Source organism: Talpa occidentalis, unplaced genomic scaffold (genome assembly GCF_014898055.3).
Source record: "Talpa occidentalis isolate TD23 unplaced genomic scaffold, MPIMG_talOcc4v2.1 talOcc4.3, whole genome shotgun sequence".
Taxonomy (NCBI): domain Eukaryota; kingdom Metazoa; phylum Chordata; class Mammalia; order Eulipotyphla; family Talpidae; genus Talpa; species Talpa occidentalis.
The window spans coordinates 128,479,875-128,624,053 of record NW_023603184.1 but is presented as its reverse complement, the minus strand read 5'-3'; the positions used below and the strand labels follow the sequence as shown (position 1 = coordinate 128,624,053).

Sequence of the window (144,179 nt, the reverse complement as noted above, 5' to 3'; positions counted from 1 at the left end):
GTTTCAAGACACAGTTGAAGTTCCAGCTCTTCCAGGAAACTTACTCTGATTGTTCCATGCTTCATTGAGGTACTATTCTAAGTCCTGACCTTCTCTGCAATGGGTCCCCATCAATTGTGAGTCAAAGGAAATTGTTATAAAACTATAAATACAAGGTTGTGGTGGTTTTGCCTGATCAAAAGCTGCACTAAACATATTATCCTAATACTAATTTATCATACTGATGTAATAATGCCAATTATGTAAATTAATGTAAATTATGCAGACTAATAGTAAATACATACATGAATTTCTATAAAATAGGCACAGATGAATGAATACCTGACTTTAATTTGCTAAAAGGAGACAAAGGTATTTAAAAGAATACATTTTCTTATCAAAATATTAATATAATTATGCTATAGTGCACAAGGATATTTTAGTAACATTGTTTAATCAAAATACTAAAAACGTACTAAGTATGTATCACTAAGGCTTGAAGTCATGACACATTCCATGCAGAGTATATCACACACTTATTGAAAAGAGCAGAATGGACCTCTATGTATTGACCAGGAGAGATATCTTTGGCACACGTGATATACAAAAAGCAGCTACAGAGTAGTTAACTCTGACTAAATTTGTGTAAAACCAACACACATATCAAAAGTAACTTAAATTTCTCTATGGATAAAAAAAATCTAAATGTATTCTTAAACTGTTAGGGGTGCTTATCTCTGAGGAGTTAAATATTGGAGGTGGCTATAAATAACTAGACAAATAATTAAAATGTTTGTTAAGTATCTACACAACAAATAAAAATTTAAATCTACTATGTCATAAATTCAGACCAAAGCACTAGTCAATGATAATATTGAAAATGTATAAAACCTGTGCTTGTTTTCTAATAATCTTAAGGATCTATCTATCTATCTATCTATCTATCTATCTATCTATCTATCTATCTATCTAGATGGATAGTGTTTGACTGAAAGAATTTCTTTCCTCAGTATAAATTTTCTCCCAGCAATGAACGTCATTCATCCCTTTGTGCTCCTTTAACCTTAGAGCTCTACTCACATCTGACATTCTTCTCAAAAATCAACAATGTTCTCAAATTTTAGGCACCCATTAAAGGCATTATGGGGACTGATATTTTTTAAAACAGGTCATGTCCTGAATTACTGCTCAGTGCCAGGTCATATGCCTATTATGTCACTGGATTTAAGTTTCTGCGCTGACCAGTTAGGATGGAAGATGATGGTAGTATTTCAGACTGGGGCATCCTGGCAGAATGCCGCCCTGGGCTTAGCTTTATGCATTGGCAAAAGGTGGTTTCCTGAATCTGTTCTTCACTTTTGTCTTTTTGTGTTTCCTTTCTCTCTTTTCTTCCCCAACTCAGAATCAGGGAACATTTTTTTTTGGGGGGGGGAGCCTATTAACATGGCAGGGTGGCAGAGACAGTGGTTCTACATGTGATTTGTTTAAGATCATAGGAAGTATGATTTGGGAGAGGGGGGTAGGAAGAGTGTGGGCTTTAGTGCAGACAAATCCTAATTGAGTCAGGCTCACACAGTCTGCACCTGGTTGTATGATTTGGAGCAAGACAGGTAATCTCTGTGCTGCTATTTTTTCATGTATAAGAGATGATGCTAATCTCTATTTTATAGGGCCCTTGTTAGGCAACTTGTGAATGTGTCTGGGGCATAATCAATATTTCTAAGTATTAGTAATTCCCTATCATTTTCCTTCTCCCCAATCCTCCTTCCCACAACATCTTGATTTGCTGTAGGAATATAAGGTTGGGTCTTCTTTGCCTCCGCTGGTGAATCCACTATCACCTACCATGTACTCCTTATCTGTGTTATTGCTCAGTGCCAGGTCATATACCTATTATGTCACTGAATTAAAGCAATGTTGTTTGAAGTAGACATGTTTATTAGGCAGTTTCAAATGAATAATGATCAAACATCCCAGAGTGTTGAACACATCAACCTATCAATGTAGCCATGATTACATGTGAGTTTATATGGGTCCGTTTCACCTTTTTGAACTCAATAAGAAAGTCCTTGTGGGCAGAAGCTAACTGTTCTCCAAATCTACACTAGCATCTTGCATAATGACATGCCTATTTGCCAAACACTTGTTGACTGATTGACTGGCCCAAGGATAGTAGGGCCTTTGAAGGTATGGACAGAACAGTTTTCAAACTGGGTAACAGGGCTTGACAAGAAATAAAGCCCCAATCTGACTGGAAGCTTAATTACACTTTATAAGCAAACACATCTACACCTACATCATCACAAATTGGAGAAAATTTCCCATCTGCAGCTATTCTTCATTTTCTCATTGGCTTTGCAGCAAGGCTCATTAGTGTAATGGAGATGCCTTCAGGCAAGCTTCTATAGCTTTGGAGCACAGGCAGACATCCCGAGCTCTGGAAAGTACCTGGACAGGCCCTAAAAGCATGAAGGAAAGCTTTGGAGAAGGCAATTGAGAAACCTCCCGGCGAGACATTGTCTGCGGATCACTGGCCTGATATCACATAAAGGCCCCATCTGAGCCATTACAGCCTATTGTGTCAATGTGTTTTCTGGGAGGCTGTCATCCATAGATCACAGTCGGCAGCGGAGGTAATGCCTCCACGGGAACTGTTACTATTTCCCATCGGTGAATTCTATTAAAGGTCCATGGGTTACTGCCACTGGAGTTCATATTAACTTGGTCAAAGGGATGGTGATTGATTCTGTGGAATTTTGTGAATACACACAAAATACATTTCATACTGTCATCTGGGTTTTGTATTGCACTTCCGTGATCCCTGCTACATGGTAAATCCAATATCATCTACTTGAATTGCTACAGAGAAAAAAACAAATTTCCCATGCCATTTTAAAGCTGAAATACCTGCCTATTTCCTTTTTTCTTCAGACAAAAGATTTAGACTTAACGATAAACCATTGACTTCTCTTCTGACTTAACAACTTGATCTGATGGGAAGGGCATTTATTGAATGTCCACTGTGTACCAGGAAATAGCAGTGGGAACTATAGGATGATACCAAAGAATTAATCCAGTTGGTTTCTTCCCCCAGGGAATTTGCACTATAGATAGATGTACTCATAAAATGATTAAAGAACATAATTAAAAAACAAGTAACAGGAAGTGCCAAATTAATGCACACTATGTCACTCAGCTATATTAGCTACATTCAATAGCTGCAATAGCTACATTCTAGAATAGATAAATGGGTACTCAATCTTGTAAAGCACTGAAAAAGAATGGCTATTTATAGGGATCCTTTATAATAAATAGTAATTTCTTCTATAGTATAATTTATTGATATTTAATTTTTAAAGCTTGCGAAATTTTCTGTTCCTTGAAGTAGGTTATATACTCTGAGCTCCTGGATAGGAAAAACACCAAGTTTAGGAGTAAACTTAAAATGTATTCTAGATGAATTCAAAGAGATTGATGCACCCCCATGTTTATTGCAGCACTATTTAACAATAGCCAAGAACTGCAAACCACCTAACTGCTCATCAAATGATGACTGTATAAAGGAAATGTGGTGTATATATATGCAATAGATTAATACTTGGCTATAAAAAAGATGAAATTCTGGAAAACATGGATGGACCTGGGGAAATCATAATCAGATAAATCAGACAGAGACATACCACTCATGTGATATGTAGAGAAAACAAATAACTAAATAAAGCAAACTTTTGAACTGTAGGACTAATTAGGGTTACTGGAAGGGAGGTATATGTGTACCATAATGTATGTGTTCTTTAAAGGTCCACATCAAAAGTAGACATTCTTTGGGAAAAATAGATTGAGACAGATCAATTAATACTGAGGCAACATTGTATAAACAGAGTACTAATAAACTAATAATTTCCATTGAACTCTACTTTTTATAAATCAGTCATTTTAATATCTTAATAAATATATACGATACTGTGGTATATATATAAGACATTAAAAATGAAGGTAGTTTGACAAAAGGGATGTTAGAAAGTATTGACTACAAATAATGAACTAGACCAAAAAATAAAAAAAGATTGGTGGATACTATATCATGATCACTTCTAGAGCAGAACGGGTCAATGGGTATCTCTCTGTAGTTTGTGCAAGAGCTAGGGTCAGGGACTTTGAATCCAGCTACCATCACCAGATGACACAAAACATTAACATGCTGGCAGAAAGCTCTGTTCAAACCAGGGTGTCATTTATGTTCTATTAACATGGTTCCCTTATTACCAATCATAGGTTTGCTATTATCTATTCTACACGTAGGAGCAGAATTGATGGGATTTACATTTTTTTTTTAGGTAACATTGGTTTACAATACTATGTATGATTTAAGAGAATGTATTCATACCTCCTCAGGTGTATGTCACCACACCTCACCCACCACCAAAACACTCTTAACCTTTAACCCACCCCACCCCCACCTTTTGTTCCTGGTGAATTTTCCTCTTGCTATCATGAACCTTACAATGAAGAAGTTCATGGGCATTAGAGAACTCATTTGGTGGACTTTGCGTATTTTAAAATGTTTCTAATTGGTGTACCCAACATTTAAACATTCAAAACTTTTATATGTGGACTTTTCTATCTTTTATATGTGGATTTGCTGTTTCTTCTTTTAATGAGGCAATGATTTGGTGGCTTGGATAATGGCTGTCTCTATTTAGAGAGTGGCTCTATTCATTAATGTTGCCTGTAGGCACTGTGTTGGCAAGACTGGTTGTAGTTTTCATTCTCCAGGGCTTTGCTCCTATGTATGTATGTTCATAATTTGGATATTTGCAACTTAGTGAATGCCTGCATTTTATTTATAGCCAGTCTTTTTGTGGGCTTCTCATTACCCCAAAATGCATACTCTTTAATTTAAAGGTGACCCAGATCCATACTAAACAGGTCACAGGTAAGTGAGATAAATGAATCCCAGAAATAGAAAAAGAAATAATGAGTTTTATGGGAGAATCAAACATTACTCTCCTAATTATCACAGTTAGATGCTTTTGGAAGATCTGTTGATCACCTTTGAGTAGTGAGTATTTCAGTACATTCTTTTAAAGTCTGTTTGATTTTGTGGTTCTTGTGGAAAGATAAGTATATATAATGTCAATGTAATTTCATTAGCTGCCTCCCACATAATTGCTTTAAAATAAGCTAATTCTTTATTGCTACACCTTGAGGTTCTATTATTACTACTATTGTAAACATAAACAGAATATACAACCTTCAATTTTTTGCAACAACTGTCTTAGTTATTTTTACTATTGATCTTGTTATTGAGATGAAATCAATACACATTTACATATTAGGTTTTTATTTTTCAAACCAGATTATGAAAACTTCTGTATGTTAATTAATCTAGAAAATAAAGTGAGCACTAGGCTATTCTTCAATATATAATTCTTATGTCTGAAGTTTGGCTTTGATTAGGGACCTTTACCAAAAATCCTGTGCCATAATGTTTTGTGAATAATGTTTGAGGAATTTAATAAATTTTATATTTGAAATGAAAAAAAATTTTTGCATTGGAATTCAGCATTTCCTTAAATCTGATTCCCAGGGTAAATAACATCTAGTTAACAACCATAAATAGAATGAATAATTATTTGTTCTTTCTATTTTGACCATGGAAGGGTTCATATTGTTTAAGCTTTACCTAAAACAGAGTTCCCATTCCTTGACTTGCATTTGATAGATTTGTGTTTACTGCCTCAAACTCACCCTGTCCTGTTCTTTCAACTATGAATGACAACTTTGATTTAAGATCATTAAGTTCTAAGAATGGCCTCTATTTTCTATTAGGAGGTGAATAATCTATAGAAAACAGACAATCCACTAGCCTCCCTGGAGGCACAAGGGGTTGAGCGCAGCACTATGAAGCTGTCTGCAACCTCTGCAGTGTAAGTTCAATTCCTGGCCGGGCAGGGAGCTACCCACATGGCCTAGCAGACCTCTCCTGACTCTCCCGCTGATCCCCTCAGCAGTGTACTTCAGTCAATCTGCCTGTTCTGTTCCCCACTCTGTCTCTGGTGCATCCTCTCACCGCGCCCCCACACCTCTGGCCTATACTCTGGTTCTTGTATGCATAAATAAATAAATCTTTAAAAAAAAAGAAAAGAAAAAGAAAATAGACAATCCACAACCTTAGTTATGACTTTTCAAACAATGAGTGGAAATACAGAGGTCATAATGCAACAGGGTGGTCCCCAGGGAAAGAGGAGGTTCCAGGTTCCCTGCCCCACCCAAGGAAGTGTGAAGTTGAGCAGGGAGAAGGAGAAGCTGGAGAGGTGACTGGGGAAGGAAGGAAGAGGATGGAGAGCAAGGTGTCCTGCAAGAGGCAGGTCCCCACCAGGAGGTGCCTTAGACCTGTGGCAGACTTTCAAGCCTCAGTGGCCCTGCTTTGGGCCAAACCTGTTTGGCTGGGCTTTTACCACAAGGGGATGAGTAAGTTTGGATTCTTGATTTGGAAAATAACTTCTTTCCTTCTCTTTATTATACACGAATTGTGTTAAAGTTCCTTTCCATTAAAGGTCTTAAGCACTAGAATATGTTTTATCTTGATGTGGTAGATGGCAAAACCTATTTAAAGCAGGCAGGTTTGGGGGCCTTGGGGTGCCCCTGACCCCAATAACAATACAAATATATCAGCTATTCTTATTCTTTTACTTGGTTAAAGGAGTGTCAGCAATGATCATGAGCAGTCATCTAACCTAAGGTAATGAATGAATGATAACTGAAATTTTACAAGTCATTGATAATTTAATATCTCACTAGACCTGGAAGCTCAACTTATTGCTCCTTTTGTTGTTATTCTAATTAGTTGTGTTTTCAGAGTCAGAAATATTCATTTTTTTCCTGTCCTTCTGCCACTTGATTGTTGTATAGAAAATATTTTTATAATCAGTTTTTGACTCTCCACTCAAAGAACTTGTGATTTACCACCTCCCTGTCTATCACAGAGTATTTCCATGGAAATTAAGTGTGTTTCCCAGGAAAACATCTCTCCTACCTCCTAAGCATCATCTACAATTACTATTATCTCAGACCATCCTTACAAATGTGTCTTTTCTCAATTTTACTTCTGAATTCTAAAGTCAATATAAAGACTACTCCTCTCCCCCAAATAGATGCTTGCTTCACCTTTTTCAAAGTTCCAAATTGTCATGGCTTCTAACAAGGATTTCTATTCACATCTTCAGTAATTTTATTCATGATTATCAAAAAAGTTTGTGATGAGATATATGTACTGCCTCTATTTTTACCTGCAAATCATTTTAAAAAAATCAACTTCAAAGAATTTCCCGTTAGAAGGGAAGACTGTAATTGCTGGATCATATGGAAGCTCTATGTTTAGTAAGTCCAGAAATCTCCACACAGCTCTCCATAGTGGTTGGACCAGTTTGCACTCCCACCAACAGTGCAGAAGAGTTCCTTTTTCTCCACATCCTCGCCAACATTTGTTGTTGCTAGTTTTTTTAATATGTGCCATTCTCACTGGTGTGAGATGGTATCTCATGGTAGTTTTGATTTGCATTTCCCTGATGACAAGTGATGTTGAACATTTTTTCATACGTCTGTTGGCCATTTGCATTTCCTCTTCAGAGAAGTTTCTTTTTAGCTCTTCTGCCCATTTTTGGACTGGATTATTTTCTTTGTTGTTGCTGAGTCTCATCAGCTCTTTGCAGATTTTTGTGATCAGTCCTTTATCATTAGTGTTGGGTGCAAAAATGTTCTCCCAGTTGGTGGGGTTTCTCTTTGTTTTTGTTATTGTCTCTTTTGCTGTGCAGAAGCTCTTTAATTTGATGTAGTCCCAGCTGTTTATCTTTGTCTTCACTATCACTGCTTTGGGTGATGTGTCTGTAAAGATGTCTTTGATGTGCAAATCCCGTAGTGTTTTGCCTATATTTCCTTCTATGTATTTTATGATTTCAGGTCTTATGTCTAGTTCTTTAATCCATTTTGAGTTGATTTTTGTGTATGGTGTGAGGTAGTGGTCAAGCTTCATTCTTTTGCATGTAGTGACCCAGTTTTCCCAGCGCACCCCTATGGTTATAGCAGCACTGTTTACAATAGCTAAGCTTTGGAAACAACCCAAATGCCCAAAAATAGATGACTGGATCAAGAAGATGTGGTACATATATACCATGGAATATTACTCAGCATTCAAAAAAGATAAACACATGCAATTTGCAGCAACATGGATGGCGCTGAAAGGGATCATGCTCAGCGAAATAAGCCAAAAAGAAAAAGAAAAATACCGGATGGTCTCACTCATAGCAGGAATCTAGAAAACTTAAATAAGGGACCAGGAAAATGAATATAAGAAAGTGAAAATCAAAATCAACAAAAAACTATGAACCAGAGACACTTTTTGGGGGGTGGGGGGCGGGAGGGGAAGGATTGGGGTCAGAATGGGGCGTTTGCAATTGTATGGGGGAATATAAAAATAAAATTTAATATTAAAAAAAAAAAAAAAAAAAAAAAAAAAAAGAAGGGAAGACTGTAAGCATGTGCAGCATCTTCCCACCACAGCGAGTCTTCAGGCCCTGGGAACACAGCAGATATTGTCAGCGACCTTGAAATACTGAGCATTCAGCCCCAGGCTTCTGCTACACTACTCTCTTTGGAAAGTGCACAGGATTGGGGATTACAAGTGTCCTGACCTTTGCATATATAAATATTTAGTACCCTACCTCTTACCACAAATGGTTTGAGACTACTTATAACAATATTGCAACAATAATAAAGCCATAAATGGAAGTAATAAACCAGGCAAAGGAAATGAGAACCAGAAATGTGTCAAGTCAAGAGTCTGCAGAGTTGCTGTTGAACTTGAAGTCAGAAGGACAGGGTCCCAGGCAGTCTGGGTTCAGTCCCTGACACCCCCTGATCTTGAGCAAGATGTTGCTTCTCTCTGGACTGTGATATGCCCAGCTGCAAAGTGCAAGGATTACATTATTAGGTGATTCCTGAAATATCATCTAACTTTAAAATTCCAAGTTTCTTTGCTTTGGGGCTTTTCTATATCATTCAGTTGAATATAAAGGAAATATGGTTTAAGGCTGAGGTAACATCTTGCAAGTCCGGTCAGTTATTTTGCAGATGGGGATACTGGTGGTCATGATGGTGATAGTGCAAGAGAAGGCAGAGATGTGCAACTGGTTGGCTTGGACCTATCATGCTTTCATTTCCATAGTGAAGTGACAGAGCCCATAGTTAACCTCCAAAGAACATTATATTCTATTCTGCTCTGATCTACAAAGTTACCTTTCAACTTTGGATGCAATAACCAGTTTTTCAGATGTCTTTATTCATTTAGAACAGTGAATGTCTGATGTTTCTTTTAAAGGAAAAGTTACATTTTGTATACAATATATCTTTTTATATTGCAAAGATATTTTAAGCAATACAGAGGAGTAAAGGCAGAAAGTAAACAAAACAAAAATAAAACAAGAAAAAAAGCACACTAAATCCCAGCATCCAGAAATTATAATCATATTGCTAAGGTAAAGCTCTATGAAGAGAATGGAATATAGAATTTTTTGTAATACTGAGTCATGTTATATTCACTATTTAAACAGCAAGGTTTGATTTTAATTGAACTTGAGTTCAATATGAGTAAAGAAAAAATAAAGTGAAGCAAAAAGAATTACAGAGCTTAAAATAAATGCTTGCTCAAATATACCTGTTGTGGGGAGACCTTTGCCCTAGTTTATCCCGCATATTTATGATCACTGCACTGAGGTAGAGAGACCAACAAATTTAATGCTGAAATGAGTCTCATCACTCTATTATTTTCTTCCACTGTGATGTTTAAATGTAACATATGACCACACTGGAGAGTATGATTCCATTTAGACTTGACTATCTGGACCAATGGTCCATGGCCACAGTTACCATCTAGTAGTCCATAGTCCAAAGAAGTCCATATATTTGTGTTTAATGTGTACTCCTCAAGAAGTTTCCAGAGAAATGATTGTGTGCCCTGCGTTTACACAGTGCATGGCACATGTACAGAACACACTTTATAGTATTACTTACTTTTTTAAAACTGGAGAGAGGCAGGACAATCAAATAATGTTTTGAAAGGAGCCAAGAAACTATACTCCCAACTGCAACATCCTACAAAATAATTCAACAGTTTCCAAAGCAGAAGATGCACGTGGAAGACAAAAAATAATCCATGAGAAGGAAACAAATGTTAAACTCATCCTTACGAAATCTCTATTTTCGGTGTATATGCGATAATGTGCATAATATATGGGTGCAGTAGAAAAAGTATATCATTTACAAAGAAATGAAAAATTTTTAATTCATGCTTTGAGGGCGCAGACTGAAAATTTTCTTAGAGGCAGAAGTGCCCAGTCTCGACTTAAGAGACTCTTGCATTAAATGTAGGTCAGTATTTCTTTGTGCTTGTGTCTTTGTAAACTGAAGCTCTAGCCTCTCTTTTTTACCCCCTCCCTTCCAGAGACATTGGGAGGCCCAAAGAGCTCACAGTTGCCCTAAAGAGCAAAAATTCCATAAACATTATGCATTAACTGGGGTAATTTAATTCAGATTAAAAATTGTTTTATAGCACTTATTTTATTTCATATGTTAATGGTTTCCATTTCCTGTGTTTAATTCATGTTTGTGGGCATCCTCCCAAATACATATTCTGAATTAAATTAAGAAGCAAAAAAAAAAATGTCTAGGAAAGGCTTTTTGCTTTACCTGACAGATGCATATTAAATCCCTGCATCTTAATGTATGACTGAGGGGAATAACATAAATGGACTCTGAAGTTCTCCCATGTAACTCATTTACAAGAGTACCTTGGCTTGCTAAGAATTTGCCTCTTGTTGGCCATTAGAACACTTACTAGAATATTTATTAGTTATTAACACAGAAAGTATGCTTGCATGTGTGTGCACGTGCAGAAAGAAACGTAGCTCTTTAGCTACTTACTGCGGGGCTAGTTTAGCTTGTAATATGTGGATTTAAGAAGTAACTAAATCCAAGAATGAACTGAGGTGAGACCCCGGAGTGGAGGGCTGGTCAGCTCACTGGGGCAAAGGAGAGAGTCATACTGCCTGACACATCCTGAGCTTCTGAATTCAGAGCCTTGATCACCTAAGAAATCAGGGCAGCTGAGCTATTCATGCCTGACACTACGGCTGTGTTAGCTTGTTTGGACTGCATACAGAGTACCACAGCCTGGGTGGCTTAAACAATAGAAGTTAATTTTCTCCGTTCTGGAGGTTTGAGGTCCAAGATCTAGGTGTTGGCAGAGCTGCTTTCTTCAAAACCTTTCATCTGAGCTGGTCGATGGCTGCCTTCTCCCCATGTCTTCACATGATTGTCCCTTTGTGTGTGTGTGTGTGTGTGTGTGTGTGTGTGTGTGTGTCCCAATCTCTCTTCTTATAAGGATATATTATCAGGGCATAGTTAGGACATGACAGTCATATTGGATTAGGCCCACTTTTGTGACTTCATGAACTCTCATTTTACCTTTTCAAAGACTCCAAATATAGTCATGATGACATACTGGGAGTTAGAATTTCAACCTGTGAATTTTGGGGGGCGGGGAGGGCACACAATTCAATCCACAAATAATGGCATTACCCAAGGTGATGGCCACACAGTCATTCTAACACTTTCTAGCTAACCTACAGCTAACTTGACACTGGACTCTAGTTGTCTTTGGCCTGACTCTCTCTATACACTATTGTGAAATACTTTCTTGTGTGGCTGTTAAATAAAGTTTTTTGCTTTCCTTGGCAGAGATGGCTATAGTCCAGAAATGAATGAAATCTTTCCTGTGCTTTTTTTTTAATAATGAGGGAAGGAGAGAAAAGGAAATTGGTACATTAGTATTGTCAATTACTATTATAAATTATTCAGGAGTGAAAGTTTTAATCCTATTTGTAGGTTTCATTTTCATGGAAAGAATTTGATTTATATATTAACATAAATTTGGTTTATTTTCCTCCAGATTCAATTCCACTTAAAGGGACTTGAACGCTTTAGACTATAGAGAAGAGGGTCACAATACATTTGGTTTACTAAGCTGTCATGCGATACTCTTGCTAACATTTGCAGTATTTTCCTTGGCTGATCAAGCACTTTTCTTTCTGGAAAGTAAATAGCCAGTAGCTATCTATGAAATGGGTCAGAGAAAATATATTTGGTCAAGTGCAAGATAAATAGAACATAGATTGACTGAAAGAGCCCTAAACAAAACAAACCTCTGAGCCACACTGATCCAACCAAGAGTCTTTCAGAGATAAAGCAAACTAGACTAAATCACTAATGTATTCATGACTCGTTTATTATGTCTCCTAAAGGTATGTTTTCTAAAGATTTATTCTCGTAAATATAGATGAACAAAGCACCAACCAATGAAAACGCTAAGCCTGACAGAACTTTTACAAACTATCACACACAACTCATAATGCCATAGACCACAGATTCTGGAGCCCTCAAAATTCTAAAGAACATAATGTACTGATTGCTGCCTCAAGAGATAGGAGAACATTGGAGTATTCTTGGACTGATGACCAAATTTGATATGACAGATAACAATGAGTATTATTAATGAGCAAAAGAAAAATATTTGACTTATAAGGCAAAATGAGCAAAATCTATCATGCATTCAGTGTTCATCTTCCGAGATGACACAGCCCCAATCACCTTTGTGACTGCAACCTCTTGAGAGACCCTGAATCAGAACTAGCTAGCTAAGCCATTCTTAACCATGAAACAAAACAATGCTTTTTGTGTCTGCAAAGACAATAAGAAATTCAGCTGATCCATTAAGTTTCAACTTCCAAAGGCCTTTGGATTTTTCCTGTTCTATTTCAATTGTATCAGTCTCTTAGCAAAACCCAACATCATTATAGCTGTCAACTGAGATAAAAGAATTCTAGAATGCAGAGATTCTCCTTTCTGAAAAACCCTTGGTCTCTATCTTGACATTTCTTCTACCTCTCTAGTTAATATTGCTCAATCTCCTCTGCAGTTCCTTTCTTTGTCCATCTTTGGTGGTTCAGTGCTTCATCATGTCTTCCCACTCTTCACGGGTGATATTTACTGCATGCATTCAGTGTCCATCTTCATGCTAATGACCCCCAGTGCACATCTCTCGTCTGAACCAAAAATCATAAATCCAGGAGGTTTCTAGCCTGCATCCCCACTATGCTACTACGTAACTATAAATATACTGTATATATTTAAATATACTGTATATATTTAAAACTAAACATCCCATTCCAAGGTTTTCACTGAGTCTCAACTCCCTAAGTAACCCCCCAGGAGCCCTGCCTCTTGGTTTATTTGCCCATGTATATCTATCCCTTCTCACATTACAGAGGGCTGGTATGTGCAACCAAAACATTGTGGAAATGATGAGGCATGCCTTCTAAGGCTTAGTCATAAGAGCTATTGTGGCTTCTTTCTTACTCTCTCTTGCATCATTTGTTCTAGAGAAAACCTATTGCTAGATGATGAGGGCGCTTAGCAGCTTAATGGAGAGGACTGTGAGGTGTGGAAGACACCTTTTCCTGACAATCAGTACTAACTTGCCAGGCATGTAAGTGAGTTAAACTGGGTGTGATTTCTGAGATGACACAGCCCCAATCACATTGTGACTGCAACCTCTTGAGAGACCCTGAATCAGAACTAGCTAGCTAAGCCATTCTTAAACTTATGTCACAGAAACTATGTGATAAAATAAATGTTTATTGTTTTGGGTCAAGTTTGGTGGTCATGCAGTAGCTATATAGCCTGTATTTCAATAAAACCTAAACTCTTTCTATTTTTTTTCTCAGACATGTATACCAGAATATAATTTTAGCAATTCACACAAGAAATAATGAGGAACACGCTTAAGGTAGTAGCAATAGATGTGGCAAGAAGTGAAGGGACTAAGTAGACAGTCAGACTGGTAGGACTTGATGTTGGGGTGTGAGAGATTGGGGGATGGTAGTTGTTTAGGGTGAGAAACTTGGCACTTACTTTTATGTTTTACTGAGCTTAATTCTAAAAAGGAATGAAAGAAAAAATCCAAGCAAAAAATCTTTAATGTGCTAGGTCTTCTTTCATAAATTAGTTTGCACAATTTTTTCAAAGGCATCAGATTTTAAATATCATGACTGAAGAGAGAAAATAGCAAGGGGAGTTGCCATTATGGTAGAACTACACTAATCTTTCATGCTTTTCAATTTCTGTTTCTGCTCTTGAAATTTCCCTTATATACACTCTCATATTTGCTGTTCATAACAATACTGTGTTGTGTGTTCAGTCTGTGTTTATTTGAATTTAAGCAGGGAGAAAATAAATGAGATAGGGTGACAGTTAGTTGAAATTGTGAGAGAGGACCCAACTCAAACTGGCTTAAGATAAAAAAGGGATTTTATTATTAAAAGTGCAGGAATATAATAAAAAATAAAGTGCAGGAATAGGACCGCCCCAGTGGCGCAGCGGGTTGAGTGCAGTGCTGTACAGCTGTCCGCAGCCTCTGCAGTGTGGGTTCGATTCCCTGCCAGCCAGGGAGATACCCACATAGTGCGGCAGACCTCTCCTGCTGTGCCTGCTGCTCCCCTCATGAGTGTATTTCGGTCATCTGCCTGTTCTGCTCCCAGCTCTCTCTCTGGTGAATCCTTTCACCCTCCCGTGCCTCTGGCCTATACCCCAGCTCTTCTATAAAAATAGATAAATCTTTAAAAACAAACAAACAAAAAGTGCAGGAATAGAGCTCTGTGACTCTGCTTAAGGCTACTGGGATCCATTCCTTGGTTCTGCTGCTTTGCTTCCTCTGGGATGACTCATTCTTAGGCTCCATATGACTACTCTTAGGTTCTAGCTCAGGGGGCTAGGTCCTAACATGACAATACCCAACCCTCAATCATTAGAGGTAGAACAAGTCTCTTCAGGTAGCTTCTAGAAAAGTCCTGAGATTGACTCTAATTGGCTGTCCACCCCAGTGTCATTCACATAATCCAAGGAAATAGGAAATGCTGACCAAACATGAAATGCTTGGTTTGAATGCCTCCCTCCTGGAGCTGAGACAAGATCAACTTCATCCTAAAGCTCCATCCTGAAAATCATGGGCTATGGAGAAGAGGTTGTTTTTAGAGGAAAATCAGATCAGGGTTACCAAAGCTTGCAATGCAGGATGACTACAAATTAATAGCTGTCCAAGGAAATATCATTTATAAAAGCAGGGTACACATGCCCAATGCATAGTCATTACCAAGAAAAAAGTTGTGAGGTCTAAATGTGAAAATTGTGGCAAAGAAAGTGCCTCAGCTAGAATTAGAACCCAGATAACCTGAGTGTAAAATTGATTTGTTCTAGCCCCACCCTGCCAATGTGAAGGTGGCCGATGAACCTTATCACAGGTTGTAGAGACTAGATGGTCCCCCTCCCTTCTCTAGCTTATCCACCGCATTTCATGGCTGGGCTGAATCATCCTGTATTCTAAATGCTGACAGCTGAGGTCATGGCCATGTCCACATATTGTTATCTCTGTGTCTCCTGTGACTGCAAAGGTCCCTGAGACCTGCAGCACAGAAGCAGAGTTGGAAGTGGGGGCGGGGTTGGTGCCTATAAATCAGGAGCAAACTGGAGAGAAGGGACACCTCTGCCCGAGGCAGTGGGTTGGAACAAATGGCTGGGCAGTGGACAGATTGTCTCATTAGCACTGAGACCAACTTCTAGCTTGGAGTCCAGTGGAAGGGAAACTTCCCTCTAGCCCACAGCAGGGAGCACAGTGTCAAGCAGGGACACTGCAGCAGTTGGAGCAAAGACTGAAGTACTGTGGGAAAGTCTGCTTCCCAGGAGGGACTACCATGCTTCTTCATATGCAAAGTGTCCTCAAAGAGTCCTAAAAAGGCTGTCCAGAAAATAACCCGCTCAGGTGGGTTAGCTTTGAAACCATCAAAATATCCAATCTTCTCTACTATGCTTAAGATTCCTAATTTGGAAATGTGTTCTAATGCTGAAGTACTCCTTCAATAGAATTTTTTAAGGTTTTATTAAACTCCATTTTCTACCTTTAAATAGAGCTAAATAACTTGAATATAGGAAGTGAATGGAAGGACCAATTTTTCATGACTGGCCTCATACTTTGTCATCTTACTTTTCAGTGCCGTGATTTTTATATCTATAAATCAGAAATGATAAGTAACCTCTTTTATGGGAACATAATAAAGAGGGTAAGGCATATATAATATTATATAAAAATGTAATATATATTTATATAATATTATATAGTATATAATATATAAAATATATTTTATATAATATATAATTGTATAATATAACAATAATATAATACAACAATAATAATATATAACACTATATAATAAAAATATATACTGAGTCAGAAAGACAAAAAGTATATTTAAACAAGTGTATTATTATAATTCACATTATTACGAATAATGACAGCTGTAGTAATCCACATCCAAAAAATAGAGATTAATTTCTAACTGAGCAAAGGCAAATGAATTAAGAAGAGAGAAATAACATTTACCTATCACTTGATCCTGCATTTATTGTAAAGAAATGATAAAAAATTTATCTTTTAGAGTGTGTATGTGTGTGTCCTACACAAAGAATAAATGATACCTTGCATTTGAGGTCAAACAGGGTGACTTAAAGTTTTGTTCATAAAATTGTATACCTTTCTAACAATAGGCCCTAGATATTTTTTTTAAAGATTTATTTATTTATTTATTTATTTATTTATACAAGAACTGGGGTACAGTCAGAAGTATGGGAGGGTGAGAGGATTCACCAGAGCCAGAGGGGGGAGCAGAACAGGCAGACTGACGAAATATACTGCTAAGGTGAGCAGCGGGCGGCAGGAGAGGTTTGCGCGCCATGTGGGACCCTCCCCAGGCCAGCTGGGATCGAACCAGCGCTGCAGAGGCTGTGGACAGCTTCGCAGCATGGCGCTCAACCGCTGTGCCACCGGGGAGGCCCAGGCCTTAGATAGGTTAACACCAATCTTTAGCTATCTAATTTGAGAGCATTTTCTACTGTGGACAATGAGAAATCTCAAAAGGAATATTGTTCACTTCTTTTAAGAATTAATGGTGATTCCTAGGTGGGAACATATAAGCATGTATCATGCCCACAAGCATTAGGTTTTTCCCAGCAGAGATGCTCAATAGAAGTCTGGCAGCTTTTAAGGTTGCCAGCAATTCCACAGTTACTGTCCGAAGCAGAAAGGGCACATCATCAAATTCTTCCTTCAAATGCAATCTTGTCTTCCTAGAATTTGTCATATTTTTCTAATATGAATAGAGAATTTTTTTTGAGAGTGCACAGTCATGTTAAAGTAAATACCCTGGAGAAATACTTTTCAATTAAAATTTAGAAGGTTTAAAAATCCAGCCTAGAAAGGATTTCCCTGACCTACAAAACCTAATAAGATTTTTCCTTTCCATTTTCTCCTTCCTCATCTCTTCTAAGTGTGTAGAGTCGTCCTGCTTTTTTACCTGGTGGCCCCATTTAGCTCTGCCCTCTAGACATTTAAGTCAGAAAATGGCTTTGCAGGATGTTTTGAGAAAACTTGACACACTGATCTACTCTCAAACTCAGTGAATTTTTTTTAAGCTGGAAGAGAGAAAGAAACCACAAAATCAAAGCATAATAAAATCTCTTAGTCGAGTAAGACAAATCTGACCAGGAGATGAAGAGGTAGAATTTGTGGTGATTGAGGGAATTAAAATAAGTAAAAAACGTAGAGAGCAGGGATTTCGAGGATTTTGAGGGAGGGGAGCGAGGGCAGACCTGAAGGGGGCTGGACTCCTATCTGTGACTCTCTCCTAGGGGCTGGTCCACTCATTTACTCTCCTGTGGACTCGTGCAACATGGACCGCGGGTTTCTACACAGCAGAATTTCTTTGTGAGTGCTACGGGCAGTTAGGTAACATATCTATACACTCTGAGTACATATATACTCATTTCTTTAGCATTATTGCAAAAAATTAAGTGCCTGGGTAGGAGGAAAGAAAATTCTCCTTTTCTGTGAATGTGTTTTTGTTTGCTTTATGGTAAAAGCAGAGCTATTCATCAGAAATTATTAAAACATACAGGTTAGAAGCAAGAAGCAGACACATAGCAAGTAAAATGAATACGAGGGGGAAATAGTGTGCAACAGAGATCGTTCTGTTTGGGAGGCAGGGCTGCGACTGGGACGGGAGTAGAAGGGGAAGCACCCACAATGTGTTAGGCTCTCACCTGTAAAGTCCCACCTGCAGTGACCCTGTGATAAGGCAGGGTGCTGAGAGTGAGGGGGGCACTTCCTTTCATTTCCCTTTGGAGGTGCCTCTCCTGCCTCACTGGCCCCCCTGTTCAGGGGGCACTCTGCCGGCTCTCTGGTAACTGTACTTTGCTCTCCCAGCACCTTCTTTCATACTCAGAGCCTCTGGGGACCCAACAGCCATGGACAGACTTCTTTGATTTCCCAAAGAATTACAGAAAAGATGATTAGGCGACGCTACCCGTGAAAGGGAACAGAGGTACATGGAGGACTATAAATTTTAACTGCTGAGATGATCTCATGTTCCATCGTCAAAGAAGTACACGGAGGGGCTTGCTAAAATTTCCGCTGTTGGGGATAAGAAGTCATGACCTCATACTCTCACACCAGAGCCTTAGTATAAATGCTCAGAATGGCAAGCAGCATCTTTTTTATGGACTTGTTAAGAACAACATTGGGGACTGGAGACTCCAGTCACCTCCAAGAACTAACAAGAAAGGGGAGCTTGATGTCAGTTGATGGACAGCCTCCAACATACACATTTTTCTTAGGTGTTTTCGAAAGGTCTCTAAAGCTGTGGCTCTTTCATTATTTAGTTTCATTCAAATCCATTATCAGTCTAAATCATTTGTAAATAGAGCCTGATGGTAACTACCACCCTGAATCTAGATTAATTGGTATGATTCAATAAAATCCTCTAGTCAGATTTTTGAGAAGGTAATGTGCTAGGAAGGTGTTTGCTTGTAAGTGCCAGAAAACCCAGCTGCAAGGACTTTCAGCAAATGGGTTACTTCTCTCATGTAACAAGACACCCAGAGGCAGGCAGTTCCACTTGGTGGTTCAACGGCTCAGTAAATTCTTTCGGTCTTTCTCTCAGATCCCAGTCACCTCAGGCAACTCCAGCCACGGAGAAGTATGCTGCAGAAAGGAGCAGGGTCAGGGGAAGCATGGCTTACGTGGCCACTCCCTTCCAAGGAGAGAGACACAGGCCACACCTTCCCCTCCCCATATTATGGCTTGGTTGTGTTCCTCCTAAAAGTGATACATTGGAGAACTCAGCCTCAGTACCTCAGAATGTGACCTTTTGGAGAAAGAGAGCCTTTACAGAGGTGATCAAGTATAAATGGGGTCTTTCGGGTGAACTTAACCTGATATGACTGCTGTCTTTCTGACTGGGGGATATTCTGACACAGAGACATGCATACAGGGAGTGTGAACACAAGATTCACCTACATGCCCAGGTGAGCATCCTGGAGAAGATCATTCCATCATGTCCCTCAGAAGGAGCCAACTTTGTCCACATGTTGATTTCAGACTTCTATTCTCCAGAGCTGTGAGATAACATACATCTGTCACTTAACCAAGTCTGTGTTACTTTGTTACTGACATTCCAGCAAATGAATACATTCATAAGATTCCACTTACAACTTATTGGCCAAAACTGTGTGCCCCTAGACATCCCTAGACACCTAACTACAGGGAGGCTGTGCAGGAATGTATGTGGCTAAGCCTATTCCAGCCAGATTACTGGGGTTCTGGTGGCCAATTTATAAAGACGGTTGGACATTGGGTAGATAACCAAGAACATTATCCATGGGAAGAGAGAGATTCATCTGCTAGGATGGGCAGCTCCCCCTCTCATACTGTTCAGAAATTTGAAATAATATTTTAGAGAGAAAGTTGGTTCAGGGAAAGACAAATAGGGGTTGGGATACTAGCACTGATTTTGCCACTTCTTACTATATGGGTTCACACAAGACGCTTTACCCTCTAAGCCTCAGCTTTTTAATCTGAAAAGTGGGAACAGCAATCTATGCTCTGAGCATTTTAACACTAACTGGGAGGATCAAGATATGAAATGTACCTTTGAACATATAATGGTCTATTCAGATGTAACAGGATCATTAAAGAGCTATGTCAGCTTTCATGTTTGGGAAATGAAGGAAAGTTAGAACAAAGTAAGCTTTTCTAGAAGATAGAGGAGTTGAAAGGGGAACAGCAGTTCCTGTAAATCTAATTCTTACCAACAAGAAAGCACCAATTGATGAAGTGGACATGACATCACTGGAAACAGCCCCATTATCTCAGAGTAAGTAGGAGTCAGGTAGGTGGGCGTGGACAGTGGTATTGATTCTAGGCTTCAGGAAGGCATTTGTAATAGTTTCAGAAAAAGGAAGGTGATCAGCCCTTGGCCTATAACAATACACCCAGATCACCTGGGGATCTTGTGAAAATGTATATTGCAATTCTGTTGCTGTGGGTGTGGCTTGCCAGTGTGCAGTTCTAACAAACTCTCAGGTGGTGTCAATATTTCTGGTCCAGAGACCATACTTTGAGTAGCAAGGTCTACATTACTGAAAGGGAAGCTGATCTCAAGAGGGACATATACTCCAGCTCAGTTCCTGAACTGGTTGAACTGCATTTGGAATAACAGTATCCATCCTAGTCATTATTCCTCACAGTGGGTATTGAAAAACTAGCATATCCAGACAAACCAAAATGTTAAATGTCTTAACATTTTTAAAAAAATTAATTGGAAGAACTGAGGATGTTTTGGTTTAAGGTAGAGAAGAATTAGGGAAGATTTGATAATTGCCTTTATATTCCTTAAGGACTGGTATATGGAAGGGGAAAAAAGTCCATTTTGGGGCATTCCAGAACAATCTTGGTTAGTCTTGGCTTCAGGGAAGTTTTACCTATTTATGCTGTTTGATTTTAAGTGAGCAGTAGACATTAAGTATAAAAAATTGCAAAGTTAGTTCAAGGTTTTGTATATTTTTTTTTTTTTTAAGCAAGGAAGATTTACTCTTTTCTTCTGAGAGCAGCTTGACTAGGGACAACTCATCTTATTCCAATCAGCTACTGTGATATCTCAAATTAGTACTTTCATAAGAGAGCTATCTACGTGCTCCACACCTCCCTTCTTTCAACTTTTTCTGACAGACTTTAAGTGCCAGTATTTATACCCTCATTTCTGCATTTTGAATTTATTGAAACCTTTGCTCATCTTTCTTTTCAGCTTCAAGCCTCTCACCATTTTCTTAGGTAATTATTTCAATGGAATAAAAACATGCTGACTTTTGAGCTTATCTCTTTGTGTTTCACTTCTTCCCAGGACCTAGGTTTGATGAGTTCCTGTTGCAATGTTACTTGTCCGATATCCTCATATGAAATTTTTTAAGTTTTGCTTAAATTTTCCAATTGTTCTCATTGTAGAAGTATCACCAAATGGTATTTCTTTTTAAAATATTTATTGATTGATTGATACAAGCACTGGGTACAGTCAGAAGTGTGGGAGGGTGAGAGAATTCACCAGAGCCAGAGCAGGGAGAAGAACAGGCAGAAGGACCAAAGCACACTGCTGAGGGGAGCAGCGGGCGGCAGGAGAGGTCTGTGCACCATGTGAGACCCTTGCCCAGTGGCCGGGGATCGAACCAGCGCTGCAGAGGCTGTGGGCAGCCTCGCAACCCAGTGCTCAACCGCGGCGCCACTGGGGAGGCCCACCAAATGGTATTTTTAAAGCTCTTTCTAATATACAATCAGTGCTGAGAATATTGAGTTTAAGAGCACTGACTGCAAGAAGTGATGTTAAATCTCACTTCATTTTGATTTTAATTCAGTTATTCTTTACCTTGTCAGCTCATCAATGTCAATATCCATATACATATTTTCCTTGCATTTTGCTTGTTTTTACTTAGTCTATCTATCTGCTATGATACTCTCACTAGTTTTTAAGACTCTCTTCAGTTAACAGAAGGGCAAGCGTCACATACTCATTCACTCTTACAGCTCCAGCACTCAATCTAGTGTTTGATGGAACAGATACTAAATAATTGTTGAGTAATGAAATTATATGGTTTATATGTGAACAACTGGGAATATTTTAGTGGTTCCACCAGAACTCAAAGAAATAAGGCCTAGTTTTGTGAGTTTAAAATTCAAATGATTACATTCATAGAGGTAAGATTAGTTCACATTTGTCATAAAGACAAATTTATAAGGAACTAATTAATAAATAACAGCATTTAATGGGAGACACAGCTGGAAGATGATGGATAGCTATTATGTCTCTTCTTCCCTATCCTTTGTTTCTATTATTTCAATGTGCTTTTTTTTTTTTTTTTTTTTTTTGGTCCTTATTCATACATCCTGTCTGGAAGTAGAAAAATAACAAAGACTTATGTAAATAAATAAAAATTGATACTCTCCGTTTATAAGGGCAATCTTATATAAATAAGTCAGAAGATGAAATTATAGATCAGGAGGTTGCTTTGGTAAAGAAAAAGCAAAAAGAGGAAATTCAAGGCTTGCCAGATACTTTCTAGCAAAAAGTAGATAATCTGTCTAAGGAATCTTTTAAAGGTCATTTAGCATCAGGATATCCTTTATCTTAGGACAGTGTGAAATAAACTCAAATTTAACCAATTCTTGTTTTCAGCTTCCCTTTGGTTGATGTTGTTGCCAGTTCTCAGTAAAGTCTGTTATTACCTCACTTGTGAAATGTTACAATATTCAAGATTACAGTTTCTCTTAAAATGTAACCAATGTTAACAGTGGCTATTTCCTGATGAAGTAGGAAGTACCTTAATTAAAAAATTATGTATCTAAATCACTCTGTAAAATGGGCTTTTTGATAATGTGTCTCATACTTTATGTAGATTTGGGACATTTTAGTTACAGAGATTTTTTTGTTGGGACCTTTAGAACTTCTATTTTCTTTTGACCACATTTGACATTATTTGAAATAGTACCATTTCCTTTAGCATAGGCCAGCCTAACCAAAGCCAGCACAAATAATACATTGTCCAAATTATACTAGAAAAAGAGTAATACTATTTTTAAATTTTACTAAAATATTTTGCACATTATTTTTGAGTTTTTAAAAATTGTTTATGTACAATAAGAGATATTAGTTTCTCTGTAGGATGATCACATAAATGTTTCCTAGGAATTTATAATATCAAAAGAGCAAGGATGCACATGGATAGGTAGAAAGGCCGAAACAAGCACAATAGGGTTAACACAGACATCCTTCAAAGATTAAAAACTGATATTGCAAAAGGGATGCAAAGGACAGGTTAATTAGTGGCACAGAAAGGACCGGGTAGACTTTCATAGTTGGACAAATTGGGTTGAGGGGATGAGACTTTCTGAGTTATACTGCCTTTTGACTATCATAAAATAGGATTTCCCTAGCTTCCCAAATAATGACCAACACCAGGAGAAGTAGGAAGCAGAGAATGTCCTACGTGAGACCCAGCTCAAGGGAGACAAAACTGAAATACGCTAATATTTACTCAGAACAATATTTAAGCAATGCAAAGTAGGGAGAGATGAGAACTGGGAGAATTGGAAAACATTCTGAGGTGGAGATGGAAGCATTAATGCCTCCATTTGAACTGCATACATGGAGAGTTTAGGTCATTTGCCTCCCTTTCTACTTAAAAGAGCAGTAACCAGTATTAAAAACCGTGACTCAGCGAACTCTTTTAGCCATTCAAATAAGCATCTCCTGGTAAAGAAAATTCAGTGAAATTCAAATGAGCAACCCGTCAGCAAAACAACTGCTGCTGACACTACTATTAATCTTCCAAACTACCCAGATCTATCATACACATAAAAAGTCATCATTGGGAACTTGTGGAGCAGGTATCCCTCACTTAAAGGAATGGCCACTGTCAGCAAAGCTTGCAGTGCAGAGACATTCTATCAAATCAATCGTATGCTCCCATTGATTTCCATTCCAAAATCTGAGATGCATTCTGCTGTTAAATCCCATTAACTGTATGCCAAACCCTTGGAAATAGCATGTTTAAAAGAAAAATGATAATATTCTGATAAAGCATTGACAGTGATATTTAATATATTGATAGTAATGTTGTGCAGTGTTCAACATGTCACAACAAAAAATGCAATTCTACAAACATAACACAATTCTGCAAACTATCTCATACATTGCAAAGGGTAATAGTCCTGATAACATTAGCAATTTAACTTCTCATTAGTTTTACAACTGTCTTGGCATTTTTATTCAAAGGAATTCTTTTTATTACTTAAAAAACTTTTCCAAGTTCCTTCTGGCTTCTTTCCCCAAATCTTTGTCCAGAACCCCCTGAACTGCTTGTGATGTTATTCTTAGATGGAGAAAATGAACTAACCAGATTCACTTGTAGGGGTTTATGCAGTGGCTGCTGGGATTTCCCGATCATTGCAACAACTGTGCAATGGAATTTTGGAAAGAAGTGGATCTGTGAAGGTTGGAGTAACTTTTCTAATTTCTGAGCTATAGTATTACCATCTGACATTGGTAATGTGTCTGTGTTTACGGTTCCATTTTCAACCTTTGTACTTCGCTTAATATATGTTGCATGCCTGAATGTTTTTGCATTAAAAATGTTGAATGACTGAATTTAGATGATGATTTTGTTCTTCATTAGAGGATATTGACACTCTAAGTGCTAGCAGCTCAAACTGGAAAAGTCTATAGATATTAATCTCCAGAGGAATTAAGTATCACAGGCCATAATGGCATTTCATGTCCAACATTCTATAGTTTGGGCAGGACATTTTGATGGTGAAATTTGCTAAAATCTTGAATTCCTTACTTTATTACTATAATTAGTCTGTTTTTGTTAAGCAGTGGACTATTTGAGTCAGAACAACATGCTCATCACCAATGTCACAACAGATCTGACCTCTATTTTATGATCTGTTACAATGCAAAATTCAATATTCAGGATTAATTTTATTTTTTTAAATAGTGTATTTATTAAACTAAAACACACCCATAAAATCCTCAAAAGCCAATGGAAAGATTAGGATGTTTGACCTCCCTGGTGGCGCAGGGTTAAAATCTCAGCACTATCAAGCTATCACCAGAGTTCTATCCTTGGCCACAGAGTTAACCCACATCGCCCAGCAGATCCCTCCTGTCTCTCCCACTGCTCCCCTCAGCAGGGTATTTCAGTAGATCTGCCTGTTCTGCATCCCACTCTGTCTCTGGTGAATCTTCTTACCTCCCTGCACCTCTGGCCTACACCCCAGTTCTTCTATGCAAAAACAAATAACATAAATCTTAAAAAAAAAAAGATTAGGATGCTTTCTGGAGAGCAGCAGGCTACTCACCAAGAGTTTTTGGATGAATGTTGGCAGCATGTTTTAGCTGTATCAAAGAGAATGTTAGAGAGGTGGAGACTGGTATATAAGACTGCCTTGAGAGACACAGGTTGAATGTGGAAGAACATGTTTGTGGTCACAAGACCAAGGCTTTGTTTTTCTAGCCCATCATGTCCAATAACTCAACATTTAAATCTCAATATTGGATACACTCAGGGAATTACAGGGACATATCCATAACTGAAATGTCTTTGTATTGACAAAAACACTGAGTACTGTCAAGTGACCACCAGACTGATGTGGCTGTAACCAGCACATTCTTTCTCTGCAGGAAGGATAAGCAGGAAGTCAGATTATAAGTGAGCAGTGAATGAAAAGAGAATTGTATTTTTGAAGAATATTTTATTTTGAACACCAGAGCCTGATGAAGCTGGATTTTTTTCTTCAGTCATGAAACAATGCTCTTACTGTGTGTATGTATACATGTATGTCTCTGTACATAGGACCACAAACATGTTCTTCCACGTTCAAGCTATGTCTCTCAGGCAGTCTTACATACCAGTCTCCACCTCTCTAACATTGTCTTTGATACAACCAAAACATGCTCCTGACATTCATCCACCATCATTAAGTTTGCCAGGGAAGCAAAAGTCATTTGTATTAGTGACATGGCTGTTTACAAATTAGTCTACCATTGAAACATCTCTTCTAAACACCAGGCTCCACCCTCTCCCCCAAGTTGGTAAACATTTTCTACACAATGCAAATACATTAAATTCTACTGCAAAGTGAAATTGCAAATCTTGCAAAAGATTTAAGGTTTCCTGATGTCAATAAAAGTGAGGTAGGTAAAGCAACTGGCAAATGAGGATCTGTAGAGGCAAACTAACAAGTGAAGGTAAAATGAAATAATGATACTTATATTGATACTTTAGAAGAGAATACTTTCAATATTAAAGAGCATTGATATTCCTTGTGGAAGTTGCAGAAGCCCTCAAACATTTTTACAGAAATGACCCTCTTTTTGATTATGTATATAACTAAAATATGCAATAAAGTATGTTGTAAGGTGTTTCACATTTTGCAAAAAAGAATAAGCCAATAACCATCTTGATTTGTTTTTTACTTATTCTATAATTAGCACATAGATATACTTAGAACATACATTGTATTTACTAAAGGATTGAATAAATGTATTTCAGTAGTATTTAATTTTCAAATCTTTTCAAACCCCCACCAACTTTTTTCCAATAATGTTTTAAGTAGATTTACATTGAGGCTTTACCAGTGTTAACCACATTGGGATAACAAGGACTTTCTGTACCAATGAAATAGAAAATTTCTAATGGTTAACAGTCTGGTTTTTCATTCTATCTATTTACTTACTAATTTTTTACTATTTGTTTATAAAATATTCTCCTTTAGCAGTTCTCAGCAGAGGGTATTTACTCTTTTTTTTTTTAAAGATTTTATTTTATTTATACAAGAGCTGGGGTAGGCCAGATGCGCGGGAGGGTGAGAGGATTCACCAGAGACAGAGCGGGGAACAGAACAGGCAGACTGATGAAATACACTGCTGAGGGGAGCAGCAGGCGAGACAGGAGAGGTCTGCTCACCATGTGGGTTGCTGAGGCCGGCGGGGATCGAACTGGCACTGCAGAGGCTGTGGACAGCTTCACAGTGTGCGCTCAACCCCTGCGCCACCAGGGAGGCCCGAGGGTATTTACTCTTAACCATTTCCTACAAGATCACTTCCAAAGGGTGAGATTATTATTTTTTATTTATATTTTCTTACATCATTGTTCTCCCTTCAGGTGTAGCCCCATAGTTCTCTCACCACCACCCATGACGCATCACCATCATCCCTTGTGCTCTGCCTTCCCCTCCCTTGCTGTTTGCCTCAAATCTATGGTCAGCTTGCAAGTTTTATCTTCTCCCTGACCCAAAGGGTGATATTATTAAAAGTAACATCTCCAACAGCAATGCATGTAGGAGAGACAGACTTTAGAGTTAAGGTGGAGTCAGATGTATATTTGAATCTGCTTCTGCCACTTAAGAGGTATGGTATTAGGCAAATTATGTGTCCTCTCTGAACCTTAGTCTCTTCACCTGTGAAAATGGAGCAATAATAGCTGCCTCACAAGACTGGGGTGAGGATGTAAAATACTGGGTACAAAAAGGTATTCAGTATGCAGTAGTTATGGCAGTGCTGTTTATTTTTGGTTTGTTTGATGGCCAAAGTTCTCTTGTGACCTTAATTTGTTGATTATTTTGCACATTTGGATTCTTTGCAAGTGTTTTACAATGTGAAACTAGGGTCTCTAGGCTATAAAATGTAGCCAGGTACGACTAATATTGAAAATGTGCCTTTAGGAGTGCATTGTTGCATAAATCTCTTAGAACAAATTCTAATATATTCTATAATGCTATGAAAAAGTCATAATGAGGTTTAACACTGAAATTTTGGTTGAGTTCTCCTGTAAGTTGGAAGGCTGATATTTACATGGGGTAAATCTCAATGGAAGGTTCCCTTCTCCATACCCAATCAATTTTTATAAACATGACTTGACTTAAAACCAAGAAAACCTAGTTTTTCATGGTATAGAGAGTCTACGCAAAGTGATCTTGGAAATCAGATCATCCTGGATTTAAACCCCCGCTCAGGTGCTTTCTGTTGTGTGACCTTGACCAATTTAATATTACTAAACCTGGGGATGGTCATCCACAAATTTAAAGATAATAAAAAAGACCTACCTAGGAACTGTCATGAGGATGAAATATGATATTACATATAAAATGTTTATGTGAGCATATAGCCCAGTACATTTTAAGTATGTAATAAAAAGAAAGCATTATTTGTAAAATCTTCAAATTTACAAATTAACAGGCTGTCCTATTTTATCCAAAAATGGTAATACAATAACACAAGAACAAAAATTAAGTCCATTTGAGTCTGAAACATCATATTATATGCTTCAGTTTCATATATTTAAGTTCCTTGCCTTCTCAAGTTTCATATATTTAAGTTCCTTTCCTTCCTCTATTGCTCATAAAATTGTCTTTTGCCCTCGTCCTTCTCCAAAGCCCCCTTCCAGATTCCCACATGCAATAGAAATAGCCTATCAGGAGGTGGCAGGGAAGACCTTATTATAAAAGGGCAAGGAGTTTCTACCTCTTCTCCAAGACTTCCATATGTCCCCACTGTAGGTCTATAAGTTCAGATCTTATTCAAGTTACTTAGCTCAAGCCAGGACATAATGATCACTGATACTATTCCCCTAGTAGCACTAGACACTATGTTAGGTGAGTTAAAAATGATATTTTGACTCTTCATAACACCCAGGCAAGACAGATACCACCATCCCTATATCTGAGATGAGTTGGCAGGTCTGAACTAGTAATTTGCTCAAAGTCACACAGCTACTAAGTGACAGCACCAATGACCAGAAGGTTCAAGTTAATGCTTTAATTGGGATGTGGTGGCTAAGTGGTTTTCTACTTCTCCAAAGTATCTGACCTTTTCAAGAGAGGCAAAGCTGCCATACTGGCGCTAACACGTATGTGTGCTATCATGATTCATGTGTAAGTTTTAACCTTTTAATACCATTTATTTGGCACCACGAAAGTGTTTATTTAACAAACACACCAAAATTCTTCCACATTCCATGCATACACATTATACTGAGTGTACCGATTCAAATCATGCAATGGATGCTGTAGATTTGACCTATCCAATCCTAGACATCATAAAGTAAATAAGCTAGACTTCCCTGAATCTAACTAATTCCTCTTTATTTTTCCCCGGCAAATACTGCATTTCAAATTGTGCTCCTTCTGTAAAAGCAGAAGCTTTCAAATAGTCCTATGGAGTTCCACATAGTCTGAAGGAAGGAAACCTGAGAAAGGCAATTAAGATGGATGTGTTTCTTCCATTACGGGTAAAATTGTTCCTCATCTCTGAATAAGCACCGATTCTGCAATCATTCCAAAAGTGGAAGTTCAGCCCACAGTGCACTTTGGGGAAGCTTGAACCACACCTACCATTTAAGGCCAAGCAAACAACTGGTCAACCCCAACTAGGTGCGTTGTGCAGGGTTTTCATCTAACAGGATCTTTCTCTGTCTCTCCATGTGAAGTTCCAGAAAACAACCCAGTCCCTCCTGTCCCCACCGCAGCCCCGCGGCCCCCCTCTCCAGAAGCCGCAGGGGAGCCTCACGTTTAAGCCCCTCTAGCAAGCTGCGCCCCCCCTTGGGCTCTACGCCACCCGGACCCCCCAATTCTCTTGAACACACACAAGTGAATCGTCCCCCCTCAGTCAAGTCTAACTGGGAGTCAGACTTCCTGCCCCGTCCCCAACTTGGGGTCAGAGGGAAAGGGGTGTGCGTGGCCGGGGCGCGCCCTGGGGGCGCTTGCGGGGCGGGGGCGGGGACCCTGGGGCAGGGCCCCCCGCGCTTTGTCGAGTTCCATTGTGTGGCACTTCCTCCTCGGGCGCTTCCTCCGGCACCCAGCAGCCTGGGGGGCTCGGGACGGGGCTTTCGGGGCCTTTTACTCTTTTTCCGGTTAATTTTTCAGTAGTGGGGTCCCCCCTGCGGGCCCCCGCTCCCGCGCCGGGGGGGGGCGGAGTGGGCAGCGCCGTCCCTCCCCCCGCGGCGCCCCCCGCGGCTCCCCGCCCGTCCCTCCTCCAGGCGGCGTCCTCGGCGCGCGCGCCGGACTTTCCCCTCCCGCCGGCCGGCCGCGTCCACACCGGAGCGGCGCCGCGCGACTCCCTCCCCTCCCAGAGGCGCAGGGGCTCCGGGCTCCCCTCGGCACCCAAGCGCGGGTCGGAGGCCGGGGTTCGGCCTCAGCCCGGCCGCTCCGGCGTCCGGGGAGCCGCCGCGAGGCCCTCCCCGTCCCTGGCGCTCTCGCGCTCCCCGGCCGCCGCGCGGCCGCCTCAGCCCCCTTATATAGCCCTCTAAAAATAGCTCGCCTCGCGCCGCCTTGTAAGGCAGCAGGGAGATCCGCCGCGCGCCAATCCGCGCTGGCCGCCGGGGCCAAGCCCCGCCCAGGCCCCGCTCCGCGCTCTCCATTGGCCCTCAGTGACTTCATGAGCCCCCTGTTTACCTTACATGGTCACACGCGGCCTGATGGACGCCCTCCTCCGAGGTCCCACGGCTGCGCGGAGGGCCGGGCGGGGGGAGGGCGTTGGGGGAGGAGGAAGAGCAGGAGGAGGGGAAAGGGAGCAGGGAGGGGGGCGGGGGAGAGCTACAAACTAGCAAGGATGGGGTGGGGGGTGGGGAGGGAAGGGAAGGGGTGGGGGGGGGGGGAGAGAGAAGCGATCGCGAGAAAAAAAAAAAATGCAACCTCCCAAAATAAAGAGCAAAGATTGCATTAGGAGAGAACAGCGCTGCAGAAATAGATGGCAGCTTCGTGTCAGTGAGTTTGCGTCCCCTTTCCCGATGCACGAGCTGGAGTAATCAGAGCCCTGGAAGGGAATTGTTGCTCCCGCGGAGAAGTCCCCTCTCCTGGCAGCCGCCTGCACTGTCCACGCCGGATGCCTCTCTCCATCCACCCCACGCACCCGCTCCTCGCTCCTCACCTCCTCTCGCCCTCGCTCCCGCATTGATTTTTTTTTTCCTTTTTAGTTGACTGAAACAAAACAAAACAAAAGGGCCACTGGATGTCTGCCTTCCTGGGGGGTGAGCCAGACAGACTGACAAACAAACAGACCCAACTGTGCTCGGGGGAGGGTTTCTCCTCCCGCTTTGCCCGGCAGCAGCAGCATGGACGTGTTGGCTAGTTATAGTATATTCCAGGAGCTACAACTTGTCCACGACACCGGCTACTTCTCAGCTTTGCCATCCCTGGAGGAGACCTGGCAGCAGGTGAATGATTTAAATTACTTGTGTAAATCGTGTGGTGGCGGCCGAGACGCAGGGGCTGCGTTGGTGTGGGCTTGGGGTTGAATTTTTGGGGGGGGATTTTATTTTTTTCCTCCTCCCTTCTTTGTGTGTTATTTAAAATGTTTTTCGGAAACAGTCATCTGCGCTTACCTCTTCTCCACCCACCCACCCCTGGCCCCGTAGTGTGCTGAGCTGAGCAGCCCCGGTCCGAGCTGCCTGCAATTCAGTCACCAACACACATCCTGGTGCACACGTTGTCCGGGGCTCCCTGTGCCCCAGCAGAGACCTGTCCAACTTCTGGGGTTCGGAGGAGCCGGGTGGGAAGGTAGTGTGGGGGCTTTTCGAGCTATTGCTGACAAGAGGACCGCGTCCCTCCATGCGCGAGCTCCACTTACTTGGTACCTTAAATCAGGTTCATCTCTTTCAACTGGTGCTGACGACCTCAGATGGTGGTTGGTGGTGGTGGGGTGGGGGGAGCAAGAGCAAAGCAGAGTGTTTTCCTAGTAATTAGCGAGTGTCAATAAAGAATAGGAACTTGATTTTGAGATTAGAAGGTGGGTAGAAGGGAGAGGACCCCAGGGGCACTCTGTATCCATGTAACTCTATCGCTGATCCTGCATTGTAGGTTTCCCCAGGGCAGTGTCTCCAGAAAGAAAACACCCTCTACCAGTGCCCTTGTTTCTCTCTCTTTTTTTTTTTTTTGTTTGAGGTCTCTCTCCAGTTAGACTGCACAACCTCTGACAAAGCGTGACAAAGCCTGGCGTGTGCTTCCATGCCTCTGATTTTGTCTTAGAGGACTAGTTAAGAAACTGCTAGGATGCTGAAAGGCGCTGATGCCAAGTTGGCTAAGCGTCCCAGTGAGGGCGAAGTGAGGCTGGTGACAAGTTCACAGGCTTTGTGAAGTGGAATAAAGAAAGTGCTGGTCAGTGGAAAGTGCTGGATCTGCTGTGGAAACTGCATTTGGGTGTTTTTTGGGTTTTTTTTTTTTTTTTTTCCCCTTCCTTAGCAAGGATTGGGAGTTGCTGAGGGGCATTCTGCAGGAAAGATGGTGGGTGGGTGGTGAGAGAGCATGGGTATTCTTTAAAAATTCTACAGTATGCACCATGGAAAGTCCAAGATGACAGTGGGGATTTGCACTTCAGAAGTGTGAACTTACACAGCCCTCTTAGAGAAATCCACTTGCCCTTGGGGAGGGCTTCCAGAGGCTTGGTGTGTGGCTGCCCATGTAACTTCTCCGCACTGTGACAGCAGCTTGTTAAGGCTAATGAAGGGCTGAATTTCCTCTGCCAGGATCCAAAACAGAATTTGCCAGCTTGAAGCTGGGATGTAACAGTTGCTGCTTTAGACAGTGGAGGTTTGGCTTTTGGTATAAAGAGCCCAGTGGCAAAGCCCATCTCCTGTGCCATTGTTGTTAATAGTTGCTCTTCTCTCCTGATTAGAGGCTGCGACTTTTCCTCCAAGTATCCGCCTCTGCTGTCCTTGTGTCCATGCATGCACTCCTGCCCAAGGAAGCTGGCAGATATGCTTGACTTTGTCTAAATGCACACGCAGTTCGTATGTTTTTAGTATAAGGCACTTCTTCAGGGCACCCTTTCCCCCATGCCTAACAGAAATGTCTCATGAGGGTCTCACTAGATCATTTCTTCTCTTATTTTCGCATGCTAATTAAGCCAAAATGTTGCCAGAATTTCATTTTCAGAAATAGCGTTCTCTTCACACTGTCAGCCCACTGGTGTCGAATTAGTTGCGTATTAACAACTGTCTAGACAGGTTAGGGAAGGGAATCTGTTGATTTAGTCAGCCTGCCCAAGGCAGCCCTTGTTTGTGACTAACTGTTAAGCAGTGTTGGAGGAAAGAAAGTTGGCTTTATTTGTTACAACGTTCCCTCCTGATGAATCACACAACTTTGTTTTGGTTCAAGTTTTCACAGTAGTAAAGCCTGCTTTTGGAGAAGGCCTCTCCAGGGGAAACCTGCTTTTCTAGATCTGGTTAGACCATCCAGGAGAAAGTCTAGTTCTGAAAAGAAACATCATTGGCCTGATAATTAGGGGATGTAGCAGATCTATTGTTTCCTCAGGAGCCTTGTCTTCTCCATCCCTCCTCCCTTCTCCTCCTCACCCTCTACAAGCTTAGTGTCTACATGCAGGCAAAGGAATTTTCAAGCCTTCCCCCCCCCTTCTTATTTCTTGCCTTAACCCGCCAACTGCCAACCATCCTCACCTTAAAACTCTTAACCAACCTATTTCTGAGACCTGCTCATAATCCATAGTGAAACATAACTTATGGGGGAACACTCTTAAGTAAGATTTCACTCTAAGGAGTGGTCTGCTTTGGATCCTGCAGTCATGACTGCTTTATATAAAGGTGACTGTGACCGTAAGTTAATATGATGACAAAACCTCCAACTCCTATCTCTAACTTCCTCCTTTTCTCCCCCTCCCCCTGGCAATTCCTCACAGTTTTCTAAGTATGGGTGTGTGTGTGTGGGGGGGGGTGGCTATATGCAACTGTTGGTTCTAAATCAACCATCAGATGGTGAAATTCTGAGACTCCTTTGCATAAAATGGTTCAAGAAGGTTGTTACAAAGAACCCCAGGCAGAAGGAAGTTTTCTGATGCTCTGGAGTAATCAGATTTTAGAGGTCAAATGAGGAGCAGTTATTAGATGTTCTTCTGAAAGCGAACAGTGTACCTGGGCTTGAGATGAGTGAAATACAGAGATTCCAATGATCTGATTTGATTTGTAGAGAAAGAGTGGCTTAGATGATAAACCCAAGAACATCTGTGCATTTGAAAATTGAAGATGGACAATTTGGGGTTTTATTTTAAACTTACTGTCTGAGATAATTGTCCTGCTTAATAGTCAGTGAGCCTGCGATGGTCCTCCTGCCATGGGGGTCATCATTTTGACATTGGATTTTCAGGCAATGAGGTCTTAGCCACATACAGCTCCAAATCTGAAAATCATTGCCGGTGTAATTTTAAAATCCAGATGGACATCCTACATTAACAGCTTTCCATTCCTGGGCTCTGACTGCATACTTAAGCACTTGGCCCAAGTAACATCATCTCTGCCTGTCATATAACTGTAAATTACACTGTGCTTATGTGGTCTATTATTTTATGGAATTCAGCTGACGCACAACTCTTACGGCTACCAGCCTTAAGCTCTTTGGAAACTTGCAGGAAATATTCCAAGAGCTGTCTGAGCAAAAGTAGGAAAAAGTCAAAGGTAGGACAGACGGGTACCACTTGATGGATAAAGAGAGACCCATTCATGAGTCTTGTTGCCAATAGAAATCATGACTTTTCTGGACCCACTGGTGATTTGGAAAATATAAAGCCTTCGATGCAACATTTTTGGCTATTTTTCTTCAGGAAGCTAGAAGGCTTTTGGGATTTGGACATATTCTTTATACCCAGTGTGCTATTTCATGATTGCAAGTCAAGTAATGAAATTCTAAGTCTTATTTTCACTTAGCTTTGCTTCATGCCGTTGAGGAACATGGTATGTTTACTTGAAAATGCTTATGGAATTATGCTTGTTGTTAATGCTGATTCATAATTGGCAGATGGGGTCAGTTTCAGGCCTCCCTTTTTGCACAGAGAAAATTTTCCACTGCTACTGGAAACAAATAAATAAATCATAGAACATTCCTCCCTCCTCCCCCTTCTATTCCCCCATTGTTTTAAACTAATGGCATACTTGGCTACTGTAAGAACTAAAGTATCCCCATAAAGCTGCAATTTCATCTTGGTTTCAGGCACCCTGAAACACTTCTTACAAGGGCCTTTGGTATGAGGCATCTCCAGGGGACAACCGACAGAAATGGTTGCCTTCCAAGAACTACCTCATGGTGCAAGGAATGGGATTTGGTCTGTGAGCTGCATCGCCTCTGTCTGTATAGTGATCTCCTCTTGCACTGCCTTCTGGAGGGCTGGGCAGCCAGGTGCTGTCTCAGCCAGAAAGACAAAGCAAACTGTAGGGTCCCTGCATCTGCAGGTTTGCCTCTGTCCCCGATTTGCAGAAAACCTTGTCATGAATTAGAATTTCTTGGCAACAGCACCACCCAGGGAAATTTGTAGACACAAAGGAGCCTTGCTTAACCACATTGAAAGGATAAAACAGCTGCCTTTTTTTTTTGGTATGTGATTTGTGTGCTCGTCAGTTACCATAAATCTATTTTTTTATTTGAAACAGTGACTTATTGATGAGAAAAAATAACTAGAACTGCCCTGTTATCCAGATTATCTTTATAAGGATGCAATCACTAGATAAAAAGATAGCTTTGCAAATGAAAGCACATGTGAATGCAATCAATCACACACTTAAGCCTTTTTTTAAAAAAGAGGTTCATGCCATTCATTTACATGTTCTTTTAAATAGATATATCTTTGTGTAGATTTGGGGGCTCTCAAACATGATCATTCCGTCTACCTGTTTGCAGTTTGGTATTTTAAAGTGAATGCATGTTACGATGCAGAGTTTTACTACATCTGTCCTTGGGGGTGTGTGTGTGAAGGAGATGGTAACTTCTTTGTTCTCCCTGAAACTCCCACAGCCCCCCCACCCCACTCCCTACCCTGGGAAGAATGTGATGTTGGGGTCCAATCCATTTAAAGGGCAACATTGAAGATGCACTGTGACAGCCTCCCCCTGAAATGATTTGTGTATGGGTGTCAGGGACCTCCAAATGTGGCTGGGCTCTCCCTCTCTCCCAGTCCATCCGAAATCTAATGCCAGTGGGGACTATTTGCCTTGCCACTTTCAGGGGAGTAGTTTAGGTAGGGTCCTAATGTGATTTTTAGTAGCCATTGTCATCTAAATCCTCAGATTCTTCTTCCTTCTGAGAATTCTTGTATTTTAACTTTTTGAGTACAAGGAGGCATTTCAGTCTTCATTAATCACTCTGTGCTTATTGGGGAAAGAGGAATACAGGTTGAGTCCCAACTGGCTCATGTTGTTAGGAAAACTGCTCTGACCAGATGGGTTGGTAGGCACCCCCTATCTCTGCAGTATGTGGTAGCTTGCAAAGGGGATTTTATCACCTTTGTGGAACCCCAGGACTGGTGTCTACAGGGAATGCCTTGGTGATTCTGTTCCCTCTGATAATATCAGTTAGCTTCTGTTGAGATTGGGACTTGCTGAAAGTTTAGGACAGCTCCCCAATTTAACCTGAGTGGTGCCAGAAGAATAGGGGCTGAGATTTAATCTCTCTACAAATAAATCTTCTCCTCCTCTTTTTTTCTCCCAAGTCAACTTTCCAAGTACGTTTGCTTCACAGAAACTACTGGAAACATTTTAACCCAAATTGCCAAATCTTACCAAGCACAGTGATGAGGAAGCTCTACAACTACTAGTGGTACTAAAGTTGGTGGAACAAGTTTCTAATCACAATTGTTGCGAGTCCCATCAATAAGATTAGAAACACACCAGCCGAAATAACAGTGTGTGCTTATCTTAGAGTCCACATGAGAGACCATCCTCATTCAATTTAGTTGAAGAGTTCCTTACTCCAGGACATGCTCTTGCCTAAAATTGGCTGTGATCTTGTTCTTCTGCCTACTCCGCTTTTATTTTCTGTCACTGATTTGGAGAATTATTTCTGCTGCTGTGAATCCTGGTTGTTATCCTCACTTGATATTTTTGTATGACTCTGAGAACTTGGTCCTTCTAAGTGTCCTGTGTCCGTTGTGTTCCCTATGACAGTAGTTTCCAGCACCCACTCCACTCCAGGCATGATGTATCCATGTTACAGCTTAGGGTGTGCAGCAGCCTTGAGACATGGGTTTGGTGTCTGTCTGCTCATGGTGTGTGAGCAACTTCTGATTTCATAGTGGCACCACCCCTGATTGAGCTGGGGGATGAACCAGTCAGACCAGGCAGGCTTTTATTTGTTTATGTTAAGATATGGACACTATTTCAGAGTAAATACATCATTCCTTAATTAAGGTTATATGCAAAAAACTGTTTGGGGGATGCACAGTTGAACTGGTCAATAGTCTGCCCTCTGTGAACTTGTCTCCAACAGGAGAGAGTAGGTGTCCTCAAAATAAAGTAATGCAGGACCAGAACACAATTGTCAAAGAGATTTAGTGTCCTGGAACACTGACCTGTATCTGTCTGTATCTACCCCCTTTTTTACATCCCTGTTTATAGAACATGCTTGAGATTTTCTAAGTTCTGTTGTGCTTCCAGCCAATGCCTTGTCAGGGGCTGGCGGCACTTTTAGGGCAGATGAGGGTACACTGTGACTACACATGTCAGTAATGCCAGGAAACAGCATTCATGTCTGTGTCATTCGGAAATGATTAGGGATAATTAAAAATAATTAACGTAGAGCCATATGCAATGTCTATTTCTGAATATGGGCTTATTGACATTTCCTGATGGTCAGATTGAAAGTCAAGTCCAGCACTGGTAACCAGTGTAGCGCACAGATCCTTAGAATTTCAAATCTTGAAAGGGTCTTGGTTTTCTCAACTCTGAAACACTGGGATTGGACCAAGTGACCGTGAAAGCCAGATGGGGCACTGGGCCCTCTGAGGTCACATGGTCATTGTGGGTACCAAGTGTAGAGCCCCTGCAGTTTGTTATTTTCCATCTGCCTATTCTGAATATACTTTAGGTCATTTCTCATTTCCTCCTCTCTTTCTTCCTCTCTCCCTTTAAAGGGAAGCAAGAAAAATCCCCTTTTTATTTTGAACAGTACTAGAAGGTGGACTTTTGGAATTGTCTGGGCCTTATACCCAGCTCTAGAATATCTTGGAGAAGATTTTGTGCAGTCCCTTGGAAAATGTATACTGTCTTGGAAACAAAACAAAAGCCCCCCCAACAGTGGCTCTGGTCTCATAAAAAAAAAAAAAAGTACTGTCACTTAAATGCTAACAGATGGAATGGGAGAAGGCGGTGGCATGGGGAAGTATGTGGTCGGGAGTTGGGTGGATGATGGAGCTGGAGTTTGATGTGGGAAGCATCAGGTGTGAAAGGGAGTTGTCTCTGACACCTTGCCAGTAAAGAGATTCTGAAACTGTAACAGCCAATTCAGGAAAATCTTTTTTTGAAATGTTCTTAAATTCTTGAGGGAGTTGGATGGGGAGCGAGGTTGTTATATTTTACAATTTTGAATAAAAAATACCGCATATCGTGATTAGCTGTTGGTAAGATGGTCGGCCTCTATGAGATTTTAAGAACATCCCATTGGGGTAGAAGGATGAAGAAGCTGAATTTTCATATCTCAGTGAAGAAAGAAAATGCCTGTGCTCCTCTCTCCTTTGCCCAGGACCTTTTAGCTCTGATGGTGAAAATTCTCTTTTGGAACTTGTCTCCCAGCTTGGTTGCACCTCTTGTGATCTGAAATTTCCTTCCCAAGTGGTGACTTCTTTATTTCCTTAAAACGTGAATCTATGTCTCCAACTCCAGATATTCTCCTGAATTCCAGGCTCTCGTTTTTGAAATAGAACTGAGACAGACAGTGAAAAGTTTCTGGATCATGCCAGAATCTCCTGAGCTGAATGTCCCAAAGCTTGAACTCTTTCACTTCTCTCCTCCTTTTTCTGGCTTACCTATGTCTTTATTGATAAGACCTTTATTCCAGTGATCTGTTTTAAAGTTTCACTAGTCTTTGACCCCTCCCTTTCCCTTGAATCTAATCAATTGACAAAGATTATTGATTGGCTCATGCAATACTTTGGCATGGCCTTCAACTTTCTGCTGCCTCTGCCATCTCCCTGGGCTAGGTTCCCCTAATACCTCCCTCAAATTGAGTTTCTATATCTGTCACCATGTTTTCAAATGTCAGTGGCTCTCTGTCACACATGGATGAGGCTAGACTTGTAAGAGTCAAGGTGCTCCAAGGTAATGGTCAGCTTTTCTCTCCTTTCGTGAGTAGTAAATATCCAGGTGGACTGAGACTGCTTTTCCTATTTCTGTCTTTAGTCTTGTCATTTAACTTCAGCCTTTTGCTTCTTCCTTGCTCTCGACTTCCAGTTCTTTTTGTCCAAATTCTACCCATCCTTTAACTTTCAGATCATTGTCACATCTTCCAGGAAACTCCCTTTCTGTTTCCCAGCCAACAGTAATTGCTATTATTTCTCCACTCTTTTCACTTCCTCCTCATGTTTTTCAGTTTTGTCTTGTCATACAGCTTTTTCCCCCTCCATTGTCTAATTTTCCCAGTTAGGTTGTATGCCTTAGTTACAATTTTGATAATAAATTATATAACTGTATAACTCTTCAGTCTCATGGTAGGCCTGTAACAGGTATTTGGGGACTATGGTATGACGTAAGATTTGACTACCTCTGTAGCAGTGGTAGTCAACTGTGCCTGCACCCCAGACCAAATAAATCTGTATACCTTTGGGTGGAACCCAGGCCTCAGTGTTTTTCAGTCTTCCAGGTGATTCCAATGTGCAGCCAAGGCTTTTTTTCATCTATAGAGGGTCAATATCAGGTGTAGCAGAGGGGCCAGTGCCTACACCTTATGGAAATATTTCATTTCTGTATCACTTGGACTCTAAGCGGAACAGTTTCCAGGAAGCGGGATGGTGCTGGTGGATGTATTTCATCTAGCTCTGTGGTTCATAGACTGCCCAGCTGTTGTTTCAGCCTTCTTGCTTTGCTTCCCTTCACCCTGAAGTACCCAACACAGTCCCATGCGGCTCATGTTTTCCCTGACCCACTAGAAGTTCACTTAACCTGGTCATATTCTGTTTCTGCTGCCTTGTGGCATGAAGCTCCAGCCATGCCATGCTTCAAATAATTCCGTCTCGGCAGGCCCTCGACCATGATTTTCCACTTCCCTTAGCCTGCTCTGCAGTCTTGAAAGGAGGGGTGCTGCCATGCACATCTGTCCATCAATGCCAGAGGGGCATTAGGTAGCAGCTCTTCATATTTCTTACTGACCTTACTATTTGGAAGTAGATTCTGTTTATAAAGAATTTCAAAGGACCCATGTTTCTAGTAAGAGAAGCAAAAATAAACTGTGCAAGAATTGCCACTGAGGACATTCTGGGAAGAGGGCCGCCTTCCCATCCATAGAAGACTTAGCTCTTGTGGTAATGACCCTGGGCATGTGGTGATCTTCACAAAGAAGCCTTAGAAAGGCCTCCTTTTCAAACTGTGATGTTTGCAAAAATGTATGTGCTGTAGATACATCCTTTCATCTATAAACTGTCTTTGATGGGGGCCTGGTTGGCAAGAGAGAACATCATGAGAGGCGCGCAGAGCTTGGGGTTGAAGGGTACCTTTTGGAAAGCTCAACCCAGCTGTGAAAACGGCAATTAGCTGTGGCGCAGTCGCTCTGCCAGGAGTGCGCCTGCCCTGCCCTACGCTGGCACTCACCTTCCAGAACCCAGTGGCAGGAATTCAATGGCGAGGGGATAGTGTTGGCCTTTATTTTTGGAGAGGCGGCAGATTTGCTCAGCATACAAAGAGGTGAAAATAGATTCTCCCTACTCGGTCCTTTTGAGCTTTTAGTGTTTGTTCATAGGGCCACCACAGGTCCTGTTCATAGCACAGTTCCTGCCCCTGGTGGCAAAGGGTGTCTTCTGGGAGGAGGCCTCTGGGAGAGCTGATTCTCCCAGGAGCGACTGGAGATGCTGTGTAAGGTTAGCTGAGTCGCTCACTCCAAGATTGTTCAGCCCTCACCTGTGACTCTTTCTGTCAGATTTCTTGCTTTTTGGGATGTGAACCAAGAGATGAGCTTCCATGATGGGGATTTTCGTGTTGGCTTGGGAGGATTTTGCCAACATCTGTATTGAGCGTTTGTTCAGGCTCAGGGTGTTTTGCTCACACTCTTTTGTCACTGGCACGTTCTCTCTGTAACTGGGGTACAAGCAGATATTCGAGAATTTTCATTCCAAGGTGAGAAAATGAAGGCAGAGGAGGATCAACAGGTCATCCTACCAGGGGTAGAACACACTTCTCCTCTTCCTCTTTCCATGTGGTTGTTCTCACTGGCATGAGAGCCGCCTTTTTTCCAAATACTTTCTCCAGGTGATCTCATATGAGTACCTTATAGGCAGCATTTCATTTAATCCTCACAACAGCCCTGCAGATATATATTGTGCTTACCCCCATTTTACAGATGGGGATGTTGAGGTTAGAGATCGCATACGGCCCGCCGAAGGTCACATACCTTGCAAGTGGGTGAGCCAGGATCCACAACCAGCAGTCTGCTCAGAGCTCTGCATTTTTCCATTTACTGAGTCCTAGTTAGGCAGGAGACAGACAACCAGCGCAGAAGCCAAAGGTGGCGCCTGGCAAGCAGTGGTCACATATGGAATTGAACTGCTTCCTGGTCTGTCTGCTTTCTGGGCCTTGGTTTCTCATCTGTAAAAGGACTGGATTTTGCTACATCTCCTTAAGTGTTTTGTGTGATTTGTTTAATTTGTTTAGACAAATGACATGGAGACTTTGAAATCAGGCAGAGCTGGAACCTTGAGAAAGTCACTTAATGTCTCGAGTCTCATTCCATCATCTGTGGAATGGAGTTAATAATGCCTATGTAAGGGCAAGCATATTGGCTCTCTGGCCCAAGGTCTGGCACATGGCATCCACTTAACAAATGTTCTTTCCTTCTTCACTTCAACCATCCATCCTCCCATCAGTAACAGTGCAGAGTGGCACAATGCTTTTTTTCTAAATAGTAATAACACTGTTCTTGCTAAGATCCCAGAGATCATGGGACATCTAAGGGAGAGTGAATGGTGGACGACAGTGCAAGGGATATGCTATTCTTTTCTCTAGCCCACAGGAGAAGCGCTCACGATGTCACTTGTGCTTAGAACTGGGAAAAGACTGGTGTGGCTCTTCCCCCCAAGAACTGGGTCTAGTTTGACATCCAGGGAATTTACTTGGCCTGCTGATGCAAATGTCAACCCACTTCCCCTTTCTTTCAAGTCTTACTTATAGACTGACTTATGCTAAGTTTTTCTAGCATGTGGTTATTTATTTTTTTTTTAAGAGCCAGAATTAGGCATATATAACCTAATACAGTGCTGGTTACTACACCTGCCACTTCTGCCTTACCTGATGACTGAGCTTACAGCAGCTTATGAGAGTGAATCAGGTTTTATGAGATCTATAAATATCTTGGATAGGATTTTTATTTCATTTTCCCCCTTCAAATAAGACATAATGGAAGCGCTCACATACACAGGAATATTCTTTCTGTGATAAAGTAGGGCATTTTTGAATTGGCCTCTGAAAAGCAATAATTTGATGTGGTTGTTCGTGTTGGGAGTTTTATGAGGGAGGGGGAAAATCATGCATATGCTGCTATAAAACTCAGATTATTTCCTCATATTGATGGTTTAGCTCGGTACCTATGGAGAGATTTATTTCAGAGATGCCAGCCCCGGGTGCACATTGCATTCCCTCCTTCTGAGGAGTGAGTGTTTTCTTACATACATAGAAACCAGGAAGGGGAATCCCACTGGCTGGCAGGAGGGGGCCAAGCCAAAGAATGTTCCAGGTCTCTGTCCATCTGAGTCCACTGGAGCCCAGGCGGGGTGTGCTCATCCTTCTTCCTACTTCATGGGTTTCCTGGGAAGATCTCACACCACATCATATTATCTCAATGATACCTCCCGCCCCCCACCCCCCTGGAATTTCAGTGTAAAAAAGAAAGGCTTAAGTTTATCGGATTTTAAAAAATAAACATTAACCAATACCAGGAATGGAAAGGATCTTTCTTACTCTGCTCTGTGAAGAGTACCTGAAAAGCAACTTTGACCTTGTAACTTAAAAAAATGCCTTTTCAACAAAACTGGCAAGCTGATGGTGGAGCTGAGACATACAGCAGGGGAGGCGGAGGGAGAGGGGTCAAGATAGGGCAGGGGAAGAGCACACGGGACTGTAGTGGAGGCTCTTGGTGGTGGGGCTGTGGGAACTACATCTGAGGGGACAAATTAACAAAGATGTAAAAAAAAATTAATTAATTTGTAAAAATTAAAAATGCCCTTTAGAAAACAAGCTGTGAGGTTTCTAAATACCTTTCTTTTTCTGTATGAAAAATGGGAATCACCAGCTTTATTTACCACCTCTAGTCACAGTGGCTTGCTGAGGGCCACTGTGGCATATTTAACCCTGGATTTATCAACTGTTTTTATGAAGATTTGAATACTTAACTGAAGATTTGGGTGGTTTTCTTTAAGCACCTCCTTGCTACAAGCATCTTCGCCCAGTGCTCAGTAGCTCTCTGTTGAAATAGATGATAATTTAATTTGCTCTTTGACAGAATAAACCATGTGAATGTAGTACACCTGCTCCGGAGGCCTGCAGAGGATTTTGCCTTAATGTTATTTAATTTTTCTATTTAATATCATCTCAGTGTGTAACTTGGTCTTAGCACTTCAGCTCGGCTACATACACTCACATTATGTGCTTATTATCTCATGATGTGACTTCTCTGTCCTCAGTTTCCTCAGATGCCGTGGGATGGGAGGCAGTTATCAGAGCTCCTAGGCTGAACATTTCTTTTTACTCTTAGTGCTTTTAGGAGATCCTGCACTCCCAGTTAACTCTGTCCCTACTCTTTCTGTCTTCCTTCTTTTCCTACCTCCAGCCTGGCGAACATGCATTTGGGTTTGTGACCCCCCCTTATGGCAGCTCCCTCTGGCACCTTCCCCTCCAAATGCTGCAAGTTGGGGTAGCTTCTATTTCCCCTTCAGTCTCAAGCTGGTGTGCTTACTACTCTCACCCAAAATCCGTTTGCATTTCTTTTTGGATTTTTCTGCCTTGTTGAATGTCTTTGTTTGGGATTCTATTTTATAAAGCAGCTTCCAAATTGCATCTCAATTTCTCCTAGTCATCCAGGTTCTGTTGTAGATCATAGAAATCTGGGATGGAAAAGACCATCTGGTTTGCCCCTCTCCCGCCTGGACTGAGCAGTTGCTCCAGAGCATGTTCATTCCTTATTGGTATTTGCAACATTTTCCAATTTGGAAACTGACTGAGTTTCCTGATCAGGCAGCTTCTTCTTGGTCTAAGTGGGCGCAAAGTGGGACAATGACAAAAAGTTTGTTTTGCTCAGACAGTGCTGCTTAACAAAGGACAGCTATTGTCACCGTTAGGTTTCCTTTGTCACCCCCAGGACCAACTGGTCAGGGGTAGGAAAAACTCCTTTTGGTGGAAGGAAACATGTAACAAGTTCTGAAGTTTCTGAGTCTGACATGGAATCATATTGTACAAAATCCCATTAACTGTTTTTACTGCTTAATTTTTATGGAAGTAGATTTTGTATGACTTGTTTCGCTGAGGAAGTGATGCATTTGTGTGACGAACTCCAGGGCATGATAATAAAGTGCTTTCCGGAGAAATTTGTTTCCTCTCTTCCCTTGATGCTCAGTTACTGCCAGCAAGGCCCTGGCCTTCATTTTCAAAAGTTTTCAGGGTGCTATTCTACTTTAGGGTGTTTCCAAAAAAAAAAAAATAGTCCTCTTTTCTATGGACTCTTTTCTGTTACTGAGGATATCACTCAGCTTAACTAGATGGCCGTTTTAGGGTTGTTCTTTTCCTGTTAATAAATAAAAGCTACTCCTTTGAATTACTTGATGTTGGGTGCTCCTCCTTCTTTTTGCCAATTTCCAATTTTTCTTTTTAAAAACTTCTGAATGCTGAATAAAGACTGGAGGCCATTATCTTGTTAACATATATATTAATTATTTTTAATATCAGTGAACTAGCAATTATTAAAATATTTCTAAAAAAATATTTCTAGAAAGAAAGGAAAGCAAGCCAGACATTATGCAGGCATACGCCATCCTCAGGCAGACATTTTTCCCGAGCAGGAGAAGCAGAATCAAGCCATTTGTCCTCCTACCCAAGATGCACCTGGCTGCTTTTTCATCCGTCTCTCTCTCTCATGCTCTCTATTCATAGAGGCTCAGATTTTGCAGTTATTAGACTTTGAGCATAGTGGATATCTCATTGCAGTCTGTTCACCTCCCCCTCAATTTGCAGATAACCTGCCTGAGCTTTAGAGATCATTGTTTAATTCCAAGTCAGTATTGGACTTTCAAGAATCAGGAGCCACTTTTCAGTATTTTAATGCATATCAGCACAGCACCTAGGCCAGAGGGGCTGAAGCACTGGCAGCTCAGGGGCAGCTGCATGCTCCAGGCTTCAGGGACACGGCCTTAGATGCCAGCCAGTCACCTCTGCAGGCAATGTTATCTCCTTTCCAGTTTTCTCATCAGTCCTTCTGAATAACTCAAAGAGAAGACTCAATTTTGTGGGAGTATGTTCTTTAACTCCTTTCTAAAGCTTGATGATCTTTGCTCCTTCTCATCATCCCTCTCTCCCTCCCTCCCTTCTTCCATCTTTCTTTCCTCTCCAGCCCCCCACCTTCATCTCAGACTCAGAACTTTCGACATTCAGCTAATATTCGTTTTTTTTTTTTTTTTAATTTATGGGTCTTTTATTTATGTGGTTGAAGGAAAAGTACTTCAAAATGTGTGCAGCCTTAATAAAAATGCCTTTGTGAAACAATTAAAAAATGAAAATAATAGGAAAATGATTGTGCAGACTTGGTAAAATGATTGTGCAGACTTGGTAAAAATGCATATAGAATGAAAATGAAATTTAAGAAATATTGGTATGACCAAAAATGCAAAGGATTTGGAGTTAGGAAAGCTGGAATGTCATCCTGACTTTCTAAGTATAAACTGGGAAAATTACTAAACTGTGTTTTCCCATCTGCAATGTGGGGATTGTAATAACAGGACTGTTATAATCAAATAATATATGGATGTGAATGTGCTTTGTAACCTGTCACATGCTGTTATTGTTTTCTATTCTGTGGTAGGGGGGCTTTTGTTTCGAGCCTTGAACTTCTCCTTCTTGTTGGTTTTCTTCCTTGTGATTTCTATTCCGTTTTCTGAACAGATATGTACTGAAATGGGACTGTTACTTGTACCTTAGTTATGGCAGTTAGAAATTTTTCTGGCTATTATCTAAAGATGGGACAATATAACTTTTAATCTGTGTGTGTGTGTGTGTGTGTGCTTTTACATAAATTTTGGAAAAGTGAAGTCTATTATATATAGTATGTTGAAACTTCTGCATAAAGACTTAATAATCTTTTTAGATAAATTTGATTTCATAATCAAACTACATCAGACTACATTTGACTTAATCTTTTAAGATAAATTTTTAAAAATTAAAATAGTTTGCCATACTCATGAAAGAATTGTGTGCATGTATGCGTGTGTTGGTGGGGGTCGTGGGGGTGGGGTAAAACCCAGGGATGAAGGAAGTTTGGGTTTTATGTAGAAGTGAGAACCCTAAGGATAATTTGTTTCTGAAAGTAGAAGTGTGTGTGTGGCTAAAATGACTCATGGACAGCACACTGTCACATGCTGCTAGATGATCAGGAAAACCTGATCTTGCTAGGAAAACCTAGACTTACCTGGACTTCTCAGCCTGGCTTTAGGAACCTCATCTTATGACACATGGCAATAGGGGTGACAGAACAGCCCGTGTGCTCGGCAGGACTTAGACTCATAACCCAGACAGGACCGTCTTGGTCAGAGGTGACTACAGAAAAGAAGGGAGGGTGATTTTTCTGACATGAGGACCCCACTACTGTGTTTCTCAAACACCGTGACTCTGCCTGAGAATGTTCACAGTGCCATATTGACAAGAATTTTGGAGGCAAGAGTGTTGGGTCCAAAGTTACATTCTCACAGCGCCTCATCTAAGGGCCTATTTGGATCTCTGCCCATGAGGGGATCTCTGGATCGTGTCTGTCGCCGGTCACCGTGGCAGGATGCTTATCTTCTTCTGTGGACGGTACTGCTGAGCTGTAGTGAGCATAGGAATCAGCCAGGATTGTGGTTGGCTATTTCTTGGACCTCTGATGTATCCAGTAGAGCAGATGTGGTGAGCCTAGGGTATGAAGCCAAGAGTGTTCCTCAAAGTTAGCTTGGCACCCTTCTGAACCCAGCAGCAACAAGCACTAGAAAATGGAGAGCTCATCTCAAAGATGAAGATAGAACGTCCTGGAAGACAGGGACAACTCTGAATTGGGATGTTGATTTTAACATATTTTTAATATTTCCTCCCCAGAAAGTTAATGAAGACCCATCTCAGAAATGAAAACACAGCAATTTCTTGCTCTTAACTAAGAAATGAATATAGTTGGGTAACTGGGGAAAAGACATGGTTTTATAAGTCCCTAAAATGCCAGATAGAAATTGCATAATTCATGTAGAACAAAGAGTGAGATGTAAGGAGACATTCCTTTGCTCTCCTGGTCATGAACAAAAGGAAGGACATCAGAGGGCACTGGTAGTGCCTAGGCATTTTTGTGTCATATGTTAAGGGCACTGAAAAATCTAGAGAGAGGAGTAGAGCTACGGGGGAGATAGGTAGTAAACCTCCCTAAAGCGGATATTAGTAAAGGAAAAATCAGAGTTCAGGAGTCACAGAGATGGTCACTGGGAGCCACCTGGTAATGCCAATGAGTGAAGCAGGCAGAGTATGAGACAATGGGGAATGGTGGGGACTTGGGCAACATAGACTACATTAGGTCCATATTTGCTATCAACTCTGTAACCAAATGATGCTATAAAGAGATATAAAATCTGTTGCCAGGTCTTTCAGTTTTCAAGAGAAGTCAGAAATATGATTTTAATTTTAAGTCCTCCACTTTAAAAAAGTGGACAAAATGAAAATACTGTGTGGTTGGAAAAGCCACTGTGAGCTGCACCTGACTACTGGGCCACAGAATTTAAGCCTGTCTTTATTGTGGGGGCTGAGTTGTCTGTCTTTCCACATCTGCTCAAGATGAATACTTGCCTCTGGGACAACATTGGGGAGTGGCCCAGTGTGGGGGATGGCAGGACCTCTCTGGCTCTATTTGCCTGGGTCACTTCTCGCACAGGGTCTCCCCTCCCTCTGGATAGAGTTAAATGGGGTTCTTGGTGCTCACAACTCCCACTGTGCCCCAGCTCTGGACTTTTAAGGGGAAATGGCGATGGAGAGGGACAGGAATGTCAGTCTCATGACCTACTTCTGCAGGGATTTGCTGGGACATACCTTTGGCTCAACCTCCTACATAAGAAATTTGATTCCTGGGTCAGGAATGTGACAAAACACTCAACTGTGCAGCTGGGGTTTTGCCATCAATGTGATTTGTGGGGAAGTATGGCCATAACACGCTTGAGATCATGAATTGGACGGACTCCCTATTTGGAAAGCCATACCTTTCTCTGCAAAATTAAATATTTATGTACTTGTAAAGTTTAGTTTTGATTTTTTTAAAAGAGGACAGAAACTCACTTAAGTGTTTAAAAAAAAGCTATAAAATGCTTTGGATCAAGTGACATTTCAAAGTTCCTAACAAGTAACTATTGAAAAACGTTGTTTTGTGGTTTAAAGAAAATCATACTCTTTAAAACCTTTCAAAAACTAGCTGAGGCTACAGCCACGGCCAGCAGACACCAGAGGGACTGATGTTGCCCTTCAGCCCATTATGTTTTCAGATCCTTGTCCCCCCCATTGCTTCCTCCTCCTTGCCCCTCTGTCTCTGCCACTGTGGTTTTCCCATCATGTGTTATTACTTCATTTTAAAAACACTTTATATTATATTTTGAGTTAGTTCACACTAAGTTGCAAAAATAACACACAGTCCTCTGTACCTTCCCCCAGCCTCCCTAGTGATGACCTCTTACATGGCTATTGGACAACCCAGTTCATTTTGAGAACCTTGCTTGGAGGGAGGTGGGAGGGCATGGTAGGAAGGAGTATCTAGAAAGGAGGGATGAAACCCTTGCAGGGCAAAGGGTAGGGTGGGCAGGGCTTGTGGGGGGTGGTGGTGAGAGAAGGAATCCAGGCCTCCCCTACCCCAGCCTGTTTGCCCCTGTGGATTCTCTCAGCTGTTAAAATGAAAAGCCAATTATCGCTGTAAATGAGGAAAAAAGAAGGAATAAAAATGTCTATTATAAAGGCTAATATGCATAACATTTCAAATAAAAGGACATATAAGGTCTTGTTGACAGTTTGGAGGAGGAAGAGGAGAGGGTACTGTGGGTGAGCAGAGGGAGATTTTTATTTTTATTCCTTTTATGCCCCCATTTAAATGTTTTTGACCATCACATATGTTCATTTAAAAAAAAATAATCCAGGTAATAGAATGATGGGCCACTTATGTTTTCCTTGTATGTGTTTCTTTGTGTATGTGTGTCTTATATGTTCATTTAAAATAATACCAGCTTCTTGAAAGGATCAATAATTTGGACTTTTAACAATTGACTATAATTATACTACAATTGCTGTTCTGTTAGCGGGGCCAGTAAATTAACCCCACTTCTTTCCTTCCTAACCTATTTGAGAAAATAGATACAGCAACCACCCGCATAGAGATTAAATGTCAGGGTTATCGCTGATAAAGCTGGATTTAGACCCAGTTGGGAAGTGCAGCCTCATTCCTGTTCCCAATATCTCCCTCATCCTCATTCCCTGCTAGCTTAGGGGCAGACCCATCCCTGGGAAAGTGTGTGTCCACACACCATCAGGTGGCCAGGATTCCCCATAGCCTGCTGGTCCCATGTGCTTCCCCAGTGAAGGGGGCAGAGGAGAGCCCCCAGAGATGGCAGGGAGATGAGAGGTGAGCCAACTTTGCAAGATTTTTTTAAAAAGATTTATTTATTTATGCATACAAGAACTGGGGTACAGGCCAGAGGTGTGGGGGTGTGTGTGAGAGGATTCAAGAGAGACAGAGTAGGGAGCAGAATAGGCACATTGACTAAAATACACTGCTGAGGGGAGCAGTGGGCAAGACAGGAGAGGTCTGCTGCACCATGTGGGCAGCTCCCTGGCCAGGGATTGAACTCGTGCTGCAATGGCTGCAGATAGCTTCATAGGTTGTGTCTTCACCCCTTGCGCCACCAGGGAGGCCCCAGGATTTTTTTCTTTTTCCTCTGAGTTTTCTTCCCAGATCAGCAGTCACTTTCCTTCTTGCGCAGGGCAAGTGAAGGGAGTAAGAGGAAGCTTGGAATCTATTACTCCCAGTATATTAAGGGAGACATTAAGTGAAGGCCCCGCAGGGACACAGAGGACAAGGAAAAGGCGTTCTCTAGCCAGGATGAAGACTGGAGTCTGAGGAAGAGGGAGTACCGTGTGGTGCTGTTGCCTGAATTCCAAAGGAGGAGGAGGGTGGATCCTGGCAAAGCAAGGGGGAGGCTCAGATCCGACTCAGGCAGGGGTCGGGGTACATTGTCCAGGCTCTGATACTTGAAGAACATTGGCAAGAGCGGGACTGGGAGCTGCCAGGGACAGGAGTGACCCAGGGTGTGTTTTGTTCAAGGAAGTCTTGAATGACCCCAATTTTGAGGGCAAGAAAAAATGGAAAGAATATGAGGGGACTCTAGACCAGTAGACTTAAGAGAAGAGTGGTGGATGGAAGGATAAGAACAGAAGAATTCAGTGTCTCCCAAACACAATGACTGTGGGGACTGCTTTGCTACTTACCCGTCCACCCGTCCACTTGTCTGCTGTTGGCCTCTACATTAGAACAGAACCTCACTTCGAGTCCCTGAAGTTCGCTGGGCCTTACTGATCAGAGTCAGTTATCTATCAACCAGAGGTAAAGACATTGGAATATTCACACTTGTTCATAGCAAATCCTTAGGATTATTGAGAAGGAAGTAGAGCGTGTAATTTTGTACTGGTGCTTATTTCTCTTCCTGATTTTTTTTTCCCCCATTCTCAGTCTGCAGCATTTCCTTGACAGATCGCTGTTAATTGCTCTTCTTGTGCGACGACAGTGAAGTCAGGAGTGACTTCCATCGCCATCTTGATAATGACCTTCTGCTTCTTGGTCTTTTTAATTCATTCATTTAAATCCCCCCTCCTTTTGTTTTTCCCTTTCTTGATTACTTTCTTGAGGACATTAAATATGCCAAACACTGAGGATGGATAGTGCTGAGGATGGATAGTGACCCAAATAAACATTGACCCTGGCCTCATGAAACTTAGGGTCTATAGGTGTGCCCAGAGATGAATATACATGGAAGTATGTATTGTTTGGAGGTCATAAGGAAAAGAACAGGGTGCCAGGAGAGTATTTTGTCAGCGACTTTCCCAATCACAACTGAAATAGCAAAGGAAATGTCCTATTCATTTCACTGCTCTTTTATGTACCTCCCCAAAATGTTTTCATATATTTCCCCCAGAAGTTTATAACTACTGCTCAAAAGGAATCTAAAATGGCACAAACATTTGGAGTTCAGAACACTTAGAACCTTTAGATACCTGTACTTTATTTATTACTAGTCCCTTCTCCAGTTTATAACTTCCCTTCTTGTTTGTTACTGGAATTTTATGCTAGCTAGGCAAAGAAGTTGTCATACTCCATATTTTATATATACATATATATGAGATAAATGTTACATAGCATTAGCATCGAGTAAATATATTATTTTTCAACCTCAACTTCTAATAGATTTATGTTATTCATTCCACAGGAAAGAAGTGAGGGTAGTAAGGAAAATGCATTGGACCTTTCCAGTTAACATAGCAAATCATGTCAGGCAAGAGATTTTGACTAAGTGTGTCAGTTAAGTCCTTAATGATACGGCACTTCATGGTGTTTCCCAACTACCCCCATACACCTAAAAGCAGTTTATGGCCATGAATGGTGGCAATTCTTGAAAATATAGATATGATGTACATTCTGTTCCTTAAATTATGCCCCAGATCTGATCGGAGAGTTGCCGTTGTCCTCTGTTGAATGATGTGAATAATATCAGTGTATGTATCAGGCACTATTTGTCTGATTCTGGCTTGTTACATGGCTGAAGAGAAAAAACCCTTTCCGGGAAAAGGGATGCTTCTTTAACAGCAATGGATTGAATTGATGTGAGTATGATTTGCAACAGGGGATGCTTAACCTTCTAACTAGAATCAAATGCCAGAATCAGAGAAGCTGCAGACAAGGACTTTACAGAGATAAGACTTTTTGCTTGATCTGAATGATTGAAGGAAAGATTTGGGGATTAAGATGTATCTGATGACTTACTTTGTTTACCTTTAAAGTCTGCCAATTTACAGTCCTGCAATGACAGTTACTGTCACTCCTGAGGGCGGGGTGAGGGGGTGGTGGAAAAATGCTGGGAGACCAAAAAGCATATCTTCATGTGAAGGGAAGGATAAACACATTGGGTGTGAATGAGATTTGTGGGTGACACTAATGTGGTGATAGATGCAGTTAGATTGGGGTACATGACCTCTGAGAGGGAGACAGTCACCCTGCTGAGTGGGAGTCCTAGCAACTCAGAAGGGACACGAGATTGGGCCAGTGGTTTCATTTCTAAGAGGTATAGCAGTAGCTCTGTGTTTTCTTAGTGTGATAACACTTGAAAGTGTTCATTTTGGTGCTTGTAGGTGACCCAGGAAAACAGAGTTGAAAAATTAGCAACAACGGGATGATTTAAAATTCGTGACTGAAGATACAAGAGTGTTAACCTTCTGACATATTTAAAACTTTCGCCTTGAGTTAGCCCTTTGGCATGACTGTTTTTGGGAAGCCTGTACCAAGTGACAACTTTGCCATCCAAACCTTGCTAAATCTAGCTGTGACAACTCCTGGACCCAAGGCAAGATTTTTATGGGAGGCTCAACACGGGTTCACCAGTTGAGCTTACACGGCAGTTGCCTCCCCAGAGTTAAGACTTTAATGAAGCATCCTTTCACTTGGAGCCAACCTGCCTCTCCCTGTCTTTGCTTTCTACCAAGACAGAGAGCGAAGCCCTCTCTTATGATATTGCAGAGTTAATAATGCTGCTCTATTGATTTTGTGAGCCTCTCAGTCACGGGGGAGCTGGTGGGGGATGGGCTCAGCTCTGGCAGTGTGCTTCCTCCAACTCTCTTTCCAGCCCTGGAGCTTTTGTTTTGAATCTGGAAGCTTCCGACCAGGGCTGGATTTCCAAAGGTCAAATGTGCCCGCACATTTTGTCCTTAATGAGTTAGCTCTGCCCTGGAGCTCTCGCTGAACTCACCAGCGCTCAACCTGAGCTGCAGCAGCTTCATAACCAGATCCAATTGCTTGACACTCCACCCTTGAGAAGTGCCTCTAGGAGCCACCGAGGCTTACTGGCCAGGAGAATGCGGTCATAAATGCATGTCTACAGGAATGGGTGAGGTTTCCTTTTTGCTTAGAAAGCCAGAAAAACATCAACAGAAAGAGGCTACAAAGGAGAAAAACATACCCAGGCACTGAACCTTTGGTCCTCTCCTCAACAAAACATTTGATGGTTTTTAATGAGGGAATTTTCATGTTTTTTTTAAGGGGGAGATTTAAAAATAGCATCACCTCTTCTCCTTTTCTTCTCTCTTCTCTTCCACATTTTCTTGTCCTCTTCTCTTGCTTTAAATCTGGTGTGCACAGATCCACTGATACCTGGGGAACTTTTTTTTTTTTTTACTGGATGATGAGAATGCCTTGACTCATTGTTGATCTTTCTGCCTTGGTCACCAGGAAATGCAGGGCTGTTTTTTACTTGATTCCCTAATAGTTTTAAAAATTATTAAGTTTTTGGGCCTCCCCTGGTGGCGCAGCGGTTGAGCGCTGGGCTGCGAGGCCGCCCGCAGCCTCTGTAATGCCAGTTCATTCCCCGGCCACTGGCGAGGGTCCCCCCCCCCCACACACACACAAAATTAAGTTTTTGGGTTTTTTGGGGGGGAGCTAATATTTGTGTTTTTCTTCTCATTTTAAAGTTTGTTATATATGTGCTTTTTAATTGGGATATATATCTGAAAAGGAAAATATATTAGATGAGCTTGTTTTTGTTTTTGTTTTTTTAATTTAGGTTCAGTGATATTACCTGACACATTATTTTGACCATTGGGCCTCAGTAGTATCTCTTGAACTTTTAATCTTTCCCTGAGTTATTACTGAGAGTCTACAGAAATAGCCATTCCTTTAAGTAAATACCTGATAAAGTTGAACACAGAACAAACCAGCAACCATAACACTTTATTTGCCTTAGTTATTACTTACACATGTATCATGTTACCTTTAATTATATGTATTTCTATCCCTCTCCCTTCTCTACCCCAGGCACCTTGTAGACAGATATTAAATCCTAGGATTCATTGAAGTCGTCAGCAAAATTTCTGACATAATGTAAAAGCTCAGTAAATAATTGTTAAATTAATTTAAAAGAAGTATAAGATGTAGTACCTTCTCCTGAAAGACCAAAAGTGTTCCAACAGGTATAATCTGCTTCTCTTACCAGAGTTCTTTCTCCTGGGTCATTAACTTGTTGGACAAATTGCCAGTCTGATGCAGAGAAGAGCATCTAATAAGAGGTAATAGTGATTCCTAATCAAGATTTTTCAAAATTCATGTAGGAAGTGTTAATTGAGCAGCTACTGATTATGATGAGCACTCTACGTAGTTCAAGGGAAGTTTAAAACTTGATGCTAGATCTCCAGGCTTTTGTAGATTTATCAGAGCTCTTACCTCCTACTGCTTGCCATCTCATGGAGCCATCTCCACACGTTTCCCATTCTTGTGTTGAAACTATTCTTGTGAGCAGGGATTCAGATTGAGTGATACTGGCAAAAGCTGAGCTGAAGACTAATGAAGGCTAGCTCATTTATGATTTTCTCCAGCTGAGTCTTTCCTTCAATGAGGAAGGTCAGAGGAAAATGGCTGTGGGAAGTGTTTACCATAGTCCCCATCACTCTCTACTGTCATAATCCTGTAGTCTTGCCCCCTATTGTAGGTATATGAGTTTCAGAGTCCTTACCTAGATTTATCAGTAAGGGTGTTGTTAACTTCTAGAGAGAATCATCCTCAACAAGAACACCTCTTTACCCTGACATCTATTGTGTGACTTTATGTCATGGGACTTTGTCTATGAGAGCCTGAAATTGAGGTACTTGGAGATATGGCACTCCTATTAGGGATCAGAATAGTAAATTCCATCTTCCTCAGGGTTTGCTTTCTATAAGCAAGCAAGATTTGATCATGAGGAATCAAGGACTGATAAAGAGGTCACTTGAGGAGATCACAAAGCTAAATTATATTGAAGGACCTAGTAAACGTCCTCTGGACTTTGGCCTGTGTTCTCTCTATGATAACATATTGCCTTTGATTTTATAGATCTATAAAAAGCCCTAAAGTAGATGAATCTTGACATCTAAGATTGATTGGGCACCCCATCTCAATAACATGCAATGTTACTTGGTTTTATTTATTTGTTTTTAAAAAAGATTTATTTATTTATGCATACAAGAATTCAAGTACAGGCCAGAGGTATGGGGGGAGGGTGAGAGGATTCACCAGGGACAGAGTGGGGAGCAGAACAGGCAGACTGTGAAATACACTGCTGAAGGGAGCAGCGGGCAAGTCAGGAGAGGGCAGCTCCCTGGCCGCGGATCGAACTCCTGCTGCAGTGGCTGCACACAGCTTCATAGGTTGCGTCTTAACCCCTTGCACCACCGGGGAGACCCTTACTTGGTTTTATAACTAAGATGGTCTTTCACCACCACATACGTTGCTGAATCACAGTAATTTTCTTCACCAACTGGTTGTCTTTCTTCTTCATTTGTTATTACCAGATGATTATAGAGAAAACCACACTTTAAAATTAATGTTTAGCATCCATATAAGGAATAGGGCAAAGAGTCAGGTTTGCCCTTGAGCTCATCTGCTGCTTATGAAGCTGATCTGACTTTGATGGATCCCTTTGGTTAGAGGTGTGTTTATCCGATGAATGCTATTGGCATCCAGGATTTTGATACAGAAATGAGATGCTTATTCTCCATCTTTATTCCATTACTGCTTTTTCCCTCTTTCTCTTCTTGTTTTTTCCTTTTTTCCATGTTCTTTTTCTAGCTGCATTTTCAATTTGAATTTTGAAAAGAAGGCATGAGCAATTGATAATACTGTTGTTGAAAAGGAGCCAGAACCACTATTCTGAAGGCACTGAGGGGAAAGGTAGAGTTGTTGAATCTGTTTTAGTCAAATTAATATTTATGTTTATTAATATTAGGAAATGTTTTGAAATATGTTGGAAAGCAGGTTCAGATTTCCCCTTTAAAAGAGTCTGTTTTTTTTTTTTCTAGTATTCATATATTTGGTATTAATCCAGTAAACAAAATTAGATTTGTAGTAAACTGTATTTGTAAGGTTTCTTAGTTCAGACCTTTAAAAATGATACTAGTTTCATTTCTCTCCATCTCAATGATTATACTTGATGTTGCTATGTAGGAATGATTGAAATCCTGTTTATTTTTAACAATGATCCAACTGAGATATGAAACAGCCAGAGAAAACTCAGATATCTCCTAATAAAAAGTTTTCTCAAACCAAGACTACTTGCTACAGTCTCAGCAAGACATGTCACATTGAGAAATGTGGTTGAAACGCTCATGTGATCAAGTTTGGGATTGGGTGTTGTATATCCAATTTTGGAAGAATGTGAGCCTTTGTAAGGAATCCTTGTTTGTTTAAGGTTGTTAAGGGATGACATTTTGTTGAATTTTTAGAATATTTTGTGATCCTGGTGATTTGGGGTTAGACCAGAAAAAGTCTAATTACCAATAGCCAAAAAACTTTTGGTACAGGTTTTGGTTTCATTGATAGGATAGATACAGAACTATGGAAAAACCAATGTTCCTTACTAGGTTGGGTTTCCCATTAATAGGATGGGGATTTAATCCTTGCTGCTCAGATGGTGTCACAGGTGGACTTGAGATTACCTGATAAGGATTGATTAGCATTTTCAGATGCTTTTTACAGAAGAACTTTATGGAAAAAATGTATGTTATTTCACATGGATTGGATAGGAAAGTCCCCAGTTTCACCTGCCTGCTGTAGTTACAGTTTTGTTCCTGATTCTGTCAGCCTGTTTTCTAGAGAAAATGGAAGGTTTCTATATCTCTGATTCAGTGAGTCGTGGGCTGAGAGCTCAGAGTGTGTTTTTAAGAACAGAACAGATAACATCCCCCACCTGAACAAAAGTGATCTTTTCATTCACATGGCTGTTGGCAGCATGGATGTGTGGATGTCATTTTCATTTTCCAAAAAATACATGTAAAAAGTAAAGTTACTGACGATCAAGCCAAATATGACCAAATTTCATAGCGATCCCTGATACACACACCATCAAACTGTCTCCTTAATTAAGACAGTGGCTCTGCTGGGGCCCACATTCCAGGATTCTCAGCAGAGAAAACATGTTTTCTTTATAGGGGAGTTTTATTAGCAGCAATGTTCCGGTATGTGGTTCAGGTTAATTAATGATGTAGTCACACTGGTGTCTTGCCACGAGTTTTATTCCAGTAAGTAGGGCACTAGGAAATCACATTGGCATATCCCGTCATGCCAAAAAAGGAATCCTTAATTTGGTCCATTAAAATATGTCTCAGTGAGGTCTGTCTACAAGGGAGTTTAAGAAGTCTTGGTATATATACTGCCTTAGACTGAGAATTCACTCATCATAAACTATTAAGTTGCATATACATTGGTTTCAGTAAATATAGGCAGTTATAAAATACTTTGTTGGCTGAAATGATTGAGACCTCAAAGACCCAGACCACCCACAGGCTCTGGTGGAGTTGACCTTCATTGTGTAAGGAGATTTGTACCAAGAAGCACCTTTTCCCCATGAGAGTTTTTTATTAATTTTAAATCATGGTGGCGTTTTAAAACTTAATTTATGTTGTGCATGTGTAGCAACCTTCCTTAGAGGTTGAAACAACAAAGCAACTGGATTGGAAATTAGATTTCCCCCCTTGTGCTGCTAATGTAGCTCTTGTTCCACTGGGATTTCCCCTTTGCATGGGCTGATGATTTCTTTGAGACTGTATGGAAATTGGTTCAGACAGGAACAAAGGGGAGAGGGGATGGCAGTGATGATTCAAATTAGTGTCTCTTCTCCAATGAGTCTGGTGTGCCTGAAAGTGCATGTCATCGGATAGCAGCCCAGCCTCCTAAGGTTAAGTGAGGTGCCTGCGCTCCTGGGAGCCAAACTTAAGAGCCTCAGCACTTGGCTCTTCCCTGTCAAGTTGGGTTGAATTGTTAATTTGAAATCTGCAGCATCGTCATGGGCTTCAGAAATGGGCAAGCACAATTTTTCTTTTCTTTACATGATGGAAAACCGTCTTTTTCTCTTGACTGTCGTTTTGTAGCTAGTCTCTGAGTCCTGGTGCCTGGCATAACCAGCAAGAAAGAGAGTTGCTTTGCGACAGTGGGAACAATCACAGGTTTAGAGAAAGGCATCCAGAATACAAACTGCATTTCATCGTCCGTGGCACATGGGCACACACTCATCGGAACCCTGTTTAGCACAAATTCAGTATTTTCCCTTATACCTCTTGCCTGGTTCAAACGCCATGCCCTTGTAATTGGATTTTGGCTCACTGCCAAGTTCAGTGTTTGAGGGTTACATATCTGTGAAATAATGATCCTGAAATAAATAGCACCTCTCAGTAGAGATATCTCTTTATGTAAAATTCTTAAAGGGAATGGAGAGAACGAAATACTTCTGTGTTTAGGAATTTATGAGAAAGTCACCAAAATGACCAAGGCAGGAATTCCCAAGGATTATAGCAGTGGAGTGGGGCGCTAATTAGGATGACAAAAAAACACATGTCCTTGATGAACGTGTTGCCAAAGTTAGGGACCAAACTGGCATGACCCTCAAGTGCTTCAGAGACCTCTGGCTGGAGTTGCTTTTCTGAGGGAGATCCTTTTAGGCGATAAAAATGGGAATAAATGGTAGAAAGTGGGTTGAACGTCTATCTTTATTCCCTCAGGATACCAGTTAATAAGCACCTGGTGAGGAAGCCAGGAGAGGGGTGGGCTCTGTTCATCTCACCACATGACGCAATAGGGACTGCTGAGAAGAAATGCCCTCCTTGCATCTGATTGAAAGGGACAGATGTGACCCAAGACTGATCTCTTTGTCTTGACAAGAGGCTCCACTTTATTCCCATCTGATGAGTTTGAATCAGTGAATGCCTTTTCAATGCTAAAACTTGAGCTAACTTTGAACTCCACCACCTAATAGAACCTTTTGCCCTAATAATGTAGATGTTTTGGGATAGATTTCCTAGTGAAGAGGCCAGGTAAAGTCTTCCCTGGAATTTCCAGGATTGAGTAAAGTCTCCATTAATTTGTTTATCCTTTCAAATAGTATATTTCAGATGCCTTTTCCAGGCACTGTGCCGAGCACTGGAGATCCATTAGCACCTAAGACTGAATCCCTCCTCTTCTGGAACGTCCATTCTACTAAGAAATGATAGACATTACGCATGTGAACCAATACATAATTTCCATCTTTCTGGGGCTTGGTTAGTACTAAAAAGCAAATAAGATGAGATCCTGTGGTAGAGGATGAATAGGGTGTTTGAGCTAGTTTCTTTACGTAGATCAAAGAAGGACTCTGAACAGGTAACAATTAAACTAAAATATAATAGATGAACAGGGTAACAATTAAGCTAAAATATAATAGATGAAAAGGTGACCTGAGGAGTTTGCATCCTGAGGCTGAGACACAGCAGCGCTGAACTCTGAGAGAGGTTTGAGCTTGGTGTGTTTATATGAATGGGTGCGGGGCAAGAGTGGAGGAAAGCAAGGCCAGATCGGGTAGGATGACAGAGATACAAGAGTGAGGACAGTCCATTGACGTTTGAGCTGGAGGGGCTTTTGAGCGCGTGATTTAGTCATTTTGCAGAGAAGGAAGTGAATTCCCTGCTCAGGTGCTGCAGTGTGGTAGGGAAGAGAGAAAGAATGTGGGAAGGGGGATTTGGAACCTGATTCCCAGGCCAGGTTCTTTTCACCAATCGAAAAAAAAAATGAGAGTTGAAAACAGCGGTGTGTCCGCTTGTCTTTATTGCCTCTCTTTCTGCTGGTTTCTGGAGGCCAGGGGAGAAAAGAAAAAGAGTCAGGAGGGAAAGGTACATTCTCTGACTGTGGAAATGGCTGTTACTTCCTACACAGGTACACACTGTCAGGGCAGCCTGTGGTCTTTTGTGAGCCTAAATGTGCCTCTCAATTTAAAATACTGGATTTGTTCTGGACAATGCAAATAAGAAAACAAATTCAAATGAAAAACATTGAAGAGATAAGTAAAATCTATTGTTAAATCTTAAAATACTGATGTGTCCCATGAGAAATATTGTCAATGATGTGTTCACATTGTTTCTGATGTCCTTGTGGTGAAGAAGGAATGATTTGAGGCTTTCCTCAACCGTTGGACACCCCTGCCTGCCCATGATTGAAGTCACTGCTGATTTTTACTAGATTATTTGTTTGGGAGTTTCTGCTTTTATTCTTTCATGTTCGTTCATTCATCCACCTTTTTACACACCCACCCACATAGCCAACAAATGTTTGAGGCAGCCATGAGTCAGGACAGGTCCAGGTATTTTTGAGGAATCCACATTCTGGTAAAATTTACATTTAAATGCTGGTGAGACTAAGATTCATGGAGAAGTAGAAGATTACTTTCATAGCATCCTGTAACCTTGCGTGAGTGTGTTAGGCTTTACAGTCGAGACCATGAAGCCTCTGAGCCAAAGAGGGCCCAGGGCCCCCCTCCTTCCAGGTTCCCCTCCTTCCCAGGTGGACAGCAGAGCTGTGCGTCCAGTTCCTTTGAGTCTATTCAGGATGATCCTTTCTTACTTTTCAGTCTTTGCCCTATTTCCTGGTGTCCCAGAACTCTAGACTAGCAGCTTCCTTAGAAGTCCAGCCCATTTATCTGGGATGACGAAGCCCAGTGATGTAACTCGCTCAGTTTGAATCTCTTGCTTACTTAATTTTGTATATTCAACAATCTTGAAAATTAGCTGGTGTTTTTGATTTTTGTGTTCCATTCCCTCGCTATGGTGTTTATTTTTATTGTCTTAGAATTGCCATCAGAATAACACCAGTGACATCAAGCTACAACACACACAGTGTGTTCCAGGCCCTTGTAAGCACTTGACATCATATATCAAGTAATTGAGCTATCATACCCTCCTGTGTGTGGTCAGTTCAACTGTCATCTCGTTTTTTAGATGGGGAAACTGAGGCACTGAGCGGCTAGGGACCAGCCCAGGGGTGATGATGTGAGCTGCTAGGTGGAGGTGGCGTACCCTGATGTTGGCAGTCAGGCTCCAGGGCTGTCACTCCTGATCCCCTCTTGTCTGCCTCTCAGCTTCTGTGGGGCCAGTCTTGTTTCCCTAACCGGGATAAGTGGCACACCATGCAGCCACCATACATATTCCAGAAAGTTGGTTCCAAGGACCTCTTATTAAGTGAATGTACAACCATTCATTTTAGGAGAAGTGGCTTAGTACTTGGTTTCTTTATGTTTTGGACTGCCATTTTGCAGTCTGATGAGTAGAGCAAATATTTCTCTTAGCAACCTCATATTGTCTTTAACTTTCCTTCATGGAAGTTCCTGAAAACTCTCCCAGCTTTGAAAATATCCTCTCTGATCATCTGCCACTAAATTGCATCTGCCAATGAGGGCCCCAGTGGGATTTGAACCTGTTTTTGTTGGGAAATTTAAGCTTGGAGTGAGTGTGTGTGTGCGCGTGAGCACAAGTGTGTGAGAGTGTGTGTGTATGTGTGTACGAGAGAAAGTTGTATGTGTGTGACTTTGGCATAGAAGAGGCAATCATGTATATACATGCCTTTTTTATGGTGGGCATAGGAAAGGGTATATTTAATTAATCCAACTGAGAAGGATCTAACAATGCTCCAAAAGGGAGTCAATGAAATGAGTTTGCTTTTAAAAAAATTCTCAGTAGCCTGAGTCAGCCTGTGCAAGCGATTTGGGAGAGGAAGGGGAGGTGATGTAATGGGTTCGGCATGTACCCATCTTGGTGCTAAGGGGCCCGGGGAGCTTGGGAGGGTGTGTGCAAAGTTAACGGGAGCGGGGTAGTGGGGGGGGGTGGTCTGAGTGGGTTGTAAAACAGGATTAATAACCCCTTGTCAGACCTTTCCCTGTTACTGTGCTTTTTCAGTAATTTTCGTTTGAATGAAGGCTCTCTAGCCAATTAATATTTATTTGTTTCCTTTGGCAAGACCCATTGGGGGAAAGGATGAGATGGGTGAGATTAAAATTTTTGTTTTGTTTTTGCATTTTGCAAGAAGAGGCAAATACTGTGAGTTCGGGTTTTCAATAAAGGCTCCCCTGCCCACCCCACCCCCTTCAGAGCAGGAGGCAAGGCATGGCCAGCTGGTGCCTTGCACTGACACAGGTGCAGAGGCTGTGGGGGGTGGGGAGCCAAGAATAATTACAGGTTTCTGAAGCATCAGGCCCTGCCTGACACAGGCGCTCATCGTGAAAACTGCTCTTTATGGAAAATTAATGGTGAAGCTGAAAAACTGTCAGGGCCATTGTTGTTCTTGGAGGCCATCACTCCTCAGAAGGAGGCCTTCTCCCAGGTCCTCGGGCTGTCGTGAGGCCCTGGGGCAGAGGATCCGTGCTCCCTGGCAAGTCACAGATGAAGATGGCTTTTTGTCTTTCTTAAATCTCACTTTCAGCCCAGATCTAGACCTTTGCTTTAGTGTAGGATGATTTCTTTTCATTGCCTCTTAATGCATGAATTTCATTTTGTCCATGGAAGTGTAACCACTGAAACAGAGATATAAAACAAAGCTTTATTTTTAAGCTTTAAAGTAACCAGTGGCATGTATTCCAGTCAAAGTAAGTAGAGACTTGTTTGGCAGATAAGATGATCTCCACCCGCAACATTGGCTGTGCTCTTGCTGTGCGTGAGTGCTGACCAGGTCACAAGAAGTAACTCTTCCTAAGGATTGGTCTGGGGCAGGTGCAGCAATTGTGGGTAGAGACCTGAGTGTTAGACTCCCATTTAGCATGCTCTGAAGAAACATCTGGAAAAAGCATACTGCACCAAGACAGGAAGAACTCTTCGTGCATGGGCCATCTTGTCCCATGTGGACACTTAATTTTGAGGATCATGGTTATTATGTAGGAGGAAAAGTCTTTCCAATTTGTTGGAGGTTGAGGGGGTGACCCCAGTACCCAGGGCGCATAAGACCCGCCTGGGCCTCTGCTTTGCCCAGGCTATATGACGTTAAAACTTGCTTTAACATTTAATTTATATTTGATTTGTTTGGGGTTTTCTTTTATGTGTTACAGCTAAGGAATCCTTGGAAGATGAAAGGGGTATTTGAGGCCTCTTATTTCAAAGATATCACCCTTCCCCCCAACCTTTCATCTTGTCTCCTTCCACCCCCCACCCCCTCAAGGGAAAACATACAAATAAATATTTTCTTTGTATGTTGAAAATAGTTTAGGGAGAAGAAATGCTGAGGAAGTTTGGATCGAGATTTCCCAACTTTTATGTCTGTTTAGCATTAATTTTCACAGTATTGTCTCTCGGAATTTATAAATTACTAGAGAGAAATATTTAATTTGGTTTTAGCCCCAGCAACCAGGTGATGTGAGAAACGGTGGGAAGGAATGTGCCCTGACATTGGTTTCGGCACCATGGTTGTTTTGCGGAGTTCAGCAGTTCTGACAGTGATGTGTAATACCGCTGCACCTCTGGGGTGTGCTATTGATGTGTTTTTTTTAACCTAATAGCTAAAAAATGCAGTAAGAGATTTTTACTTATATACTTGCTTACCCACATTTTCTAGGCAGAATTTATTCTCTCCTAACCTTGCACCCTAATATTTTTTAGCTGTGCAAGTCAAGAAAAGTGAATTTTTAAAATCTTCTACATCTTATAAGATTGATTCCTGTACTTGGTTCACAGGTTGTCTCTGCAGTGAGAGAGGTTCAATGTTATCCCGAAGAATCCTCAAACCTGCTTTGAAATGTTGAACTCCAAGATAGCGGGCAGGGAGTTCAAGTTCTTAAGTTCACCCTCAGGCTTACCAAGCTCACTAACCACTGTGCTCTGCCCCTTCCTCCAACCCCTGAGAAAAATGGTGCTCGAGCTCTCTAGCCATGCGTTTCACTTCCTTCCACATCTCTCAACTCTGACCTCATTTAAAAAGAGTAGAAATGTGTCAGAGCCATTACATCACATTATCCTTTGAAGGGAAGAAAATGACAAAGTTCCCATAAATGTCAATCTTTGCTACCCTACAGAGTTTTTCAGTTTGGTTTCTGGAGTCTAAGGAATAATGATTTTGCTAAAAAATGTAACGCTTAGGCATACCTAGAAAAGAAGGGGTATTTTAGAAGATTACTTTTTAAAAAAGCCCAAATCATCCTACTATCAGTAGATTGTTTTGTGTCACTTTGAATTTCCATTCTGGGATGTGTGTGGTGGTTTCAAAACACAAAAAAGTAAGTAAGCTTTGGGACACTCCCAGGAGAAAGCTAAGGGATTCATCTCCCTGGTTCTGTACTCAGACTCTTCGGGGACCATGGCACCATGGTTAAGAACATGTGACAAAACCACACATAATAAATGTCAGAAAGGGGATCCCATGGGCAGCCAAGTGCAGTTTGCTGCATAAGCAATTACTCGGGGGAGGGGGCACCAAAGCCCACGCTTCCCCCATGGAGGCATTTTCATCATCATCTTCATCATCAGGTCAAAGTCTGATCTCAGAAGAAGCGTGACTTCGCAAGTTTCAAACGTGGAAAGCTGTATTTCCACATATTTTTGCATCTGTGGTCCTCTTTGGACTTTTAGATCCTTGAGTTGAATGACGTAGATGGGAAGGTTGGAGTTAAAGACAACAGGCTAAAGGGATGACAATAACTGGTAATTGACTGTAAGTAGGTTCACAGCAGTTGACACTTTATTTCATTGACTATATTATTCTAGCAAAATGATTAGCAAAATGCAATTTTTAAAATTTGTTTGATTAGTTCACCAACTGAGTATACATGAATCTAATGACCCCGAATAATTACTTAAAATGACACAGTTATTGGGCTTCCCTGGTGGTGCAAGGGGTTAAGATGCAACCTATGAAGCTGTCCACAGCCTCTGCAGCATGAGTTCAATCCCTGGCCAGGGAGCAACCCACATGGCACAGCAGACCTCTCCTGATTCGCCCGCTGCTCCCCTTAGCAGTGTACTTCGGTCAATCTGCCTGTTCTGTTCCCCACTCTGTCTCTGGTGCATCCTCTCACCCCCCACACCTCTGGCCTAATCCCCAACTCTTGTATGCATAAATAAATTTTTAAAAATCTTTTAAAAAACGACACAGTTATTGAATGGTGGCAAAAATATTAGATGAATGACTTTGTGTTATATTCAAATTAGGAGACACAGACATAAAAAAGAAAACACTTTATGTTCTAACCACTTGGCTTGTAAAGGGATGGCTCTGAGGACCTGGGATTAAAATCTGCCACAGTGGCACATGACTGTAGTTATAGAGGTGATGATGGATGATTGTGAAGTGATTCCAGCTTATTCTTTCAGAAAGTTCTAACTCTTATAACTCTGCACCACTTCAAACACTTCACATCTCTTCCATCTGAGATAACGGAGGTCGAAGTTTAGTCCTAAGTGATTTTCTTATTGTTTGAGAACTCATGTGGTATAAAGAATATAATCATTGCTTTTAAGAAGATCATAATCTTAATAAACCAGATATACCACCGGCCTGTGGGTGCTTAGATTTGTTGTGGAGATACTATTTAATTGCCCAAAATGGAGGAGGGTGTCTTTCAACACTTGGCAATCAGTATATTTTCTTAACTCCATTTTTTTCTAAACCAGGCTTTTTGAAAGAGATAGACATTGTGTTGAACTTTGAAGGAAAGAATGATTAGTGGGAGGGAAGATAAAAGCTTGTGTCAAGCATGAGGAAAAGTAAAAGAAAATATGAGAAAACTGTTTAGGGCAGGATTGTGGGGGGATGGAAAAAATGACTGGGGATATTTTTAATCCTGATGGGCAAATTTTATGGGGTTTTTTTTTGATGCTATAAGGAGAGGTTGCACAAAAGCTATTTGGTAACCTTGGCATCATCATGTCCATATGTGACCAAATTTCTTACATGTTTAGATCCCATGAAAGCAATTATCTCTTTGTCAGAGGTGGGGAGATTTTGTTAAACTTAATTTATGCTGCAAGACCTAGGTTATCATGTCCTCTGTCAAGTTCTGCCTTTGGAGCCTATCATAAAAGTGGTAGGCTTGCCAATAATAGGTTTTAATTTTTTGTTTTGCTAAGTCTTAACATTCTCAATTTTAATAAGCAGGTGTCAACAAGTTATATCTGTGAACAAAAACAGTTTTAAAAAAGATTTCAGGATGATCATTTCAAAACCATTTTTTGGGTAATATTTCTTAGGCAACTAGAAGAGGAAGCCATACATTTCAAAGCTGAAATACCAGAGGGTCTTCACAAAGCTCATTTGTGACTCATAAATAAATACGAAAATCACCCTACATTTGGGCACATTTCTTTCCCATGGCTAACTTTAGGGGATTTTTGAGGAGTGGAGGTTGATTTACTGGTTCAAGTCTTAAGTTGTATTGTTAGGTCAAGCTGAGGGAAGCCTCATATCTCCAAGGTGAAGTACCAGACAGGCATGTCATTAATTGTCATCTATCAGCTATGATTTGGAGTTTGCAAGCTAGTGTCTTTGCAACAGTGTGAATCTCTTGTGTAGATGGGCAAATATTTGACCTCTATAGACACATTTACAATCTGGAGGCACTCCGAGTTTGCTGATGGGTATTTCTTTCTTTTCTGTTTTGTTTCTAAATTATTTAGACTTACAGAAAAGTTGCAAAAATAGTACATGTAGTTCCTGTACACACTTTGTCCAGCTTCCCCTAATGTTACATAACCATTGTACCATGATCAGAACCAGGAAATTAACATTGATATAATATTACATTAACTAATCTATATGCTTTATTTGAATTGCATCATTTTCCCCACCAATGTCTTTTGCTCATGCAGGAGCCAGGCCAGGTTCTATTGCATTTAGTTGTCATTTCTCCTTAGAGTCCTCCAACCTGAGGGCTGTGACAGCTTTTCAATCTTTCTTGTTTATGACCTTGACATTTTAAAAGAATACTCACTAATTATTTTGTAGACTGGCCCTCAGTTTGAATTGGCTTGATATTTTATCATGATTAGATGGAGGTTATGTATTTTTGGCAGGAATGGTGCTGAATAATGTGACTTTTTGACTTATACCAGGGTCCCACGATACCATGTCTTATACTGTGCTGCTAACTTTGAGCCTGTGTTAAGGCTGTGCCTGCCATATTTTGCCACTGTAAATTTATTATTTTTGTCTTTGTAATTAACCAAAAGCTTATTGGGGAGCTACTTTGAGACTATGCAAAAAGCTTGTTTTTCATTATACTTTCATCTATATTTAGTATTCATTGGTCATGTAACCTGTAGTCATTATTTCTTTGTGCTTGCCAAATGGAAATTTTCTATTTCCATCATTCCTTCTACCTTTATTAATGGTAAATTTATTGTACAGTGGAGTTGATGTTTCTCCTTCATTTGTTTGTTTCCTCAAACATTTATTTATGTTATTAGGGATTCAGCGATATTAATTTTATTCCATGAGTTAGTAGCATTATTGTCATTATTCATTTTTGTTGCTCAAATTATCCAAGTTTGTCCATTGAGAGCACCTTCAGATGGGCCACAGAGTCTTTCTGACATACCACCACACTTTATGAGTGCTTCCGCCTTCCGATAACACAAAATATTCTAGGTTCGTCTTTTATGTCCTTTGTTCCAGCTCTTGAATCAATTTTTTAGCCAAGGAGTTTTGGTCCCCTTTACTGGATAATGATATTTAGAAACCATGATCTCTTCTCCTTTGTGTCTTTGCTGGCAGACTCTCTCCATAGGCAGGAAATATATGTATATAGACTCATAATTGTATATATTCATTTATTCCTCTATTACCCCTGTATATATGTATGTTTTACAATTTATGGGTATATACTGATGATAGGTTCCTCAGATTTCTGAATCTGAAGAGATGTTAGCTTAGTCACTTTCAGATCTTCAAGCTAGAAAATATGTCAGATGACAAGGCATTTACAAGCTCTGTCTATTGACAGCGATGGCTGGATGTATGAAATAGTCTTTGTGTTTAAGTCCAGGATCTGCCCAAGGATATCTTATAACCCATGTCTCAGCTGACTTTTACCTAGAGCAGATGTGTCTCAAAGATCTGCTTCTGCCCTTTGGAAAAAGCTTTGTGCTCCTATTTCTGAAGGCATGTATTCATGGTAGTTTCTAAGGTTGCAGGCTTCTGGGTGGTCCAGGACAGGGTATCAGCAGATAACTTTTGAAGATTGGAGTAGATAGAATGGTCAAAGTCTTATCTTTGTTTGATAGACATTATGTACCTGTTGGGTCCAGGCACTGTACTTGGTATGTAATGGTTTAAAAAGAGAAGGGGAGGTTTAAGAGAGGTTTCAGGGGTAAGAGCTTATAACTCAAAAATGAATTGACTGGTGATAAAACTGAAGATTTCCATATTGGTGAGAAATAAGTGTAATTTATAACAATGATATGGGGGAAATAAGAGATATTTTTGAGGCAGAATTAAAAAAAAAGGATAAGTGTGGCTAATGCAAATTTCTAGATCTGAAAAGATGGTAGATTGGGTTTCTAATATAAAGAGGTAGTAAGCTACTAAGCCAGGCTATTATTTAATCAGCTAGTAAAATAGAATCAAGACTTATTTTTCCAATAAGTTTTCTTTGATTAGTGCCTTGATATTATAGAGTATATAATTCCTGTCCACTCATTCCCTGTCAACACACTTTGTGTAGTGTTATTTATTTGATATCACATTGCTTTATAAATTCATGTCATTTTTTAGCTTGCATTTGTTTATTCTGCACCTACATCACAGGGATCTATTACTGTGTCTTCCTTTCTAACACAAAGAAAGCTTTGCACCTTGCTGTGAACACAGTAGTTGAATGAACACTTGTGACATGAGTGTTGAATGAAGATTGGAAGCATTCATTAGTTTATGCTGTTAAAAATCAACAGCAAGATCCAAAGGTTATTCATAGTTAAAAATCTGGTTTTCTTATTCAGTAATGCAGAGTTTCACCAGAAGGCTGATTAAAAAACCATTCTTTTAGAATGTCACCAAAATAATATCCTTGACAGATATAACACGACTAAGTATATCATTAAAATAGATTCTTAACAGAATAAAAGCCTAGAATCAGAACATAGACTGAAACATAGAAGCTCTGTGGAGGTAGTAAATTAGGCACTACTCAACATGTTAAATCTTCCATCCATTTCTTTTTTGAAGGCCAGAAGTTACAGCAAATTGAACTGTTGTTGATGCAAGTTGGTAACATGGATTTATACAAGATTCTGGAAAAGTAGGATTTTTCAAGTAGGGAGAGCTTTTAGAATGCAAACCTAAATATCCACTTTTGTCCAAAAAGTACTTCAACCCTCTTTCAGAGACTTAGGAGCAACTTAGATGAATTTTTGTTGAAAACGCTGTAATTTTCCATTCTTTTTCTTTATTTCTTTATGAGGTGAAAACTTTACATTGAAATAGACTGGATTCTATCTTTAACAAGTTAAATAGCTGTGTTTGAATTGATTTTTATCATGTGGTCAAAGTGCTAAACCACTGTCATGGGGCTCACCCTCCTCGCTTCAAAAGATGTAGCAATTGAATTTTGCATAACTTGCTGTAAACAACAGGGGTTTTCTCTAATGCATCCAAGGTTTTGTAAGAGGCATTCTTTAGAACAGTATCTATTCCTGGTAGTTAAGAAATCCATGCCCAAGGAAGGGCTTGCTGTTGCTTGATTGTGGTTGAGGTCCCCTTTTAGTTTGGATGGATGTGGCTAGTTCTTCAGAACGTGTTACAAAGTTGACTTATTTTGTGACTTCCTCAAGTCTATTTGAAAAATGAAGTTAGATATGGGCAGTCTTGGTTTGCCAGCCTTGTCTGGTTCTATTTGTTCCTTGCTTAAATGGGAACTCGTAGGGATGCTCGGAGCATCTCACCAAGTGCAGGAAAATTATTTTAACATTGAGTGTTGTCTAGGATCTTGATGGTGTGAGATCTTCCTTCTGGGCTTCTAGTTCCCCTTCAACTTCAGTAGCTGAACTCCTAGGATGTAACCTTTATGGTCCCCTCAGAAGTATTCAGGGAGGAAATAACAAGGTCAGACCTTTCAACAAGAGAATTTCAGTTGAGAAATTTTAGCCATGAAACCATTCCCTGTTGCTTCTTGTGTCTTCTCCTCTGCCTGTCACCATTGGCTTCCTGGTGTTCTTTGCCTCTGATGGCTGTTTCTCTCCCTCCCTCCTTCTCCTCTGCAGACATGCCTTGAATTGGAACGCTACCTACAGACAGAGCCCAGGAGGATCTCGGAGACCTTTGGTGAGGACTTGGACTGCTTCCTCCATGCTTCTCCTCCCCCGTGCATTGAGGAAAGCTTCCGGCGCTTAGATCCCCTGCTGCTCCCTGTGGAAGCGGCCATCTGCGAGAAGAACTCAGCAGTGGACATTTTGCTCTCTCGGGACAAGTTGCTCTCTGAGACCTGCCTCAGCCTCCAGCCAACCAGCTCTTCTCTAGACAGCTACACAGCCGTCAACCAGGCCCAGCTCAACGCAGTGACCTCATTAACGCCCCCATCATCCCCAGAGCTCAGCCGCCATCTGGTCAAAACCTCACAGACTCTCTCAGCCGTGGATGGCACGGTGACGTTGAAACTGGTGGCCAAGAAGGCTGCACTCAGCTCAGTAAAGGTGGGAGGGGTGGCAACAGCAGCAGCAGCCGTGGCGGCAGCTGGGACTGTTAAGAGTGGACAGAGCGACAGTGAACAAGGAGGGCTAGGGGCTGAGGCCTGCCCTGAAAACAAGAAGAGGGTTCACCGCTGTCAGTTTAACGGGTGCCGGAAAGTTTATACAAAAAGCTCCCACTTAAAGGCCCACCAGAGGACTCACACAGGTAGTGGTACAAGTTGGCCGCACGTGGTTTCTTCTTTTGCTTCTTTAGCCTCGCGGTGGGAAGGGCTTCCCTCTGTTCCCAGAAGTGGCTTCCGTGCTGACTAGGAGGTGATAGAGAGGCAGGGAGGCCTGAACGGGGTGGCAGAGTGACTCACTTGTTACCTTAAGAGCTCCAGGTTTCCCAAGCACAGAACATGGGTCTGTGACCAGGTGGCTGTGAGATACTTCCAGAGGCAAAGCCAACCACAGGGTAGACTCAGCCGTTCTGAAGATGACTGAATGGGGCGCTGACAGGGTGACTCACAGCCTCTGTGATGCATGCACTTGTCACTTCCCTGACACCTGCCATTGAGTGTAGTTCTGCAGTTTTGATCATCTCTGGCACCTGAGCAGGTACATTAGAAAGAATTCACAGTTAAACAAGGTAGCTGGAGTGTCCCTATTCACTATTTTCCCAGCATCCCTGATTTTTCATCAAAGTCACCAACAGCAGGAGGGTTTCAGAGTTCATTAGATGTGATCATTCTATAATTAATTGGCATCTCCTCTTTTGCATTGTTCTCTGGCGCGTGCTTTATGGAGAGATGGCAGAATTGCTTTTTAATGAGCTTGTTACTGAGAAGTTGCTAAAGTGATTACATTGCTATGTGTGTGGTAAGGGCGGGTGGGGACTGACGGGGATTGTATATTTTACTCGGGACTTTTGTGGTGACTCCCAGGAATCATATTGATCTCTGGTGCAGTGGGATAATTTGGAAGAGTGAGGTTTACAGAGAGAAGAACGGGTTTGGCTTTTTCTTAGAAACTGATCTTTGTTCTCTGCTTTGAGGTGGAAGCTTGAGAATAGGGAGTCTCTTCTTGGTGGTCGCATCCTAGTCGCAATCACCACTGTCGGTGGTTTGCAGATGAGCCCGGCCTGTGTGGGTCTCGTGTGCTGCTTGCACGCTGGGTAGGGAAGCACTCAGAATGAGAGTGATGGAAATGGGTGGTTGGATCTGAGCTGGGAAGTGGTGTCTGGTGAGAGTCCAGTACCTTCCTCATGCTCGGGAGTGGCTCGTGGGCTGTGCCACCCAGGGAAGTTGCACTGCAAAGTTCATTGACTGAAAAATTAGGAAAACCTGGGTTCTGGTTTAACTCTGCCGCTCACTGGCTTTGTGACTAGGAGCAGAGTCCTTTCCCGACACTGGGCCTCCCTTTCCACAACTGCCAGACAATGTGGTTTTTAGTTCCCTTTCCACGCTGATGTTCTCGGGGAGTGGGTTACCTGTAAAATGTCTTTGTTGCATTACAGAAGAATTTTCCTTTTGTTTTTTTAAAGATTTATTTATACATACAAGAACTGGGGTATAAGCCAGAGGTGCAGTGAGTGAGAGGATTCACCGGAGACAGAGTGGGGAGCAGAACAGACAGATCTGCTGAAATACACTACTGAGGGGAGCAGTGGGCGAGGCAAGAGAGAGGTCTGCTGCGCCATGTAGGTTGCTCCCTGGCCAGCTGGGGATCGAACTCATGCTGCAGTGGTTGGCGATAGTTTGATAGTGCTGTCTTTAGCCCCAGCACCACCACGGAGGCCCCCAGAAGAACTTTCTTGAAACAGGATGCTTCATATGTAACTAGAAGAAATCACCATTTTGAACATCAAAGTTATTCCCACGGGAGGGTAAACTTACGGCTTCCTTACAGCACAAGATTTGGGCATGTAGTCCTCTAATTTTAAGCTTAATTTCCCATGTGGCTTTTGTTTGGTTGTGGGGAACCAAACATAATTTTTGAAGCCCCCGGGCTCAGGTCCTTGCTGTGGTTTCCTCTCAGATTTGAGTGTTGGTTCCCCACTCCACATAGTCCAAGGCTAATGCTTCCTTCTGTTGTCAGGTCTTCTGCTCACAGTTACTGTCCTGGAGGTCATTTCTGTTTATTTTTCTTTATAAAGTCAATGAATAGAGTCATGACGAGACATTGCAGTGTTCCCAGGCTTCAGTCTGACTCATCTCCTGTTCTCCCCAGGAAACCAGCGAGAGCAGGATGAGACAAGAATGTTGAGCTTTGTTGGGAGTATAGGATTCATGATTATGGACTTATTTCTGAATTATTGACACTGAGATAGGATATATTCTGCCTACTGTGAAGGCTGGATAACTCTGGGGATGTTGGAGTTGGAGTCCAGAGCATTTTCTTCTTTTTCCTATCCCTTCTTCCCAACAACAATGTCAGAAGAACTCTTTGGAAGTGATGTGTTATTTGATGTATTGTTCTCTGGGCATTGTCTGCTGAGGGTGATTAGCAAGGTGGAGCTCATGTTTTCCAGCACCTGCAACCACTTCCCTTATGGTAGACCAAGCGGAAAGATCGTCCCCTAGGAAACTTACTCAAGGAAGTATCAGACATTGCTAGAAAGGCAATACTGCAGAGTGGTTAAGAACAGAACTTTGTGGACTTGGGTTTGACTTCTTGCTCTGCCACTTCCTGGATTTTTATGACCTGGATCAGTTACTTATGTTTTCTGAGTCTCAGTTTCTGCATCTGTAAAATTATTGTGTCTACATCCTGCATTTTTTTTTGGGGGGGGAGGAGATTGAGTAAATATGTGTAAAATAATTGGCAGATCACAAGAGCTCATTAAAGAGAGCAGTGGTGTTAGTTGTGGTTATTACTATTGCTGTTGATATTAATTAGTGATGGTTGCATGTAAAAAACAAGCCTTATGTAAACTAGAAATAAGCCAGATCGTCAAAATTAAATACTACCCCAAAGCAAGAATTGTTCTTTTCTCACCCCCACACTTCCAGTGTGGGGGGAGTCATGATCATGGCACCAGTTGCGGAGAGTGAAACTGGCCCATGAAGTTGGCAGTGATGTAGGACATGACTTTCCTAAGACAACACGAGAAGCAATCACCTTGGTCCACTGGAAGCATTTTGCCTGTCAAACCTTCCTCAGAGACAAGCCAGAAGGAAAGCTAGATGCTAAAGAAAGAGACAAGAGGGGAGGTAGATGTGGGGCTAAAGGATGGGGAGAGGGACTATGAATTAATTTGGATTAAATGGATGAGAATCAGAAGTATTTATTTGGAATTGGTGCGAATGGGGCACATGGGGAATTGAAAACAAAGGTGATAATTTATGTGGTGTGGATGAACTAAGAATAATGAAAAAAGCATGAAGGATGGAATCAAATTAAGTGCAAACATATAAAGGAAATGGTCCAGTAAAAGCTTGAGGGCAAAGGTATATGGCAGTGGGAATTCATGTTGGAGAAAAAACTGCTGATATGTGAGTGGTGTGGGGAGAGCTGCTGATCAAATGTTGAAATGAAGTTTGAAAAAACAAGCTCAGTTGGATTTGGGCAGGCTGTTTTAATACAGGGCTCGCTTTAATTCAGTAAAATTATTTCCTTATCTCTCAGTGGGAGGAGTGTTTCGGGACAGAAAAAAAAAATGATAAAACCATCAGGAGAAAGGGGGAAATATTGGCATTTTGTTCTCTAAAGTTATATATGTTCTACATCTTTTCTATATGGTAATATGTGGAAAAGGAGATACGGTTGCAAAATGCAATAAAATAAAATGTGTTCCCACTATGCATAGGAAAGACAATACATTGTTGATAATGTGAATTTGCTTGCAGTGAAGAATTTTTAAAGTGTTATTCTTTTAATCTTTATATAGATAGAATTTACTGAGATGAAAAGATGTGCTTTCCTCCCTCCTGCTCCCCCCTCCCTTCTGTATCTGATTTTTGAGGATGCTGAAGCCTTCACATTTTCTGCCCTGGAGGATGTTAGGCAATGAGGTGATATATATTTTTTAAGGTAGCAGATGCTCAAGTTGGTAGCTAGGGCAAAAATACTGGTTGCCCACAGAAGTGAAGTTAGGGATGGGGAAACCAGACTGAGGATAGAAGATGAGGCAGGGATTGGGACAAAGGGAATATTGTGGAAGTAGCAGGATCTCAGTGAAAGGAAGCATATAAAATTGGACATATGGTTTATTCATTGGGAAGAGCACTTAGTGCTGGCATGAGCATATAAATGTCCTTTAGCAGCCAAGTCATTACAGACCTTTCTCTCCCACTTTGTTTTCTGGTCTTTGTATAATACATTTTTTCTTTCTCAATTCAACCATTATGATCATAGTTTTATTCATCTTCTTGGAATCAATCAAATCGTCCTTACATTGTGATGCAAGGGAAAAATCTCACTTCCAATTTTTAAAAAAATTACTTTATTATGCTCAGCAGGAAAAAAGAGTTAAACTGTTGTAGTTTGAAGCAGTAAGAGAAAGATTTATTTTCCATATTTCTTTGTGATCACCTTTGAGAAGGAAAAAAAATCTCCTGTGATTGAAATGGTGGTTTGTGTTAAAGTGAGCAGATTTTTGTAATAAGGAAATTCCTATAAAAGAATTCCACATTTACACTGTTAACTGTGTGAGTCATGGTGGTAAAATCAGGACAAAGGCCAGTAATGAGCTCGTTGGCTGTTGGTCACAATGAAGAGCCAGGCCAGGTTCTCACATGGGCCACTTGGAGAGCTCTGTCTACAGACTGGGATTGCATTAGCCTAACCCATGAGTAGTGAAAGGATAGTCTAGATTTTGCACCAAAGGACAGAAAGAGATGCTTTTCAGGTGGAAAGATAATACAGTAATACAATGTGCAATTTACTTAGTGTTTTGTATATGCTTTGGAGCAGGTCTTATTATACCAAGATGTGGCAAGATCTCTAAGTTTAATTAGGCATTAGGAAGCCCTTTGTTTTTAAATGGAAAGGTGGCTAAAAATATTACAAACAAAAAGATGAGTATATGTTTAAGATGCAAGCAAAAGTATTTATTTTATACATATAATGAAAGTTATTTAAAATTTCAAAATAATGTATTTTAAAATACTTCACAAAACATTTTCTGCATATTAGGCATTGTTCAAAGTCTTTTACAAATATCAATCCTTTTTAACCTTCATATTAGTCTAATGGCATAGGTATTATTTTTATTTTCCAGATATACTTGAGGCTCAGAGAGTTCAAATCACTTGACCAATATCACACGGCTGTTAGGATACTGACTGGGCCAAGATTCTAACCAAATAGTTTTGCTCCAGTCTGGGCTCTTCTGTGCTAACTAATGAAGGGAAAGGAAGTCAAGTAGATATTTTTCTTAATAACCCATTATTAAGAGGAAATGAGAAACTTAAATTTTAAATACAAATTGACAATGAAAACTATGTTAAGTGTCTTCTAAATAGATAAAAGTTGAAAGGGCCCTTAAACTCAGTGCCTCATCAAGTGACTAAGAACCAGAAAGAGGAAATGACAAAGGAATGGTCTTCCGTTTCCAGGGCCATTATTGTTACTCCAATAGCTGCTATTATTGTGGTCATTACTCTTAAACCTATTTTAACTTTAGGATTCAAGAGGGAATTTCTTATAACAGCCACAATTCATTCATTAAAATGACAAATGCTAGTACTTTACTCCCATGAAATAAGAAAGGTAAGCATTATCAAAGCTGGGGAGAACTGAGGACTAAAAATTGTAAAAATACTTAGCCCAGGTTCTACCATCTGCCACTGGCAGAATTAAAATTTGACCCAAGTCTCCTGCTTCTTAGACTTGCATTCTATTGAGTAGATGGTCTTGCTTCTTACTTTGTTCAGTCATTCCACAAATGAGTACTAAGTGCCTGAGAATGTCAGGCACCACTCTACAGAGTGACTGGCAGAGTGACTGGCGGAGGAGAAAGCAAGGGCCTTGGGGAGAAGGGGGGGCAGACACGGCATTAAGGGGAGTAGGGGCTCCTGTTACGGATCAGAAGCAGCATGGATGATTCAGAGATAAAAAGTTGCTTTTCTCTTTCTGGACAGGGTGTTTATTGATGCTGTTCATCTTTTCAAATGATGCCAATGTGATAATACACTAATTTATATAAATAGTAGCCCTAATTCAAGGTCAGGCATACCAGCAGGATAAAATTAAATACCTCAGTCCAGAGCTGTAGGGGGCCCAGCGACCACTTTCAATCTTCTCAGTGCTATAGATAAAATTTCTTTGAATTTATACAATAGCAACTGAAATGGGGCAATTTTAAGACATTAAAGGGTCTTTAATATGCTGAGACACATGGCTGCTAATGAAGTTTATCCATGTGTTGAGGCAGAAACTCATTAAATCCCGATTATGGGATGGAAACTAGAATAAGGGTTAACTGTTCAGTTCACGAGGTGGAGAAAGTTTAATAGGAGGGTTTGGTAGTTTGGATTTAGCATATTCAGGAGCTTAAGAGAAAGCATTTGAAAGGAGGGGTATAAAATGAGGTGGTGGAAAATAATTGATGGAGGAATTTTATGATTCAGGAAAATCTTAGAGCTTCACCACATGATACTTTAGCAACATGCTAACTCAGCATTTATGAAGATACATTTTGGTAAACATATATTGGGTTGAATGGTTTAAATTCATCCACACAGCAAGCACATTTATTTTGACATTATAATATGGTAATAAATGTAGACTTTGTGGGATGCCTATTCTAGATATCTTTTTTAATTAATATTTTATTTTATATAATTCTTACATCATTTTTGCGCAATGTATGCATTTTCATTTTGGTTATATTCCCCATACAATTGCACCCTCCACCCCTTATTTTGACCCTAGTCCTTCCTCTCCCTCGCCCCTTGTGTCTCTGGTTTATAGTTGCTTCTAGATATCCTTTTAATGGATAATTGGTAGTCACAAAATAAACATGTTAAGATAAGAATGGGGGAAAAGGACAAGGCATAAAAAATAGTATTTCATCACAAACAATATTTGTTGATCACCTATTATTCCTTTCCCCATCTGTGAGACTTTGGTTTTTGATGCACAAGCCTGAAAATATGGTTTCATGAAGTTATTATATTTGCAGCTTAATCTCAAAGGAAGATATAGCCTGGATTGGGGGTAGGAAGAAGGAAAGAGGAATTTTACTTGAAAGGCAGTGGAAGTAATAAGAGTTTTTTTAAATTCGAAGATCTAGAGGTCGGGCCCACTCTGTTAGACAGAAAAAAGAAGGATGACAAGAAGTCTGTAGATGAAGGAATGGTATTGGAGAGGCCAAGTGTGAGCTTTAAAAACATTATCCTTGGGCCTCCCCGGTGGCGCAGCGGTTGAGCGCTGGGTTGCGAAGCTGCCCGCGGCCTCTTGCAGTGCCAGTTCGATCCCCGGCTGCTCCCCGGCCACCGGAGGAGGGTCCCACATGGCGGGCGCAGACCTCTCCTGCCACCGGCTGCTCCCCTCAGCAGTGTAATTCGGTCCTTCTGCCTGTTCTGCTCCAGAGAATTCACTCTCTAACCCTCCCGCGCTTCTGACTGTACCCAGTGATTGTATAAATAAATAAATAAATAAATAAATAAATCTTTAAAATAAAATAAAAATAAAAACATTATCCTCTTTAATAAATAGATAATGTACAGAATCTGTTTCTGTTGTAATAAGAATTTTGATGACCATGATGGTCATGGTTGTTCTGTATGTATTTTATCAGCATCTTTTAGGGAAATTAAAAGGAGGTTTGTAAAGTTTGCAGATTAATATGATATTATAGAAATTCATTGGTGGTGGCAATAATTTTCTTATGTCTCCTGAAGTTGAAACAATTATGGAATAGAATTTTAGTTAAATTGGAGAGGAGTCGGGGGAAGGACTTTAGGAAAATCATATATAATTTTTTTTTAATTTTGGATTAATTCTCTTTTTAAAAAATATTAGTTACATATAAGAAGAAATGAAAAAATATTTGTAAAATCCTCAGTCTTTATTTAAAAAATGCCCACTTTGAACTTTATAGAAATCACAGTTCAAAGCTTGAGAGTGAATCATGAGGAACCAAACTTTATATTGGAAAGTTGGTTCTGATAAGCAAACAGAATCTTTGCAATCCAACCTGCTACGGGAGTGTGTGTCTCAGGACTCAGAACTCTGCCAAGCTACTCAGGTACCAAATGCAGAAAATCTGGCTCTTTCTAATCAAGCAGTTTCTCTTTGTCCCTTTCCAATAGGCATAAACTAGACGACTCTCGCCAAACCTGTCCCCCCAAATCTCAGTTCCTTCCCTTCTCCTGCATCACCTAAAAACCTTACACCTAATGCTTTTCTGTACTGAGTTACTGCCTGTCCTCTGCCTTCTTTACTTTCCTCCCCATCAGAAAGGATCTGGTAGCAGTACAAAGTTGATAGTTGGGTTATACGTCCATGAGCCAGAATTAAACACTGTCACATCTTACATTGTTTTTAAATCTTCAGTTATGAAGACTATTCATGGAAATTCAGGAATCTGAAAGCAACCAAGGGAAGTTTTGGAGGCTGGAGCAGCCATCCCCACCTGTACACCCACCCTTCCCCCTCCCCTGCTAATGGATTTTCTCCATTTTCTAAGAATAACCTATTTTTTCAACCATTTTTAAAAGTAATATATTGACATAACAGTTATTAAGCTAAATGCTAGTAGAAGCAAGACATTCAAGGTAATCAAAAGTAAGTGTTTTTTAATTGTACTCTTTATATGACTAACCAGTGCTGGTGCTGTTCCCCATTCCTGCAACATCCACATGTTCGGTCTCCAGTGTTAGACCTGACTGGCTTAAATAATGGAGGGCAAACCATTTAAATTATTTAAGAGTGTTTCAGTGAGAATAAGCTTTTCATGGTCCATTTTCATGAATAAGCTTTTCATATTTCTGTTCACCTTACTTTCTCCTTCATCATCTGTGCGTTTTTAGCTAGGTGACTTGAGCCAGAACTGGAACCCATGAATTTTTAGGGTTAGAAGACTTGGGTACCTCATCTATTCCTTATAAGACTTAGGGCCAACTTTGTCCTAAACCAGGCCTACTTGGTAGACCCCTCCTCTGCCCCTTTATTTTTGGACCTTGCATCTTTTCCTTTCTTTGCTTCAAAGTTATCTGCATTTAGGTTAGATCCCTTTTCTTTTGTTTTCAAAATAAATAAGATGCATTTATAATTTTAAATTCATAAACTATTCTGGCATTATGAATCATATACTTTGGCTTATTTTGTTGTTATTTGCCTTCAAAATATATGCTCTTCCCTTTAAATAATTGATTGTAATTTATGGAATTTGGTACAGTAAAATAAGGTTATGCATAATGTTTTCAGGCAACCAGTGTAAGATTTTTTTAATGTCCAAGTTTGTTGGGACAAAATAGTTGCAACCATGTCATGCAGAAGTCAGCAACAGCCATCAATCCTTTTGTTGCAGGAAGGAAGCTGGGAGGCAGCTGAGAGGAAGTCCTTTTCCTTCATGGGAGAGGATTGCCCAGGTAGGGGTGTTATGGTGTCTGATGTCTTCCTCTGGAGCTCCGGCTATTTTCAGATCAGGGATACTTTGTAAGAAGGACTACAGCTTGTTCTAATGTTGAGGCCAGTGTAATGAGAGAGGTTCTGGGAGTCTAATGGTTGCCCTAAAAATGTTATAATTATATAATCTGCCCTAGTGAATGAAGATCCAAGAAGAGCTTCACTCTGATACAAGAACAGAAAGATTCAGCAGGGAATGTTCTAGAATAGCTGTGAAGTGGTTATGCTTAAAAGTTTTCTGTTTTCATTTCATGTGTTCATGTGGTTTAATGTCACATCATTGGAATTAATTGCCCTGATTATGAACTTAAAACATGGCTTAAATCCCCTTATTAGGGGGCCCACAGTACTCTTCACCCATTCTCAACTCCTACTGTTGAAAGGAAATAATGGTTCTTCATATTGAATTCTCAATTGGTTGTGAGCCTGTTGAAACTAGTATTGGTATTTTAAAAGGAGCAACAAAAGATACATCTTCTTTCTCTGATATAGGTAATAAGACATTTTATGTTCCTACTGTTCAGGAGAGAGTGTCAGAAAATCAATATGAATAAATTCAAGTACACAGAGGATTCAACCTGTTCAAAAAGATAGTGTATGGAAGAATGACAGTATGCATTATTAAATATTTTTTGCATTGTATGTAAATATTACATGTAGGAAAGGTACCATAGGCTATTGATAAATTTAGGCAGAAGGTGATTTGCTGCCTTTTTTGTTTTTTCATTCTTTGTTGTTGTTGTTTAGTATCTCAAAGCTTACAGCTAATCTGAATTTGAAACTAAATACTGTCATTACAGAAGATTTTTTTCTCAGTTCTTCCAATTTCTCTGGGGACAAAATAATGGCCGCTTGAAGCAGTGGAGAAACAGTAATTAGGGCAAATAGTAATACTGTGCATGATTGAGGAAAATGTGAGGAAGGGAGGGAGAAAATGCAACAGACAGACTTGTACAGCCTGTTACTAGGAAACCACATCAGCATTAAATACAGTGTGCTAATTGGCTATCCTGTCTCTGCCTGGGTACCAGCCTGGGCCTGCTACACAGCTGTTTCTGCTCTTTCTGGTTGCTAGGTAACTGCATCATTTTTCTCCCCCTCCCTTTTGTATTCTGGAGGCTAATTGGCTACTTCTGCTCCTGGTGTTGCTGCTGGGAACCAGTCTGGGCCTGCTGCTCTGCTGTTTTCCAGAGGGACTTATTGGGGGGAGGGGAGAAAAAGGGAAAGGAAGATATGCTGGCAATTAATGGCGCATAAGTGCAAATTCTACACAATGTCTGGCACCTGCGTCCCCTCATCCTGCTTTCTCAACTAAATCCTTTAAGTTGAAAACACATTAGAATGAATCTTGAAGTCTTTCTTTTATCTGCATGCCTTATGAGTATAGTTTAAAAGAAATACATTTGAGGACATCCCTTAAATAATGGTCTTAGTCTTCTTAAGGAAAAAACTGGCAAAAATTGATAAGGGTGCCAAAAGAATTTGTGCAAACATTAAAATTACTAATGTAATAACAAGGCAACATTTGCAACATTTTAAGGATACTGCCACTTTATCTCTTAAATGGACTGAATTCTTTTGTAGCCATTCTTTTAGATACCGTATAGAATATAAAGTAAGAAATCAAATGAACTAGATGTACAAGTACAGGATTTTTCCATCTGTTTTATTCATTAGGAAGGAGGAAGGGGAAGCATCTAGACCCCGATGATTTTCCATTATGGTTTTATTCCTCTGAGGTGCACAGCACGTGTCTCAGGTACTTTTGGGGGGGTACATTGCATTTACATGAAAGTAACGCCTTTTTTGCATACTGCAGTTCCTTTCCTTAAGGCAAACAAACAAATGTGGCTACAAAATAAACCTGAAATCAATCTTGTGATTTGAAAAAGTGTGTAATTATGTTCCATATAAGCTGTCATCTCCTGTTTAAGTAGAGGTTTCCATTTCCTCATTTAAAAATTCTTGCTGGAAGTGTAGAGAGGGATTCTTCAGAAGTAAAGTGATGCTTCAAGGTGGCTTCACTTTAAATGGTGGAGAAAGTGCATGTAAATTGGGGCCCCTTGAAGAAGCACCCACTTCCCCCTGGGAAGGAGTTGTTTTATTGAGAAAACGCAGCATGTTGTGTGTCTGTGCACAGAAATAGTTAGAAACAGCGACTCTTCTTTGACGCTAATGGCTGGCCCTGCTTCCCCAAACTTAATGAAGTCTAGCATCGCCTACCAAAAGTGAAGCCGGGGAAGCAAGCTCCATTCTGAGCAACAAGCCTTGCCATGGTAAAATCAGATCAGACTCTGTGAAATCATTTATGCTTAAAGTATCCTTAAAATAGGTGCAGGGCCTCAAGCTGGGCTGGGGCGATGCAGAGACCATGGCAGTGTTCCATAGATCACAGGACAGCAGCTTGACATTGGGATTGCTCAGACTGCAAAATAAACCTGATTATCAGAGGTAACAACAGAGCAGGTGTAATGTTACTTCTGCTCTCTCCATTCATCCTCAGAAGTATTCCTCCATGGCAGGGCTAAACATTTGATCATGAGAAGTCATCAGAAACAGACTATTCCTTCACCGCTAGACTTGTGTTATAGCCTGACTTTGGGAGATGGTGGTTCTGACTGTGTGAGTGTTTAGTCTTTATTGATGGCAGTTTGCCAGAATAGCAAGTGTCCACATGTCCCTTGTCTACTGGAGAGAAAAGTCCAGTGCAGTCCTAGTGTTGTCTTACCCAGCACTCTTCACCCGCCACAGGGTGTGGTTAAGGTGTCTGCATTCCAGCTCTGGTAAGACTGGCGAGATGCAAGCAGGGGTCTTTGAAGGCTGAAGCAGTCATGCTTAGTCCAGTGCCATGTCAGAGCTTCTTCTCATTGTGCTCTTCTGGGAGAACAAGTCTCTCTTCTTTGACTGTCTCTATGTCTAAAGCAATAGAGGGAACACAGACATGTTTGGGGGGGTTAAGGAAAGGAGACATTCCATGTGGCTTCTTCACCCTTTTGATACTCCTCAGTTGTGAAAACCTGCTTTGCTAATTCTCATGGCCATGCAAAACTATTGCCTCTTCTGTGAGTTAAATCAGTTGACAGTCCTGAAAAAGAAGAATCTGCTGAATGCTAGTGGCACAGCAGGGCTGCTGCTGACCTATATGTTGCCTTTGTGCAGATCAAGAAAAGGTGCCCCTTTCATGGGGTAGATGCAGGCCTGCGCTTGAGCAAAGCTGGCTTCAGCCCCCCAGCCCATCCGCTGCTGCCCTGCAGCCAGCACCTTGAGTGGCATCTGCTCCCCACAGGCGCTGGTGCTCTTCGGAGGGCCTTCCCTGACACTTCAAGGACTTGTGAGGCTAATGTGTTTCCACCAGGACCATGAAAGTCACACGACTGTACAAAGGGACACTGCGGCCTCCTCTCCATGGCCAAAGAGACCATTATGTGTGTGAGCAAACCTTTTAGCCCAGTACTTCTCTACAAATGTGAGGTCATGAGTTGCCTAATGCAGTGATTCTCAACTTGGGTTAATTCTGTCCCTTGGGGGACATTTAGCAATGTCCGCAGACATTTTTGGTTGTCAGATTTTTTTTTTGTAGGGAGGGGAGGTAGTTGCAACTGGCATCTGGTGAGTGGAGGGCAGACATGCTTCATACTACAGTGCACAGGGCAAGCCCCAAAACAAAGAATCACTCAGCCCCAGATGTCAGCGGTGCTGGGGCTGAGACATCTGGCTCATGCCACCCCGGCTCCTTCTCTGTGGGTTCCTCTGTACCACTTGCAAAATGTTGCCTTATCCTTTTCAGTCAGCCAGGTTCTTGCTTTCCCTTTTATGAGCGTTTAAAAATTCACTAAATGTAAACATTTCATAATTTATTTTTCTATTAGAACTTAGAGGAAGGACATCTCTCCACTTCTGCTGGGCATGTAGCTCTCCAGATTTAACGTTGGTGATTGTGCCTCTTCACAGGCGAGACCCCCTCCCCTCTTGCTGAAGGCCCCTGATCTGTAAATTGGAGATTTTGCTGAGGCAAGGGTTTGAGTCACATGAGCTGCCAAGCTGGTGTGTGGGAGGGAGGCTTCTAGCCAGGAAATGGGCCTAGCTCACTGGGCAATAACTATCTCTCTACCTGTGCTCTCCTGTACAACAATCTTAGTAAATTATAACAATTGTTTCCTTGGTAGCAAAAAGAAGGTTGACTGTTAGCACAGAAATAAGACTGAGAATGAGTGTTTTCAGTCAGAAAATAGTTTTATTGGGAAAACTGCATGGCTGTGGTATCTGCTACTTCAGGGCATTTCTTATCCTGCACTCTGCCGGGTCACACCAGCACCATGAGGAGAGCCCTGTGAGGCATACTGAGTTCTCAGAGAGAACGGTGCCATCTCAGGTAAAATAATTTAAATGGCATCTTCGAATGGACACATGCTTGATGCCTGCATTTTGTCAGGAAATGTGAATTATGCATTGGCCCTTTCAGCTACATCCACATCCATAGAAAATAACATTGTCAGACGTGTCATCCCCAAGATACAATGGACAATATTTATTATAATTGTGTGGCATTGTCCTTGCTGTTTGGAGATAATACTGCTGACATTATTCCTCTCATACATGTGAATGCGGCTATGGGGAGGATGTGACATCTGTGTCTTTCACACGGATTAGCTTATCCTTTGCCACTTGGAGAGACTTCGATTCCTGGGCTGGCCTCCTGGGGTCATGGTAAGTGCCATGTTTGGGATCACAGTGTTATCGGACCTTAGTTGGAGACCATAGGGAATTAGTAATATTTGTCTTGATGAGCTGCAGATGTAGTGTCTGCTTCCTCAGCATCCAGAGCACAAGGGCTGAGGCAGGGAGGCTGAGGTGTTCCTGCTCAGATTGACTTTGGGACTGAGAAGGCCGTTGAGTACTACTAAGTCTGGCAATGGGTTAGCCAAGTAAGTAAGCCATGATGATATCATGTGTATTGAGCTTTCCAGCTTACCCAGTGCTTTCACATACATTCACTTCACTTACCCCTCACCTACCTGTGTGGTCAAGAGTGTCATTATTCCCATTTTATAGATGAGGAAACTGAAGCTTAGAAAATGATTTTTCAAAGATTTCTCTGCTGAACTGGAACAAGGCCTCTTCCCCTCTGTTTTTCCTTTAGAAATCACTTATTTCTTTTGGGGGCTCTAAATGAAAATAAAGTGAATTAAATTATGTATATGGTTCAGCAAAATAAATGGCTTACTACTTGCTATCCCACTTATTTCATACATAGCCTAAGTAGCATGGAGTTATCTTGTCCAAGATGACAACAAATTCAGAATAGGTAAGAAAACTGAATGATTGTCTTAGTTAATCCCATAGGGTGTCTATTTCGATTGAATTTAAGAATCTTTGAACTTCCTTATTTTTTCCCACTTTAGGAAAGAAAACTGGTTTTGAAGATGCAAGCAAATGCATATCTCCGCACTCATACATTTGCATATTTTAGAAAATTTGTAGAGAGAAATAATAAATGGAAACTTCTCCCTGACCCCTTAGCAGGGGCTTTTATTACTGACCTGGAAAACCCAAAGGGAGGTATTTTATGGGAGAAGTTGGAGGAAGCGATTAATGGATGGACCTTGGTGTGTAAGTTGTATATTCCTATCTCGATTATACCAGAACATTCCTATGTGAGTTAGAACAAATACTCCTGTGATTTTATTTTATTTTGATGACATTTGGGGAATTAAAGACAGTTTTGTCCTGTCATTTTTTGGTCTCACAATTGGAGGATAGTTATGGATGCATTCATTGTCTTAAGGAAAAAAGAATACTTGGCCAGTATAGGAATTTTAAATCCCCTAATGGACGAAGATCCCACACTCAGGTTAAGATTCTGCTACTCTGTATACAGAGCACTCCTCAGTATTCATGAGACACACAGGGAGGAAGAAGGGCGCATCCTAACATCCTGCCAAAAGGATTGGTGGGAACTCTGAGGGACAGATTCTTGCATTTGTCTTCCAGAGAGCTGAAGGAAGCAAAGGTCTTCACACCAAGATTCCTGGGAGGTGGAGGCAAAACTCACATGACTGCTAGGGTTCTACTTTTTGGAGAATTCTTTGCCTATGAAGAATTTTCTTGGTTGATCCTGTGCACCGGTATACCATTTTATTTTCAAATTTACTTTCCTCTTTTATTTATTCTCTCTGCCAAAGAGATAACTGTAACCAATCATTATCATTGGCCAAACCCCCACCCCCTTTTGATATTCACCTTTTGCTTGCTTAAATTGGCCACTATACATTTGGAATGCCTTCTAACCCACCTGTGTGTCTTTATCCCCCTCCACAGCCAAATCTTGGAAATTATTTTGAGGTTTTCCTTGGTGCCGGTCTTCTGCACAAGGAATGTGTAATAAGCAAAGGCAGGCCTGGAAAGAACAGCCTTTTCCTGGAAACCCTTTTTCTGTTTCCTTCCCACTGTGTCAGTGCCCAGGCTAGGAGGACCACAGGCACAAAGCTTCTGGGATCAATTACCCACAGCTCCCTGCTAAACATTTTTTTAAAAATCTGTTGTGAAGAGAATAAAGCAATAATTAAAATTAACTGAACAGCTTTTGCGCTATTGAAGCGTTAAATCTTTGTGTAAACACAATCACATCGTGCAAACATAGGCCTTTTCAGTTGGCTGATTTAGACAGTGAAACCACTGAAGTTCTGAGGTCTCTGGGTCAAGGGCCCGTGTTGACACGGTTTGAAAGGTCACCTGCTCATTTGTGTGTCTGCCGGGCTGCACAGAGGGCCGGGCCGTGGGGCGCCTGGCCTGCCGCAGCACAAAGAGAAGCTGACTGGCGTTTGGCAGATAGCTCAGGCGGAGCAGGCAGGAAACTGCACACAAAGCAAGACTACAGCACTCAGGTCGGGTGGGGAGCATGGGGAGCCCTTAGGGCCAGGCAGCGAGCTGGCTTGAATGTGGAGAAAACAGCTGTTATAAAATATAAATGTATTTATTATTACACTGGGCCCATGCTATATAATTTTACACACTCATATTTGTGATTTACGGCTACAGCTCCATACGGAGGAGAAGCTTGCTAATTTACCCAAATTGATAGGGAGGCCTCTGAAGAGGCTCAATGGGAAGCAACCAGAAACTGAGAAGAAAATAGTCTCCTGAAACCCGCCCCCCCCCAAAAAAAAAAAATAATGTGGCTGCTATGTCAGAGGCATCCTTTGTTCATTTATTTTGATAAGCTGAGCTTCGCTTTAATTATTCATGATAATGCATGTTCTGGAAGCAGTGTCCCTCCCCTGTCCAGCAGCAAGCTGGGTGTTGGGTTCTCTGTGTAACAGACCTGCCCAGCATTTCTTGAAATTTGTCACGCTTCCACCTGTGGAAGGTGATGCATCTGAAGGTTCTGGAACACCTGCTGTCCCCTCCTGAGGGCTTATGTTGACTGACCTGCCATGGAGGAGAGCGGCCCAGTTCTATCAGCTGAGGTTTCTGGCACTCCCTCTACAGCATACAGATACTGCCCCATGTCGGTGCCCAGGCTCCCCCCAAGGTAGGTGGTGACTTAGGGAGGAGAAAAAAGGTGCCCATGGGTACTCTGCTAATAAGTGGCCAAGCTGACCCTAAAATCTGGGTCTGACTCTAAAGCCTGTTTTCTGTTGAAATTTCCTAGGTCAGAAGCCAGGAAGAGGCCTGGGAGCAAAGACTCCCCCACCCCCTCCACCACAGCCCACCCCCCTTGCTGTGCTTTCAGCCCAGCTCCTGGTCTTTGCAGCAGTTAGCCCCATGGCTCCCGACACTTTTCCAAAGTGTTTCTTGTCGTGGCAGCTTGTAGAGTTGCTTGCTCTGGGAGCTCCTGAGAAGGAAAGCACTTGGGTATCTGTGCTGACTTCCAAGTACCCAGAGCCTCCTTGAGTCATGCCCCTTGTAGGGGAGCTTCATGCAGGCAGGCTCCTGTGGCCCAGGAGAACTTGATAGATCTTTCTGCTTGGATGCATTATTACTGCAAGGTGAATGCTGGCTGGCCCACCCACTGTCTTCACTGCAGAACTCTGGGAGGCACCCCTGAAAGGCACCCTTTGGTGTCTCCCTTAATCAATTTTCATATCTTGTGGGCATCACTTTCTACTTTGTATTTGTCCACTTCTCTTTGGCTCTGCTGCCAGAGTTGGTGTCATTATGTTCTAGTCACTTTCTTCTTTCCCAGACTGTGGCAGAGTCTCCTAGGGGGTCACCCCATATCATTTCCATTCTGTTGTCTATACCCCATTTTGTAGCCAGATAGATGTTTTCAGAATTCAAATCTGATCATGTGATGCCTCCGCTTAAAAACTCAGAGTGGCTACCGTTGTTCTCAAGATACAGTTCAAATTCTTTTCTAAAAAATCTTTGGTAATGTTTTAAAATTGAAGTGACATTGGTTTACAATACTGTATGATTTAGGGATTCAGGTTCTCACCACTTTATTTTTCCCCCAAATTATGTTTGTTGAGCTAAAGTAGGTTTACATCTTTGTACCTCTTTCAGGGGTTATAGGTTCAAACCTCAACAAATGTGTACTTTCACACCCTGCCTGTCTCCTTCCACGTGACCCTCTGGGCTCCTTCCCTCCCCTACTCCCACCTGCCTGCCTCCCTCTCTGTCTGCCTGGGTTTTGCAGTCAGATGTTAAGAGTTTATTATTGGTTTGGTTTCAGCTAACCCTTTGTTACGTTTCTCTGCCTTCCGCATATATGTGAGACCATCCGGTATTGATCATTCTCCTGATTTATGTTGCATAGCATCATCCTTCCTAGCACTGTGCACTGGAACTGTAAAGTGAGCCACATGTATAAATTTACAACTTTTTAGCAGTTTCATTTAAAAAGTAATCACTTGTATTAATTTTAATACTCAGTATATTCAAATAACCTTTCAACATGTAATCAATATAAACAATTATCAATGAATTATTTTGCAGACTTATTTTCAAGTCTTTGAAATGAGATGTGTGTTTTACACTTCGAGCACATCTCGTTCAGAATGTTCGCATTCAAGTGCTGCGGAGCCTTGTGAAACTAGTGGCTATTTGAGTGGACAGGGCAGGTCTTGATGCTCTGTGTTCTGGCCCCTGCCTGATTCTGCAGCCCCCCATCCTGTGTGTCTTCCCTGGAGGACATCTACTGCAGATGCTCCTCTTACCCAGCTTCTGGACTGGCCGTAAGAGAGGATGTTCGCAGGAACCTAACCCCCTCACCCCTGCTATGGAGTTTGAGGAAACACTGCAACACTAAGCCATCTTCCTTCCCTTCTGCTCTGCAGGGCTTTCAGATCATCCACTGTATGAGTTAGGTGAGAGGCCCTTGCTTTGCTATGTGCCTTGGGGTTTTGCATTTTTGGTATATATAGAGCTGTGCAGATGACACAGATTTTTTTTTTTTTTTTTTTTTTGAGAAAGTAAAGGGAATGAAATGGAAAAATGCTGGTCAAGTTGATAGGCAGCATCATTTTCTTCTGAGATGATAACTGCCTCCCCCACACAGAGGTCCTGTGGTGAGTAGTACTGTTCTGTGAACAAGAGACAAGGCCTGCAATGGAGGAGCAAGTTAATTTGTATCTGTGGCTTTTAGTGGCAGTAGTTGACATCCCTTTGTTTATTCATTTTTCAGAAGTTAGAACTGCTATCCTGTGGGTGCATCTAAATGGTTCTGACATTCTTTCCAATTGAAAGATTTATCAGAACATATTTCCAAGGGGAATATAAACATTTATTCTATTTTAATTGTTGGCATTTAAATAAGAGGCAGAGTAAGATTGTGTTAAACATGTGAAGTCTGTAGGAGGACTCTGGAGGACTCTGGACCACCTGGGTCTAAATATTGACTTACCACTTACAAGTTAGAGAATTTAGTGAATGACTCAATTCTCTGACCCTCAGTTTCCCCACCCATAAATTGGGGGGAGATGATAGCATATATCTATAGGACTATCGAGAGGAATAAAGGGGAGAGTATGCATTTGTGTTTTGTGCTGCCCAGCACATGATGAACACTTGGTGAATATTAGCCAGCAGCTTATTTTCCAGGATTTGTACAATGCATCATTCATTGAGGATGAGTGGGCTTGGGCCACAAGGATGACCATTCAAAGTGTTTTCTCTGCAAAGGTGAGTTTATAGTCTGGTTTGTGCATAATGTTTTGTGTCTCTCTCAACATTTAGTCTTCACAACACATGTGTATCTATGTGAAAAAGGAAAACATATCATCTCGTTTGGCTTTGATTCTGCTGTCCATATATCCACTAGGCAAAATTATAGTTGGGGAGATAGGATACTTGGCGAGATATACATCATATTTTGTAGTACATGAGCTTTGAGCTGTTTTTCTCCATACGGTGTTGGGTTGTACTGTTTGGTGGAAATCCTTTGGTTTTCTAAACTGTGGCACATTGTCAGTTGGGCAGGTGGGATTTGGGGATGTTTTCTCTGATCATTAAATGAAAGACCAGCTCCAGAAGTCACTCTGTTCCTAACACTGTAGCACTGACCTCAAACCACCTGAGCTAGAATCAGGACTTGCAGGCCTTTTGTTCACCAGGAGGGTGAATCTGGATACAAGGTGTTGGTGCGCCACCTTGTAAAAGTAGGAATTTTGTACCCAGCCTGAGCTGTGCTTCATAGTACACAGGGCACTTGCACCAACATCATCTCCCATCATACACCAAGATAGTCGTTTGAGGTCAGCATCAATGAAGGAATTAATCCATGTTGCAGAGTTGGAAAATGAGATTCTTTGAGTATGCATATTTCCTAAGATAACACAATAAGTTGTGCAAACTAGGATTAGAATCATCTCCTGGTAGTTAGTCATGTGTGTGTATGTGTGTGTGTGTTTTCCACTAAACTGTATACTTGTACACAAGAGACATTATTTCCAGAACCTATGGTAACCTTTCCAAATAAAAGAAGTGAGAGTGATATACAAACTAATGTTTATGTAAGTGCAAATGAGGACATTTGGGCGTGTATGGTTTATAAACATTCAATGGTTTCTGTTACCCTCTGAATGAATAAGAATGCAAATGAAATTATTTGTGACAGAACCAAGCTAACAGAGGCTGAAAGAAGATGTAAGATTATTTTTCCTCTTTCACGTAAAAATCCAGAATCTCTGGCAGCTGTGGTCGGAGTTTTCCAAAGTTCTTCGGGTCCCCATGCCTAGGGTTCCTACCCATAAGGAATTACCAGGTTCATGCAATTCACCATGTCTTCCACAAGGCCTGCTTTCCAAGAACCTAGTTTTCATGCAGTGATTGTAAAGTGGGAAGGGGAGAGTGTCCCAACCTTTAAAAGTACAGCTTGAAATTGCACTTGTCACTTCCACTCACATCTCATCAGCTAGAACTTAGTCATATGTCAACATGTAACTGCAAAGGAGCTGGGAAATAGAGTCTTTATTCTGGGTGGCAATGAGCCCAACTAAAATGTGGGGTTTCTCTTATTACAGAAAAGGGGAGAATGAATATAGAAGGACAACTGGCAGTTGCTGCTATGCTCTTAGTCTTAAGAATAATTTCTTTTTAGCCTGTGATGCAGTCATTTTAACATGAGGCTGCAATTCTAAATGTGTAATATGGTAAAGAAAAATCCTAGCACATTCTATAGTTTGTGGCACATTGCAAAGTCAAAATAGCTGCCTGAGTACAGGTTGCTGTGGAATGGCAGAAGTTCTGAATGGATATTTAATTTACACTTTGCATTTTATGAGAACATTGCATTCTTGGAATCATATGAAGTGACAGGGACACTAATAACTTAAAAGAACAAGCACAGAGGGTCAAAGTAACCACATCTTAATATTCTTGTACTTTTCCCCCGTCAGAAGTGTGAAGTTGTGCGGCATGGGCATTTCGATTCCAGAATAAGTCTAGTAGATGAAGAAAAAGTATTTTGAGGTTAGCGGCCTATAGGCCTATAGGCTGGCAGATTGTGTGGGGGTGTTTTTACATATGTGGGTGTCATTATGTTTGTGCTGACTGCAAATGGGGGGAAGGGCTGTGTGTGTGTGTGTGTGTGTGTGTGTGTGTGTGTGTCTATGTAGATTCTACGGGTGGCTTTCATTGTTGTGTTTTCTTCCCAGTTACTTCCATCACAGAACAGCAGAATGACAAGGTAAGAATAGCTTACCAAACTTAAAAGGAAGGTTTACAGAAGGACTTGTCATACATGCTTATGTTCATTAGTCAAATTAATTTAGCCCCTGGCATGTCTCCTGCATTCTAAGTCTTGTAAATACTGAGGTGAATAAACCTGGTTACTGCCCTTGATGGTACCATTTGGTTTTGTGAGGCTACAGCATGTAAACAAATCACTCAAGCAACACAGTTAAGACTCTCCTGCAGGACGTTGTAGAGGCAGAGCAGAAGGGCACCCAACTGGACCAGAGTCGGTGGGGAATTGCTTCCTGGAGGGTGTGCTTTTTTATTTTATTTTATTTAGATGTAAATCTATTTTTGTGAAAATATTTATTTATTTATTCATTCATTCATTTATTTTAAGATTTATGGTGTACTTTTTAAAAGTCCTATTGCCACACACAAGCTAGGCTTTGAGAACACAAAGCATGCCCAGGTGGGCTCTGACCCCCAGGCCAGTTTTCGGAGGAGATACTTTGTCATCAAGGCCCCTCAGGGTCTAAATCTTAATGTCCCTCTAGCCCATCCCCGAAATTCCTCCTCATAGACTGAACTCAGCTCTGACAAACCAGTGTGCTGTCATATCTCTCTGAAATGCCCACTGCCCTCTTCCCAGCCATCTCTAGATTTCATCCAGGTTTAGTTCCCCTGGCACACCTGCCTGATGGTCCTCCAGAGTCTTAGGGATCGCCCCCTCCATAGACACAACACATGCACTTACCACATCAATCCATGTTGTTTGTGAGTGGTGGTGGGTGGAGGGATCCTGCCTGGGAGTTCCTCTCAGGCAGACACCCGTTCCTTTTCACTCTCATCTCCAGCAGTGTCATTGCTTGGAACATGTTAGAGCCAATAATTAATGTCGGTTGACTCCAACTTGTCACACTGAAGTGGCTGTATTTTCACTATCAGTGAACTAGACCAGAAGTCTTAAGTATTTGACTTTGCCTGCTCACCCGTGGACAGAGATGAGGTGTTTCAGAGATAATGCATGTTAAGGTTTATGAATCTGGAAGGTGAGGCGGTAACAAAGCTAATTTTTTGATTGGTCATTGATCTGTTCATTAGTAGGTGTCACATGAGTGTCTCTAATGTGCCTGAGCCTGTGCTAGACTCAGCCTGTGGGTGATGCCAGAGGCAAGTGAGCATCTTGTTTCATTGGTATTTATCGAATTGAAGGTATAAGATGTGCCAGTTTTAAAAGCATTTTGCATGTGCTTTGAGGGGAAAATAGGGCAAGGGATTGAGGCACAAACTGTCTATAGAAAATAGTATGTAAGTGGTCACAGAGGGAAAGTTAAGACCATGCTATAGCTTGCTGAGGAGAGACACTTGTGCTGGGAGAATAGGACACCCCAGTAACTGGGAGAGGCTGGAGAAGGCTACTTAGGGCTATTGGAGAGTGAGGGATTTCATGAGGAACAGTGGATAGATGAGGGTAGAGATGTAAGTGAGGTGGTTTTGTGTGTGAAGAGCAACTTCTCAGGTTGTTATTTGTCAAAATACGAAACTAAAATTTTTCCTTTCCTTGACTTACTCTTTTCTTAGAATTTATATACTTGGCTATGGTACATATTTGAGTTGCTGTTGCTAATGGGGAAATTCAATTTCTGAAAAAAAGTGTTTGATCATCTTGGAAGAGAGTTATGTAGACAAATTGATGTTTCAAATCTTGACTGATTTAATATTTGCTCTAGAATCTCTAGAGCACTGGATCTATATCTATTCCATATGAAAAGGACGGCCCAGCTCTCCCTGTATGTAAATTACCCAATTTGGGTTTCTTGAGCATTGATAAAATCACTTTTTTTTCTTTTTTAATTTTAGGGCAGATTGCCATATAAAATACTAGCACTTCTCTACCATCTGCACTTGTATAATCAAGAAATAACAATTAATATTAGCATTAACTTATTCAGAAAAAAATCCAGGATGCTGACACCAACTGTGTGAAAGTTTCAGAAATCAGATCTAAGTGGTTTGTGAGTCCCCGGCTCCTGTGAGTTTTCTACACCATGTGTCTATCTCTTTTCATACATACCCCATATAAGCAGATTGTTAACCCTGCATCCTAATAGTAAATGAATCTGGTTTATATTTTTTCATTTTTGTTCATGAAAAAGAAAAATTCGGTGTGTCTAGCACAATAGATTACACCCCATCAACTCTTGTGTGCCAGTGTGACTACCCACAGGACCAAGGGTCCTGAATGCAGCAAGGTGGCTTTAGACTCCCTCACGCACCTCTGCCGGGCCTCCACGCTGAGCCTGTTCCGTGACTTCTGGTACCCACTCCTCCTACACTGCCCTCAGCTCAACCCTGGTCTCCACTACTAGGTGTCAGGCAAGTCTACCCTCCCTCAAGACTGTGCTCCACAGGCATTCTTTTTCTGTTACCCACCAGGGAAGAAGAATAAGTTCCTTGCCGTACTCACTTGAATGTGCACACCTGAGTTGCCAGCTTCTGAAACCTGGCGAATTTGGGGGAGGGTTGCTGCTCTGTGCTGGTTTACTTTGGAAGGACACACTTCTGCACTAGAGGTAACTAGTGGCTTGGTGTCACTTTTGGATATTAACTTTGCGCTTGGAACATGTTAATCAGTTCTTACACCCTTAATGTGGAATTTTTAAAGGTGATTCAGAAATGAATAGTTTGGTTACTGTTGCAGTAATGGGCTACTTCAGCCTGTGTCCTCTGCAATCTGGCCATCTTTACAGTTAAATATAAAAAATTAAGATAGGTCATAAATTTAAAATTCATATTTTTAACAATCCAATTCAAACCTAAATACATCAATTTGAAATGTGGGAACCTGGTTTACAGATTAATATCTTTACTGCTAAATGGAAGAAATGTCCTACAAATTAGTTTCAAATAATTTCACATGATGTAGTTATCTTGCCAGGAAAAAGATGAATATTTTAACAACTCTTTCTTCAAATTCAGCTCTTAATTAACCTCATTGTAATTTTGCTAATCACCAAAATACACCTAAATTTCCCAATTGACATTAAACTTTCTTTGGATATATCTCTAGAATGTTGATTTAAAAAACTTTTAAAATTATTATCAATGACAACAACAAAAAGAATAAAAACAAGGTAAGGAAAAAAATGCAAGAAGTTGTGTCAGGGAAACATTTAGTTTCCCCAAAAGGTCTTAACTTACCTATGTCACAACTTGAGAATATATAGCTTGAAGTACAAGTCTTGAGATTTAAATTTTTTTTAAAGATTTATTTTATTATGCATACAAGAAATGGGGTACAGGCCAGAGGTGTGGGGAGTGAGAGGACTCACCAGAGACAGAGTGAGGAACAGAACTGGCAGATTGATGTAAGTACACTGCTGAAGGGAGCAGCTGGCGAGTCAGGAGAAGTCTGCTGCGCCATGTGGGTAGCTCCCTGGCTGGCCAGGGATCGAACGCGTGCTGCAGTGGCTGTGGACAGCTTCAAAAGTTGCATCTTAACCCCTTGTGCCACCAGGGAGGCCTGAGATTTAAATTTTTAAGTGAATTTACAGTCTTTGAAAATCACTAAAATATCTAAGAGTTATGGGATTTTGTTTTGTTGGGGGAGGAGAGTCGTTACACCCCCACAGTCTTCTGAAAAATAACAGAATGTTGTATCTATTTTTAATTAATTACAAGATCAGTTTGACTTTGGGAATCCTGTGATAGACCTTGGCTTATAGGAAACATGCTATGATATCGAAAAACACATGTCTTGGCATCACAAGTCGCATGTTGCAGAGATTCTAACTGCCAATAGCTGTACTTATTCCAGCATCAGGAGTGGTTGCCAGTTTTCATGACCAACACAGTCTTCCTCCAACATTTCATACAAATTCACTAAAAATCTAACATTTCACCTCCAAAGGAATGTTCTAGAAAAAGTTAATAGTCATGAAAAATGGAATATGGCCCCAAAGTATGCATGATCCTGTGTTTCCTGGCTAGGGCAGGGTGGGCCTGAGAAGTGACTCAGTGTGGCAATGACCAGGCTCCAGTTTAAGTCTCACGGAGAAGCCTGTGCCTTTGCCCTGCACACAGGCGACAGAGCCTGCTCTGGTCTCTCATTCATTTGGGCCTTTGAAATTGACCACTCACTATCAGGTGTAGGTTCACTGAATCTTCATAACTGCAGAGAGCAGGGCAGGATTTTTGTTCTTCATTTTTTTGTATGTGTCTTTCCCTTTCCCTCACAAAACAATAAGTCAGTAAGAAGGTAACTGACTGTACAAGGCTATTATGTGGCAAAGCCAGAACTAGAAGATTCTGTTTTTCTGATGACTAGTCCAATTTTCTCCCCCTGGAGCAATGATTCAAGTTTCATTGAAACGTATCTCCTCTAGGATGCTGCCCTAATGGTCCTGCAGAGTCTTAGGGACTCAGCCTTAATTGTTCGTTCTAATATCCACCGAACAGTGTTGTTGTAATTAATGTTGGCTGAATCTAATTTGTGACACCAAAGAGGCCGTATTTTCACCATCAGTGAATCAGACTAGAACTCTAAGTGCTTTACTTTGCTTGCAGAGATGAGGCGTTTTCCAGATTATGCACGTTAGGTTTTATGAATCTGGAGAGAAAAGGTAGTAATAAAATTTTTGAGACCAGCCATGGAGAAAGTTTAGGAAGGATAAGTCCTTATGCTTAAAGATTTCCACATGTATTTTAAAACAGTGCTGTCTAAAATAGAAATCTATACAGTCTATACATGTAATTTTAAATTCTGTAGTCAGCATATTTTTTAAAAGTAAAAAGACAAAATTAATTTTTGTAATATATCTAAACCAATACATCCAAAATGTTATTTTAACATAAAATCAATATAAAAAAAGTTGAGATAGAGTTTACATTCTTTTTTTTAGACTAAGTCTTTGAAAACCAATGTGTGTTTTATGCTAATAGTCTATCTAAATCCATAGGCTAAATTTTTCATGGTTAAAGTTAAATGTAGTTCTATCAGAATAAGAATATGAAATGTCCTTTATACTGTGCAGCTTTTTCATTTTAAATAAAATTAAAAGTTCAGCTCTTTAGTCACCTTAGCTCCATTGCTTTGCCCCAGGAGGCCCCCGTTGGACCGAACAGTGATCAGCAGTAGTGGGATCACATCAGAGATTTCTCATCTCTCCACAGTCACAAGGATGAGCCATGCTTCACCGAAGATATGGTTTCAATGTTAGAGTATAGATTTTTATACATACAAGAACTGGGGTGTAGGCCAGAGGTCTACACGTGGGGGGTGAAAGGATTCACTAGAGACAGAGTGGGGAGCAGAATAGGCAGATCTACTGAAATACACTGCTGAGGGGGAAATACACTACTGAAATAGACAACTGAAATACACTGCAGTGGGCAAGACAGGAGATGTCTGCTGCACCATGTGGATTAGCTCCCTGGCCAGGGATCAAACTCATGCTGCAGTGGCTGGCACTAGCTTGATAGTGCTGAAACTTTAACCCCTATGCCACCAGGCAGGCCCAGATTATAGACTATTAAACAATTGTTTCATCTAACCTAGCTCAATTACTATTTCATTATTTTCATTTTTTTTTTAAAAAAGGAGAAAGTGTTTATTTGTGAGTTGTTTAAAGTATTACTGCTTTTGTAATTCAGTAACTTAGTTTGTAGCACCTAGTCGGCTTTTGGGTGAGCTAGTAATGGATGAATGAAAAAGTCAACATGGAACATAAATAAATGAGTATACATTTTATTTGATGTAGTACTTGAAATTTTAGAAAATAATGACCTTATTTCATTTTTCTATCAATCACCTAATCTAAAATCCTTGAAAAATGAAAACAATTAAAATTCAGCTGGCATCTAAAAGAATCTCTGAGCCAATTTTCCAAAGCAGAGTTGATAACTTGAGTATTTTTTGGTTGTGTCACATATACCCTAAGAAGGGGTTGCCAAGCTTTGGAGTGATGTTTACTAGTTACTCTGTTACCAGTGTTAAGAAAGCTTAGTGACACTTTCTCTCTCAGTGTCTTTATTCCCCAGGTGACTTAAATTCTCTAGTGCTGCTGAGTGTGATGTGAAAGAAGTTGATGGATCTTTGCTGATTTCCTGGGGATGTACTTGGTGGCAATGTAAATCCATTACAAAGTATTCTTCCTCCTGTCCATTTTGCTTTTCCATTTCCTGATCTGTAAAATTTGAAGTTTCTAATCCAAAACCTCAGAGGTGTAGAACCTTGACGTGCCCAGATAATAGAACTCTAGTAACTACATTTATTTTTAAAATACAAAGTAATAGATAAAATTAGTTTTAACACAAATCTGGGCATGCCAAAGTTCTAGCTGGCTTCCTTAAAATTGGATTTGGAACTTGAAGTCAGGAAATGCAGAAAATTTACATTGAGTGATGTTTATTTACAGGGAACTCTTAAACCTTGAAGGCAAGAATCTGACACGTGTTCATATTTCATGCTACGAGCTATCTCTTAAAGGCCAATTTATAGTACAGTGCAATACCTTTGACATATCACTTACGCTCTCCCAAACACATCTTCAGTGAGAACCTTTACAAATGAACCCCATAAAATGACGCACTCGGTTTCCCAGAGGGGACGTTGCTCAGGAGACAGTGATCCCAGGCGAGAGATTAAGGTTAAAGCCAGATTTTGAGGATCCTCCTTTTTTTAGACTCAGGCTGATAAGGAAAAAGTGGAAGTGATCTCTGATGGTGAGGGAGCATTTAGTCTACTGTATATATCTACATTTTAGTTCCCGTCACAGAGGATGGCGAAGTTTAAAGGAGGCAAACATTTTCTGTTCTTCGGCTTGTTCAGTGCCTAGAAAGAAAGGAACAGAAATCACACAGGTTGTGCTCCCCTTCTGTGTGTATTTGGGTCTTTGCTGCAAATCAGGATGCTTTATTAGTTCAAGGTATTCCACAGGATTGAGCCAGGCCCTGCTTTAGAGTTGCCTGTATTACAGTGAGCAAAAAGGATGCTTGCATGATGCTTATGCTCTCAGTAGGGGAAGCAGATAATAATACAAACAAAACACTATCTAATTTCAAAGCAATTCAGTGAAACAAAGTGACAGAATCTGCTACTATTTAAAAGAGGATGGTGAGGGGAAGTCTCTCTGAGGAGGAGACATTTGAGCAGGGACCTGAATGAAGTGAGGGAGCCAGGACGTTGAGGCTGAGGGTGGAGCAAGTGCAAAGGCCCTGAGGTGGGAGCATGAAAGGTAGGACCTAGTGGATGGGGGTAAAAGATGAGGTTAGGAAGGTTAGCCAGGAGCCAGATCATGTAGCCCCTCTACTATCAGCCCTTATAGGCTTTTGACCTTTTCTTTGAGAGTGATAAGAAGCCCATTGGAGCAATTCTATTTTTAATTTCTTCTTATCCTTCATTGGATCATGAACTTCTTTGGCATTTTGGTGAAGCCTGTGGGACCCTTTGCAGAATGTTTTTAGATGCATGAATTACAATGGACACATCAAAGAAAACAATCATGTGGAAATATAAAGAGTAAAGGAAGAGAGAAAGGGAACAAAGAAGGGGAGGAGGGGACAAAAGGAGAGAGAAAAGGAGAGAAGGAGGGTCAAAGAAAGAGCGTGGTTTGCATTTCTGAAGGCATGCTGGGCTGGCTAAGAGTAGAAGCACCCAGTGCTTTCTTTATCCTACAACACAGCCGTCTCTGAGGTCAGGCGTGCAACAGGTTATTTGAGTACAGAGAGAAACATGTATGACTTCTATTTATATTTAATTCTTTTCAATTTCTATGCTAGGATACCAGTACATTTATATAATTCATAAACATATATAGATTGAAGGTGTGAAGTCAAAAGAGGATTTATGCTAGTTTTTTTTTTTTTTTTTTTTTGGATCAATCAGATTTGATAATCACAACGGAGGGGCAATTATCCTGTAAGGAACTTAAGAAATGCCACATCGGTTTCAACCACATTTCAGAGGCCATTTTGTGGGAGAGCAAGAGTTCTTGCCATGATTCAACGTTGCTAAATGGCCATTCTGTTTCTGAAGCTTCCTTAACTCTGATTAAGAGGCCTCAGATGGCTGTAAATCTATTTATACCCAGTTAGACCTATTATCACCGCTAAGGTAACATGGACTCCCTCCCAGGGAAACAAGTTATCTGGGGCTGGTTTCCAGAGAAGAAGTGATTTGTGATATTTCCCCCTAAAATTCAGAGGTTACTGAAGAGTGCACCATGAGCTGTGTGGGCAGTGGTCTAGCTCCCCCGTCCTCCATCCTTCTTGTGCTGTGCCTGCCTTCATAGGCGTGTTCCTTCTGGACTCAAGCCCTAATGTGGTAAGCGCCTCCCCTGTCTCCCTGCCTCACAAAGACCCCTCTCTGCTCACTCTTGAGGTGCAGCAAGCTGCACAGTGGGCATTATCCCTGGGGCCATACAGTATGGGAGGGTGTATGACGTTTTCTGTTTCTACCTGGGGATCGTAGTTGAGCAGAGAAGGGGCCATGAAAGAGAGGGCAGGTTGAGGGAGAACAGCTGATTTTTCATGAAATCTGTTCCAGTTACAACTGAACTGCTTTTTCCTTTCTTTTTTTGGCCTCCTTCTCTCCCCTTCTCCCTCCTTTGTGCCCCTCCATTCTTCCTTAATTTTTTTTATAAAGGAAGAAAGACAAGTCATTTCTAAAATGAGCAGAAATCACCAGATAGGCTGTTAGGGTAACAACTAATATGCATGGTGCATATAGGTGTTCACAACCCCAGGATCAGGCAGTGAGCTGGTGTCTAGAGGTACAATTTTGGCTTTGCAGTTGCTAACAGAAGAATTTCACTGACCTAGCTTGCAAGGGGATATTGGTTTATGGAAGCAGGTAGAGAAGCTGGAAATGAGGCCAACCTAACCTACTATTCCTGAGTCGTAAACATGAAGTCATATTCCCAATTCTTTGTATTTTTGTCCTCTCCCCTTGATTTCTGAATTCTGCCTGTTTCAGGTGCTGCTGCTTCTCTGCTGAGTTCTTTCCTGGTTCTTTTAAATTTCTTACTAGTATTTGCAGAAATGGCAATATTGTGCCAACCATCCCAGGCCAGGCAGGTTCATTGTTGATTCAGGCAGATAAAAAGAGAATTTTGGAGCCTTCTGTATATTTGACAGGCCTTTAATGCTGAATCAGGGAGCCAGCAACCAAGCCTTAGTCCCTCTGAATCTCCCCTTTTTAGCGCTGGCTTCTCTGCCCAGGTGTCCACAATCACAGGTGCACGTGCCCTGTGCCCTTGCTCCTCGGCTCTTTGGTACAGTCACTCGCTGTCATGTGTGGGTGATGAAACCTGGGAGGAAAGCAAAGTCACAGGGAGCAGTTATAGAGGCTCGCAGCAAGAGGTGAAAAAGAGCCTGAGTAATCCTGAGTACCTACAAGTTCCTTCCAGGCAACTTGCAGGTAAATTAATCGGGTTCTAGAAAAATAGCTTGATGAATCACCATAATAGAACTTGGCTACACTTTCAGGGCAGAAAAAGATTTAGTCTATATAGCATCTAGTAGCAAGCAGAAACAACGTTAAATGGTAAATTCAGAGCCAAGTGGAACTCTCTGTAGCTTCTGTTTATGCTGTGGCAGAGGGGCAGGGCCCTAGAAAGAAAGACACTGAAATAGCTGCTAGATAGGATAGTTGGTTTGTTCTGGGAGTAAATTGAATGCCTAATTATCTTCAGAGAAATAAGTAGATCCTTCATACTATTTGTCAAAACAATAACTAGTTTAAAAATTTCAGCGAGAGGGGGGAAAGCAAATACTTTGAGATTTAAAAAAAACCCTAAGACACTTTAATCTCCTTCATTTTCTCTCTATCCTTCCTGTGTCCTTCAGAATGTGGTTGCCTATGATGGACGGGCTGGTTCGATTGTGGGATTGATTTTGGGGACTGGATGTCTCTGCTTCTTGCTGTGGAATGTCAGGGGATTTTCAGATGCCTTGTTGCTTTTGGGGTGTGTTTGTTCCCCAAGGTTCTAGGAACCTCCAATTTTACTTGCATTTTAAGGCCTTTGGGGGTTGAGGGCATTTTGAATTTCTGAAATCTTTAGTACCTCATTCTTTTTATTTTATCTTTTGTTTGTGCCAGGTATTCTTGCAGTAAAAGAGCCTCATGGGTTATCAATAGCACATCTAAGTAAATGATGCCCACCTGCCTCTCTGAGAGCACACACCTGTCTCCAGCTGGGGTCTCCTATTTCCCCTTCAGTGTCCCCTCATTCAGAGCAGATTAAAAGAACTCTCGGCTTTTCTGATCCAGGCTCTGATATACGGAGAAAATATTTAACACTTTAAAAGACTCCCTGTTTTCCAATATGAAGCTTTCTCAGCAAGACTGGGCTTTCTGGAGCTTGAGCTCTGAAAGTTTTATAGACAGTTGGTTAAGCCTGTCTCTTCAGAAGCCTCAGGACACGGGTGAAGGGGGAGGAAAGGCAGTTCAAATTAATTGAATATTTACCTTGTGCTCAACTTATTTAAACCTGACAGTGAACCTGGGAAACCCACCTGATGAAAAGGAAAGGACACAGTCTGGAAGGAACGTAGAACGGTCCAGGTGGGGCTGCAGAGGTGATCTGACGCCTCCCCTCTGCTACTTTCTCCTCAGCAGGCGCACTTTTCTAAAATGTTGGCTTTAAGGATCCAGAGGGTGAACTTTTAACACTGCTCAGTGATTTTTTTTTTCCTGGTTTCCCAAACTGAATGGGTTTCCTCCTGTGCTCCCAGCCTCCTGCATGTCCTCTTGCTTCCCTTGAAAAGAAATGCCTATGTTTCTCCCTCCCCTTCTCTATGGGTCTTACAGTGCAGTGGCTCACTGGGGCATCAATTTAATGAAATAAAATTTCAACCATGTTTGGTTCGATTCTAGGTGATACAAATAGAGAATTGTGAACACTTTGTAGTTGGGTTTAAAGGAAGGAAAGAGGTAGAAGGAAAAAGTGGGTCAGGTATGGTGACAGGCAGTTTCCTTAAGTGCTTCCTACTGAGGGTTAGCTGTTAAAATGGAGAAATAATGGGGGTGCCATAGTCCTTTGGCACCTGTGTATTCTGAAATTTGGGGTTGGCAGTTTATATTTTACCAGGCATGTGAATTTTATATGAGCAGCCACTGTTCTAATTAATATGTAATGCATAAACTAATGTCCTATCCAAACCTTTTGAGGTACATATAATTTTTTTAAAAGATTTATTTATTTATTTATTTATTTATTTATTTATTTATTTATTTATACAAGCACCGGGTACAGCCAGAAGCACAGGAGGGTGAGAGAATTCACCAGAGCCAGAGCAGGGAACAGAACAGGCAGACCGATGAAATGCACTGCTAAGGGGAGCAGCAGGCGTGGCAGAAGAGGTCTGTCGCGCCATGTGGGACCCTTGGCCAGCTGCCGGGATCGAACCGGCGCTGCAGAGGCTGTGGGCAGCTTCGCAGCCCAGCGCTCAACCGCTGCACCACCAGGGGAGGCCCGGTACATATAATATTATTTCTAAGAAATCAGAGGTACAGAGAGGTGTATCCCTTGCCCAGAGTTGGATAGAGGCAGAGCTGCCAGCAGAGCGTAGGAATGTTGGCTTCAGAGCTTGAGACCCCGGTACTCACCTGCCTCTTAGTTACTGGCTCAGTCACTCTCATGATTTCATGGGGTTTTAAAGATTATTTTTCTTCTTAATTAGAACCAGTCCACCCTCCGGTGGGAAGAGTAAATATTTGTCATGTTTGGTGACAGATGTTGATGGGCGTATAAAAATTGGTCTAAGGAAAAGTCATGTACTTTCTCTTACATATCCCTCCATCTGTATTTACTGTGCGAAAAGGTCACTTGAGCATAAGAGCTTGAATTTCATGCTTATAACAGCCTCACTGTGGCTAAAACCTTGCTCTTCCAATTGACTTTTAAAGTACTTTGTATTAATGTGTGCCTCTCTCTAATGCGAACCCTCTGGAGTCGTGAAGTTAAGGGCTTCCTAAATAGGACTCTTGTGTCTGTGTTTTACATAAATTCCAGGAACCCACAAGGCAAGTGAATCTTGCTTTACTCTTGAATTGTCACGCTTTCTCCCGACTGCCCATCCACTCACACTTACTGGAAGGAACTGTGGTTCTGGGAGACCTGAGCTGCTTGCCTTGTCAGTCAGCTACCTGGCTACCGTCTGTAGTAGGAGGGGAAGGGAGAGAAGAGGCTAAAAAAGCTGAAATGGTAAATTACTGTAGGTTCTGGAGAAAAATAGAATTAGAAGCATTTGTGGTTCGGATGAAAATAGCACATTTCCTTTCTGCTTGGACTGTGGGGGTCAGAGTGCTCCAGGGAATAGAAAATAAATAAAAACTGATCCCTCACCCGTCGAAGGAAATGCTCTGACTCTGGGAACTGAAGTGACAGCTCCCGATTTGAGGATCTTGTGAAACCACTTTGGAAGGTTTAAAAAAAAAAACAAAAAAAAACACGGGGAGACTAAAAAAATAAAAATGTGATGTACCGTGTTAAGAAATGTAGTCCCTGGAGGTCCTCATGTAGCCCTTTCCAAGACTGGCAGGTGTGTGGCCGCTCCGTCGGGTTGCTGACCGTGACCATTCTGTCTCTTCTTGCAGGTGAGAAGCCTTACAAGTGCTCATGGGAAGGGTGTGAGTGGCGTTTTGCACGAAGTGATGAGCTCACGAGGCACTACAGGAAACACACAGGTGCAAAGCCCTTTAAGTGCAACCACTGCGACAGGTAAAGTGGCTGGCAGCTGCCTGCATGGAGGAGGGGTGAGGGAGGTGAATATGTGGCTTGCGGGGTAGGCTGCTCTGTGCTCGTGGATTTCCATAAATCTAATAGGATTCAGAGCCGGCAGGCCATTCACTTCCCCACTGAGAGAACCAGTGAGATCAGGGTGATCTTGCCTGTCATCAAGTGATGATGGCAGTTGTTGCTTCAGTTACACATGTACTTACTGAAAGCAGGCTTGGACCAGGAGTCACGTTTGTCACTGGCTATCAGTAGAACACAGGTCTCACCTCAAGGAGATGATATGACAGATTATTTTAGTGTAATGTGCAAAGTGACAAGGTAGAGAATGGTAGACCACCTATAGCTGCTGCTTCTGATCTTTTTATTAACATCAATACCATGTTCCCTCATCCTTAATGATCTAAAAGAATAGAAAGGCTGTTTAAAAGAAGGAAGCTTAGTTGTAAGCCTTTCCTCTGAAGCATTATTAGAAATGAAATTTACTGAAGAGAGTGCCCAATCTTTGGGGGTCTGAATCAGTCATTCTCCTTTGAAAGTAGGTACAAAGGTCTAAAAGATGGTGAGGCTTTAAGAACTTATCCTGTAATTCAATTCAGCATATGATAGTGGAAGAAAGAGCACGTAGCCACAGATACTACACAAGTAATAGTATCTGACAGCCCTGGCATTATCAACCAATAAACCCCAAAATGGAGACTCTGCAGGCCAAGGTGAAGGCAGGATTAGGTTTAGACATAATCAAATAATGGGCTTGCATCTGAGCGTGTTATCCTTCTAATCCTATTTCTGTGTTTAAAAGGAAGCTTAAGAAAATTAACCATCTTTTTAATGCAATCCTAAAGGTCTCGGTTATGATGAGAAAAATGCTTCTAATACGATAAAAGCCCTGAAAGCCTCAGGGTTCCCCGGCTGGGCCAGCAGCTCGCTGGATGGCAGCGGGGTGAGCAGGATGTCCGCCGAGGCCTGGCTCTCCGTGGGAGGAAATGTGATCACTTTTGCATCCTGCCTCCCCCAGGCCCGTGCGGCACCTCCTGCTCTCCAGGCCTCCTCTGGAGCAGATCTGGGCCTCCTTTTAGAGGTTTGTTTAGAGAGCAGGGCAGGGGTGCCAAGTCTCATGGGTGGCCAGTTGACTTGGTGCGCCTTTAAGAAGCTTATAAAGCAACATTCATCTTTCCCCTCCATTCTTCCTGAAGAGGCTATTTTCCTCTTATCTTCTTTCTTGCACACACTAAATAAAGACCCCATGCCTCCTGGAGGCCAGAGATAACTCCCCACCCCCAGGCTGAGGAAATACACTTCACGAAGCTATTGTCTTTCATTTCCTCGGAGTGTTCTTCTGCTACCCCAGAACCCCACCTGTTCTCAATTCCTGCCCCAATGCCTAGAAGTCCCCCTGAATGCATGTCTCAGCAGCTGCTGTCCTACAAACTGTCTAGTTATTAATGTCTTCAGTTCCCAGCTTGAATCCTTCTGGTTCATTCTTCTCTAGCTCTGGCCCTAATAAAGCAGCTCCATGCATGGGTCCTGCCCACCATGCTGGGAGGAAGGGCTTTATATCATCTGGGTGAAGAGGAGTTCTTTGGGTATTGTCCAAGTATGGCCATAGGGGTGCACACGAAGCTCCCCTTTCTGCAAGTGTGGGGAGGCTCTCACTTGGTGATCATGTGTGATGGATTGCCACAATGCTTAGAGACAGAGTTCTTACAGGGAAATTGCCAGAGTTAGTATTTCTCTCTTCAACTCAGTTCACTTACTGAGGAATCTGCAGCTTTTTGACAGTTGATACATTAGGATTATATTGGACCATGTACATGATTTAGATGGAGAAATACTTCAAACAGACTGATATTTCAGTGAAGGAGAGGCCAGCGATAGGAAATTTGGTCTCCAACTGCATTTTCTTCATCAGAATATACTGTGGTTTCTAGAGCTAGAAATTGGCTAAGCAGATGGCACAAGTTCGGACATGGTATTTGGAGAAGAGCATGAGCAGCTCACAGTCCTCGTGGTGCTGCCGTCGTCGTGTATTCTCGGCAATGTCAGAAACGAGGGCTCGGACTCTTAGCAGTGTCCACGACAGCAGTGTTTTGTGTTTCACTTGCAGGGATTGTGCTAAGAATAGAGCAGGTTGGGGAGGCGGCGTGGGGAATTGGAGTGGTCCCAAAGAGATGAAAGGCAAGCCTGGGTGACCGCGGAGCTGGCATTATTTGGAAGACTTTTACCTTCAGAAACAGAAGGCATCGCAGCCCTTGCGGGACTCTGAATCCTAGTGGAGGCACCGTGTGTGAGCATGGTTTCCCACGCTCCCTTTGGCCTGTTATCAGACTACTTTATTGAAAGGCAAAGTTACCATTGGGGCTTCCTGTCTTTAAAGCACTACCACGTCTAACTTATACTTTATTTTTTCCATAGGATAGATTTAAAAAATCTACCCTATTGATTGTTTTGCTAACATTTGAAGTTGTGAGATGTCACAAACAAAATGTCTGTACTTCTGACTGTCTCAAAGAAACAGAAGACCTGCTGCAGAGGGCGCAGGTTCCCCCTGGCCATAATTTCCTGGGACAGAATAGCTGTCACTACCCATGGTGATGGCCACGTGATCGCTAAGTCCTCACTGCTCCCACCATTCCCTATAGCCTCCCCCAAATGGAAGTGGTCCATTGGTTGCCATAGAGCATCCTGCTTATTTCCTTTGATGGAAAAGTGATACTTCTTCATATCCAGGCCTTACCAAACACCAACTCAGATAGGCCAAGGGTGCTGTATGTTTTTTACACTTGACTCACTGCCCTCATTTACTTTGGCTCCTAAAGACATTGGGTTTCGTGATCTTTGGCTTCAGGTTGGCTTGGGGGAGATGACAGTGAGGTGTCTTAGCTGTTTCCTACAACCAGACCAAGGGTACAGCCTACCGAGCAGCTGGCCACTGGAGCCAGTAAACCTTGTTTCTCAGTCCAGAGGGTGGTGGGCAGGGGGCCTGTTACCACCAGTGGTGATACAAAAGCCATTGTCTTACCACCCACACAGCTGTGTGTAAGCAGACTGCCTCCAGGGTGGTCCTTCCAAAGTCTTGGGCTATTTAGAGGAGGAATTTTTAATCTTTGAGCTTTGAGTCAGTTCTCTTATAGGTAGTAAGAAATGGCAGCAGTCTCTGCCCTAGAGGATTACCATTGGCTCAATGCCCATATGACTTCAGTGTGTCTTTTTCATAAGCAAGAGAAAAGACAATAGGACTTTGCCTCGTTTTCTGTAATGAACAAATTTCAATCATTAAAGACCTTCTTATTTAAGGTCATTTGACTGCTGTATAGTCATAAATACCCTCTAGGGGTATATTACCCTTAGAATTATTTGATTCTGCATTTCTAAATGCTGAGTTTATCTGTTACCTTTTACTATTCCTGTGTGGAGCTCAGTAAGTATAAATTAATAAATACAAATTAATCACGGCTAAGTATCTTGCTGGTATATTGAATTTAAATAAAAACCCCAGTGGTGAGGGACCTAGTCTAATTCTGAGTATCATCTATTTCCAAAATGTGAACTAATGATGCTAGTTTGGTTAGGAAGGGTGCAATTACATTTCATAGTGTGTTAAAGATTTGTGTTTTTTTTTACTTTTTTTCCCCCTGAAAGAATCTGAAGGGTAAAGATAGATGCTTGCACACATTTGCTAGAAACCCAGCACAGAGCAGGCAATTAACCAAGGCAGAATAAATCTGGAACACATACATTACTGGGTGAATACTTTAAATCAGTCCTATATCAAGAATACTATTTTCCTGTAAGTTCTCAGGATCTAGAGGAAAGGAGAGAAAAGAGATTTCATCTACTGCCAACACCTCTGCTCACTTCTACTGTCACAAAGCCTCATGTTTCTCCTCTGGACATAGGTGCCTGCTTTGGGGTTGGCATCCTGGTGCCTTCTGGGTGGTTTCTCAGTCCTATTATTAGGGCAGGCCAGACAAACTTCTGGATTAGTTGTCTAGCTGTGGCTAGTACCAATTGCCACAAATGTAGTATCGTCATTATTTATCTTATAAATGTATTATCTGAGAGTTCGCTAAGATAGAAGAGCCACCAGGTCTCACTAGGCTAACCTCAAGCAATTATCAGGGCTGCTGATTCCTTTTTTTCTGGAGGCCTAAAGAGAATATATATTTTTTAAGATATATTTTTATTTTATTCATACAAAAACCAGGGTACAGGCCAAATGTGCAGGAGGGTGAGAGGTTTCACCCGAGACAGACTGGGGAACAGAACAGGCAGAATGACTGAAATACACTGCTGAGGGGAGCAGCGGGCAAGATAGGAGAGGTCTGCCGTGCCATGTGTGTTGCTCTGCGGCCTGCGGGGATCGCACTGGCAACTGCAAAGGCTGTGGACAGCTTCACAGAGCTGCGCTCAACCACCTGCGCCACCAGGGAGGCCTCCTAAGGAGAATATTTTATCCTTTTCAGTTTCTAAAGGCTGTCCACATTGCTTGGCTCCTCATGCCATCCCTCCATCATCAGAGACACTGAGTCCTTCATGCTGCCATCTCTCTGATTTCCCCCCCTCCCCCAACTCAAGTCCCTGTCCCATTTGTAATGACCCTGGCCGTGGCATTGGGCCTACCCTGGTAATCCAGTATAATCTCCCAATTTTAAGGTCATCTGGTTACCAAATTAATTTCTTCCATAACCTTAATTCTTCTAGGTCTTCTAGGCTAACATATTCATGATTTCTAAGGATTAGATTTAAATATGGGGAGGGGGCATAATTCTGCTTACTGCAGTCTCCTTGAATTGAAAACTCAGCTCTCCTTTTTCTGCCTAAAAGATAGGTGTAGCTAAGAGGACAGGCCAAGGAATCAGACTATTTGGGTCTATATCCTGGTTTTTCCTTTTGGGGATAAGAATCCTTTCTAGGATTCAGGTAAGGGTGTTGACTTTAAAAAGGGAATATCTACAAAAAGAACTTCCCAACTTAGATCTTCTCCTCTGGGCTGTTGGGATGAAAGCAGCAGGGAGAGAAGGAAAGAAAATCAGTAGTAGGCAAGGCTCAGAACAGGACAGAGGAAGACAAGTTATATGCTAAATTCCTGGGGACTGTATTGCTTTTTCTATGTACCAGTGACATCAAGTGCTTATTTTTAAAGAAAACTTATTGTTTCATTGTCTATCAGTCTTCTTTAGGTAAAACTCTGAGGCATTATCCACATATATTGCTCATATCAAACCAAAGCCTGAAATAAGTGAGTGTGGTTAGAATTGTTGCTATTATTTACATATTACTGGATTAGATTGTTTTCAACAACACTTTCCCTATTCTTTTTTGTTTTTCATTTTACCATGTTTGGTTTTGCTTCATTTCCTTGAGATTCTTCCCTGCACATGCACCTATTTAAGAAATGAACACACGCAGAATGTGTGGAGAAGGCTGGAGTCAGGGGATGGGGTGGTTTTTTGTTTGTTTGTTTTAAGAATGAACAAACACAGGGAAATCCTGCACTGAACAGGAAATCTTGCTCACTTGAGCAGGGCAGCTTGCTAATGTCCTGAGGACAATTCTGGACTGGGTTATTGTCTTAGGCCTCAGGGGAGTCTGGGAATGTTCTCACAGGTAGGAGAGTGGCCAGTTTCAAGAGAAAGATCCAGAGGAAGCACACACCCAGAGCTCAGAATGACCACTGTCTCTGAGCTGACTTCACTGGGATTCCAGCCAGAACCTTAGATGGTAGGCTGCAGGGATCTGGAAATACCAACTCCCTTAGTTATAAGGTACGGAAATGTGACTCAGACTGGTGTAAGCATCTTGGGGTACTTATTAGCTCAGGTAACTCAGAACAACAGAATTCGGCGGTCTCTGGGCTTGGCTAGATCGAGATTCACAGATGTCATCATCAGGACTCTTGCTTTCTCCTTTTGCCCCCAGGAGCTCATTTTTCTCTGTTGACTTCATTCTCAAGCAGTACTTCCCCACGTAGCAATATGGAGACCGGCAGTTCCAGGCTTTAATCTTAGTAGTTTAGCAGCTCCAGTGGAAATAGAGCTCTCTTCTGGTAGTTTCAGCACATTGACCTTCAGAGGCCATAGGATGGTCCTTAGCAGTGTGCTATGGCCAGGACTTCAGCCTTGGGAGGAGGGGCAGCCCCCATACAACTGAGAATGCAGAAGAGCTGAACTCAAGGCAGGACATCGTTGCAGAGACCAGAGGAAGGGGAAGGAGTGAGGATAGCTGCTGCTCCCCCTCTGAGGCTGAGGACACACCCATTGGTGGACACTCAGCACCAAGAAACAGTTTGAAAGAGGGGGCTGGCAGGTGTGCCAGAGTTCTAAAATCACGCTAGCTCTGTCACCCCAGCCTCAGTTTCCTGACCATACACACGCACAGAAGGAGCATGCATGGAAAGTTGCTGAGTCTGTTACTATTTAAGAAATGAACACACGCAGAATGTGTGGAGAAGGCTGGAGTCAGGGGATGGGGTGGTTTTTTGTTTGTTTGTTTTAAGATACCAAGCACTTGCCTGCTTGTTAGTCCACACTCGTTCAGTGTGCTTCCCTCTCCACTCTTTTGCTTGTCTTGCATCTAGAGTAGATATCTGCATAAGCCTTGTAGGTATTCCTTGGCAGCATTTCTGGGCTTTCATTGCAAAGCTTAGGACTGAAACCTACAGCGTCTTCCAGGTAGGATTAATCATTTTCTAAGGGGTGATGGAAGTTGAGGTTTTGAGCTGCACCTCTCTCATCTCCGTGTTGTTGTTTATATTTCCTAGGTGTTTTTCCAGGTCTGACCATCTTGCCCTCCATATGAAGAGACATATCTAAAAACCTGGAAGGCCAGAGTTGCCAAGGCGTCGGCCGTCGTCTAAAGGAAATGCCGTGAGGCGCAGGGGCTGGACTTCAAGCGGGGACCCACTGCCCCGCAGAAGAAAGTTCTCACTCACCAACCTCTGTGTACACACCTACACAGACCCACACACAGACACACACGCACGCATACACAGACCCACACACACACTGTCATGCACTCAGCTATATTTAAAATATATACGTCTATTCTTTATGCCTTGCCCTAGCCAGATGGTAGAAGACAAAGAAAGAAAGCAGGTGAACTCAGCAAGGCAGACTGGCTGCTTACTCCAGCACTATTGGAATTATTTCCCGCTGTTGCCAATGGAAATCAAAGAAAATGGATGTGATGTCTCGGCAGGTGGACGGCAGTAAGAGGGGCTTATTTAACTCGCTTCTCAGTGCAACTTGATAGGAGAATACAACGTCTTAAAGTTGCATTTGTGTAGCACTAATGTTTCTTTTGAAATAGTTGGGGGAAAATGACCTAGAAAACCAAATTGCAGTTTGGTAGCCAAAATTAACTCTTGGTTTATCTGTCCTTTGTGTGTGAAAAGTCCTACTATTCCGTGCGTCCAACTTCCTCACAGAACTGTTGATCGGTTTTGGTTCTACTTAGTACTATCGAGATCTTTCGAGTCGATACCTACCAACGGCCTTAGCGGCGGCAGACTCTGGAATAACACCTAACACCTTTCTGGCCTGCATTTCTCTAGACTTCACTCTCCAGGGAGGAGTTTTCTTTTCTTACTTTTTGACTCTTGCACACCATATGCACTAGGGATTCTGGAAACTTCTAGCATGACTGCAAAGTGGCCAAGAGAATAAAGTCCTTGATGATAAATCACAGTGTATCCCTTGAGCCTCACCTTATTGCCAGTGCTAGATTTTTTCTTTTTAATCTCTGTTTTTGCTAACGAAAACTTGAAAAGCTTATTTGGAAGCTTAAATGTTTTATCTTTTCTCCATGGACTAAACCTCTCCAGGACTCTCTCGGCACCTGGATGTCCAGCTCTCAAAGCAGCCAATCAGATGGGACATCACAGTTCTCTCATCCTCCTTGAGGCATCATGGTCTCGGCTCATAGTGATCGACCCCGTGCCGGGTGTCACGGCCACCCTATAACCAGTCTCAGCATAGATGTCGCTAGTCTCAAAGGGCAGCTGCATATGTAACCTAACTCTGGGTTATGACCTGACAAAAAGCCAAAAAAAAAAATCACTCTTTCCAGGTGTGGGGAAAACTGAGGATGCCTCCCAAGTCTAGTGGCTTCAAAAAACGTCATCCTGTCTTCCTCTCTCATACCCACTGAGCTCATAGGACCCCAATTGTTCAAACACTCCATTCAGAATGCCATTGTGGGAACGGAGGGATGACAGGTAAGGAAAGGGTTGAGGTGTTTCCCTCACAGTCTGTCTAGAGAGAGAGACACATTTCTATTTTTTTTTTTAAACCAGCTAGGCCCACATGACTTGTGACCTAAAGCACCCAGGATCAACAGAGGCCTCACATTTACTCTGCAAGCTGACTCCAAGGGGGCTGACATTCCTCACTTTCCATCCCACACATACACCCAATCTCGGTCTCTACCCGCATTCTTAGCTAGCTGGCACTGGCCTCAACTCCAAAGACTGCCTTTAGGACCATTAAATGGCCTATGCAAGCAAGTGGGGTGGTTATTAGGACAGATTGTATATTTTGTATATTCTGGGACCATCCCTTCGAGACACGTCTAAAAAACAAAAGTGGCATTTGGTCCGCACACGGTTGCTGCTCCTTCATACCAGCCGGCTCCCCTCTGCCCTCCTCTGACTGTTTGACTCATTGACTGTTAAAATACCACCCGTACCTATTTGGGATGCAAAACTGAAGTCTTTAAAAGGAAGTAATAATATAAGAAACACATATATTTATGACAGCAACCTTCAAGATCTTTGGCATTTGGTTTTTCAGCTTTCTGCAACCTTTGATTTCAATGAAATGTTGAAACCACTCATCTGAGGGTAAAAGGAGCCTCCTTATCACAAATGCTGTAGCTGCCAATTGGACACTTGGGGCATTTTGAGGTCTGGCCCTTAGAATTTTCTTTGTCTTTTACCTTTTTTCAATTCAGACCAAAAAACAACAACAAAAAAAATGAAAAACCACCCTAAAACACAACACAAAATCTGCCCATTTGCCGGAGGCAATTATGTATATGTTAGTTGGAGGGTATTTTAAAAAAATCAGTTTTATTCCAAAGATTTAAAACTAGACATGACTTAGAAACAATTTCTGGAGCACTGCTTGCTGACAATCTCGTAATTCTCTACTGCATTTGTGGCCAGTCCATCAGGGCGTACCTTGGGATTATATTTGAATGTGTGGTGCATCCCTTCTGGAGGCAGGATGCGTGAGGGACCTTGAACCTCAGCTGTATTAAACTGTGGCGCCTCCAGTCAGTGCACTAGATGAAATGTTAGACACCCCAGATTCTGTTGGTTCCTTGATTCCCCTTTCTATCACAGCCTCCTGCACAAATGCACGCACACCAGTGATGGCATTAGCTGTGGCTGCCACGATTTACAAATGTCGCCCCAGCTGGAGCTGCTCTTGCCTCTCAAAATGCTCTCATTAAGGGTTTATATTAATTTAATTTTTGAACTGACCAATGCAAGGCTCTATTAAAAGTTAAAAAAAAAAATAAAGCAAAAGAGCAATCACTGCGTCGTCACTTGTTTGCTCCCTGTTGTCATCTGTGGTCTTGAAAAGACCTCATTTGAATGTGGCAGAACAAAGGCCCTTTGGTCCTCCTAGTGTCTGAAATGTTTGGTAATTCCTCTCTCTTTTTGTATCAGTGAGGTCCTTTGTAATCTGCTCCTGACCTTTCTCGAAGCAGGGTGCGTGAACCGAGATGGTGGGCTTGCTTGCTTCAGAGTCATTTGTTGACTGTGAGATTTGGCCTGAGAAATTTGGTGGGTGCTATGTGTATGGCTTTGAAACTGTTCTTCTCTAGCCCAGCGAACATCTTTGAATGATAACCAGTCCTATCCGTGGGAGTGGCCCCAGTCATTTTAGAAACGGATATGTGACACAATACCCATCCTCTCTGAAATGGCAGCAGAGATGGTTGGGCAGAGCCTGTGACAGATTATGGGCTTTCCAAAAAATCACCTGAAGATCTCTTGCTCTCAAGAGGACAGGTCATTTAAAACAGTGCTTTATGGGATAATTAATGAAACACATGAAACCACTTGTTCATATAAATTGTTACCTCCTAACATTCCAGGGGATTCCAAATTTGAAACAAAAAACCTGACCCCGTGTTTCTTGTGGTTGTCCTCTCAAGCACGCTCTATCCAGGGTTCAGAGTTTGATGTATAGAAAAAGAGTGTTTCTAAGCCATGGACAATTTTCTTTATTTCAAGTTGTGCTTCTTTCTCCTACCACATGATTGTAAATCAAAAATGTGGAAACCTGTAATTATAATGCTGCTCCTAGCTACTGGCTTCCTGCCCCACTGATAGTTAACCCACCCACGGTTAATTGACCCAGCTTACTGCCTGGTGGTGATGAGTATTATGTCCAGAAAAAGAGATGTTCAGATTCCACGACAAAGCTGCATTTTATAAAAGTATCGGAGACCCCAAGATGAACTTCATGCTGACCATTTCCTTCTCTCTCTGTGTTTTCCCTTTCCAACTCCTTCACATACCACCCCCCCCTGCACCTCTCATGACCTTTTTGCATCTTTGCCTGATTATAACAGGGTAAAAAGACAGCCAACCTCATGCATGATTAGAACTGATTCCTATTTTTTAAAAAATCTTCTTTGACTCTAGAAGCCAGAGAAGATTTTTTAAAGACTTTCGTTTGGGATATGCTTCCATATTAGCCATGTCTACTTGCATTAAAGGGGAAATATGAGACTTCAGGGTGCTCACCCAGAGCATTCAGAACACTCTATCGCTGCCTCCCTGCTCCTGAATTCTCTGGCAAAGCCAAAAGAAGTGGACCCAGGTTGGAAAAACACTGTAGTTTAGTGATTAGTTTTATTAGTTCCAAATGATTTCCCCTATGGAAGTCACTTCATAAAATGTAAAATACAGTGCAAAGTGCTTTTGTCTTCTCTTTTGCATGAGTTGGTTTTAAGAGAAGGACCAAGGTAGGAAAGTTCGAGATGCATCACCATTTAACTGCAAAAATCAGGTTCATGGCTTCTTTCTTTTATAACCTTCTCAGGGCCAGCACTTCTGGCCATGATTTTGCACCCAAATCTTTGCCAAAGTGAAAATTCATTACGTAGGACCTGGTTGAAATATACTTGTGGAAGCTTTCCCTGGCATTTTCCAGAGGTGTCCATCTGCCAAGTACGGGGCGGGGGCAGGAGGAGAGAATTTGCATCCGGGGTCTGGATTGAATTTCGGTAGACATGGCGATATCTCAAATTGAAAACTTAGAGGGGTTAGCCCACGTGAACATCAGTGCCTCTGATGGCCTACTTTCCTCAGTGAGGATCTTTGGGAATACTTGAGATGGAACAACAAAAATGTGTCAAAGGAAGCAACAACTGCTTGTAAATGTGAGATCCCATGACTAACTGCCTGAAAGTGTCAGGGTTTTCTCTTGCTTTTAACACTCTTTAAAATCTCCTCTGTTGATTCCTAATAGATCCCAGAAAAGGGAAAAATAAAGCTGCAGTTAACTTTCTTATGTGCATCCTTCCAATAGAGTACTGTATTCTTCTGGTGTTTTTCATTTACTTGTAAGTCCTCGGGAAACAGGTATCAAAAATGGAGAGAGAAATTCTAGGCTGTCATTTCACAAAAATCCCAAACAAGATACTCTTTTCAAACAGGGCTCCCTCTCAGTGGTCATGAGGGAAAGTTGATACGTTCTTTGTTGGGGACTGTTTATACAATTTTTTTTTCAACTGTGAGCTTTGGAATCGTAACTTGCTTTGACTCCAGCTTCTGTCTACTGCCATAAAATGGACCCCACGTCAGAATAATGAGGGTGGTATGTGTGCACACACCTAGGTGTGTGTGCATCTGTACCTGTTGTACCTTCGCAGAAGGAAAACAGTTAGGCTACTGACGTTTAAGAGGAGTAGCCACCAGTGCCTAATATCTTTTGGGGGGGATGGATGCTTATAATTGCCAGTATATTGAAATCTCACTGGGAGTTCCACCAAGGGGGGCGGGCCTGAGGGTGGGAACGGGGACATTTTAATCGTGGGCCTTTAGACCATACATAGGCAGAATGATTTTTGCAAAACTAGGTCTCGAAAGGCTTTTGGGCTCATTGGCTGGTTCTCAACACCCACCCATCCCCTTTTCTTTTCCCCCAGCATGCATTTCCTATCTATGCCCAGACTTAGTTTAATTTCCTTATCTTTCCACTTCTGCTTCATTCCAGGGAGGAAAAATACACCTGTTATGGCCAAGATCTCCTTGCTAACACAGAGGCAAAAATCAATGTTTCATGTTTTTGAAGATCCCCCCAAATTCCTTCTCTCTCATCTCCTCCTCCCTCTTCCTACCACACAACCTCCCAGCCACCACCACTTTTCTTTCGAATCTCTATCCTCTTAACAGTTGGCTTGAAGAAATTTATTTTTGCACTATACATTTTCTTTTTTGCCACATGTGTCTAACAAGTGTGTATGGAGAGACCTACTCCCAGTCCCTCCCCTCCCCCACCTCCCCGTCACATTCTCTCAGGCCTTCTCTGGTATTTATAATATATCACAGAAGTACCCAGTCTTATAGCCCTTGGTTATGCCTTTTTTTGACATTTTATTTTTTTTAAGCTTTTTATATATATATATATATAAATATATTACTTTGTCAAGTTTTTTTGCTGTACAAAAGTCTTAAGATTTAAAACTATTATTTGTATTATATGATGGTGGTATGTTAATGTTACAAAATTATTAATGAAGAAAAAATTTATTTTTGTTACTGGTCTGTTTCATAATTCTTTTTTAAATTGGTATATTGTAAGATATCTATGCAAAAAATGTTATGTGACGCATTTTTATTTAAGAATGTAATATGTGTAATAAACAGTAGAATGTGTTTGGCCTTGGAATGCTTTACTGTATATCTCCTTAGCTAATTTCACTGAGAAGGAAAAAAATCCTGAGAGAGATTCAAGGGGTGGGTCCTTATCTACTTCATACTAATTTCCTTTCTAGAGAGAAAAAGGGCGAGCAAATGATTGTATTTGGTCATTTTTCTTTGGGAAGTTATTGGCGGGTTGTGTGTGTGTGTGTGTGTGTGTATTTTGTGGTTTCAGTGAGGTATCTCAGTGCCCAAATAAGAAGGAACACTGAAGACAGTTAATTTCTTTGAGGAGAGGAGGGAGAAATGGTTGGAGGTTATGAAAAGCAATATTTTAAGACAAGGTGGGTTATGGGATGTTGTTTGTGTAGGGCCTTCGGAGAGGCTTATTGAAAGTAGTAGTTTATTTGGTGAAAGAAGATAGTGTGATAGTGTTCTATAGCAGGGTCCATTTGGAAAGCAGTTTGGGGAGGAGGAACAAAGGGGAGGCAGAAGGGAATAATTTAGTGAGGGGTGGGAGTCTTAGTTTACAGAAGATGGCTGTTAATGAAGTGGAGAAGGGCTAGCCAAGCCAGAGGGAGACACCCTTGGGTTCCTTTACATATTACAAGAAGGTACATGCAAATATAAGCAGCCTCAAACAAGAGGGAGATGGAAGGACGAGAGAATATACTCAGGACTGAAAAGAACACTGACTAAAAATCTCTTCCACATATGACTTCCAGGAAAAAACATCAAAGTAAGGAGGAAAGCAGAGAATTATCTGCTTTTCCTGGTGGCTCCCCAGGACAGTAGGGCCTTTCACTGGAAACAGTGAAATACCTTTGTCACATCCGTGAACATGGTGATTACCTAGGTTTCTTCTCATACTTTAGCCTTATGGAAGTGGATACAGTGGTAAGTAATTTTTGTCCCTCATCATATGAATCTGACAAGCTTTTCAATAAATGCTCACATTGGAGACTGCGGCCATGGTGACTGAACTTGCTGTAGAAGCACAGGTACAGCTGAGCCGTGTCTCAAGGAAAGTATGTGTGAGGAGTGTTGCAGGAGGGTTGGAAGCCAAGTGATGGTGTCTTTTTTTTAAATTTATTTTTATTATTTTTACAATACATAATTTTTCTTTATTTTTAAACAATATTTGCTTCCCCCCACCCCCTCAGGTGTAGTCCCCATAGAATTTCCTTCCCCATGGCACCCGTGCACCATCACCTCAGTCCCCTGTGCTCCTCCCTCCCTCCCTCTCATCCCTCTCCCACCTCCTCCCCTGCAGGATGTCTCCGATTTGTAATTGTCTGTTTTTGCTTTGTTGTGTTGTGTACTGTTACTATTATTTTTCACACTGATGTCTTATTTGGTTCCCCTATATTCCTGCTATAAGTGAAACCATCCGATATTTTTCTTTTTCCTTCTGGCTTATTTCACTGAGCACAATTCCTTCTAGCTCCATCCACGTTGCTGCGAATGGCATGAGTTGAGTTTATCTTTTTTGGTTGCTGAATAATATTCCATTGTGTATATATACCACATCTTCTTGATGCAGTCATCTCTTTTTTTTTCTTGTTTGTTTGTTTTTGTGGGACCCTCGCTGGCGGCCGGGGAATGAACTGGCACTGCAGAAGCTGCCCGCAGCCTTGCAGCCCAGAGCTCAACCGCTGCGCCACGAGGGGAGGCCCCTCCAGTCATTTATTTTTGGGCATTTGGGTGTCTTTGCTCAAATAAAACTTAAGGTAACAAGAACAGTAAATGCTGCAGGAAAATGTCTCTAACGATTGCACATGTCAGCTGCCGTAACTCCTGAGCAGGCAAGTGAGCTGGACAACAGTTTCTTCAGACTGATCTGAAGTCTGCAGACTTATCTTCAGTCCCTGGTCATTCAGCAGCTCCATGACCAAATGAGTTATTTAATTCTCATGGTCATCTGTCTAGGCATTTCTCTGTGAGAGGAAGGATAAGATAGCTTTGCAGTATCACCCAGAACAAGGCTTATTATTCTGTAATGCTAAGTCTGACTTGTGAAAGAATATCCAATTAGTCATTTCAGGTGGAGGACCATCTGAACTGTGCAGGAGAGTTAGGCAGACAAGGGGGTATAACTTACTTGGTATAAGATAACAAGATGGGTGACATACATGAATATTATGGACAACTGAAGTTGTATATTTGAAGATATAATTTTCCTTAAATCATGTCTAAAAATACATTAACCACTTCACAAACTTTTTGAGCATCCACATTTGCAATATAATACAAATTCAAGGAGGGCTCCAGAATGGGGTTCCATGGCCTGTGCTAAGTGTCTCCACACTTGATAATGGGTGACTCGCCTTTCTCCACTGCATCCTTCCCGCTTCGAAGCTCCAAGTTCTTTGTGCCACCTTCTAGCAATAGCCATACCCTTGTCAACTAGCAGGCCACAGAAGCAAGCTTGGTAACTTAGTAAGCACAAAAATAATTGTAATTTGATTTTAACTTGCAGTGGTCTGAAAGTATAACCTGAGTTTCCTAGGGGAGTAAAGTGCATAAACTGCATGACACTTGCAAGCTGAGGTTGTGTATCAATAATTGGGAATTCTGGGCACATGGGAAGGAACCTTGTAAAAAGCACAGCTGAGTGGAATTGAGAAATAATTCAGTCAAGCTGGCTCATCTTCCACTTATGACTACAGGTTTAGAAGAGGAGATGGTTAAAACTTTTAACTGGAATAAGATTTTGAGGTGACTGATAAGTGATGGCAGTCTGGATTATGCATGATGAGGCATTTCATGGTTCCTTCTCCAACATTAAACATGTTATATGACCACTGTTGGCTGGCTTGACTTTAACCTATTTTTAAAAAATTCTGCTTGATCATAAGTTTGTTATACATACCACTGTACTTAAAAATAATGAAATGCTGCAAAGACAGTTACAAGGGGGTGGCAGAATAAGGTTTGTACAGAATTCTTCATTTCACTCACACTGCTTTTGAGCTGTCCAATGAGACTGCATAGTATTGCAGGTGTCACTCACCACCGTGACCTTTTGCCCTCGCAGATAGAGAAATGGGTTCTCGGAAAGCATGTGACTTTATGCAGGCCCAGGAGACACAGGGGAGGCAGAGCTGATGCGTAAGTCCCCTGACTCCAATGCAATGAACTTCCCTCTACAATTCACTGCTCTGAGCAACCAGGACTTAACTCGATGTTTATGTGTGTCTTACAGTGAAATCACCACTGGCAAGACTGGTTTAATTTCCCCATTTCCTCCTTATTGGTCATAGATGGCAACCTATAATATAGATAAATCACCACTAGATGCTAGAATTGGCAGGGATCTTGGTGATCTCCCTCAATGCCACTCTTGTGCTTAAGGCTGAGAGAGGTTGTAACTTGCCCAAGATCATACAGCACATATCTTGAGGAACAGGGGTGAACCCCTGGTGGTCCCTACATGGTAATCCTCTGGTGGTCTTTGTGGTGTTTCTTAAACTTGAGTATGACCTTCAAGATTCTTGTGACAGCACTTCCTTCCCATTTTTCTATTCCTTCATTTGTCTTTAAAAATCAATCCATTTTGGGCCTCCCTGGTGGCACAGGCAGTTGAGTGCAGTGCTGTGAACCTGTCCGCAGCCTCTGCAGTGCCCGTTCGATCCCCACTGGCCAAGGAGCAACCCACATGGCTCGGCAGACCTCTCCTGTCTCGCCTGCTGCTCCCCTCAGCAGTGTCAGTCTGCCTGTTCTGTTTCCCGCTCTGTCTCTGTTGAATCCTCTCCCCCTCCCGCACATCTGGCCTGTACCCCAGTTCTTGTATAAATAAATAAATAAATAAATCTTTAAAAAAATAAACAACCCATTTTTTCCACCCTTGGATATCTGTTTTAGCTTTGTGGTGAGCAAAAATATTCCTGAGACCACTGTTTTGACTATTTTCCCTTCAAATACAAATAAAAAAAAAATAACAAGAGGGCCTCCCCGGTGGCGCAGCGGTTGAGCGCTGGGTTGCGAAGCTGCCAGCAGCCTCTGCAGCGCCGGTTCGATCCCCGGCTGCTCCCCGGCCACCGGAGGAGGGTCCCACATGGCGTGCAGACCTCTCCTGCCGCCCGCTGCTCCCCCCAGCTGTGTACTTCGGCCCTTCTGCCTGCTCTGCTCCCCGCTCTGGCTCTGGTGAATTCTCTCACCCTCCCGCGCTTCTGACTGTACCCAGTGCATGTATAACCAACCAACCAACCAAACAAACAAACATATAAATAAATAAAGCATGCCTCTATTAAAAAATAATAAAATTTAAAAAAAATAATAATAATAAATAAATAAATAAAATAACAAGATAAAAAATGTTCAACTTTGTGTTACCCTAAAACCCTCTATTAACTGCTAGTGGTATCAGAGAGATACTGTTCTATCCCATTCTCTAAAATCTATGCTGTTCCATTTCTCTTTAGCTAATTATTTAGTCCATATGATGCTCCTTGGAGCTCATTTCAAATTGAATCTAAAACTAAGTGCATGTGAAAATTTAATAAAGACTGATCTGATGACTGGGAAGTTACTTAAGGACCCAGAGGTCTCCTAGGAGGAAGATAATGTGGCCACGAGTCGGGGGAGTGAGAGGAGTGAGCATGCATCCTCTGCCTGCTTCCCATCCCTGGAACACCCATCTTCCCTCAGGGAGAGGCACTTTCAGTGGATGGGCTCAGGGCCAGGTCATGCCATTATTCTGGGAATAGAGCCCTGAATATTAGGCGTTGACTGCATCAAGGAAGTCATCCTTTCCTCCTGTCCCCCAATCAACAATCAGTGCCCAGAGCATTTCACTGCGAAGCATGGCTTCAAAAACTGCTTCTTCATGGCAGGAAGGATGTTTCCTAGGATCCTAGGCCAACCCTATACATGCACACGAACATGAAACTCAGCCCCTGAAAGATTTTTCAGGCATCTTGCAGGTATCGCTACTGTAGAATATTTATTTTTTGCCTGAAAATTTCTCCACTTTTAAACTATGGCTAACCAGGAAAAGGTAATTGTTTAAGGTTTATCCATCACATGTATCTGAATGTGAATGAGCTTATCCCAGTCTTCTACAAGGAAAGGTTTAAAAGGCAAGGAGAGTGAGAGAGATGGGGATTATGGATAGAAAAATGTATAGAAATAAGTGGTCAGTTTTGGGATTCAGGAGGTAAAGAGGGGCAAGTAATTAGGAAGGTAGGCAAAAAGAACTCTTTTTTTTTTTTTTTTAACCAAAAACAGGAAGGTAGTTCTTTGCCCATCACTTGGAACCATGGGATAACAAACAACTTTATAAAGGGGCTGAAGCAATGTTTTATTACAGTAGTGTTTCCTGTGTGATCAAGATGAAAATCTACTGGACCCTAGGTCTGCAGAGCTTATCAGAAGAAATAGTGCCAAGCAATGGGTGGCCTCTGGTTAGATAATAATGGCAATGACAGATCTCTAGTTATTGGACTCATCTCAAAGCAACAACTTCCTAAAGATGGGATGTAGTGGAGTCCCTGGGGGAATAGTTCAAGGATTTTCATTTGTGGGCTCTAAATCATTCCAGAACCAAAGGAGTCACAATGCATTTTCCACCTCTCCACAATAAAGTATATTCTGGGATTATGTCTGCAGACTCTTCTTAGGAGTACATGAGCTGGAATGATGGGCTTGCTAGTCAAAGAGCTCTCATAAACACCCTGATCTTATTTACATGGTCTGGTGAATTCCTAGTAACAAAGATGGAAAGATTTGCCACTTGTAACTTTAAATGAATTGACTCGATGTCAAATTTGTTATGAAACCATTTCTGTGTCTGCTAAGAAAAATCTAATTACACTCAAATGTACGTAGTATATGGTGACAGTGCATGGCCAAAATTTGAATCTCATCTTTGAGTCTAATAACTTTTAAGGCCTTTCTGTTCCCAATTTTGATTTTTGTTTGCTTGTTAGATTTTTATTTTTCTTGCCCTTTGTCCTCTTTCCCTGTCTTTTCTTTCTCCCTCATCTCTGCCTCCCTTTAGCTGCAAAAATCATGCCAGGGAACTAGCTCCAAAAGACAGATTGGACTTTCCTCTCTGGTGTGGCCTTAATGAGCTGGCCCTTTCTTCCCAGGGACTTTTCCTCCTCTCTCCTTTATCGTGCCACTGACTACCAGTTGGAGAATGTCAGCTTTTCAGCATAATTTAAAATGGCACTATGACAATAATGATCTTGATTGCTTTCCTATTTTTTTTAGGTGAAGACAGATACAGAAAATTGCAGCATGACCAGGAGGGTCCCACCACATCTTCATTGCACTGTGATGCACAGGGCACTGGGCTGGTCATTTGGAAGATGTGCACTGTCTAAGATATATGGGCCATACACACGGCCCCATTGATATGTTTGTTAACAAGACACATGAGCAATTAAAAATAGCTGTTTAGTGAATTGGAGAGAGTCAGGATTATAAAATAGCAAATATAAATCCCCATTGTCCTTTGCATTATAATACAGGTGGACTTTGATATAGCAACATAATTATTCCCCAAGTAGAGACTAATGTTCAAATGTACTCAGAAGACTGCCATGTGCATCGTTTCTCAGAGTGATGTGTGATAACCACCTGCAGCAGAACCATGGAAGGTCCTTTTTTAAATATGCCATTTTCTGAGTCTTTGGGGGGCAGAGTCATTTGCAGAGCATCTCCGAATCTGAGAAAAACTCAGACACAAAGCAAAGCAACATTTTACAACAGCAAATAAGTTTCCTTCATTTTTCTTCTGTGAAAAATAAGCTTTTCCTCTAGACGTGTGATTTGCTTTGAGTACGGTGTCTTTTCATGAGACTGCATTTGTCTGGGAGCTGTTGCCACCACCTACCACCAGTTCCTGCTACAGAGTGGCTTCCAAAGAAGTAGCTGATCAGGCAAAGTCCCGGGAACAGTCTCCTGGAAAGGGACTGACGCGAACCTTCCCTGGGTCTTTGCTTAGAAAGACTTCTTGTGAGATAGTTGTTATTTTGTTGGTTTTGATTCGATCCTCTTATTTGGCCCTGGCAACTCAAGCCCGTGCCGGGATGAGAGGATCTCTGACCTAGGCCCTAATGGGTATAGGTCCAATCCTCTCTTGGTGCAAGACTACAGTCTGACTCTTGGCTTCTAAGATGTCAAAGACGCCCTCTCTGTGTCACGTCCTGTTTGTGTTTTAAAGCTTTCTCTCCTTTGGCCACAGCCACCTTTATGCCACTAAAGTTCATGGTTTCAGCAGAAGTTCCCTGAGATTAAGAGCTTGGAGGACCTCTGAGTTTGCTGTCTGTCAACAAAGCAGCTGGCGCTAAGCCCAGTTTTACATCCAGACTTATCAGCTAATCTAGAGGAAGAATACATGTCACAGTCGAAGAATATGGGTTTTCCATATTCTGAGAAAGTTATTCTAAATATAGGCCATGGAAGACCTTGCAGGAAAAAATAGGAGCAAATGGAATTTTCAAAATGGTTGTAAAAGCCCTTCCGGCAATGCGGCCTACAGATTGCAGCTCTCTCCTCCCCTTCGGCCCTCAGCACCTCGGAGGGGAGGTGATTGGCTCACGGAACAGGAAGGGAATGGCCATAAATCTGAGCTAATTTGAAAGGGAAGGACGAAGCAGATTCTCAGCAATCAATAGAGCGACGTCTTGTTTTGTGGTAAGTGTTTACGGCTCTGTAGCTGGAATGCAATCCTGCTGCCTGGGAACACCGGCCATTAGAGGTGAACCCAGGTCGCCTAATGCCCTGCATCGCTCCTCAAGGAACAAGTCAAAGTTCCCTGCTTCCACCTCAGGAAAGGTTTGAGATGATTTCCTACATCCTCTCCACCTTTTATTGCTTCATGATTCCCAAGAAAGAGAGAGACACGCCTGGTTTCTCTCCCCTGAGCCCCTGTTGGCAGGACGGGATGTACAAACACCACTTTACCTTTCCTTCCACACCTGAACGTGAGGTGGGGGGACCGGAGGAGGAAATGCAGCCACGTGAGGACAGGACTAAACTGCTCCTTCACTGACTAAGCCCAAGGAGGGAGGCATTGCTCAGGCGCCCAGAGAGAAAGGAAGCAAAGCATGTGTTTTCTCGTTGTGGAAAGGAAAGGGTATAAAAAATACTTTGACTGAAAAGCGAGTGCACTAATTGATTGTTAATGACTACGCAGCCCTAAATGTCTGGAATTTGGTTGAGATTCAATGTAATTTGACATTTGCCAACCATTATTAAATCCCTTTGATGCTCTCCCTGTGCAGCAGCGACGAACAGCTGATTGGCTCTTGGGGATGGTAAATGAGACCGACTGGGCACTGAGTCCATGGGGTGTCTGGAAGGCCGCCATTGTCATCCAGCTCCCTTCAGCGTCAGGGGGCTGCTCTCTCTGGTCCTCTTTCCAGTTTCTGCAGGCTCTTTTCTCTTCTCTTCTGTTTTCCTTCATCCTCAAAGTTATATTCTCTTTCCCAAAGCCAGCTCACCTGTCCCTTCAATAGCAAAAGGTGTCTTTTGCCTTTTAGTATCTCAAACTCAGAAGTCAAATCTCTCTTTGCAAGGAACAAAAATTTATCAACTGTAGCAAGATTTAAAAAAAGATTAACAAAAAAGGTGCAGGAGGATTTCATGAAAACCTGCCTTGGGAAAAGTAGTCCCTGAGGGAATTCAAAAGTCCTTGCCATTTCTGTTTTATCCTTGCCTATTTGCACTGCCCTTCTTTCCACAAGTCAGCTTCTTTGTTTGCACTTTCACTGCATATGGTTTAGCACACCTTCCCCCAGCTGCCCTCAGGTAACTCCTGCGGTTCCAGGCTCCCCAGGACCTGCCACCTGGCTCCCTACAGGAACTGACACAGTCTCAGGGTCCCAATTCTAATTTCCCATAGGAAAAAATTTAATTGTCCAGGCTCAGGTCTAAGGCTCATCGCTGGCTGAATCAGCTGTCACTAGGGGGACAAAGGAGCTGGGTTGAGGCACCCAACGTTCATCATATCAGAATGAGGTGTAGGACACAGACAAGGAGTAAAAGAGAGTGAGCTTGGTGCCTTTCTTCAGGGTGATGTACAGTAGTCTCCCTCTTCAACCTGGGATGGAGTATGTCCTTGAAAATAGTTCTGTTTTTTCAAGTGCATAGATTAGAATACGGTCCAACACTTGCATTGACCTATTTCCAGAATCACCAGTCCCTTCTCATCCCCACTTCTGCCATGTGTCCTTTCAAAAGATTTAGGAAGGGAAAAATCAGAGCAAGACAGTTCCATGACAACCAAGAGGAAAGTCACAGCACTGGGGGAAAAACTAACATAACTCCTTTACAGTTAGATGACTTTTCTTATTACTTCAGTGTGAGGAAGCACAGGGCACAGGCAGAAAGCACAGTAAATAAGGAATCAGGAAACATTTTTCCTAACTGTGTCTCTGTTGAGTTGTGACCTGAGGCAAATAAATCACTTAGCTTTTCTGGGCCTCACTTCTTTCCTGAAAAATAAAAAATATAGATTACATGAAACGTTTAGTCATTTGCTATTATTTTTTTGGTTAATATAACATCAAGAAATATTTGATACAAAAATTATAGCACAGCAAAAGAATTTGAATGGTCCCGGGGAATTGTTCATCTTTCCGTTCATGAAACAAAAATTTACTAAGAATGTTTTACCTTAGTTAATCTGTTAGACACTGGATATGCACATGGCAATAAGCAGAGGTGACCCCTGTACTGACAACACGCATAGTTTAGCCCACTAACAAATCTTTATAGCCTACATTGCAGTATTTCTGATGTAAACCTTTTATGTTTAATGCTACTTTTTCCTACACAACTCTACACACATTGATATTGTGTGGTTTCTTTCTCTTTGCCTAACTGAATTTGCAGCCTTCACTCTCTTGAGTGAAAAACCTTAAAAGCCTAATATTTAGCTGCTACAGAAAAACAAGGAACTCATGTAACTCAACAAAAAGAAAACTTAATCAAAAAAATGGGCAGAAGAGCTCAACAGATACTTTTCCAAAGAAGACATATACGTGGTCAACAGGGACATGAAAAAATAATCATCATCACTTATCATCAGGGAAAAGCAAATGGAAACCATAATGAGAATCCATCTCATACCTGGAAGAATGACCCATTTTAAAATTACCAGTAACAAGTGTTGGCAAGGATGTGAAGAAAAAGGAACACTTGTATACTCTTGGTGGCAATGTAGACTGGTCCATCCCCATGGAAAACAACATAGAAGTTTCTCAGAGTAGACCTACCATATGATCCAGCAAGTTCACTTGTAGGTACCTACTAGAAGAATACAAAGGTAGTGATTTAAGGGAATAAATGCACTCTAATATTCATTGCACTACTATTTACAATAGCTAAGTTACAGAAGCAACCTAAGTGTCCAGTAACAGGTGAGTGGATAAAGAAGATGTGATATGTATATGCAGTGAGATAATACTCAGCTTAAAAAAAGATGAAATCTTGCCATTTGCAACAACAAGGATGGAACTGGAGGGGATTATACGATGCAAGGTAAACCAGAAGGCGGAAAACAAATACCAATGATTTGGGAATATAAAGAAACAAAACAAAGGAACAGACAAAATCAAAACAAACCCTAAAACTATGATTGTAGAAGTGAGGTTACCCGGAGAGAGTGGGAATGTGGGGGTGGGTGGGGAGAGGAAAGAAGGGAGGGTACCAAGTGAACAATGGTAGAGAATTATGTGTGTTTGGGTGGTGAGTGTTGTGTGGTAATATACATCTGATGAGGTGTGAACCTTTATCCCTAAATTGTGTTTAAACCAACCAACCACCTCAATAAAAACTGATGCCAAAATAATAATATTAATAGTAGTAATAGTAATTTAAAAACCATGGACATGGCTGAGTAGAGAAATTGGCCCACATTTCATCTCCATCTGTCAGATTTTCCTATTAGGACTTCCTCTCTAGGTATGGAATAAGTTCCAAAAACATTGGAAGCCCTTCTATTCAAAGATAATTGTAGAAACATTGTGAAACACAACCAGCCATTAATTAAAAATTACCCCCTATAGACCATAGGAGCCTCTCTTAGTTCCTTGAGGATCATCTTAAGAATCTAAGAATATCACAGTTACTACATGGAGGGCATGTTCCATGCTCAGTAAGTGCTGGTGGTCTTTAATGTCATTAACAGAAAGCTTAAGCATTTCAGGAGAGAATTTTCTAGATCTAAATCTCATTGTAATCCTCGAGAAACTGGACGTGCTTCTCAGGCTTGGACTTGTGACTTCAGCTTTGACTCAGGGAAGAAGAGGCAAGGGAGAAAAGGCCCATTCAGGCTGCCCGCTCTTTCTTCCCTTCTCCTCAGCAGTCAAGTGCCAAGGGCCCCCCATTCCTCACCCAGCTCAGATTCTCTGGAACTGTGTCTGTCCTAGAGAGGCTACAAGGTAAGTGCTTCCTGGGTTCAATCCTGCTTTTGCTCCAGAGACTTGATCCCTGAAAACTTAATCAATGTGTCTTCAGAACACAGAACCCCGGTGGAAATGTTTGCCATTTTCCTTGCTAAGTGTTATTTTTTCCATATTAGAGGTCCTATTTCCTGCAATTCTTGGAGAGTACCGGGAGGAAGAAGGGTCAGGAAACAGCACAGAGGGGAACCGTGATTAAGCGCTCACTCGTTTCTGTCCTTTTCCTTCACAACTGCGGGAAGGGGTTTTTAGATGTTCCTGCATCAGTTATTTTTGTCTAGAAAGAACAGTGCCTTTATTAATGGATCCTTGATGATATGAGCGGGAGATTCAGCATTTTCCCGTCGGTTCTGTCACTCACGGGCAATGTGACTCTGGGAACTTCTCTCACTAGGCCAGTTTCTTCAGCCCTTACAAGGAGACAATACTCACTTGTTCAATGATTTGGATTTCTTTCCAAATAAAATGTCAGCCAGTCTAACTTACAATTATCATTATAAAAGGCTTCTGTCTTGGTAAGTAGCACTCAGTGAGAGGTGAAGAAAAAAGAGGGAAAACTTGAAAAGGGAAAGACACCAAAGAGGGTTACAGAAGAATATTCTGAGAAATTATTCTTTTCCTGCCCTCACGCCTGTGTGAGAGGAAGTTGGTGGCGATTTTCACCAATCAAGCTTGGTGGTGGTATTTATAATAGTAAATTGGTTATAGAACTGCTGGATTTGATTGGATTTGAATATTTAGATGTTTAATAACAGTTCTCCGTGGGAACAAAATTAAGAGAAAGCTATCAAAGTATTCACTAGTGATATAATAGGACAATAGCAAATATATATATATATTAGCAAATGTATATATATATATATATATGTTTTGTTGTTGTTTTAGTAACTTGTCAAGAGTTTTCAAGTATAAATTCATTCAATATTGATATTAAGCTTGAGGTCAGTAGAGTTGATATTATCTATGTCCAACTCTACCTCTCTTTGTCTTTTGAATGAGGAAACTGAAGCCTTAGGAAGGTTTGGTGATTTGCCCACAGTCATGAAAGTGCAAGCAATAGCACTGAATTGGGAGCATCGCTGGTCTATTGCTTTATTGTGACCTATGAATTTTAACCATGTATGGCCAGCACTTCATGGAGCAAATTTTACTCAGTAAAATGCCCAATGATTTGTTCCACTTATTAGATGTTTATATTTATAATTGAGTTATTATAGTATTCTAGAAATTTGTTCAAAAGGTGAGCTATACTGTAGTCTTATTAAGGTAGTAGTCATTGTTTAGAGGTTGAAAATACAACTACATTATTGCATTTGGTCATTTATAAGATGAGGAGTTTTGCATAATACTGTGAAAACTGACACAAGAACTGAGATAAGGATTAATTACTAGTTTATCTAATGAGCTAATGAGTACAATAATCTAAGGACTATTCATCATTGGGAATTTGAATATGCACAAGGCAACTTATATTTGTTAAAATGGTGTGTTTATGTTTGCTTTTTTATTTTTTATTTTTGGTGGTGAAAAACTGAGTTTGAAGTAGTCTATCTACAAATGGGAATTCATTGTAAATATTAAGGTATAATTCATTATAGGGATACTAGAGTATCTGTGGAAACCCTCAAAGTGGAACATAGCTTCTAGAACCACTAGCAATTCGGATTCAAGAACTCAGAACACTCCATCTCAACTCTGTTCCTCTCTCTTCATTTATTTCATTCTTACCTCTCTAAAGACATCTACTTCTTTTGAACTTCATGGCAGAAAATATGGCTGACAGTGACTGACATTTATCACTTCAAAATCAAGAGAAACCAAATTCCTACTGTGGTTTCCAATTCCCACGTTCGACCAGGAGCTTAATCTAGATTCTGACTTTTGGGGTAGAAAATGATGCTTTGATCAGATCCCCCTCCCAACCAATCAGTGGGGCAAAGGTGGGATTACATTGGACTAACCTGGTGGAGCCTATAATATTATAACCACACAAACGTAGGTGGAATGAACTGTTACTGGAAGAGGATTGTGGAGGAGACAATCCCCTGAAGTCTGGACGTGGAACTTTCATGAACGTTTCATGAAACTCCCAATCTTATGACCTATGAATGAAAAGACAACAGCACTATAACTATATGAACTCAATTAGAGAAATATGTTGGCTCACTCTAAAGCCACAGAAGGAGCGATGACTCTAAGAGAAACCAGGAAGTCAGGTTCGAGCTGTGTTTTGAAATAAGATAAGAAAATCATTTGTGAGGAAAGGGCATTCCAGACAGAGGGAATTGCATGTTCAAAGGCTTCAAGGCATGGAACAGTGACATGGAGGAGTTATTAGATAAGCTTGGGAAGGAAAATAGCACTCTATGTCCCTGTATACTTCTGACCCATCTTCTAAGGAACACATGAGGACCTGAAATGACAGACTTACCTTGTGTGGCACTTTTTAGGCTTCAACACAATTTTGAAATGATGTAAGTAGGATACACACACATTTTATGGATAAGGGAAATAAATTTTTAAAGAACTATGACTTAGATAAGGTTAGATTAGGAAAGAACTGGAACTAGAATCCAGGTTTCAATTCCCAACTCAGTATTCCTTCTACCCCTCCTTGGTGTTTTTCTTTAATCTCAGTAAGAGAGCATGTCTGTGTCATTAGTAATTCAGTCTGTCACCACAACCCTCTTAGAGCATTCCAAATAAGCTAATGTATAATGTGTGTGTGTGTGTGTGTGTGTGTATAGTACGACATATAATATGTTATATCTGTGTGTGTGTGTGTGTGTATTATTTTGGCCAGTTATTAAAACATCTTGTGGGATCTCAATTCAAGAAAATTATCCAAAAGGAGATTCTTGGCACCTAGAATAGGAGGGTAGGGGAAAAAGAAATGGTCTTTGGAGAATTTTTTTATTCTTATGATTTTTTGGTTATAACCAGTACCTGCAGATTTAAGCAAGTCACATCGAAATGTAAAATACACTGTTAATCATTTTTCATCTGATAAAATAATCGCCTGCTAGATTTTAAGCTACATAAAGACAGGGGATTTTTGAAGAGCCAGAATTTGCCCAACATAATCTATTGTGCCTGGCACTTACTTTGTAAATGTTCAGTAAGTATTTAATGAATAATTGTATGAACAAACAGAATTTTTTTTAAAGATTTATTTATTTATTTATACAAGCACTGGGTACAGTCAGAAGCGCAGGAGGGTGAGAGAATTCACCAGAGCAGAGCAGAGAGCAGAACAGGCAGAGTGACAAAATACACTGCTGAGGGGAGCAGCGGGCTCTGCAGGAGAGGTCTGCGCGCCATGTGGGGGGACCCTAGCCCGGTCGCCAGAGAGCCAACCAGCGCTGCAGAGGCTGCGGGCAGCTTCGCAACCCAGTATTCAACCGCTGTGCCACTGGGGAGGCCCTGAACAAACAGAATTATTTAAAATAAAGATGCATCAAAGATCTGTGATTAAGAGCAGACCTTGTCAAATATATTGGGAATCAATTTTTTGCTGTGCCACCTAATAATGTGAGATAATCCAAAAGTGTAAAATGGCAATAATACTGCTACTTACTCCCCAGATTATTTATTTATTAAATCAAAATATATTAAGCACCTACTATGTGTCAGGAACAGTTCAGGATTCAGGAGTATAGCTCAGAAAACACAGGTGAGAGTGTCCCTAGAAAATAAACCACGTTAGAAATAAGTCAACTTCAATTGGAGTGCAGTACTGCAAAGGAAATAAACAGGGTGATGCAGACTCCACGGTAGATCTGAAAGCTACTGTAGATGAAGGGTAAAGTGCCTTCTCTGGAACTTGTCTGGTGGTGCAGTGGTTGAGCGCTGGGTTGTGAAGCTGCCCACAGCCTCTGCAGACCTGGTTCGATCCCGGCCGCTGGGCGAGGGTCCCATATGGCGCGCAGACCTCTCCTGCCACGCCCGCTGTTCCCCTCAGCAGTGTACTTCGTCACTCTGCCTGTTCTACTCTCTGGCTCTGGTGAATTCTCTCTCCCTCCCGCGCCTCTGACTGTACCCAGTGCTTGCATAAATAAATAAATAAATAAATAAATAAATAAATAAATAAATAAATGAATGAATGAATCTTTGAAGAACTTTCTTAGCAGAGGAAACAAAAGCAGAGCCCAAGAAGGGGACAGGATAGCAGAAGTGGGGGCACAGCAAAGATGTCACTTGAATATAGAGCACAGGGAACATAGGGGTACAAGCAGGAGAGAGGCTGGAATTAATGAGGTCATGCAGTGCCTTGTAGGGCAAGGTGAGAAATTGGGAGTGTGCTCTATGATCCACTGAGAAATTTAAAACCCTTATCTGAATCACATTTTAAATAAACAATCTCAGAAAAGAACATCAACATCCATCTAATTGCTTATGGGAAAAATCTGAGTCCTGGGGCCTTCCCCGGTGGCGCAGCGGTTGAGCACTGGGCTGCGAAGCTGCCCGCAGCCTCTGCAGAGCTGGTTTGATCTCCGGCTGCAAGTGAGGGCCCCACATGGCCACAGACCTCTCCTGCCGCCCGCTGCTCCCCTCAGCAGTGTATTTCATCACTCTGCCTGCTCTGTTCCCTGCTCTGGCTCTGGGGAATTCTCTCACCCTCCCGCGCTTCTGACTGTACCCAGTGCTTGTATAAATAAATAAATAAATAAATCTTTAAAAAAAAAAAAAAAATCTGAGTCGGTCTCGATGTCTCTCCTTCTCCATCAACAAATGCAATGAACTCATCCTCTAAAATGTCACCCAAACTTTTTAATTTCTCTCTGCCTCCACTTTGTAAACTACCATCTCTTGTCTAGGTTCTCACCTTGCTGCCTTAGAAATCGATGTTTGAGAACTGGTCAGACTTCAAAGGAAGACGTCAAGCAGGCAGTTGTACATTAAGACTGTGGTTCTGGGGCCTCCCTGGTGGTGCAAGGGGTTAAGACGCAACCTATGAAGCTATCCTTAGCCACTGCAGCACGAGTTCGATCCCCAGCTAGGGAGCAACCCACATAGCACAACAGACCTCTCCTGACTCGCCCGCTGCTCCCCTCATCAGTGTATTTCAGTCAATCTGCCTGTTCTGTTCCCCACTCTGTCTCTGGTGAATCCTCTCCCCGCCCCCACACCTCAGGCCTGAACCCCAGTTCTCGTGTGCATAAATAAATAAATCATTTTTTAAAAAAAGACTATGGTTTAGGCCAGAGGTTACTTGAGATAATGTGCATAAACACTTGGCACAGCACCTGGCTTCCAGAATGGTCTTAATACACATAATCTTTTACAAAATAATGCCTGTCTTCTTGGTAACTTTCAACATGATGAAAAGATCAAAGGATTTGGAGTAGGAGACTTGACTTTATGCCCCCATAGAAAAGAAGCATGGCTTTGGACAGCCCTAATTTCACTGAGCTGCTGTTGTCTCCTCTGTGAAATAAAAATATGAACACCTGTCCTTTCTATCATACCAGGCTGTTGTGAGCTTCAAATATGATGATGGATGTGAAAATGCTTTGTAAGCTGAAAGGAATCTCTCATGAGTGATCAAATATATGAAATTATACTTAATTCAGTTTCGCTTTGTACATGACCCCTAGGTCCCTATACTATAAGACAACATTATAGAATAAATTTTATTATAGGGCACTGAGGTCTTCAGCTTACAGGAAAACTAAGTCCTAGATTCTTGAATCTCAGCCTTGTTTAATCCAAACCTGTGCTGACCAATCACCTTTCTGCCCAAATGGAAATGTTTATCTGTGCCTTCAGTGTGGCACACACTAGCCATTGTAGCTACTGAACCCTTGAAATGTGGCTCTCGTGCTGAAGGAACCCACATTGCATTTTCCTGATTGTAATTAATTTCCATTCAAATAGCCACATGTGGTTAGTGGCTACTATATGGAACAGCAAGCCCAAAAGCTCTGCTTTCTCAAGACCTTCACCTATAAAATGAGGACCCTCTAAGGACTATTCTAGTTCTATGAACTCCACACCCATTTTAGAAACAAATAAGCCAGTTTAGATAAAATAAAAGCTAAATCCTGAGTTGCTTTTCCTGTTCTCCAGCCAAAGCTAATTCTAGGGTTTTTTGTTGTTTTTTTTTGTTGTTGTGGTTGTTTTTAAGTTCATCTATCACTAAGAGTAAGGATTTCAAAACAGTGACAACAGTCTCCAGTAAAAGGCAAAAAGCCTGGGAGACAAACTACTTAAAAATCACATTCTCCTGGGAATTATATTTTGATATCAAGTACAGTATTTGTTCCAATGTTAACAGTCTCCATTTCTCATTAAGAAAAATCAGTAGGATTTTAGGGAAGTTTGGGTTTTTCTAAATTATTTTTTTAATTTTATATATTTTTTACATCATTTTTCATTTTTGCGCAATACAAAAAAAAAAAAAGAAAAATCAGTAGGGAAAAAATATGTGAACCTGAGTAAATGAAGGGATGCACATTGCCTGAGTAGGATTGTTTATGTGAAGCTGACAGTTGCAAGGTCATAAGGGGTTCCTATGATGAAGCTGGCACTGATTTTGTCTCTTTGCACAGGGCTGTGTTCCTATTACTCGATATTTACAGCATAAGGTGAAATACAGAGAGAAACAGAAAAGGAAAGTAACATGATTGAATTGTTTAGGGGGGAGGGAAATGAGAACTCAGAAAGGAACTCAAGCTAACTGAAAGGACTAGTCCTGGGAGAAGGCAAGAAGCAAGAAAAGCTTTTCAAGGGGAAAAATGAATACGGAACTAAAATCAAGAAGACAGAAAGGGAACAGATTGGGGTGGGCGGGGTGAGGATCAGAGAAGAAATTCCAGATCCATTTGTGAGCGACACCAGCAGCTAAGCCTGTGGGGGGAGAGGGGGAGGGGATAAAGAGGAAAAAAAAACACACACACAGAAAAACCCCACAAAAAAAAACAAGGAAGACCACAAAAAAAAATTACTTTGGAAAGAAATAAAGTGACAAGGTAGTGGGGACAAGGAGGGACAGCTGTCATCTCCTTTAATTAAGAAATTATTAATGGAACAGACGGGCCAGCCACAATGAGCCTTTACTGACGAGATGCTACTAGAATTCCAGATAATAGCAGCTGAACATTATTGAGAGCAAAAGTGGTGAGAATGCTAATTTAATTGATAATAACATTATACTTAGCACCATGCCTAGGAATTTTAAAATCACACATTAAATACATTTACATGACGCAGGTTATCCTCTAATTATGGTTGTTTAAATAATGTAATACAATTAGATGTTCAAAAAATTAAAAGCCCTAGTCATTTTAAGTGATCACTCTGTCTTCTGAATTCTCCTTTCAAGCAGTTACTGTTCAATCCTGCAGTCCTGGTAAGGGTCCTATTGTTAGGGGGAAAAGGATGTCCCAAAGCAAATTCCATACAGGCTTTGTGGACTCCACCCCCACCCCAGGTCAAAGCCAAAGACACTGGGAACTCCAAATCCCATCACCACCAAAGGGAAGGTGGCTGGGACCTGAAGGTGGGGTTAAGCAGCCAGGTGGATACAAAAGGCAGACACGTGGGCTTTGGGGGTCTCTCTCCATTTTTGGGCTCTCAGCCAGCTCGCAGCGTCCGGCCAGCTCTGAGAGTGACTTTGGGTTTCCAGGTCGTCGGATCGGGTAGGACGCATTAAAGACTTTATTTCCCTATTTTCTCCCTGAGTTGTACATTTTCCTTATTTCTTTTTCTCTTGTAAATAAACCTTTTATTAACCTTTTTGTGTGTGTCTGTAGTAGAGTATTCATAAGTCCCTTTAAAGCGCGCGGGTGAGGACCCACAGCCAGGAACCCGTTTAATATCGGGGTTGCTCTATAACACTATGAGCTGCTCGCGACACAATTACCAAACTTAGGGAGCACTGGGTCCGAGGAACAGAACTGACAAACTTAGCTTCTCAATGCTTTATGTTTTCCCCCATTCCTGATTTTTTCATTGTCAGAACAGGTGATTTCTCTCCTCAAATAACCGCTCAGTCTCTTTCTTCTCTCTTCCGTGTGTGGTGGTTGTTAAGAAAGCATGGCATCCATGCTGTCAGACGAAAAGTAACACAGGTTTCACAGGACGGTTATCCAAGTTTTCTTCACATACAGCTGTCTGGGTTTCACAATCGAGAACCAAGCACCACAGACTGGAGGCCATGGCCATGTGGCTGACTGGTGAGAGAAGACAAAGGCAACATTTTGCTCACCAGACTCCTTTCTGGACAGTCCCTTCTGGAATTGTTCTCATTCAGAGCGTTGGCTTCACACTGGGTGGAGAGAAAAGACAAAGCAACTGACATAGTTGAAAATAGCCCTATTTTTCCTAATAATACTGGAATGTTGTAATTTATTCCAAAAAAGTACAATGAAAGTTAATACTCTCATAACCCTACCCAGACAATTATTCTTAATTTGATGCACTTTCCAGAAATCAACATATATACTAACATAAACAGGATCTCATCCTTGTGTAGTGATTCTGTTTTTATTATTAAATTTATTTTCCTACATTCTTGTTTGGTTTTGGACAGTATTTCTCCCCTCGGGTGGAGTTCCTGTAATTCTCCCACCACCATACTACCCGGGACCCATCATCAGTCCCTTGCGCTCTTCCCTCCCTTGTTTTGACCCCTGTTTTGACTCCTCAGATCTGTGGTCAGCTTGCAAGGTTTGTCTTTTACCTGACCCTTTGTTTCTTTACTTTTGCAGGATTCTTTTTAAACTTGCATATAATGGCTATATCTCCATAACATACATCATTAAATGAAAGACACCTGTGATTGTAAGATTATGTACCCATTAAAGGGAAACAATAAACAATGCTGCAGGTTATAATCAGCAGACTCTAGACTCTAAGACACATCCTAACTTCTGAGACATTAAAATATTTACAAAGCATTGTATAAATGATGAAATACAATATTAAACCTTTTTCTAATCTCATCTTGACAGCTGCATAATATTGCATTGTACAGTCATTTCATAAATCACTCAAAAATCTCCTGTTAGTAGACATATATGTTATTTCCACTATTTTCAAACTTTTATGAACTTCCTACTATATACCTTTGTCCACTTGTATTACTTCCTCAGGTTTAATTCCTGGATTTGATGGTTCATACAAGTATGTTAATTCAGTTTATACCAGGTGACACAGATTTACAATTCTAATTGTATTTCAGGCTTTTACTTCCACAGGCCCCCAGCAATTAATAAATGATCTACTTAAACCTAGTCTGGATCTCAAGTGAGAAAAATCCAAAGTGGTACACCACATTTCATCCATTATTATTCTTTTTCATATTTTCAATATTTAAGAAACTTTGGAATCTTGAAACAATGATGTCCATAGATGATTCCCCAGAGAGCACCCTTAACAACTGGGGTGTAATTAATGATTTGCTGTACTACTCTTCATCTTTCTGCCAATTGGTGATAAGGATTAAGGATCACACTTTGGTGTGACTTGCTATTAAGAGCACTGGTAACTGGGAATTAGATTGGGGCTATTTTCCTGAACTCTTCATTTGATCTGAAATCAGTGAACCCATAGGGTATGCTAGACTGGGGAGGGCACACAGATGAGCACTTAGATCCTGCCTGAGGAGTCTACAATGTAATGGAGGAAATGAGACACACTCATAGAAAGTTATAGCACAACAGAAGACAAGATCATCGATTTCATGAGACAAGATATGATTTAGTGTCAAATGTGCAGACATTAAGTCCAGAATATGAATGAAATCTGGAGACAGAAATGCCCTGTCCCTCTGAGAATCACTAAGACCAAAGCTAATGTGTTGTGAGCCTCTGGAAGCACAGAGATGACACAAGGTCAATCCTTTTCTAGGCAGCATCTGTGTCCTGTATCATCCCTCAGGAGTCTAAGGGACATCAACAAATGTCAGACTTTTCCTGGAGCACCAAGGCCAGCTGTCCCAGTGTCCTGCCTGCGCTGGACCCTTTGACTTCAGCCCTATTTCACGAGTGCCCTAAGGGCGCGACACAGAGTTCCAGCCTTCTGAGAGCACTGGACCCAGGGTTGCTCTGCTAGGAAAGCTGGAAATCCCCAGCACATTTCCACACCCAGAGGCAAAGGAACTAAAGTCCCATTGATAAAACAAACTTCCTAGTTAATCAGCAATTTAACTTTGGGGACATATGTGTCCCAAATAAAATTGTGTGTGTGTGACGAGAGACAGAGAGACAGAGAGAGAGAGACCGAGAAACACAGAGAGACAGAAGCAGTGAGAGACAGAGAGAAAAGAGAGAACACTTCCTTTGTTTCTGAGGCGAGATGCACAGAACTTTAAAAAGGCACCACATCCTGTCCTGCTTCAACGCCCTGATTTAATAAGGAGGGTAAGCAACAGAAGACTCGCGCACTAATGTGGAAGGAGCACACACACGCACCTGCCCAGCCTCTCAGGTCAGGGCCTATTTCTGTGAATAGATGCAGCCTGTGAAGGGGAGGGAGGGTCAAGATAGACAACTGGACACATCGTGGGTGTGAATGAGAACTGTGGTCATACTACCAGGGAGCACAGAACAGAGGCAGGTCTAGACACACTCCAACCTTCCAAATCAGATTTGAGTGGGCAGGCATTGTTTCACAAGAACTTCTACCAGTGATTCAAATGTACTGCTCAGGTTAAAAGTCACTGAACTAGATCATTTTTAACCTGAAGCTCTCAGACTCATTTTTGACATTCTGGGACTTCTATACAACAGCAATAAAAATAAATCAAAGTCAAAATGGGACTTAAAAATTATTTAAATAGTCAGCACATCGAATCCCATAATTTGTGTTTACATTCGATCTAATAACACTCAATACAAGTCTGCAGAGCTATGTTATCCAAGATGAAGATTTAAGAGAAATATTAATTCTTGGGGACCCACAGGTATTCCGATTGGAAAATAAAACACAAATTTAAGCTGGTATAATGACTGGCTTCTTTTAGTCCTGCCAGGTAACTTAGACTAAAGATCCCACCCCATTGGGTGAAATGACTGAAGAATAAATTCAACCCCCTTCCTTAGAGAGCCACCAGGACTGAATCTTCTCCCACAAGTGAAAGTACCGGGCTTCAGCTGCAATGATTGATGTTCCCTTGGTCTAATGTTGCTCATGCTGTTTCTGAACTGACTAACCCCCCCTCAGGGGAGAGTTGTTAATAATATTAATAACAGCAGTTGATATCTGCTGAGCTCTTACTATGTTTCAGGCCCTCTGCTAGGGGCAGGAAATATATTCTTAGGAACCCTGGATCCTGGAATTTATATTTAAAGACAGTCTTTTTCCTAGAAAGCCACCAAATTAATAGTTTTACAAGTGTGGTATATGCTCTTTCAGCCTCTTATTGACTTCACATAATTACATCTTTTAGTGTACTCAAACACCACTCAGGCACCAAGTCCTTAACATTGGACACAATCTTATGATTTGGTGACCAAGGAATTCATGGAGTTGGGTCTCCATGCGCCCCCTGACCACTCCAAGTTCAGGAGCCTTCAAATGAGATGAGAATAAGAAAGTGAGGGTTGGGTTCCAAGGACGCAGCCCAAAGAGTAAATCTGGTACTTGTGGTCATAGCCAATGACCCTGTGGTTGACTCTCTGCCACCAGGGACCTGCACCCCCCCTTCCCATTACTCTACTCTTCTTTTTTTTTTTTTTTTTTAAAGATTGATTTATTTATGCATACAAGAGCTGGGGTATAGGCCAGAGATGCGGGGGGTGAGAGGATTCACCAGAGACAGTGTGGGGAACAGAATAGGCAGACCAACTGAAATACTGCTGAGGGGAGCAGCGGGTGAGCGAGGAGAGGTCTGCTGCGCCATGTGGGTTGCTCCCTGGCCAGCCAGGGATCGAACTCGTGCTGCAGAGGCTGCGGATTGCTTCATAGTGTGGTGCTTAACCCCTTGAGCCACCAGGAAGGCCCCAGGTGGAAACTGTTATGTTCTCTTTCACTGCTGTCTCGTATGAACACAGATGTCCTTAGTGATAGAAATGTGTCCCTAACCTGTTGTAGAGTAAATGATTTTCAGGCTCTTCTGCCCTCTTACCTTTAGGATTGCCCTGCCTGATGGTGGCACCTGCATTTTGTTACATTGTTATATTTAGTTGTATTGTTTACTTCTGTGGGGCATGGCTGCAGTATTGATATATTCACCAAGAGAAGTAGAGGCAGGAGAGAGAACAGAAGAGAACAGGAGAAAGAAAGCCAAAGATCGCAGAACAGAGTGAAGACTTACCCAGGGCTTGGAGGCCTGCCTGCCTCGTGCCCCCCGCTCCCCCCACCCACATCCCGGCATCTCTGCCTGTGTGTACCTGGTTGCTGCATGATATGTAAAAGCTCAATAAAAGTCTGAGAAAGCCACCAAGGTCTCTAGGACTCTCCTTTACCCGCCTGCTCCAACCATAGAAAACTTGCTCTGGGCCATCCTGCCACTACACCTGTGTTCCTATCCCCTCCCAAATTCTTCTCTAGAGATTTTCATATTCCTTATTCCTTCTCTGTCTTACAGCTTCAGTAGGGCTTTCTGCTTCCATATACCTTCAAGTCTCAAGGTGAGTCCAGACTTACCTTTCTTCTGAGACTCTAGCCACTGGCATAACTTTCAACTTTTCACTGCAATCCTTTTCTTTGAACAAGAAAATTGTACAGATCCTGCTTTCTCGTACTCATTACACCACGAGTGTGCAATCTTGATTTCTATTCCCGCTGTGCCCCGATTTACCACAAGTCTCAGCACGGGCAGGTCTCATGACATGGCCCAAATCCCTGTCCACCAAGACCTGCCCAGAGGATCTGGGATGCTCAGTTTCTGGGTCTTCAGGGTCTTTCACAATCTTTTCTTTAATCTATGGAATATAGTGATTTTTTAATTTTATACATTTTTTACATCATTTTTCATTTTGGCACAATGTATGCATTTTCACCTTGGTTATAGTCCCCATACAATTCCCACCCCCCTTGTTTTGATCCTACTCCCTCCTACCCCTGCCAGTGTGTCTCTGGTTTTTAGTTGCTTGTTAATTTTGATTTTTACTTTATTATAATCAATGGAATGTAGTGATTTTAAAAGATTTTTCCCATTTGCTCTCTCTCAGTCCCTTCTCTTCGTTGACTTCATTGACTCCCTGCAGGGTAAATGATTTTCAGGCTTTCCTGCCCTCCCACCATTAGGATTGCCCTGCCTGATGGGGCACCTGCAGTTGTCACATTGTTGTAAGCTGTCTTGTTTACTTCTGTGGGCCGTGGGAGGAGTATTGAAATAGTCACCAAGAGAAGCAGAAGCAGAAGAAGCAGGAGAAGAGGCAAGTGAGAGGAGAGAAAAGAAAGCTAGAGAAGCCCAGAGTGAGGATTTGCTGGGGGCTTGGAGGCCTATGGGCCTCCTGGCCCCCTGAACCCCCGCCTGCCGTGTACCTATTTGCCATATTACATGTAAAGTTCAATAAAAGCCTGAGAAAGCCACCAAGGACTGCAGGGCTCCTCCTTTACCTGGGCTGCTCAGATCATAGATGTACTGCTCTGTGCCCATCCTGCCCCTACACTCCCACAGATTGACACAGCACATCCCAAACTGACCATAAACTCTGGGCTAGCTTTACCAACTTCTATAGGGTAAGGAAAAATGTCAGGCTTTTCTGCCCTCCCGCCATCAGGATAGATGATGGATCCTTGCGGTCCTGAATGCATGCCTGATGGCGGGCACCTGGAGTAGGGTGTGGGCATAGGTAGATGGGATTCACCTGGGCTGAGAGTGGGCTTTTAAGGGCGGTGTCACAGGGACGCCAGTAGAAGCCAAGAAGCCGAGAACGAACAGAAGCCGAGAGAGAAGCAGAGAAGGCCGGAGAGCCCCGATAGAGTGAAGACTTGCTGGGGGCTGGGAGGCCTGCCAGCCTCCCGGTCCCCCCAGCACCCCTGCCTGCCATATGCCTGGCAAATCTAAATAAAAGACCTGCAAAAACCACTGAGGACTCTTGACTCCTCCTTTACCCCATCTGCTGGTCAGAAAACCTGCACTGTGGCCCAGTCCTGCTCCTACAACTTCCTTTGAGACATCTTCCATTGAAACTTCATACTTTCTAAAATCAATTTATGTGTTCCCTGTACCTAAACTTAAGCTATCTTCCCTATTTTTATTCATTTCTAGAGCTGGCGACAACTCAAGCTAGAAGCAAGCCCTCTATAACCAAGATGGGCAGAGATAGAGGAAAGGCAGCTGTGCTCTGTCACTCAGAGCACAGAGATACTGCCACCCTCACTGCATGCCTTCCAAGAAGGTCGCAGGCACTGACGTCCAGTTGGCAAGAGGAGAAGGGGCATTGAGAATCATGTGTAGGAGGTTTTAGTCCGGTGCAGGAGAGTTCAATAATTTTGTTCACATTTCATGGGCTAGAATTTGGTCTCGACTTAATTGTGAAGGAGGTTGCGTAACATTATCCAGTTGTGTACCAGAAGCAAATAAGTTTTAGTGAGCACTTAGCTGTGTCCTATTATCTGTGTAACTTGCATTCAAAGCCT

At 41.6% G+C, this 144,179-nt stretch overlaps 1 protein-coding gene and 1 long non-coding RNA gene across 5 annotated transcripts; both read left to right on the top strand.

The window, feature by feature from the left end:
• Positions 1–30,700: 30,700 nt before the first annotated feature.
• KLF7 (KLF transcription factor 7) lies at positions 30,701–117,965 on the top strand. 3 transcript variants are annotated; one of them, XM_054700023.1, is made up of 4 exons: positions 30,701–31,242; positions 70,510–70,938; positions 105,206–105,329; positions 112,108–117,965. In XM_054700023.1, the coding sequence occupies exons 1-4, from the start codon at positions 31,141–31,143 to the stop codon at positions 112,143–112,145; spliced, it is 693 nt and encodes a 230-aa protein (XP_054555998.1). In that variant the 5' UTR covers positions 30,701–31,140; the 3' UTR covers positions 112,146–117,965. The 3 variants fall into 3 exon arrangements, with proteins under 3 accessions (XP_054555998.1, XP_037379825.1, XP_054555997.1); XM_037523928.2 differs by having other exon boundaries at positions 70,510–71,140; XM_054700022.1 differs by having other exon boundaries at positions 70,510–71,143.
• Positions 71,516–95,081, top strand: LOC129146654 (uncharacterized). 2 transcript variants are annotated; one of them, XR_008553637.1, is made up of 5 exons: positions 71,516–71,532; positions 82,168–82,249; positions 92,328–92,400; positions 92,586–92,617; positions 95,044–95,081. It is a non-coding gene; the product is annotated as an uncharacterized LOC129146654 (long non-coding RNA). The 2 variants fall into 2 exon arrangements; XR_008553638.1 differs by having other exon boundaries at positions 71,530–71,563.
• Positions 117,966–144,179: the final 26,214 nt, after the last annotated feature.

What these genes read in the sequence shown, in the direction of transcription:
- KLF7 (XM_054700022.1), top strand. Translation starts at nt 31,141, where the DNA reads ATGGACGTGTTGGCTAGTTATAGTATATTCCAGGAGCTACAACTTGTC. An exon ending in TGGAGGAGACCTGGCAGCAG is followed by an intron (nt 31,243 to 70,509) that starts GTGAATGATTTA and finishes TCTCCTCTGCAG; the next exon opens with ACATGCCTTGAATTGGAACG. An exon ending in CCAGAGGACTCACACAGGTA is followed by an intron (nt 71,144 to 105,205) that starts GTGGTACAAGTT and finishes CTCTTCTTGCAG; the next exon opens with GTGAGAAGCCTTACAAGTGC.